Source organism: Chamaea fasciata, unplaced genomic scaffold (genome assembly GCF_029207755.1).
Source record: "Chamaea fasciata isolate MVZ Bird 193981 ecotype frontalis unplaced genomic scaffold, bChaFas1.0.hap1 SCAF_28, whole genome shotgun sequence".
Classification (NCBI taxonomy): domain Eukaryota; kingdom Metazoa; phylum Chordata; class Aves; order Passeriformes; family Sylviidae; genus Chamaea; species Chamaea fasciata.
The window spans coordinates 5563285-5701470 of NW_027094113.1; the positions used below are offsets into that span (position 1 = coordinate 5563285).

General features: G+C 49.4%; 4 protein-coding genes and 4 long non-coding RNA genes across 17 annotated transcripts; 5 read left to right on the forward strand and 3 right to left on the reverse strand.

Moving 5' to 3' along the window:
• The first annotated feature begins 8948 nt into the window (after positions 1–8948).
• KLF2 (KLF transcription factor 2) lies at positions 8949–11346 on the forward strand. Its single transcript, XM_066205600.1, has 3 exons — positions 8949–9048; positions 9184–10075; positions 10450–11346. Exons 1-3 carry the CDS (start codon positions 8974–8976, stop codon positions 10623–10625), a joined length of 1143 nt encoding a protein of 380 aa, XP_066061697.1. The 5' UTR covers positions 8949–8973; the 3' UTR covers positions 10626–11346.
• Positions 11347–18137: 6791 nt separating this feature from the next.
• Positions 18138–63275, reverse strand: EPS15L1 (epidermal growth factor receptor pathway substrate 15 like 1). Of its 5 annotated transcripts, none has more exons than XM_066205478.1 (25): positions 63225–63275; positions 58675–58716; positions 58371–58460; positions 58083–58130; positions 57325–57420; positions 56666–56728; positions 55718–55843; positions 54166–54225; positions 53591–53827; positions 52879–53036; positions 52243–52399; positions 51440–51502; positions 49823–49908; positions 49383–49455; positions 48697–48858; positions 47637–47834; positions 47214–47357; positions 45197–45323; positions 45025–45075; positions 44508–44644; positions 43424–43484; positions 42980–43062; positions 41354–41486; positions 28087–28292; positions 18138–23431 (listed from the first exon to the last, which is right to left on the reverse strand). In XM_066205478.1, the coding sequence occupies exons 1-25, from the start codon at positions 63252–63254 to the stop codon at positions 23285–23287; spliced, it is 2778 nt and encodes a 925-aa protein (XP_066061575.1). In that variant the 5' UTR covers positions 63255–63275; the 3' UTR covers positions 18138–23284. The 5 variants fall into 5 exon arrangements, with proteins under 5 accessions (XP_066061575.1, XP_066061574.1, XP_066061576.1 ...); XM_066205477.1 differs by having other exon boundaries at positions 47214–47378; XM_066205479.1 differs by lacking the exon at positions 51440–51502 and having other exon boundaries at positions 47214–47378.
• Positions 63276–66833: 3558 nt separating this feature from the next.
• CUNH19orf44 (chromosome unknown C19orf44 homolog) lies at positions 66834–72033 on the forward strand. Its single transcript, XM_066205512.1, has 8 exons — positions 66834–67049; positions 67467–68042; positions 68333–68687; positions 69246–69322; positions 69409–69871; positions 70663–70758; positions 70881–71047; positions 71407–72033. Exons 1-8 carry the CDS (start codon positions 66834–66836, stop codon positions 71482–71484), a joined length of 2028 nt encoding a protein of 675 aa, XP_066061609.1. The 3' UTR covers positions 71485–72033.
• An 84-nt stretch (positions 72034–72117) lies between these two features.
• On the reverse strand, positions 72118–84985 carry CHERP (calcium homeostasis endoplasmic reticulum protein). Of its 5 annotated transcripts, none has more exons than XM_066205509.1 (18): positions 84913–84985; positions 84467–84802; positions 83836–84017; positions 82940–83077; positions 82562–82713; positions 82086–82197; positions 81655–81744; positions 80826–81066; positions 80315–80493; positions 79526–79922; positions 77416–77654; positions 76485–76618; positions 76140–76226; positions 75551–75700; positions 75325–75441; positions 74745–74839; positions 74026–74211; positions 72118–72838 (listed from the first exon to the last, which is right to left on the reverse strand). In XM_066205509.1, exons 1-18 carry the CDS (start codon positions 84935–84937, stop codon positions 72834–72836), a joined length of 2865 nt encoding a protein of 954 aa, XP_066061606.1. In that variant the 5' UTR covers positions 84938–84985; the 3' UTR covers positions 72118–72833. The 5 variants fall into 5 exon arrangements, with proteins under 5 accessions (XP_066061606.1, XP_066061607.1, XP_066061605.1 ...); XM_066205510.1 differs by lacking the exon at positions 72118–72838 and adding an exon at positions 72846–73252 and having other exon boundaries at positions 84629–84802; XM_066205508.1 differs by lacking the exon at positions 72118–72838 and adding an exon at positions 72846–73252 and having other exon boundaries at positions 75325–75438.
• A 144-nt stretch (positions 84986–85129) lies between these two features.
• On the reverse strand, positions 85130–91584 carry LOC136302190 (uncharacterized). The gene is made up of 3 exons (XR_010724013.1): positions 91359–91584; positions 89451–89579; positions 85130–86571 (listed from the first exon to the last, which is right to left on the reverse strand). It is a non-coding gene; the product is annotated as an uncharacterized lncRNA (long non-coding RNA).
• A 1473-nt stretch (positions 91585–93057) lies between these two features.
• Positions 93058–97595, forward strand: LOC136302227 (uncharacterized). Its single transcript, XR_010724021.1, has 7 exons — positions 93058–93213; positions 94413–94500; positions 95489–95552; positions 95631–95672; positions 95770–95831; positions 95923–95999; positions 96160–97595. It is a non-coding gene; the product is annotated as an uncharacterized lncRNA (long non-coding RNA).
• A 1228-nt stretch (positions 97596–98823) lies between these two features.
• On the forward strand, positions 98824–99326 carry LOC136302422 (uncharacterized). Of its 2 annotated transcripts, none has more exons than XR_010724059.1 (3): positions 98824–98897; positions 98988–99157; positions 99242–99326. It is a non-coding gene; the product is annotated as an uncharacterized lncRNA (long non-coding RNA). The 2 variants fall into 2 exon arrangements; XR_010724060.1 differs by having other exon boundaries at positions 98988–99127.
• Positions 99327–103395: 4069 nt separating this feature from the next.
• Positions 103396–104796, forward strand: LOC136302241 (uncharacterized). Its single transcript, XR_010724024.1, has 3 exons — positions 103396–103552; positions 104169–104391; positions 104553–104796. It is a non-coding gene; the product is annotated as an uncharacterized lncRNA (long non-coding RNA).
• Positions 104797–138186: the final 33390 nt, after the last annotated feature.

A 138186-nucleotide genomic window follows, 5' to 3' on the forward strand; every position in this document is an offset into this window, starting at 1 on the left:
CTGATGGTTCCTGTTCATTCCCAGGGCAATAAATAACCTTTAAGGTGATGCTGATGCAGAAAAGAATGTGAAATACTAGAAATACTCCTAGAAAATCAGTTAATCCCACCAGTCTAATAATCTGGATTTATCATCTATGATTCCAGGTCATTTCTACTCACAGATATAGGAAGTGACTGAACATGAAGATTTCTTAGTATGCTATACAGTGGCAACGCAGGAATAAGGTAGCATTCTCAGCCACGAAGATCACATCTATTTTGATACTTGAAAGCAATTTTGGAAGCAGTAGTCCCTTTGGAATTGAAGTGAAAACCCAGCAAGAAAAAATTCAATACAATTTACGTTACATGTAAAACGCATGTGTAAAGTAAGCGATAAAGTGCAGCTGAACCTCTCCTGTTGTCTCTCAGGAAATCAGAACTCAGTCGTGCCTGTTATTACCATTATTTAATAGCTGGGGGAATGGCAGCATTTAAAGACTTGTGCTCAGTGTTGGACAGAGGTCTTTCAGTGAAGAACTCACAACAGCCATTTTGTCCTGGTTTCCAGGAAGAAAAGATTGCTCCTGGAGCCCAAGAAAACTGTCACAAAATTCTCGAAGGAAAAAAAAAAAACATAAAAATCCAAACAAACAAAGAAAACATTTCACTAGAACCCATCTTTGGAAAAATATAAAAATATTTTTCCACCCAGAGAAATAACTATAAATAATGTTTGAACTATTAAAAGAGTGAACGCAGAAAAAGGCTATTTACATAGGAGTGTTTTGTGCTGTTTCAGTCTAATTTGTCACTGGTGTAGGAGCCTCATACGTTAGCTGGAGGAAATCCAGAGTTTTCAAAGGTTTTCTGTCAGGGCTTGAAAAGTTGCCAGTTTTTTTAATGGAGCCGAGCAGTCTCAGGCCTGTTGTTCTCAAAGATTTTGTGAGCCAGGGCTGAATGTTAGCAGGAAACAGAGCCAAGTGGGCTTCCTGAGCGTCTGAGAGAGGAAACACTGTAATAAGCATGGAGGCTGTGGTTAAAAATAACTCTGGTATATAAAGGCTGCACAGGATCCCCTCTCGCTCACACTCGCCGCTGCCTCTTGGCTGCTGCTTCCCGCTGACTCCATGTGAATGAGATGCTTTGCCATCCCCTCGGAGCAGGTGGTTTTTAAGCAGAAGAAGACAGAAAACAGCCCGCAGAGAAGCTGAGCACAAGGCAGCTCTTATTGGGTTTCCAGCAAGCAGGATCCAGGCTTTATTTCAAGAGCGTTGTCGGGCTGAGTTGAGCCACAGCCACTGACACAGAGCATTTCAGTGTCTAACTTTAGGCCGAAGTAAAAGTTATGTTGAAAAAAATAACTCGGTTTTCTGTGATATGAAACCTGAAAAGGGGAACAAGGCGAATCATGCAAGGTCTTGAGCAATAGGTGAAAGGGCCCCCTAAATTGTTACTATCAGGCCCAGTGTGGCTTGTACCACTTCTGCTACAGAAGGTTTAGTCCCACCCTGCGCCCCCCTCACCCAGCTGGAGGACAGGCATGTGGCAACCACAGGCTGGAGGACTGGCCACCCACCATCAATCAGAGCTCTGCAGTCCCCCTGCCTTGGTTTCTCGCCCTGCTTCTCCTCACCGAATTCATTTTGCACGGGATTAGGCCCATCTCTTTTCTCTCAAAGCAGCGATTTTCCTTGCAAATGTGGGATAAAACCCACGCTGGTTATCTGGTAAATTAAGGCACCTTTTTCTCTGCTGTAACCTGACACTAACAGCCCCATGCAGTCCATGCTGAACACTTCTTTGTAGCTCACATTATGCTGTAATTGGCAAAACACATTCTTCCCAGGCTAGTGTTTTTATTACAAACATTTATTTGGCGCTTTATGTGGCAAATGAAAAGAGAATTTCACAACTCATTCTACAAAGTTGCATTGTATCAGGCTGTCCCTTGAAAAAGCATTTTATTGCACAAGAATAGCTGTAACCGTTCAAGGGATTTCAACAGTGTTGTTCTCTTCAGCTACAATTGCTATATATACTACAGCACCAAATATTAATAATTTTGATCAGTATTAACCCTGACAACTGACACTTGATTCCACCCTCAGCAGTAAGTGTGACATTCCTCACAGGCATCAGCTGAACAACTTGGAGTAAAAGCTCAGGTGTGTGGAACAAAATAAGGTAAAGTTTTGCTTCTGAATAGAAAGCATTTTCTATGAAACTCAAAGCACTGTTCCTAAACTCAGACATAGCCAGGAATGTAAGTATATAAATATCCTAAAATGTAGGCATTAATAGCTCAAGAAAAAAAAAAAAAACACCACAACAATGGACACAAGCGTCTGGAAAAAAGTCTATCCCAAAATATGCCACTGAAGTTTCAAAGTTTAATCATAATTACATAACTAATTGTGATCATGGAAAACAATTATATACCATATTGAATATTTTAGTGATCTAAGTCTGCAAGGACTTGAGAGGCAAGGAAGACGAATTCAGCTGCTCTATACATGCAGCCTGTCCTGCAGAGGTGCCTGTCTTCCTCTTACTGCCAACTCCTACCTCTGATTCACACTTCCATGTATTCAAACAGGGAAAGTAATTCCAGGCAGCCAGCAATACCAATTAACAGCGTCACGGTTAATGAAATGCTTGCTCTAATATTTCCCATTACTTTACTGCAGGACATATGACTAATAAATCATACAGGTGCAGTACAAAGAAGGTATTTTATAAAGGAGAACTAAACCCCATATTTTCATCACGTTAAACAAGGCTTTGCAACTTATACCCTACATGAACTCTTTGTATATTTGGTGAATAAAGCTCCGCTTATCAGATCCAACCATAACCTATAACCATGTTTCACATGCCAACAAGGGAAACAACCCCAAAGCCCTCCTCACTCCTAAGTAATTCTCTTCTTGTGGCTGGTTTTAAGCTTTGTCCAGACTTCTCTCCCTCTGCCCCCCCTCCCCAGTTAAAACATGTGAACTTCAAAGTGGCAAAAAACTCTTCTAAGAAGGGCACCTGCATCTGTGCTGACTCAGACTGCAACAGATCTCACAAATTAAAAAGAGAAAAAAAGCAGCTGATTAGAGCTTTGAAGTTCCCTCAAACGGATTTTTCCCCCTGCATTTATTAAACCCCAAACACAGTTCTTACTTCTAAACCCAGTTAACTTGGCACATCTGACAACACTTACTGTCCTAAGTGGACATGACAGATAAGACATCATTTCCCTTTTCCTCCTGTCATCTCCAACCAGTTATACAAATTGTCTATTAAAAATGCAGGCCAGGAATGACATGACTAGTATGAGCACTCAAAGTGTAACACTCCCGTATTCCAGAATTAAAGGAGTTTCATCTTTTTGGGTTACTGATGTTGTAGAGCCCATTAAATATTTATTAACCATAAGAGTGATTCTTCTGAATGAAATCACATAGGTGCTTCTGCCCTTTGCTCCTGTTATTCCATGCCCTAATTGCCCATTTCTTCATTAAATATTTGGTTCTGTAGTCTAAACTACTTGGCAGCAACTGAAAATTACTTGTCATGATCAGTGACTGACATTTCAAGCAGTTTTGCTAATATGATTCAACACACTTGCCAAGTTTTGGAAACTGTGGTATCATTTCACAGTTCTGTAAAAAAAATAAAATTCAAACATGCTTTTTATTCGACAGCTGAAAGGGACATCTGCAGTACAACATATGGGCATTCAGCACACACGTCAGTAAAAGCTGGCAGAAACACAGCTACATATCTAATCAGAACTGATCATTAAAAAAGTGTCATACATTATTCAGGTTTGAAGAGTCCCCAGATCAAAAATTACAAAAAATCATTTACAGCTGAACAGTACCATTCTTCACACAGCAAATTCAAGTAGCTATACATAATTATCTCAATTATATTCACTAAATAGCTGGATTTTTGCATGATTTATTCAACCATGAACATATCTTCTTGCATATTTCTGAGGAAAGTTTTATTTATATCGTTTGATTTACTTATTTAAGTGGATTTTAAGCTGGTTTCCCTCTGCACTGATGGGAGTCTGCCTTGCTAAAGCAGGTTGGAAGCATCAGAGCTTGACTTTTGCTAATCTTTGGGAGCTAAGTTAATAAGGCTTCCACTAAAACCAGTTAAGATTGCCATCACAAGGAATGGAAGGGATAGAACTGCCAATAATCACATTGAAAAAGCAGAAGTGCTAAAAAAATATTTCTGTTCTCTCTTTGGGAAAAGGCCAGATGCTGTATTGAGATCAGACAATAATGATGTTGAAATACTTTCCATTACAGTAACTAAGGAGGATGTTAAAACAACTGCTACTCATCTCAAATAGTACTAAGTTGCCAGGTCTGGGTAATTTAGAAGTGAGTGTTTCAAAAGAACCAACTAAGGACATATCCAGATGGTTAATGTTTATTATCAATTCATTTCAGAGCAGTGGGGAAGCCCCAGGTGACTTAGAGAATGTTAATATTATGTCAATATTGCAACAGGGTAAACAGAATGACCCAGATATGCCTGTCAGTGTTACATAAACCTGGGCAGAGACAGGGAAGGCTTGAGACATAAAAAGAATTCTAAATAAAGATGGTTTGCTAATGCTGTTTGTGATGGTGTTTTAAAGAAGTACGTGCCTCGGTGCAGTGTGATTTTCACGGTAAGAAATAAGCACATGACAAATTACCACGGTGTGCTCATGCAAATTGGTCCAAGCACAGGCCGATACATCTGGAAATGGAATTTAGATATTAATCAAGGAGGTTTATTGGTTCTTGATCTTTTTTATCATTGCTTACCATTCAGTTTCATTAACAATAACCTGGAAGAAAACGGAAATTGTTTCTGATGAAATCCTAGATGACAAGGATCACAGAAGTGCAACATAATTTGAAGAACATGTCATTGTTAAAGGATTATTTCAACTATCCAGGCAGACACAAACCCCACTCATGGCAACACAGAGAAGCTGAAGGCCACAGTTCTAGGAATGGAACATGCAAGCAGCCCTGCTTTTTGGCACGGACAAAACTAAGTTCCTACGTAGGCCAACAGGGAATTATTCAGAAAAACTGGGACACAAAATTGCTCTGCTCTCAGACATCTTGTTTCCTGGTATCTTTTTGCAGCCTCTACCTTCCATCTGTGCAACCCTAAACAAGACAAATTTCTCCCAGTGCCTCCAATTCTCTCTTGATGCTTCCTAGCCCTGCCACCAGCACTTCCACCAGGTCTCCCAGGGCCCTGTTCCACCTTCCAGTCTTCCCCTACCTCCCATGTGCTCTGCTTGCAACATCGTCATAAATTCAACCTTCCCCAAAAGCCTAGGAGCCAACACTGAGTGCAGAGGGTGTCCGTGGTGGCCTGGACTGAGGAGCTGAGATAGCATCATGGAATCACAGGATGGTCTGGATTTGAAGGGACCTTAAAGATCACCCAGTCACAGCCCCTGCCTTAGGCAGGGACACCTTCCTCTAGACCAGGTTGATCCTAGCCCAGTCCAGCCTGGCCTCGGACACTTTCAGGGATCCAGGGGCAGCCACAGGTGCTTTGGGCACCCTGTGCCAGGGCCTCACCACCTCACAGGGAAAAGTCTCTTCTCAATATCCCATCTAGCCCTGCCTTGTCCTGGCACTCCACGACACAGAGCTGGTGGAGAGGAGGCCTTTGCCAAGCAGCTACTCAGCAGAAAACCATGACAAATGGCACAAGTCAAATCCTTAAAGAGAAGTGACTCATATTTGTCTGCTACTCCACTTTTTCAGTGCTCAGACCTCAAGAGAGACTTTGAAAATATGCAGATAGGTCAGAGGAGAATCACTAAGAAAAAAGGTGTTAAAGAAAAATGTATTTTCCAAAAAATTAATGAGCCCCTTCAGCTTATCGAAGGGATGGCTCACCTTCATTTGTCAGTACCTGCATGGGAATCAGCTCCAGTCATGAAAGGTCTGGCCAAAAAGGCTCCTTTCTCCAATTAATTAACGATGCTACTTTATTCAGACAAAAGATCCACAGGATTACATCACTCTCCACAAATTGAGATGTGTGTCTCTGACATATACCTGTATATTTCATTTTATGTGGTTGTTTACATCATTTTATCAACTTCCTTGACAGCAGATTCTAAAATGTGCTAACTCAGAACCTGCAGTGTAAATTAGAAAAAAAAACTGTACAGTCAACAGAACGGTGTCAACTTGAGACACAAGCAAGGAAATCCTCTGTCTCATTTCAATATGAAGGGGTTGGTCACGGTGTCACCTGCTCTGTGTACTCTAGGAGCTAAGAGGTGTCATTTTCGGGTCGTTTACCCTGCTATTACTATTATTAATAGTTTGCTCTAGGTGCAGTCAGGACTTTCTGAGAACAATCCATGAAAAAGGAGGTTTTTGTTTGTTTGAGTTCTGTAATGACTCAGAGCTGGGGCAGACAGGTGACGTGGGCATTTCAACGACCCATCCAGCTGCGAGCTTCAGTGGGCTCAGCCCAGCACAGCCCTAGCTTGGATTCTTCTACTAGCATGCAAAATCTTGATTGCAATCCCTTTAAAAGTTTCCCCTTGATTTAAAAGCAACAAGAGACAGCAGCAGCAACACCTAGAAAAATGAACTTTGCCATATAAAAATGGCTGAGTCCGTGTTTACTTTGGCTGGAAGACAAATCACACATCATTTAGTTCTCCTCTATCCACAGATGATTAACAAATACCTTCTAATCTCACATTCTTCACATTTATACACCAGTGGCATCACTCCTGATCTATGCTAAATGAGATCATTGCCAGGATCTTGCATTTAGGTATTCAAAATAAGCGTTGTGAGCAGCAAAAAGCCAGAAAATGTCAGCACAACTGTCACAAACCGAGTGGAAGGTCACGGCAAAGTTGTTCTCAATTTGTGCAGAACCAGTGACTCACAAGGTAAATAAATTCTCGCATTTGTCTCCCCAGGTTTAGTGCAGCTCTCAAATTTTAGCCTGCTTTTCTTAAAAATAAAAAGAAACTACAGGCAGTGAATTTATTACTTTTTGTGCTTGGCTTTCATTCTCTCTGCCCACTAAACATTTCCTTTACACAAAGAAAATGCAGAGTTTGGTGACGGAGCCATTGCAGAGCTATAAACAAAGTCCTTCCAGTGTCTACTGGAAGGCAGCATCCAATTGGAGCTTGTCAGTGAAACCTACAGGTCGAGTTGTATATCCTAGAAACAAAATATTTTGTTATAGCTGTTGCTGAAATCACAAGCACATAAACTGACACAGACATTCAGGGTGTGTTATCAAGGGAGCATTCACATTCATTCTGAATTCATCAGAGTATATTTTCTTGGCTGACTCACAGCCCCATATATACGTATCGTTCACTTACGGACATTTTATTAGAGGAAAAGAGTTTACATTGAAAGATTACACAAGTGTGACATTACAAAGCCATGAGTCACACATCTTTGTGTACAGCGTTACCATGCATTCAGTGTATTGATTCTGCTCCAGTCACAGAAGTTTGGCTGCTCCTTCTGGCCAACCTGTGAACTTTTAGAATGAAAACTATAGAAAGTTAAACAAGAGATATTCCTGATTTTAAAACACGTGTAGCTATTGAAACGGACATTTACTCACCCTAGCAACTGAATTTTCCCGAGGTGGCTAAACACAGCCACAAGCCTGGGATGGGCTCTGGCGAACAGGCTCAAAGTGCTTCAGAGAAGCAGAGCCCATCAAGGGCATTGCTCATTCCCCTCCTGGGACACACCATGCATAAAAGTGAGAGCTGTTCTCCTGCACTCTCCTGATTTCCAGCTCACCTAAAAACCCCACTTTAAAAGAGATTGCAGAGGAAATATGGAGGAGGAGAGGAGACATCATAGCTCTTTCTTTGAACAGGCTCTCAAAGAATCAGTCTGCCCCTTGACAGATCATAGTTTTTCCCCCTTTTCAGATCTGCCACTTTTGCTCCTGGATGATAACCAAGCAGCCATGATCCTCAGAAACAGGAGTCTGGAGCATGTTATCAGAAGTTGTAGGAGAATTGCTCCTTCAGACTCAGCATCTGAGCTACAGGCCAAGGTAGGGGAGAAGAACAATCTTCCCTTCTGAAAAATCAAGCCCAAGACCGTAAACTGCCCCCATGGTGGGGGACAAGAGGCCCCCATCATCAGCTCAGCACTTTACCCATGGGAGCAGGGCATGTCTCTCTCCCCCACTGTGCTCCTGACCCCTTCCACTCCCATCTACTTTTTTTGAGTCTGATTTCACCACATGCCCCAGGGATGAGGCTGGGTTGTGGGGCAGCTGCTCTGAGGTTGGGGGATCAAACCTCTAATTCATTGTGCCATAGTGTCCCCAGGGCAAGGACCCCTCGGTGCTCCCCATCTCACAGCAAGTCCCTCATGGTCTCTGCTGAAGCTTGCAGCCATCAGTGTCCCCTCTTGTCACAGGTGGCCCCTTGGTGTTTCCAGCCAGGTCAAGGAGCCCTTGATGGCCTCCACTCCCACACCAGGTCCCTCACAGTGTATGTCAGCACAGCGTCCCCTCATGTCAGGGAGGGTCCTGTAGGTGCTCCCAGGGCAGGTCCCTCGGAGCCTCTCTCAGCACACTGAGGGTCCCGCAGTGCTCCTGGAGCAGGGGCGCAGCCTCGGCGTCCCCCGGCTCACCTGGGGCACAGGCCCCTCGGTGTCCCGGCACCGGCCGCCGGTCGGAGCGGGGGCCGCGGGCCGCCGGCGGGCCCCGGGCGGAGGGAGGGCGGCGAGGGCGGCGAGGGGGCCCGTCCCCGCTCCGCTCCGCCCCGCTCGGGCTGGGGCCGCCGCCGCCGCGTCCTTTTATACCGGGGCTAAATTTAGGCTGCGCCCGAGCCGCTGCCTCCCGCCCGCCCCGTCCGGGACGCGTTTCCTCCGCTCCTGCAATTGGCCTGAGGCCGTCCGCGCCCGCGTTATAAGGTGCGGAGGGCGGCCGGCCGCGCTCGTCCCGCACCATGGCGCTGAGCGACACCGCCCTGCCCTCCTTCGCCACCTTCGCCAGCCCCTGCCGCGAGAAAGCCCTGCACGAAGTGAGTGTCCCCCCGCTCAGCACCGACGGCTCGTCGCACCGGCGGACCCGCCGCCCCGCTGCGCCCCGAGTCCGTCCCCCGCCGTCCCCCGAGGCGAACGGCGCCTCTAACCCTCTCTCTTTTCTCTCTCCCCAGAGGTGGAAGTGTGAGCAGGAGGCCAAGACCCCCGCCGGCACCTGGGGCGGCCTCTCCCCACGCAAAGAGGATGAGGATCTCAACAACGTGCTGGATTTTATCCTTTCTATGGGCAGCGATGGCTACGGCCAGGGCGCTGGCGGCGGGGACTATCCCCCTGCCCAAGGCGAAGGCGGTGGCTTTTACCAGACAAACCCGTCCCCGGGATGCTACAATGCCCTGGAGCAGGGCAGCCCCCCGCCCTACAACGCCGGCATCGTGCCGGAGATGATGCGTTCCGAGATGGACTCCAACTACTGCCCTTCTGGCAGCGTCCACGGGCGGTTCTTTGTGACACCCACCTTCGGGGGCCCGCAGTTCGTTGAAAACATTAAGCCCGAGCCCGACGTGGACAATTATGGACCGGTCCTGGGTCTGGTGCCCCAGGCTTGCCCAAAGATCAAGCAGGAGGGGAACGCGACCTGCATGATGGCCTACGAGCAGCCCCGGGTGGCCAGTTCCCCCCAGATCCCTGGGGCAGAGACGCCCCCGCTGAGCCCGGACGATCTCATGGTGAATGACTGCCACACACAGATGATGTGCCCCTCGTCCGTGTCCTACCAGCAAAGTTACCACCCGGCCTCCGGCTTCCACCACCCACAGACCCACCTCCAGTACCAGAACACCTCCCAGTTTGGCCTTTTCGAGGACAGCCTGCCCTTACAGCCCTCAGCTCCCAGGGGCATGCTCACCCCTCCTTCCTCCCCTCTGGAGCTGCTGGACTCCAAACCAAAGCGAGGACGCCGGTCCTGGCCAAGGAAGAGGACGGCCACTCACACGTGCAGCTATGCCGGTTGTGGGAAGACCTACACCAAGAGCTCACACCTGAAGGCCCACCTCAGGACGCACACAGGTAAATATTGCTGATGGCCTTCATGCAGAGATGTGCTGTGTGCCGGCTGGGCTGTGTAAAACAGTTTGCAGCCTGTTGCCCTGTAGTGTGTAAAATTCACAGCTGAGCTATATGGCTGATGATCAGGTCTGTAATATCTAGGTGTTTACCTATGTAGTCAAAGCTTTTCTAAGGACTTCTAAAGCCCTTTCTCCAAAGATTTTCACTGCAGGTATGGGTGGGTAAAGGAATTTCTAGTAGTTTAGCTTAAAAGCACTTTGATCTTGCTGTGGAAGGGCTTGGTAGCAAATAAAGGGATATGCTACAATAAAACTCGGCAGGTTGCCTGGTATATGATGCCATGCTGAGTCACGCTTTCTGATTTCCCCAAACAGGTGAAAAGCCCTACCACTGCAACTGGGAAGGCTGCGGTTGGAAGTTTGCGCGCTCTGATGAGCTCACCCGTCACTATCGCAAGCACACAGGCCACCGGCCCTTCCAGTGCCACCTCTGCGACAGGGCCTTCTCCAGGTCAGACCACCTGGCTTTGCACATGAAGCGGCACATGTAGCCCCAGGGACTCTGCCCTGCCAACAGTGGACCTTATTTAACTGCTCAGGTGCAGAAGCGTTAAAAATCTGTAGCTGGTACTACACAGGGAGGCACCGACCGACGCTCCAGGACGGACACTGAGGATCTGACACAAGGGGGCTTAGCCAGGCCTCTCCTGCAGAGAATCTGCCGTGACTGAATCAGTGACCTGCCCGTCCTGGTCAGGAGAACAGGGGTTATTTATGCAGCTTCTGTGAAGGGTAAACTCCGTAGGACTCCATACAGACTGTATAGAAGAAGTTGTAAATACATTTTTTGTCCCCAATTCTTACTGCCCATTCCTAAGCTTTACAAGACAATGTTTGTATGGAAACTGCCTGAAGTTGACCCTAGAAGAGATAAAATGAATGTTACTGTAGCTAACAATGTTAGTTTAGATCTCAGTTGAAGGCATGGCTAAGGGAACACTCCTCTTGTTAGACTGTTTGGTTCACAGGTGCAATAGTATTCTTGTTTGCCATGATCTACACTAGAAGTACAGGGCTTGATGTCTTGTAAGAAATAACCTATTTACTGTAATTTTTTAAATATTGTAAATAATTTTATACAATGAGAAATATTGTATATGTAAATAGAAGACAAATGGGTATTTTGCCTATTTCTGTTTTTATAAAAACATAATTTTTCAATGTTTGAAAACATTTCATCTTTTTAATAAAATAAGTTTTTAATTGCTGTGATTTTTATTCTCCTTTGAGATATCCCTGTTACTTTTTCCCTGATGGCTGGACCAGCAACCACCTGGTTGTGTTTTAAATTATCGACAACTGTAACAAGACACTTAAAAAAATCTGGGCCATGAATTTTTCTGAAATAGATAACAGGGTAAGTAAGGTATTCTCAGTGGTAAATAAGACATAGTACAGTGCTTTATCAAAAAATCAAGTAGGAAAGTAGATCATATTAAAAGTATACTTCCTAAAAATGGTTAAGTAAGCAACACTGTAATTTCAGTCTCATTTCTAGTTTATGCTAGACTATTTTAATAGCATTCTTAATGTTTTCCAGATGCAGTTACAGTTTTGCCAACAATGTGTGGGTTTTTACTATAAATTTAAACACTGCATTTTTGTAATTATGGAGGCTTATTTTAAGGCATTCTTGTTATTCAAATTATCCTTGTTCTCAGGAGCTCAATGCGGAATTCCAATAGAACAGTAGTGGAATTCAAGCATGAATTCACAACACAGGTTAAAATACCTTCATAACTCATTCCCCAAAACTTAAATTTGCTTAGCAATTTGTAATGCCTCCTAGATTTCAGGAGTTAAGAAAGTTAGTAACTATTTGGGGGAAAAATCAGCCAGGAATTGAGAGTCCAAAAACAAATTGCAAGTAAACTGGATCCTGCAACAGCTATAGTGGTAAAGACAGCTACAAAAGTCAAATTGAGCCCCCCAAAAGTTCTTCACAGCTGTAACTGATCTCAGAAGGCCAGGCAGTAGATTGAAGCAGTTGTTCTGACAGTCTGATGGGTATCCTCTCTCTTTACAGCTCTGGGTGTTGTGATGCGTCTTGATACTTGTACATCACTGCTAATCAAATATGCAGATTCAGCCTAATGTTGAAGCATTTTTTCCTTAACATCTGGATACTTGTAACTTGGTTTTAACCAAGATTGTGACCCTTTTTCTGACTTTACGTGTTAGAATACACAAGAATGAAATCAACAGGAATGCATTTAAAGTAACTACAAATATAGCTGTTCTTCTGTGAAAGCAAAGGCTGAAACTGTTCATGTGGAACAGATGTATTTTGGGCTTCTAATCATTGGCATGGAAGAATGAGTTCCACATTTCACTTTTGTAGTTCTTTCAAAGTGAAATATAAGGGAGCTTTAACGTTTCTTCATCGCAAACAAAACTCATTTATTTGGTAGAAAAAAAAAATTGCACAATCTAATTCCAGAAAGTGAGGATGACTTAAAGATGTTCTAAACTTGGCACATGCATCGTTGCAACAGTTCTAGGTATTTCCTTCTCTTTCCCCATAGCTGAATATTTTCATATTTCAGCATGTCCTTTGGTGTTTATAACTTTAAGAAAACAACTTTTAAAATCCTTACCTCACCTCTTCATACTCACCTGGCTTTCCCTTGCTCTTTCTGAAGAACTTGGAAGTGGTTATAGTCATTCCCAGTTTTCAGCATTCCTGGTTTTTGTTATAACCCAGGTTTCAGCAATACAGTGCAAGCTTAAATGATTCCCTTTTTTGTGATGCAATTTAAAAGACAAAGAGGTGTGACAGCCTCAGTGCCCAGCCCCGTATCTGCCCTGGAAAGGACCCAGCCAGAGCTTTCCAGTGATGGAGGAGATCTTGGAAGCATCACAACATACTTACCTGGCTCTCCTTGCCCCCAATCCTCTCCTAACCTCTGGCTAGTCTGGCCAGTTTTCTTCCCTTCCAAATCCTCAGCCTGGAAAAGGGGGCTCCAATGAGACCTCAGAGTCCCTTCCAGTGCCTCAAGGGGTTCCAAGAGAGCTGGAGAGGGACTTAGGACAAGGACTGAAGTGACAGGACAAGAGGGAATACCCTCACACTGCCGGAGGGCAGGGTTAGATGGGACATTGAGAAGAAATTCTTTCCTGTAAGGGTGGTGAAGGACTGGAGTAGGATTCCCAGAGAAATTGTGACTGCTTCATCCCTGGAAATGTTCAAGGCCAGTTTGTACAGGGCTTGGAGCAACCTGATCATGTGGAAGGTGTTGGTGCCCATGGCAGGGGGTGGAGCTCCCTTCCAACCCAGTCCATTCTGGGATTCTGTGATTCCAAGTCAGCTGCAGCCAGTGAATGGCACGAAGGCACTGTGTGCTTCTCGGAGCCTTCGTGCAGAAATAAATGTTACCACAGTCACCAACCCTTAAAAAACCCGCATGGCTCTTCTGCAGCACCCACAACATTGGGTCTTTCTCCTCCTCCTTCTCCTCCAGTGCCTCAGCAAGGGAGCATCCAAATCTGGCTTTGCTCCAGGGAAGAGTCTGACTTGTGAGGGTTATCACCTCTGCTGCCTCTGCTCCTGCTCACTAGAAAGTCTTCAGATAAGACAGTTGATATCTGCCTGATAGTGTGTTACCAAATAGCGCTCAGACCCTGATGAGCAGTGGAGCTGTGGAAAGAGGAGCAGATAGTGTTCTCTGAGGTTTTAGATGTGTGACTCAACTGAAAATAGAGCAGAGGAATCCTCATACGTAAATATAAAAAATCTCGTGTAAAAATCTATAAAGTCAGTCCTCTGAAAGTGGGAAGGGATGGGGGGACAAAGCACTAATAAAAGTTCACAAGAAACTCTTGTCCTTGTTTAAGAGAGGGCATCTGTGATAACTGCTGTGTGGTCTTTACAGGAAACTGCACGTTCTTGCATCTTGAGATCATCTTGTAGCAGAAAAAAAGAGATGCTGACCTCATTCTTCTGACATTCCATTATGAGTAATTGTCAACTCTCTTTTCCCCCCCCCTTTCTTTAATTGTTTTGAATGAGTACATCCAAAGATATGTCACTATAATTCCAGTAATCTACCAAGCCTCCCCTAGTCAGCAGGAAACCACTAATGTTCCACATCATCTAGTAACTGACCATCAGGTTGTCATCTCTTAAGTAATTTTTCTCCAATTAACCATCTGCCTCCCAGGGAGCATCTAGAGACCACAACCTGCAGCTATCCTGGATTTGACTTTGACATACCAGGGAAAGAAAAGAACTACAGAAGTTGTAGTTAAACCTGATGGGAGGAAATGTAGAGTCCATTGAAAACAAGATTTTCACACATATTAATGTAAGATACCACAGCCATGGGCTTCCTATTGTTGTAAGATAGATTGTGAGATAATTTGGAGAGGTTAAGTGCAGAAACAAGCAAATCTTGTGCAATGATCCTAGTGAAAACTGTAGTAAATATTGCCAAACTCAGGTCCCATCCAGGGCAGTCACTGCTTAAAGTTGGATCAGTCCATGTGGAGTTTCAGAGCACGGTGTTTCAGCACTCTGCTGAAAATGTTTTTTCCTCACCCACTGACTTGAGAAGAGTCAGTTAAACTCCTCTGAGATGGGATCTCACTGTCAGAACACACTGTAATTCTGAAACAGCCCAGAGCAGGACCAGGTCCAGCCGCTGCAGGGCCGTTTGGCTCGGTCACCTTTTGGCTCTCAAAGGTGACACAGCACCCTGCGCTCGCCCAGCACCATCCCAGCACTGCTCCAGCATCACAGCAGCACCTGTGAAACAGCCCAGCACCACCCCAGCACCACCCCAGCACCACACAAGCACACCGGGCATACCCAGCACCACACTAGCACCCTGTGAAACAGTCCAGCACCACTACCCCACCACGCTGTGCACAACCAACATCACCCTGCAGACAACCAGCACCATCAAAGCGCTGCAGCAGTGCTCTATGAAACAGTCCAGGACCACATCAGCACCCTGTACACAACCAGCACTGCACCAGCACCCTGTGCTCAACCACCACCCAGCAGGCAGGGCACTTTCAAATCTCTTTTTTTCAACCCTAAAGTGGAAGGCTGGACTAGAAACCCCCTGGCTTTTCTGGACGTTTATTTTAGATTCAGTTTTGTAGCTAATCACATCTGGGAGAGCTGAAGCTTTAGTGCTGGACATGACTCACCTCATGCAGGATGGGGCATTTCAACCTGTGCGAGCCCTTGGTTACTCACAGCCATTTACAAACTGCCTGAAAACATTGACTGGCTCTAAACTTTGGTCTTTCATCCACAAGAATGCCAAAATAAGTTTGTCCACTCTTCAAATTATAGGATTGTGTGGTTCTGTGGTTTTCTGTGGTAGCAGCTCTGTGGCTTCTTAAGCTATTTTTTGCACCTCTAACACAGAGTAGCTGTTAGGCTTTGCTTAAATTGAATTTTTGAAGCCAGAACCCCAAGCTCTAGCAATTTATTTTGCTATATTTAGATAAAACAACTACAACAAAGTCATGTAGCCATCACTATGGTAACTAGCAAAAATTCAACCCAAACCCCATGTAATTTAACAGGGAGGAAGCCATCCCCATCCAAAACCTACTTGGTGGCATCTACAAACCTTAAAATTCCTCCGTGTCCTCGAAGTAGCTGCCCTCAGCTGGGTCTGTCCCAGTTCCTGCCTGCCCAAGACAAGTCCTATGTGCTGTGAGCGAAGCAGTCAGAGCTTTGAACTTTGGTACTGCAGCAGCTCCTCTGCCATGGCCCAGGCTCCGGCTTCCCACTTGATTTGGAGAAGTAATTGGTTTACAAGCCAAGCACTAGTAACCTAAAGCACACAGCCATGCTCAATTCACAGGCCCTGGAGGTAACTAGTTCAACGTATTGATTCTCCAACAACCCGTTCCCTATCACCGCAGCTTAGATTGGGAGCAGCCCCTGCCACAAACCAACTCCTTTCACTTGCAGCGCACAAAGGACACACAGATTTATCCTAAACTTGTTAGGTAGAAAATATCTTTGATTTATTCTTTTGAGGTCTGATTTTTCAGCCACAATTATTTGATCTGGTAATATTTAGTGCAGACACTACAGAGGAGCTATTAGGACTGCTTAATAGAATGAAGAAGGGATTAACTTTACCAAAAGCTCCTTTCTAAGCACAAGGAGAGCAGAAGCAACCAAGTTTTTTTTACTCTGCAACCACTGTTAGCATCAGTTACCTGCTTATTTACCTGCTCCCATTGTAAGTACTTTTAGCAAATCAGAAGTTTTCTGCCTGTTGTCATGAGCATAAATTCAGCAACACAGAAACTGCAGGTGAACTTACCTAGTAAAGGTTTATAACTAAACAGAGTATTGCTTCAAAACACTTTTACTTTGGTTTCCTGCACTTCTTACAGCTAAGAGTATACCTGGAGTTCTGACTCATTATGTCACCAAGAAGCATCTGGAATATCATTTGGGATATGATCTCCTGTGACATTTAATATATTAGGTGAATAGCTACTGAGCCTGAGGCTTAAACACAAAACAAAACACACACAAAAATATCCTCAGCTCCCAACAAATCCTTTTTTACAGTCTGTGTGCTATGACAGCATAAGTGGGTTTTGTTATCCTAATGATTTTATATTATATTGCAAAATAAGGGATAAAGAATTGCCTGGATGTCCTTTCTGTGGATGCCAGGGATAGGAAAAGAGCACAGGGCTTTTTCATTCTGAAAATTGTGGTCAAGGACCTTTATGGGAAGTTAAACAGCAGAAATATGTTTGTTGCTGGCAGTGTCTTGTGAGATTTCATCAGTTAGGAAGGCTACAGCAATTTTTAGAGATGCTGCATCAGCACCAATTAATAATTTTAATTATGGTCATTACTTAAAAAAAAAAAAAAGTCAACCAGACAGGAGGGAGAAGGTACTCAGAGTGACTACACTGAGAGTCACGTACAGCAGATGGGAGATTCAGCAATTCCAGAGATGAACCTGACGGCACTTTCAGAGTAGGGGCGGCACCGATGGCTCCAGGAGCTCAGAATTCTAAGAGAAGAACTGGGCTTGGGATATATTTAGGTTCGGTCAGTAAGTGCTGCAGTTGTGTTTGAGGTTTAACAGTTGGGCTCAGACCATGGACAGCCTTTAGGGACAAATTTTCACATCCTGAACAGAATGGTGATGCTTCTCTTCCCTTCCCGGTGAAGGGGCTCTCAGGCCATGCTGGGTACAGGGGGGTCCTTTCAGATTAAGCCCAGACAATGTAGATTAGAAAAGCATTTGGGAAAGCATAGGGATGAGAACGCTGTGTATATCAGACCCCAGAAACTTGAGTGGTAGCAATGTATGGTGCACTGGGCCATGGTTTTATAAGAGATGAGAAGCATGACACAATGAGAAGAATTGGGCAGGGAGTTGTACCCATCTGTGACACACTGCAGTCAATCCTCCAAAACGTCAACATACCAAAAATATTGGAGAGCAGCCTGCCTTGGCAACCTGCTGCTCACTTTACCGAGGTGAGCGGGAGGAGCCAGTGAATAGCTGGGAGAATGAGTCAAAGTGAGTAAATGGACCAGCCCAATAGTGAGGTGTGTTTTTCCAGCCAGCCAAAGGTTGTCTCTAGTGATCTCCCGCTCCTGGTGTAAATTGCCAGGACATCCAGCATTGCTGCACACAGTTTGCATGGAAAGGGTGTGGCGTTGGATTTGGGACTGGTCTGCTCAGCCCAAATCTGGCTGGGACAAGGAAGAAAGGAAGGAAAGGAGGGAAAACAGTGCAGAGAGCAGCAGCCAACAGGAAAAAGATTTCAGTGCAGAGAACAGAGTTGTTGTTCAAAGCAAGATTCACACATTTAACATAAAAACTTGTGAAATTGTGGACAAAAACAAAAAACCAAAAAAAAAAAAAAAAAAAAAAAAAAAAAAAAAAAAAAAGAAAGGCAGCTGAAATCTCAGGCTCCAAAAAGTAACTTTCATTTATTATATTAAACAATAACATTTCTCTTATTATATTAAACAATAAACAATAAACACATGAGATGGGTTAAAATTAAAATACCTTACAATTTATTATAACATTTGAAAGATAAATATAACCACAATAATGTACATATTTGGAGATATTAGTCAGATTTAGGTCAACATTGCAGTTTCCGCTTTGTGTTTCCACCTTTTTCAGGTCAGACTGAAGAATGATATATTAAAAGGGACACCAGAAGAGCACTCTGTACTTGCAACAGCAGAAGAAACCACAGTCACTAGGAGTTTTCCTTTGAAACTTAAAGGGAAAGGCAGAAATTGGAAAAATGAAAATCCCATTTTATAACAAATTAGCCTTTATTTATAAAACTTTCAAGTAAAAAGAGCAGTATATCAACTGATCAGACGTGTGTCAATGAATTACAGTTAACGTATTTACTCTAAAAATAAATCTATGATTCCATCATACTTCAAGCGAAATTCCTTTCTAAGAAAAGATGGTTGTGAAGTTTACATAGATGCAATATATAACCAAATATATAAGCAAGGACTTGGCTGTTCCACTAGTATAAGAAGATAATTGAATTAGATCACTTACACCAGAGATCAATTCACTTCAACTGAGTACCAGCTCTAAATGAGGATTAAGCAGAAATGAAATTCCTGAGAGGGAGGAATAAAATGCAGAAGAAAGGAGAAATCAAACTCTTACACAAGGGAAAGCAATAATTCTACTTGGACCAAAACTCCTTGGGCCACGGTTCTACAGAACAAATATTCTTCTCAATGGAGAAACACTAAAGAAGAAATAGTAACCCCAAAAGGATTATAAGAAGAATTCAAGAAAAGTGCATTATCTTTGAGCATAAGTTGACAAAATAATTTCTACAATAGTGCCAACAGATTTCACAGAAGGGAATTAAAAATAAAAAGACTAACACAGACACAGCTTGGAACCTCCTGCACTTTGAGAGCACAGTACATGGGACAAGATACAGGAAGGACTGATGACCCTCACAGGGCAGAGGTTCCATGAAGAAAAAGTTGCCTATATAAAAATATTTCACACAGCATTATTGTGGAAGTATGACTTTTATGAGCATCTGTTTTTATTGCAGGGTGACTTGGAGGTTTTACAGCAAGACAATATGAAGGTAACTGAGGGAAACCACTCAAGGCAAATGTGAACACACAGTTCTGTGAAGGGTAACGTGGTAATTCAGTATCTGCATCCTATGTGCACTGTCTGCACGTGCAGGTTCGATGTGAATAATTGTCTATCTGTCCTGTTTAACTGTTGTGCCTCAATGCTCTGTGCAATCCAGGGCTTTCCACGAGTCATTCCAGTAGTATATATTCTGTATAAAATGTGTGCCACCATAAAACCCTGCTAAAACTCTTAATGATTGCTCAAGGTACCACAGAGTCTAATAATTTAAGTAGAAAGAAGAATCATCCCCACTCTTTCCTCTAAGCCAAATATGCAATGGATATTCATTCCTCCTAAAGTAAAAGCTTATTAGGTGGAAATGGAGGGAAAACAGAACTGGAATCCAGAGGACAATTACATGCAATCAATTTAACTGCAATGAAGCAAGAAAAACATCTTTTCCACCTTTGCCTGTGATTGTTTGGAGTGTGTGTATGGGAACAGCTCCTTAAAAATAATTTTTTAAAAAGGAAAAACAAAAAAGGAAAGAGGGAAGTGAAACTATGAGCAAGTATAGGAAAAAAATCATTGCCTCAGCCCAGAGAAGAAGGATGACATGCAAGATCGGCAGCTGAGCCTACATTCCAAACAGATACTTTAAAAGCTACAAAGAATGTGAAATTACATCCAGTGCAGATGATTACTACTTTCTTCCAGGGTTCTCTTACACCTAATGGCACACCTAATGAACACAGCTTTTTGTATCAATGAAAGAAATTTTGATACAAATTGATTAGAAATCATTTCTCCTCTTATCTTTAACCAGGACTTTAAAATTCTCAGAGCCATGAGCTAATCTGAATTTCTGTAAAGATTCCAATTCTGTATCCATCCGTGGTGACAGAATTCATACGTACACACAAGCTTTAATATACAGAATATATATGCATATTCTACATATTCACTGTATATACACATTTTATGTACAGCACAAGGAACTATATACTGGACATAGCATGTGGACATGTGGAGTATATACACACACTATAATTACATTAAAACAATACTATATATATATATACATATATATATATATATGTATATAGACATAGACACAAATAATATGGATCTCACTGTACATTGTATATGCACTGGGGGTATTCACATTTTCCTTATCTTACATTATACATATTTTCTTTGCCCAAATAGCAACAGGTCTGTTTGTGCTTTAAATTTCATTGGTCTGGAGGAAGAAGATCAATGTCTTGCAAAAAAGTTTTGCCTGAACGAGCAAGTGCAGGTGTTGTACAAACACTGAGTTACAGCATAGGGAAAGAATGTGGGGCATCTTCCTTTTATATGGAAAATTATATTCAATACAAAGTGAGAAATCACAGCTAGGTCTTCTTCTACTGCAGTGACAACATTTTGAATCAAGAGCGTTTCAGTAAATTTAAGGTTTCTAAATCTAATACTGTGCATAGACAATATGTTGTGTTCTGTCCTTGTTCATCTGTTGATAAGCAGTTACTTTCCAAGCAAATATGAAGAAGAGTTAATAAGGAAGTACAAAAAGGAGCCCTAATACTATACAGAATGCTGGATTAATTAACATTTCTGCCTCCCTGCTGGACATCTTGAAAACATCATTTCACTGGCCTAGAACCATTACAAATTCAGTATTTTAGGGCCCTGACAAAGCAGCAGAAGGTCTTGTTATGGTAGAGAACTTCAAAAATGCATCAAGTTATTTAGTCATCCCCTTGTCCCACTGGAGTGACATCATACAGTCCAGAACTGGTATTACTTTCTAAATTTTATTGTAGCAGAAGAGACACCACAGGGACTCAGGTCCAAGTGAACAAGAGGATCTTACACATGGACAGTTTGTGTAACTTCACTGAGAATGCTGCAGCCACTTGCTTTTGAAAATTGCTCTTTCACAGCAAAAGCTTTATGTTACCTAAAGACAGACACAAATTAGCTCTCAGAGACTTTAAGTTCTATAAACCAACAGAAGAGAGAATGTTTTGATGTTTTAATATGTTTGATCATGTAATCAAACATACATTAGAGAAAAATTATCCCAGTGGGAAGGGATGTCAAATCAAGTTCTGCAAAATTAGACATAGCTTCTGTTGCATCCCAAAGGACTCATTAAAAGACAGTATTAAAGATCATTACACGGTTGGTTTTGTTATTAGAAATACATCTTCTCTCCTCCTGAGGAGAACAAAAGGTTCACATTATTTGTAGTACCATTAGCATAGGAGACACACAGCAAAAAGGGAGTTGTGACTCCTAAAAACAAGACCCTAAACACGGATAGATGTGTGTGTCTGCACACCCACCCACCCACCTACCTCCCCAGAAAAGCCTGAGACTATAAAGGACACATCTTGGCTTCATTTCGGAGCTGAAAACTACCAAGATGCTCAAAATGATCCAATCTGACTCTGTGTAAGGAAAGCATCCAGGATAAGGCAATCCCAACAGAACAGGGAAAGACTGTTTTCATTCACTTGAGCAGGCACTATCATTGTAGTATGAAAATAAAAGCAAGGAAGCAAGGACATAAAAAACAGAAATGCATTAAAGATGATGAAGGAATATCACATTTTTAAAAAAAGAGAAAATGTAGTAAGACAAGGGCCACATCAGTAAGAATACTGAATGTAAAGCTTTTGTATTCCCAGAGAACAAAGGGCAGAAAAGAAGACTGAGGACATTTAAAAATGCTTGCTAGATCCCTACTATATGAGACAGAAAATTCCAAGGCAAACACAACTGAAGTTTTAGAATTCCTGTAATCAGAAAAGGCATTTATAGTAAGCAAATTAAATTCACAGACTTATTTTTTCTATGACATATCAAACACATTCTGTGTTCTCTTTTCCAGGTGGAAGCATTCCATGCACATAAAACCTGTTCCTATCTGGTCTGAGTACTGCAAATTGTATTTTAGAGCCAACCAAGACAGTGCTGCCAGAACTGATGTGTGAATGTGTATTTGGCAACTAAAATCAGACTCAACTTGGCTTCATTTCAGCTAAATCTGCTTGATCTGTAACCCCAAAGAGGTGGAATTGAAGAAGCAGAGGTAGAGACTGTCCCAGAGAGTCACTTGGGTAACACAACCTAGTCTGCGTGCTGGGAGTTGGAGTAAACGAGGGTACAATGAGTTGTAGGGGTGAGCACTCCTCAAACACGGCAAATTTTCCACTCCTTGATTTCTTGATGTCACATTAAAGCAGTACCCAATTGTGTTTCACCATCTTGCAATCCTGTTTGCTTACAATAAAGCAAGTTTTTACTTCATAATTTAACTGCTAAATTATTTATCCCATTTACTACAACTGAATTAACTCCCTCTTTTAGTCACATACAATTATTACAACTCAATGCAAACAAATGTTTAAATTACTAAAGAAGAACTATTAATTTCTAGAGTCTTCAAATTTGTACTGTTTTTATAGAGTTCACTGTATCCATCATATATAAATTGTCGGATTCTTTTGTAAAAGCCACAACTTCTGGATAAAAAGGGACCATCTAATAATGAATTTATGCTTTCACATAGATAATGTAAAAGAAATACTAATTAGCCTACCATGAATTATTAAATAAATGTAAAAAGTGAAAGCTAATTCTATAAATACTCTCTTTTTATGACATTTTCTTTGAAATCTATACTGCAGCCTCAAAGACCCAGTGGAATTCAGGTAAAAAAAAAAAAAAACCAAACCAGATTCACAAGCTGCAGCTTACTCTATGCAACAGTTGTGTTTCAGATAAAGAAACTTTCAGTATCTTAGGATTATATGTTAAATTTCTTACAAGCAATAAATTTTATCTAGAACATATAATACAACTTATACAGTGTTTCCTGCAGATTATGCACTTGATAAGCCACACAGAGCCTGGTCAGATACAACCAGCCAGTCCTGTCTAGATCTGAAGGTGACTAAAATTATTTTCACAATATAAACTGAGTATTTAGTATTTTTATAAAAGCCTTGTTCCAAGGTTTCTCTTAAACAGGGTGAAGCCCAAGACCCTCTTTAAGAGTTTGGCATGTCAGCCTTACTGAGTGCAATGGCCAACTCAAGGTCTTCTTGTTCTTGTCTCCGCAACCGAGCCAGTCTTTCCTGCTCTGCTTTTTCACTCTCTCGCTTCGCCCAGGCCAGCTGCTGTTCCTCATTTCCAAACTAAAAAAGGAAAATGGAAAATGAATTATTAAAATTACCAACCAGCTCAAAGAAATAACGCAAAAATTACAAAGAATCAGACTTATTAAATATACAGCTCAAGAACATCAGGCTGTCTTAGGGCAGGTCTAGATTGACATAGAAATTCACTCACTGGTTTTCTCCAGTGAGGAATTTTACTTCATCCTTTATTTCCTTAATTTCTTCCTCCTTCACTTCCTCCCTTGATTTATTTCCTTAATTCCTCCTTCCTTTACTTCCTTACTTAGTTTATTTCCTTAGTTTCTTCCTCCTCCCACCTGAAAATTAACCCACACAGGATGCAAGTCCCCGGATCTGTGGCTCAGTTGGGTATGAAAATGGCCCAAAAAAACCCTACACAAACACACAAAAGAAGGAAATTAATGGTTTGGAAGCACAACAACTACAACCGCTTTTAGGAATAAACAGCTGGTAAAAGCTGGTAAATAGCTGGTAAAGCTAATAGTTTACTCTTGTGCAACTGCACAACAGAGAGTTTTATTGTGGTAGCTCCTGCTAAGGGTGAGGGGTTTGGTAAGTGATTTTGGACACTGCTGACATGTGGGAAGCTTCATCACCAAATCAGAAGTTATCGAAAGTGCTTCTGTTGCTGTTCATAAAATACAGAGTTTCACCAGTAAGAAATAATGTGAGAGAATCCAATTCACTTCAGCAGAGAACACTAAGAAAATAGCACACTTTAAAACACTCCGGTCCTAAACCTGTTTGGGCTGCGCAAAACACAAGTACAGTGCAGCAAAATTTGTCCAAAATTATATTCTAGTATTTACCAGTGAAGGATGCAAAAGTTTGCTTGTCTGAACTTACTGAACAAAATCTGAAACTATTTCATTAAAATCATAGCAATTTCAAACTCAAATATAATCTGTTCCCAGTTAATTTCAGCATTTGCTGAGGAGGAGGATGGGAACAGCTGCAAGCAAATGTTTGCATTAAAGCCCACTTCTAAAATCTGCTTTGTGCTGTTATGGTTTTGGTTTGGTTTTTTGGGTGTTTTTTAGGATTTTTGTGTGTGTGTGTGCAGGAAAACATTATTTAAGGGTTTTTTTGAGGAGAAAAATTTCAGCTGGATGCATACTGCAAAAATTGTTTCTGGCCCGGGACACAGTGACTCTGAGCTCAGCCTGCTGTGCCATGGCAAAAACTGACACAGCTACACCTGCTCAGACCAACCTGAAATATTGAACTGAGTGTTAAAATGCAAGCTTCAGTGCGAAACCCTGCCTAGCTGCATAAACACTATGTGATGGCCCCACCCCAGCCTCCTACTCCACTCTTCAGTGGATCGGTAATTTTTATTTATTATATACTTTGAAATAAATCTATCTATGTGGATGTCTTTCAACCCAGGCCCAATTCTCATTTACTCGTAATTTAATCATGCCTCTGGATGCCCATCATTCCTCATTTTATTTTTCCCACTATAACTTTTGAGATGATTTGAGAAAATCACCATTTAATTGAGATTAAAAAAACCCCAACTTCTCTTCATGCAATATCTCTGCTTTCGTTGCTATAAAAATTTAGATGAAAATCTTTGCATTTGATGTTACTGGAATACAAGAGAAGTGTCACACCTCTTGATATTTTACTTTTAAAATGGAGAGACCCTACTATAATTCCTCATTTAAATAATGTCAGCTGACAGGTAAGATTGAAAAGCTCACTAAGATTTTAAATAGATTTTTTTTTCAAAGTAAAGACAGATACAAATGGAAGCAGGAATTCTCTGCTTAGTCCAGGAATTTAGGTAGATCCAACAGCTGGGATGGAGAATGAACCATTACTATTTTCAGAAATACAAGATGCTTTGGTCAAACTATCTGAGATATTTTTTTAATGTTGAGAAACCAGTTTTACTTCTATAACTTCCATTCTAGGACAAGGCTTCCAAAGTTTATGAGAGTCCCAATCATAACTTGTTTATGGGAAACAAGTTATATTTTTGTGGTTAAAAGTGCTGAGTGGAAAAAAAAGAGGAAAAATAGGGAAGTGATTCATTGGAAACAAATCTGGATGTGCCTTATTACAAGTGGCTGGCACAAAGTACAATTTGCAGGAGATAACTCTCACCATTGAGTAGTGAAATAAATACAGAACAGTTCATTAATGCCACAGATTCTCGCACAGATTGTCTATAAAAAGATAATTTGTAGGTAATTTAACACAGTAACAATTTTTTGCATATGTCCAGGTTTCAACAAGCCTATAAATGTCACATGTGTAATTGCATTAAACCCCTCCTTTTCTTTTCTTTTTTTCTTTTTCAGAAGTACAGTCAGACCCAAGGCATAGATGAGGAAATCAGCAGACTGCAGCAAGACTAATCAAATCACAAAAAGTTTCACTAATTTGTGTGTACTGAATTACCAGCTTGTACTGAGACAAAAAGCTTAGTCCTAAGTGTTCTCTTTCTTGGAAATTTAAACACTTTCTGTTGGCAAAAAAGTGGCTTTTCTTGTTGTTCTGTAAACTACAGCTGGAACCCAGAAACACTTGAAATCTGAACTACCAAAAGACTGTTTTCTTTCCCAATGAATCATATATAACGACAGCAACAAAGTTAAGAATGCAATGAAAATATACAGGAACTCTGGGTGCATGAATGTGCCAGTGTGTCAAAAAAGCACCAGATTTTCCTACTAAAATAAAATGAAAGTTCTCATGTTCTTTCTTGCAACAGTCAAGGATTTCAATTAAAATTCAGGTTGTTTGATTACTCAGTTCTACATGATTCTGTTCTCAGATTCCATGGCTTCAAAGTAGATGTCAAAAACCTTCTGTAGGCGAAACTGGTTTTCATTCCCTTATAAAAAAAGTTTCCCAACCATGAGGCAAAGAGAAGCACAATATTCTCAATGATTTCAAGGTAACTAGTACATTTAAAACATCGTGCAGAAGGATTAGGAATTGTCAAGTGTAGCAGCATAATTATTTTATAGAAAAGTTAAAAACCCCATGAACTGAGGAGAAAAGGGATCAAATCTGTCTTTTCAGCCAAATTCAGTCAATACTTCTTTTTTTTTCCTACAGGAGGAGAAATTAATTCAGAAAACTTTAAAGGTTAAATTTTAAAAATTTATTTCATTTGATGAAATGTCATTTAACAGCAATTATTTAGTGGCTACTGCTTATTATCTCATCTTTCCTACTTGTTCCTTATCTTCTAAAGTTAATCTAGACTGAGAACCTGATGGCACAGCAAATTTGACCCTGGAGTACCCACTAGGATTGGGATCAGAGATTTTGGTTAATCATTTGATACAATCACTCAGAGTAAACCACGTTTTAACTTAAGAAATACAGTCTGGAAAGTAAGATGACAATAACTGGGTAACAGTCATTCCATTCCGTCATTTGTCTTTCACTGCAGGAACAAATTAGATGTTGTTGAAGAAACTTCAGATAAAGCAGGTTTTGTGTCTTATTTTTATTAAGAATGTCACCAGTTTGTACACAATCAGAATTTAACTGTGCAAATCCAACTAGCTGTAGTCAAACACACAACAAATCTTGAACTTGGAAAGTGATAAATTAAAGCCCTGAGGCCAACTAAAGTCTGCACAGATGTCCTCAACTAACAATATCAGATAGGAAAGTGATACACATTTAATATTAAATAATAACTAGAAAAAAACCGCCTGAAACATTAAAAAGAAACAACCTGAAAGATTCAGTTTAAATATCTCCCTTTGTTGAACACTGACTTGTGTCCAGCAGAGTTAAGGAACAGAGTAAGCTTGCAATTTTACTGCGTGGCAACGTGAGGAAACAAAATTGTGAAAGGAGGAAGAAGCCTCAGGCTCTGGATGGAATAGATTCTATCCACTTATGGAAGCAACAAGAACCACACAACCATTGCATTTACAACGGTTCCCAATTTCAGCACTAAGACCAAAGCCAGGCTTTGGAAACCCCAATATTTTTAATTGAATGGGGACCTGGCTTTGTTTTCAGACCTTCTGGGACTGTCTTTTGGAGTGCAGTGTGGACCTTTCTATCTTGTTTCTACCATACCATTTCATTTTCTCCTTTGTCTTTTCTACAACATCAGTAACAGGAACAAAATTCAACAGCTAAATTTTCAATCTCTGTCTCATCTATGTATCTCTCTATGACCACATTCCATCATATACAGTAAATGTTTCAACAGATTGTCAGAACTTTCTCCACAAACAGTTACAAATACTTATTAGAAACTTTCCCTTTAAGGATTTGATTCTCAGGATATGGTGAAATTGCTATAGAAATGTTTTCATCAAGTGTTTTTGAGTCTTTACATCATTGGCTCCCAAAAATCTGTTTACAAAATAGCCTCCATGCAACAAAAACAATACACATTCTGCTACAAAGAATTTGAGAATAAAGGCACACTGTACTAAAATAATTTAAATGCACATAAACCCTTGAAAATTTAGTATGAAACTTCTTTTTTATTGAAATAACGCCTTTTTATTACAGAAATATTAATACAAAAACAATGAGGACAGCATGAAGGTACTGAGAGACAGAAGCCAGGGAACAGTAGGTTTGCAGGTAAGACAAAAACCCAACAGAGATTGCTGCAAGCAGAGCAGAAAGTGGTTTGCTCAGAGACAAGGAACTTAACTTACAGAGCTGAAGTCTGCAAACCCCAAGGAAGAGTCTTTAGAAGTTTTACTTGAAGAGGAGGGAGCAAATGGATCTTTTCCACTAAATGGGTCCCCAAACCCCTTTTTACTTTGAAACAGGTCACTGCTGTCAGCCCCAAATGGCTGGAATGGATCATGGGGCTTAGGAAAATCTGCAGACCCAAGCTGGCTTACAGGAGTACTTTTACCTGGAAAGTTTAGGAGAAAAAAAAAAAAGGAGAAAAAGAGAAGTTACTTACCATGGACAGTGCAAAGCCCCAAAATAGGAAACTGTGCTATGCATTTTAGCATCATCCATCCTTCCTGGGGTGGGTGAAAATTTAACCAAATATAATGGTCTTCATTTCTCAAAGCAAATAATCTAAAACAGTTGTTTTATTTAAATGGATTTATTAGCTTATACATACCAAAATATTAATACCATCAAGATTTTAAATGATGAAACCCATTATAAAGTTCAGAAAAAATTGGTCAGAAAAAATTGACAAGTATGACTTTGCTTTTCCAGGATTAAAGATATTTCAAATTTAAGTTTGGTATTATAAAGAAGACAAAATAAAACCCCATGTATCAGTAAAGGCAAGCCATGTTAAATAGGATAAAAGAGTAACTTAGCTGTCACTTTACAGAATGCCTGCATTCTTTTTTTCCCCTGAAACTGGTTTATCCTTCTACCACCACATACTCAAAGAAAAGGAGGCTGATTAAGAAAGCACCTCTCTCTGGGGTGTTTGCTCCACAACCCACCTTTTGTAGGTAACTGGGTGTTCTTATATTCTACCCCAACAACAAATGAAATCACAGGGATTATTGTGCATGCTCATAAATAATATGTGTATATTTCATTTGTTGCAATCAAAGCCGCAATGGTTGATTTTTAATTCCCCTTGCCAAAAGACTATTTTGTGGGGTCAAATAACTAAACAGATAAATATATTTCTCCCCCTCCCGCCCCATCTTAAAAAAAAAAAAAGATCGCTCCTGACAAGTATTCGTCCAGCTTCCAGGGAAAATATTCCTTGGGTGAACATTCTTGATTGCAATGTGTACTTGATAAAGGAAAATCTAAAAACATTCTTAAACAAATATTTACAACTTCCTGCATAACAACCTGAATTCCATACATTATTTGTAGTAATAAAGCCGTTTTTAAATGTCCAATTCTTTGAACTGTAATTTAATAGGAATCATCATTTATTCCCATTATGATATAAATACTAGGAAAGCACAGAGAAACGGAATCAATCCCCAAATTTCAGAGTGTACTTGGCACATCTAAGTCATAGCTTGGGAACTTTTCAGAAAGTACTCTGGTACATGCTCATGAACTTCCTAAGATACGCTCAGATCTGTGGAAATACTTTTATCAAAGGGAAATAAAGATCAGAAAACTTGCACTAAATAAATGACCTATCCAGCAACTTCCAGTAAATCCCAGCTCAGCCTCTCCTACCACAGGGCTAGCCAAAAGGCCATCCTCTCTTGTACTCAACTGGCCTCTATTCCCCAAAGTCAGAGGCACACGTGGACAGTGAGCTGAAGGAATTGGGTGTACAGGGAACAGAAGGAATCAGGTTTGCATGGAGCTGAGGAAATCATGCAGACTCTCATTAGTGCAGTGTCAACATCAGACTTGGATGCAATATAGGCACCACTGGCAAGCATCGAGCTGCATAGAAAGTGGGAAGCAAGGAAGTCCCCAGCTGAACAAGCATACAGAGAGACATGGAAAACAAGGCATGTCCAGTAGGAGATAGAACTGGATTTGTTTAGTCCTGAGAGTGTTCAAGGGGAACTTGATTGTAGTCCTGCAAGTCTTCCATCAGGAAAAAGGTGAACGGATTTAGACCGGACCAGAAGAGATCCACATCAGACAACCCACAACATTTTTAAAACTTAAGGATACTCCAGACTGCCCAAGGAACATATCACATTCATAGTACCAGAGAACATTCTGAGTTGGAAGGGACCCACAGGTCCCTTAACCCTAACCCCTGGCCCTGCACAGCCACCACAACAATCCCACTCTGTGCCTGAGAGCATTGTCCAAATGCTCCTTGATCTCTGGCAGCCTTTGGGCCATGACCATTGCTCTGGGGAGCCATTCTATCAACACATCCACGAGATTTGAGAAAGTTTGCAGAAATAACACCTGTTCAGCTGTCTTGAAGCTGGAAAATAAAGGAGATCTATTAAAGCTCACCCCAGCACTATTTTCCATAGTTCAGTACATGCTCCATCCTAGATAACATATGTCACAGATCCCCATGGCAGCAACCACTTGTGTGACTCCTAAAGAGAGGCAGATCAGGCCAGTGCTTTGTCCTTCATGGAAGGAAGTGACACAATATACAGGAAATTGCTCTCCTCACAAGCACAGACCCTCCCTCACTCCAACGTGCCTTTCCACAGGCCACATTTTGCACTTCCATCCTGCTCATCCCCGTGGCCTACAGATCTCACCACTGCCACAGCCATCCCATGCCAGGGGACATACAAACCTGGCAAGAGATGAGCAACCCAGTGTTTCATATGTAATGCTCCACATAAAAGAGTAACTTATTTTAACTTGTTTTAAATTAGAGTCATAGATTTCCAGAATGGTTTGGGTTGGAAGGTACCTTACAGCTCATCCAATTCTAACCCCCTGCCATAGACAGGGACACCTTCCACTAGATTGGGCTGCTCCAAGCTCAATCCAAACTGGCCTTGGAGAATTACAAAGAGAATTAAAGTATCTGCATTTTCAACTTCCGGTCAAGGCAAAAGAAGAGCCCTCTACGCTATTTCTCCTTCCTCTGTTGCCAGTTACCAGCAAGGAAATTCCCCCTCCTACTTCACCCCGTATTGCCCAAAATCAATTTGGACTGATGAAGGCAAAACTGACCCATTTAAAGTTGCCCTTTTCTTAGGTTAAATCTTCTGCTAGAGAAACCACTTTGTGGAACTGGTGACTGTTAACACAAATGTCGGGTTTGCAATGCATTTGTTCAGCAAGCCTGATTTTTCTGGGTGGACTGTTTAAGGTTTTTGCACAAAGCCCCAGGTGCTTTTGAACCTGCACAGAGCATTAGGGTTTCTTGTGCTTCATCTTCACAAAAGATCACAAAGAATCACTTTGTTGTAGAGGAAATGCCACCATGTAGTGAGAGCTACTGCTAATGATATTGAAAGCTTTAATTTGACACACTGAGTGCCACTTTCTTCAGATTTTTAGACGTTAAAGAATTGAATAGGGTGGTAATTTTTCTATTTTGAAAAAGAAAAAAGTGAGAGGGAAACCCTTATGCAATCAGGTTTATCTTTTGCAGAGCAATTTTAAGGGCAGCACCTACTCTGAACACATCAACCCCAGCATGCACAAGAATCCTCAATGAGCCCTACAATCAAAAAACCTCCCAAGCTGGAAGAGATCCATGACGACCATCACGTCCAACTCCAAGTCCAAATCTCTCCTCTAGTGCCCTTTGTATGTTGCTTACAGTTTGCTTTATCCTGCCACACTCTGCAAATGTGGTTTTGAGGCCTGGCAGAAGTTTGTTTGGTTCAGTTAGATGTTCAAATTTACTCATATATTAGACACAGATTAGTAATAACAACACCAGCATTATCTTTCTGATGTTTTTGCTGACTCACGGCAAGTGTAGTCTCCCATCATAGTGAGCGTACACTTAACTACACGAAGATTTTTGTAGTCCCGTGTTTAGTGTGTCAAACGGGATTTCTACAACATAAAGCAAATGTACCCAAGCCACAGTAAAAGGTTACCAGCTGTTCTGACAGACATCGGCAAAACTGCAACACTGCAAAATACAGTTGTAACTGAGATTGCATTAATCTTCCATTTGCTGGAAAATGTTGTATTTCTACATGACTCTGCTCATCATTCTGAGGTATGGCAGGCAAACAGTTGTAACCCTGATTCGATTTTCCTGCTAATAGTTTCAGGGGAAAAAAAGTTCAGAAAAAAGCAAAACAGGTCCTATTCTGAAACCACAGCAGTTTCAGCAGTTACCCAAGTGGTGCACCCAAACCACACAGAGGACTCACTTCAGCAAAAAGAGATGATGAACAAAATGGTTTACCACAGCAAGTGCTGTTACTTAGAGTGAACTCCACCCATACAAAATTTTATCTCATCTCATACTCCACAGCCAACTTGAGTTTGGAGGGGTGAGATCTGTATTTCAAAGCAAATATAACCTCACTGGTAGGATGCAAACACAAAATTTGTCTTACTGAATTACAAGATATGGACCACGAAGTGAAATATTTAGAGCAGTCTCAATATTCTATGTTTCAATGCTGGGCCTGACTTTCTGCTCAGAAGAGGATCTTGCTGAATGATGAGAAGCAGCATTTTTCCTGCCTTTGAAGCCTGGATGGATCATGCTCATGGGCAAATGGGACAGAGTGGAAATGACACAACTTTAAACTTTCACTAAACAAGGCCTCCTTTCCAGGAAATTTTCTAAACTGAAAAATACCCTGTAAGAAGTCAGAGTTATGCTGCAGAGGATAAGGAGTGATAGGGTGAGTTAAGGCCATGCCTGTGATTATACCTGACCATATAATCCCAGGATTTCCACCTCTCCCGTTTTTCAAATGGCAGAAGAAGCCTCAGGAGCTTCCCAGCACATCTTTCTCTTGGCAATTTGCCAAATGTACATCTCATTCCCAACTTCCTCAGTATGTTTTCCACCATCCTGTTAAGATTATCCTCCAGTGATGCAGAGTAAAACCTTCATAAACTGAACTTTACAAAATCACAGAAAAATGATTACTAATTTCAAACTTTGCCTGAAGGTTAGTTACATGAAACTAAATTTTCTGCAGAATACTTGGAGGCCTTTGTCTTCAACGGAGGCTATTTCTGCACTGTATTGCAAACTCAACTATTTGATGATAATGTTCTTTGCAAAAAATCACAACATGTTTTTTATAAGAGAAGGGAAAAGTATTCCCTTGCAAAACTCCCTCAGAACTGTTTTTGCTTAATATTTGCAAAGTTTGCACCTGGAGTTCACTGAAAACTTTTGCTTAAGAGAAATATTCTGACAATCTACAAACCTCTTGAAAGGTGAGAAATCGTTACACGTTCAGCCCAACAATCTGCTCTGAAACAGCTTTTGGACAACCTCTTTCACCATCAGTACTGAAATATCTTTGAGAGGCCAGCATAAACAAGAGAATCAAAGCGTGAATGGAATTTTTAGCTTGTGGCCAGGCAGGTGCTCCACCCATGAGTCATTTATCCTACACAACAAGGGATGCCTGTGCTCTAATGCAACTGTCAAGTCTTCTAGAAGACATGAAAAATAAAAAAACTTTTCCTGTCAGTCACAACTTTGAGGCTGATTTTCTCACTCTCGGCTGCAGATGAGGGGAAAAAATAAAGGTAAACAGGCACCATGGTTCTTGTGAATAAACTCTTGGTGCTGGAAAAGTTCTAAGGAAACAGGTGTGTGGTATCATGCAGAAATAAACATCCCAACACTCCTGTGATCTCACAATGAGTAAAGAACAGAACTTCATATATTCTGCTCTAGACCAAATGATTGATCCCCACAACTTCAATAAATCTACATAATTTAGAGTCAAATCTAAATTAAATTAAGGGAATTATATGACATTATTTTTTCTGATTAACACAATCCTTTATTTTGTTCCTAACTCCTGATTACATCCATTATGCCTAACATGGCTTCTTTCTTTTAAAATTTATCTGACTAAATACATAGAGAAATTTTCTACATGGGGACACTGCACATGGTGCAAGTAAAAAAAAAAGTCCACAAAAATGTGATGTGTTTAAACACTAAGTATTCACAAGACATCATTTTCTTTCAAGAACTGAACTCAGTAAATATACAAGACAAAGCATTCAGACTTTGGCCTGCATTTAGAAGGAAGATACTGAACAAATTGTGAAGTCTTAATTTTGATCTAGTTGAGACACTGAAGACACATCTTAGGCAAACAAACTACTAAAATCCACTTATATGAACAACTCAAAAAGCAGCGAAGATCTAAGCTTTACCTCACTGGAAAGTGTCAACATGAGGTCAATGTGCACTGTCAGTGCTCTTGGGCTGCCTAAAGATGAAAAATAAGTGCAAAATGGCAAAAACAGTCAAACCATAAAATGCCTTAAATTAGAGAAGTGACACATACAAAAAAGAACTATATTTATCGTTAACATGAAGGAGGAGGAAGCACCAAACACAAAGGAAGGGAGCAGCAGAAGCTGCACAAACATCGCCTGCACTGCCCTGAGCTGGGCCAGCTGCTGGTTACACACAGAAGGAACAAGAGGCTTCTGAAATGGTCCCAGGGGTACAAAAGACACCCCAAAAGAGTGAACCTAAAACTTACAGTTGGACAATCCTGGTCCAGGGAAACCTGGAATGTGTCTGCATACACATAATTATCTGGGTATCTATTCACTTCACCTTTCAGGTCAAAGTGCCATCAGAACACTCTCTTTCAGGATCCCTCCATAATTGTGAGCACTTGGTGGACAAACCTACCTGTGATTTCCCTCACAAGCTCCCTGCACCACAGGAACTGAACAAAAAGATGCTCTGCTGGTAATTGTTCTTGCACTTCTAGCTTCTCCGGGGCTGACAACAACCTTCTGCAACCACACTTCTAAGAAAAGGCAAAGGATGGCCACCCCAAATTAGGGAATTAAGTGTTTCTGTAGATGATGGATTACAACATTCAGCGCAGCTGAAAGTTTTCAGATTGGCTCAATAAACACAGTATTAAGATCCTGAAGACCTGTAAAGATCTTAAACCCTGACCCTTTTTCATTTTTTTAAGCTACTAACAGCTTCAGATATGGTTTATCAGCCAACGGGCAAGATGAAAAAACAGGAGTTGATCAGTCAGATTTTGCTTGAATCAATCCTCATCACTCCTGAAATCAGGATTAAGGCAGAATCACATTCATCCAAGAATTTGCTGATGGCAAAAAATGTTGTCTCTGAGGTTCTCTGGCAACCACGTGTACCTGGACCATCATTAGTTGAGCACGACCAGTAACATTTGTTTGGATGATGCCAACTAGTACCTGGTGGCAGCGACTATTATCTTGTCATTTTAGTACCCTGCAGGAATTCACTGAGTGGTGAATATGGAGCATGGGTCACTGAATGCACCAGCAGCCTTAAAGGCACTCAACTGTCTCTCTGGCGCTTGGATGCATGAGTTTCCTCTCCCATCCCTAAGGAGGTCTACAGGAATACTCAGTGGTAAAACGCAAGACAGTGCAAGGCATCATTGGGAACTGACTGTCTCCTACAACTTGGCGTGCCTTGTGCCCTTGGAAGCCAGGTCACACACTCCTGTTGTGGTGCTAACTTGATCGGGAAGGAACTCTCATGTCTGAAGGGGCACACAAAAGGCAGATACAGCACCACACAGTTCAATGCCTTTGTCTTCTTCTCCACATCCTTAATTTACAGCATCAGTAAGGCAGGGCACGACCTGCTGTAATAGGACGGGTTAAGTGTTGCTTGTCCTCCCTGGATATAGAGTGGCTTCCCTCAGGAACTTGAGGGCCTGACAAGGAGTCCAGAGCATAGAGAGTAATGTGTCAGATGCTTGTCAGTAGTGGTTAATCTCACTGGTTAACAGCGCTGCTATAACCACAATGTGGAATACATGGGGCTGCATTGAAAGGAAGTGGTAAGGGTGGGGCATAAGCACTAGGTCCCACGATCAAAGCACTAAAGCATTTTACTTATAACCCAATCACTGACACCCACACAGCAACTTCCTGTACTTTAAAAAAAAAAAAAAAAAGAAAAAGAAAAAAAAAATCTGTTTCTCTCGTTCTGTAATCAACAACTTTTACCTAGAAACTAGTTAGCGGCAAACTCTGACTGATTTCAATCTGCAGCTCACAGCAGAAAACATAATTTTTAATCTGTGAGAACCTACAAAAGCCATTTTAACTGACAGGTTTCAGTCTACCAGTTCTTTCAGATTTATCCCTAATTACACAGAAGTCCCATAAATCCTGAGAACGTGCACAAGAAATATAAAGCAACCGTAAGTTTGGTAGTGCTGAACACCACAGGCAGTCCTCTGCCAGAAAATAAAATGTAGTTATAAATCTACAAAACTCAGCAATGTTTTAGGGGAGCTTGAGAAAATAGTGTGCAGTGGAATGTGGATCTTTGTCACAGGGCATCTTTGTTTTAAGAACGTTGAGATACTTTACTATTATTTGCTTTCTGTTTATCACAGCTCGTTACACAAAGCACTGGCATTTCTTCAGTGCTTTTTCAGCATTATTCAAGATACAACATCAATAACATTCCACTCCTCTCCAAAGAATCCTGCAAGTTCTCCAGTAGCACCTGGTGAACATCAACTTACTCCAGCCAAGTCCTAGGTGAGCCCTATAAAACCTAATGTCCATTAGGAACTTCACAGAGATAAATACCTTCCTGAAGAAAAAGAACATGGACACACTTTTCATGGGGATTTTCATTAGAACAGTCTTGTCAGAAGAGCTAAAGAACTTTTTGTTGGCAGATCCTGCTCAGCCTAAAGAGAATCTTAATCCATGTATCGGACAGAGATAGTGACTTTCCAAATCTTTTCGTGAAACAGTAAGTTGGAGCTTTGAGGTACACTGGTATCTAGGTTTGCTGCTTCTGGAACACCTTCTCCTTGCTATTCTCTACTGGCATTCACTGAGTTACTAACCCTCCTCCAATCCTCTTCTAAGATTCTGCACTTAACCTCTAAACAGTTATACTGAAAAAAATACTATGTTTCAGTTTTAAAGTTATTACACTTGCTACTTTCTTGCTAATTCAAGGCAATGTAAGAACAGCACAGCACACAGCAGGCACAGTACAAAACCTAAACACTAAAAAAAATATGTTTTTACCATAAAAACAAACACGAGATTTCTCTTGGACCAAGCAAAGATCAGGACTTTGAAACATCTAAAAGATCTTGACAGACTGGTGAACAACAGAGTAAGAAAGAAGGAAAATTATTTATAATGAACAAAACAAGCATAAGGCTGAGATTCTACCCAAGATACAACTCTAATTAAATAAGCTCATGATTATCGTACCCTCTCTTAATCTTAGTATTCAAGAAGGGACAGATATGGATCTCAAGGGTGCCTAATCCATGCAACACAATAAGGGTTTGCCTAACCCTGATAGTACCAACCAGAGAGAGCTGTGAACTGAACTACCTGCTAATACACTCATTTCACAGCTGCTCCTTGATGTTCCAGCTGTGAAAAAACCCAAACATCAACTAAAAACAAACCAACCAAAACAGCCAACCCATTTTCACTTTACAAGCAGCTAGCAAACTGGTCAGGATGTGTAGGACCAGACCTGATGACCCACTGCAATCCTGCAGCTGACAACCCTGGCAGCAGCAGAGAAGTTTCTCTATACACTGTGCGAAGACTGTGTCGAGAGCCTGGACATGAGAGCAGCTCCCGTGAACCACAAACTTCTTTTAGAGGTCTTTCCAGGTATATCTGAAGGCCTTTTGCTCTGACCATCACTATATGGTAAACAGAGGTCATGTCCAAAAGGCTCCGTTTCAGGACCAGTGCTGTACAACTTCCACGTGAAGGACTTGGATGTGGGACTGGAAGGCAGACTAAGTAAATTTGGTGATGACGCGCAGTTGGGAGGAGCTGTTGAATCCCTTGAAGGCAGAGTGCTGCAGAGAGAGCTCGACAAAGGAGAGGGCCGGGCAATCCCCAACTTAACATGACAAATTCCAGATCCTACCCCTGTGCCAGGGCAGCCCTGGATGCATGGACAGACTGGGGAATGAGAGGCTACGGACCAGTCATGTGGAAAGAGTTGTGGGGGTCCTTGGTCGGTGCTAAGCTGGATTTGAGTCACCAGTGTGCCTTGGCAGCCCAAAGTGTCACCATGCCCTGGAGGGCACCAGGCCCAGCATCACCAGCCGGGCAAGGGAGGGGATCCCCCTGCTCTGCTCTGCACTGTGGTGGCCACACCTTGAATGCTGGGGGTACTTTGGGCATCGCAAGATCTAAAGGATCTAAAGCTGTTGGAGAGCGTCCAAAGGACAGACACAGCGATGGGGAAGGGTCTTGAGGAGAAGGGTTTGAGGAGCAGCTGAGGGCACCTGGCTCATTCAGCTGGAGCAGAGAGACCACGGGGAGGCTCCTCGTGGGCTGCAGCTCCTCCCGAGGGGAGGCGGAGGGGCAGGGGCTGAGCTCTGCTCTGGGACAGGGACAGGAGCCCAGGAGCGGCTGGAGCTGTGCCAGGGGTTGGGATGGAGCTCAGGAAAAGGTTCTTCCCCCAGCGAGCGGTGGGGCACTGACCAGGCTCCCCAAGGCAGAGGTCGCAGCCTAAAGGCTGTCACAGCTCAAGGAGTGTCTGGACAATGCTTTCAGCCAGAGGGTGACATTGTTGGGGTGTCCCATGCAGGGCCAGCAGTTTGACTCCATGACCCTTATGGGTCCCTTCCAACTCAGGGCATGCCGTGATTTTAAGTGTTTCCCTGATCCTGTGCTCAGCTCCAAGGGTTTGTGCTGCGCCTTTGTTTTCATGAAGGAACGAGACTTGATGCTGAACTCCTCATTCATCCGGACAAAACAGAGACCCACGGGCAAGGTGAGAACTGTGGCACGCTTTGGTCCAGGATATTGTGCAATCCCTCAATGGATTATCCGACAATGTTTGCATGTCACATGCAAAAGCTTTGCATACAGAAAAGCATCAAATCAGGAATAATCAGGAACAATCCCTGGTGGATCCTGTTTAGTTTCCACTACCAACTGCCTGGGAAATCAGACAGTTTCCAATGCTCTGCAAAAGTATTTCTATTTTCTACTTGACTGCAGAGGTTTGAGGACAAGTAAAGTTTTCTTTTAGAGCTTTTTGCACCTGCCTACCCAAATGCAACCAAACCACAAAAGTGTTTTTCAATATTAAACCCTCCCCCGACCCCAACTGAAAGTACAGTTTTACTAAAAAGAGTATGGAGCAGAAAGGCAAATTACAGGTTTCTCTGGTAATAACTAGCATTTATTCATCCTTCAGCAAGATCTTTATCACTTACTTGTTTTTTAATTAAACAGACCAATAAGAAAGGTAAGAAACAACGGAAGTTTCTTGTCTGTTGTTTGTTTGCTGAGCCCATTCTAACACACATTTTATGCCTTTATCTCTTGCTACAATCGCACTATATTACTATATAATTTCTCATGCTTTAAGTAACCACTGAAGATTGCCTTAGCTGTGGAAGGAAGGGAGGAGTAGAACTGCATAAGCACACGAGGTTCATTTGTTTTAAAAAAACCCTGTTGTTTCCTCCTTAGTCTATTTTATCATAACAACATTTGCTTTTGGTACAGCAGCAGAACTTCACAAATATTGTATCTCCCTAAAAGGGGGGAAGAGACACACTTAAACCATTTTAAACCAACTGATTAAAGGGTGAGTGCACATGTCTAAATTAAAAACATATTAATAAAGCTGAATATTCACCAAATTCCTCAATATGTACTGAGAGAGAATGAGGGCACAGAAATCCAAAATCCCTCATATAGATGAGTCAGTACTCACCTTTGCTGCTACTATTACACTGCATTTGCTAAGAGTAATCATGTTTCTAACAAGGAAGAGAAATAAACCACATGTAAGAGAATACATGGGTGTATTTAGCACTTATTTGAATCATCCAAGTTTATATAGGCCCTGTTATCACTAAAATATTGTACGTAGACATTTTTTCAAAGATGGCCACTTGCATTCTTTCCTTGAAAACCAAATAAAGAAAAATAACTGTGTCAAATAAGATTCGCCTCAGCTTTTCTATTTCTCCTTTTACTCATGTCTGTACTAGTGATTGATATTTGTCAACATGACATACTATGGGGGAGGGTTAATTACTGAAAGCTCTTTAGTACCTCAGTAGTAGAAAGTACATAAAGTAAACTTGGAACAAACTGCTTCAGGGGCTTTTTCACAATCCTAGAGCATTTCCTGACAAGTTTGCATCAATACTCACCTACAAAAACCCTCTAATTTGTTGCTTTCAAGGTTTTAGGGTACACCATCATCTCTTAAGCAATAAAATCACAGCAACAGGAACAAACTAATGCTGCTGCAATGGTCCCCTTGTAAGTCTACTGTGTGAAACGGTATCTTTCCTATCTTGGATCAATTTAGGGGATAGGTAATGACTTTAAGGATACCTTGGTAATAAGTAAGCACTTGCCACATTATCCAAGGAGTTTGATGTGTTTAGTGCAAATTTCTGCGCCTATTCATAAGCAGAATCCAGCTTTTGTTGGTTTTTTGAGCCAACTGAAAGTTCCCTCTTAATATCAACTGAACTCTACCACTGTTGTTAAAAGAAGACTTGAAACTACATGGCTTCGGTTCTTTAAACAGCTTCACTGGTAGCTGAATATCTTGAAAACAACTCCAGGGGGAACAGAAATTAAAGCTCCACTAAGAGAGATCTTATTTTCAATTCACGAGATTTATATACCTCCCAGATTTTCAGAAATAATGGACTTGAAGCAGGAACAAAGCGATATATATTCAGAAAGTGTTTTCTGTTTACTTCATACAGTAATGCACAAATGCAAGAATGATCCTACCAGGAACAGACAGACCAGGACAGGTCTGTCTAACCATGTAGCCTGTCCTTGTTAGTATCTAGTGGCAGACGCCTCAGGAAGAACATCAAAACAAGACAAAGATGCAGCCATAGTCAGACTGCCTTGCCACTCAGCTACAAAGGAGCTAGAGCCATTATTTTGGCTTTTGGGACACCCCATTGCCTCTGTTTCTTCTGAGAATTATCTAGATGTTTTTTAAGACAATTTAAACTTTTTTTGCATTCACCACGTTGTCTGTCAAATATAGAAATAAATCCTAAATTTAGATCACCATGTAATAACAAACTTCTTTATTTTAAAGATGCCACCAATGTAATCTTATGTATTGCCTACTTAGAAAACACAGGGGTTTTCCCCCTGTTTTTTCCTGCCATATGTGGTTTTACAGATCTGTCATAGCACTCTCTCATCATGTTTTGCAGTTTGAAGAGTTTCAGTCTGGTTTACTGATAATTTTGCCAATTCACTGATAACTTTGTATCTTCCTCCACGGTTGAAATAAAAGATAGATAGTAGACTGTCAACTTGTTCTTATATCCAGCAATACACTGTAAATTGAAAGAAGGAGCTTTTAAAAGAAGAAAACCCCCTTACCACTGGGTGGCTTGGGTCGTGGAGGGACATTTTTCTTCGGTGGTAACGCTGGTGTGTCTGATTTGCTTTTGAAAGGGTCATCTGCAAATCCTGCCCCTCCAAAAGAGGAGGCAAAGGGGTCTGAAGCTACTGACTACACGAGGAAAAAGAAAAGAAAAGGGATGTAAGCACACTGTAGAATACCTGTGTTTTCATGAAGCTAGAGGTTAAGTCAAGTAAAAGCATTAAATTCAAAACCTGAGGGCAGATGTGCAGAATTGTCAGTGGTGTAGGAGGCTAATGCCCAGTGACAGAGGTGCTAAGATTCCATTAACATTCAGAACACGTTACGCTCTTAATCACTTAAGTACTTCTAGAACTTTTAGTCCTAGCAAAAAAGCTGATGAGAAAATAAAAGGAAGTAAAACTCTACTTTTTACTATTTGGCAATGAAGTCATACCACAGCCTGACCTTCACTCAGATAAACAGAACCTGGAAAAACACGGCACACTGCAGAAGGTATAACCTTATTGCAAGCTTTTCTGAAGTTACACACAGGTATTTGACTTTTTAGCAAAACCTTAGGGAATAGCCAAAACCGTATGTTTAAATATTCCTATAATCAGACGGCTTTTCTAAAGGACTGATTAAGGTTTTCTAAAGGATTGATTTAGAAGCGCACAAGTATTATGCCACGCAGGGAAATTTATCATTGTGAAATGAAGAAAGAGGAATTTTGTAAGCAAAGGTGAAAATTGCAGTCAAGCCTTGGCTAAAATTTCTACCTCAAGCCAGCCATGTCTATCGGTAAAGCCTGTTGCCATCTAGCGGAGAGCTAAAACCCTCCCCAGAATAGTCAAAGTTAGGGAAGAAAAAAAAAAAACACCACCAAGAAATGTAAGTAGTGAAAGTAAAACGATAATGTATTTTCTTTTTAACATTTATTCTACTGTGTTCAAGCGTTACTGTAGAACTAATATAAGGAGTTGGGCACTGATATTAACTGTAATTCCGAACTCCACCTCAGGAAAGTAACAGCAGACCATGATTAATTTTTTTCATGTGTGTCCTGAACCTTTTTCTTCATCTTCCACTTAAAATGAACAGAAATTGCACATTTAAAACATGGGAGAGTCTGAATGACTGTTAAGAGTGGAGTAAGGTTAGTTTATATACATTTAGTAGTGTAGTGTTTCATGAATAGTTGGACTCAATCTTAGAGGCCTTATCCAACCTTAATGATTTTATGGTAAGTTTAGAAACCAGTCGGGATACTTACTACAAAGTAACCAAGACACAAATTCCAGGACTTAGACAAAGGCTGGACACTGAAATACATTAATATCCACAACAACTAACTCTTCTTACAAGTTAGAACTACGAGTTAATTTCTTTCCCTGATCTGGTATTTGAAAATATTTGTGAGAATTTTATTTATCCCTACTGAATCTACCAGTCTTAGTAAGGCTTTGCCGTATCTGGCATGATTGGAAAATTCTTTGCTATGTTACTGGTGAGGCTGATTGAGAAAAAAAAATTAACAAAACCAGATTGTTAGCTGAAAAGTTACAATCATATCATACTCTTTAAAAAAGTGTCTGTACATACATTTTTTAAAGGACAGTTGCTTTCCTTTTAACCTTTACCTTTGACATCTGACTGAAGTCTGCAAATCCTTCTCCACCACTGAAAGCACCACTTCCAAATGGATCCAGTGTTCCAAATGGATCTGGAACAGATATGCAGGAAAAAAACGTTATTTTTGAATAATACTTATGAATTACAAGGAATGCTTGATGGTGCCAGTGAAACACAAAACATTAAAACACACCTGCATTTTGACCTGCCATGAGATGCTAAAAGAGAATTCCACAAAACAATAGTTTTTCTACCAGTTGTTTCGAGGGAAAATGCAAGAAAAAAGTGACATATATAGTGCCACAAAGACAGTCTTCATGAACTGTAACAAGACCATGATGCTTTTTGCCAACGGCTCACAAGACTCTTTATTCTCAACTCCAATATTTGATTCTCCTTTCACAAAAAGATACCACCTAAGACACCTTCACATGAAAATGTCTACTTCTTACCTGGACCTTTTGAAGACATATTGGAAGACGTAAAAGGATCAGTGCTTTCAAAAGGGTCAGACTAAAGAAGAACAGATACACATAATTATTTTTCTGCTGGACTGTGCACATACCTCTTTGTGCCTATCAAAATCTCTTGCTTTAAGACAAAGAGTTTCCAATTTCAGAACCCTCTATTCAGCAGAGAGAGGAGGATAAAATCAACTGATCGTATGAAATGTACATTTAGTGCATTTGGTTAGAGACAGCCATGAACATAACACCAGGTACCTACAAGTGAGAAGAGCATCCCACTAAAATATATGCAACATTAGTTACCAGGGCAAAATACAAAAATACACCAATAAGTGTTCAGTCAGAGACAGAATATTCAGGTCATGCATTTATATTATTATTAATTCAGAGAGCCTGTATACTGCTTCTTTTTAAACTAATGGTTTTTACAGTTGCTCTTCAGTCTGACAAGTTGGCTTTTATTTAAGTACAATCCTATACTGCAAGATGAACTAACTTCCCACTGACTGAAACTGGTCTTGGGTAGTAACACTCAATGAATTGCGTAGGAGTGAGGAAAATACTAATAAAAACAAACCCCAAAAAATTCATACTCCCACTAAGCAAGCACACACGTGTACATCAGGACAGCTTAGAACTGCGGCTATGGCTCTAACAAGCGTGTCCTGTGTAGTCCCTCCGCTGTGCTGGATCCAGCATCTGCTGAGGGCTCAGGAATCCTTTAGCCAGAGCAGTTCCTCCATCCCATTCACTAGGTGACTGCACAAATCTATGGGATGGAGGGAATGGTGGGAATGAGTGGGTGCTGCTGGTTTGAAACTCCCAACAGAGAGAAAAAATATCCACCTAACAGTACCTTCACGGTGAATGTGTACCTCATTATCATGGAACCAGAGAGAACACTGCTGATTGCCTTAACAATCCATACTTGCATTTTAAGAATATAATCAAAAATATTTCATCAGTTAGGAAAAAAATGTTTTGTATTATTTCACTCCTTTTAGCTTTCACACAATAAGCCTGACAATAGTAAAGAAATCTAGTAAGTGTAGATTAAAAAATTACTGACCTTTGAGGGTAAAGTGGGGGTTTTTGTGAATGGATCTGAGGTAAATGGGTCACTCTTCACCTGTTTCTTGAAGAAATCCTCAGGGGCAGAACTACGAAATGGGTCACTTTCCTTAAACGGATCTCCTCCAAAGGGATCTAGAAGGAGCATGAAAAGGTAAACAGAATGTAGCACTAGTGCATCTATAAAGAACATTCTCTATTTGACCTCACACTCACTGATATAATTTTTCTTACACAAACACAAAGTGTTTCGGTAAATCTGATATACTTCCAGAGACCCTTCTACAGAGGGTATTTACTAAGTTTGAACAAGTACATGTTTATTTGAAGCTTTCAGATTTATTAAAGAGTTACACATTTCTCATTCACCGTATTGATTCTGAATGCACACCCTGTCGGGTTTTTATGTTCCCAGATGCAAGCCAAAAATCCGAAGCCAGGAAAATCTTAATGCTTCCTTCGCGTTTGGCTACAAATTGTTTATACCACACCTGTCATTAAAAAAGGGCTATTACCTGCTGGAGCAGGTGGTTGTTCTGCAAAAGGATCATGCTGGAATGGGTCACCTATGCAGAAGAGAAAAACAATTTGTTTTATCTACTGTTTAACAAGATGATAAAAGTTAGTTAAAATATAATTTACTCGACAATTGGTCTTCAAAGTCTTAGATAAGCACTTGTCACTTACTGCCTTTGAAGGGGTCTGCTCCCTTAAATGGATCAGATTTGAAAGGATCTTCTGACTGGAATGGGTCTGCATGCAATTCTTGGGTATTATTGGTAAACATCAAGGCTTTATTCTTAAATGGATCATCCTAAAAATTAAGATGAAAAACATCACAGCAGCTTGTCATGATAAAAATGCCCAGTTACCCATTTAGCAGAAATTGTATGTTGTCTTGGTTCCTGTTTAACAGTCTTTAAAATAACTTCCTAAAGAACTTTCTGAATATGTGACTTCTAAGCAGAAGTAATTACACAGCAGAAGGAAATGTGTACCCCAAGGCTACACAGAGCGCCAAAAGATAACAGTACATACAGCAATTAAATGTTAAAGTGTTGCCCATATTAATATATTCAACTCTCAAATACTTAAATAACAAAAGCAAACCAACCCCAAACATCACATTATCAAAAAATTCTTCCCCCTATTACAGCTCAGCTTCAGGTAAGACACTTATTTAAAAGGAAAGGATACATAAATAATCTGTGAACTACAAATACAACAAATTACTACTGAGAAGTCAGGTACTAGATTGCTTCTTGTTAACTCATCTTTGGGCTTAAAGCTCCAAATACTGATTTCCCATGATAAGGCACTTCATGCTTGAAGAGTCACCCCAACATTTTCATGACAAGAGGTTCTCAGCAGAGGCCAAATCTATGTTTGTCAAGTTGCAGAAAACACCCTGCATGAACAAGCAGCAAACTGAAGTTATTAAACCTCTTCGTAACATTCATCTGCACGATATCCCTGGCTCGGGTCTGGTTTGGAGGTCTCTGATGACGCCGCAAGGGCAGACAGCACCTGAACGGCAGAATTCCAGGGACAATGAGAGCCATTCCATCCCAACATAAGGAATATCCAGAAGCAACTACCCACTGACACTGTCCCCAACACCAGAAAGAGACTGGATTTCTTTCCTCCCTTTATAAGACGCAAATGAAAACATCCGAATTAATACTTCTCAGAACGGGGGGAGGGAGGCGGGGAGAGAAGGAAGAGGAAAGAAGAATTGAGAAACAGGAAAGTGGCACAATGGTTTAAAAAAAGTGCTATGAACAGACTGCTGTTTTCTGCCAGTAAGTGGTTCCTAGGTTTTGCAAGTAAGTGAAACATCTGAAAGTTTTCACTGGAAATGAAATATATTTATGCAAGTCATGCAAGCACAGAAACTAAGCAGTAAAGTGTTTTAAGACCTTTAAGTACCTGTTTCTCAATGTACTGCTCTTTTTTATCTACACTGTTCTTCTTTTGAGAAGTTTGTTTTTACAGAGCAAGTGTAAAGTAATGCATAAAGGCAGCAATGCCTGGTAAATATTTACTAACACACATTTAACGTCATACTAAACCCATAGCAAATACGGTGCTTACAAGGGTAAACATGTTTCCATAATGAGGAAGGGCCACGTAGATGTGCAAGCAGAATCAAGCAAGTATGCAACTTTTATCTTGTCTTATTTAAGACAATAGGCTTAAAAAACAAAAGAAAGTTCTTGTGATTTAGAGGATTATTTAATACCCAAATAAACATTAACAAAAATGTTTAAGAACTTGAAAGATTTTATAATTTGGGAAAAAATGCTGATTAAATAAGAATATAATAAATGAAAAAGATGATGCAGGAATTATTTAAGCAAAAGAGAACAATCCTTTTGGAAAGGGAACGTGAGATATGTAATAAATATAGCTCACTGTAAAGCAGAAATTTGTAGAGCTTCTTTTGGAAGTAAGAAGGAAATACATGACAAAGGGAAATTTACAGCAAGAGAAGATTTCACCTTGGTAAACTGGACAACATGCAAGAAGAAACAAAACACCTGAGCCAGAAATAAAGCCCCACCTCTGTCCTGAGACTGAACATGTGACAGGTTACAAATCCACAAGACCATGTGCCAAATACCAACTAAACAATACTTCAGATTAGGTGCAAGTCAGAAGCTTAGTTACTGTAAAATATACGGAACAACAGTGTCTTTTTTACCATAGCTCCATAATTGCTTCTTTCTGTCGGCCCAAGGCCTTCACTCATGTCTGCTAAATTTGTCAGACTCCCACCATGAATCCCATTGAGAGCTTCATTGTATTCTTCAATGCTCTTATTCACTTCCTGATGGCTCTCCTGCAGCTGAGAGAGTTTATTTCTCGCCTGAGAAGGAAAAATGCTTTAGCATGTTACACATTCAACAACACTGTCATTCTTATAGTCTCCTTAAACACTGGAGCCTGACAGTTGCATTTTATCCCCACCAGAATTGAATGCTTCCTGACTCAAACCAGGAATTAACTGACTAAACACCAGTCAAAAAGGCTTATTTCATGAACCAGGACTTTTTCCTCCTTTGAAAAAGAATTTTTCAACTCAGCATTTCAAGAAGCAAAAAATCGTATAAAGTACAGTGAATACCTGGTTTATTTCTTCCTGGGTTGATTTTAAAGATTTGATTATTGTTTCAAGCTGCACTTTTCCAGCCTGGATACTCTGCTCTAGCTGAGTCTCTTCTTGCTGGAGGCGATTCAGCTCTGCTTTTGCTCTATTAAGGTCATCTTCCTGTAACTTTAAATCTGATTCCTGAGACTGAATCTGCATTTTCAGTGACGAAATCTGAAACAACACAGCAGAAAAATCAGAGTGAAATTTGGAATAAATGAGACTTATTAAATTGTGAATATACAATAATTAATAGAAAGCAGTAAAGCAACCTATCAACTACTAAGGAAAATATTTATAACTTATTATGAAGAAATGCCGGCTGCTTCTGCTGTTACACAAAATCATTGATAAAAGCACATTCAATAAAACCAAGAAATACTATTTTAAATCAGAGAAATACCCCACTACTTATAAAGGTAATCAAAAGCTGTTTCCTAGATGTTCACCTTCAGAACTTGGTTGCATTCAAACATTTATCAAGTAGTTTAAGGTTGATTTTTAACTCTGTTAAGAGTTAAAATTACAGAGTTGCTTATAAACTTCCTTATACACTTTCTTATGTGACTTCCTTACACAGTAAGTTTCCACCTTAAGGTAACATCCTACTTGCACTAGCAATTGCATCCACCTGAAAACTCAACCCTGATGATATTCAGAGTGATCAAAACCAGCACCACTGCCATGGACTGTCTCATGGGTTAGGACTACTGATTTTCAACTACCTTACTAGGATGAATAAACGTTTCAACAAATGAACAAATTAAATGTTGTTGTTCAATAAATGAACAACAATTCCTGGAGAAAGGAACCCCTGGAGATCATCAGGTTCAACCTTTCATTTATGACCATTATGAAAGGTATTAACGAGAGCAAAATCCTTTCTAGGACCTCTGTACTTGTGTGGAAATTGCTGTTTATAGAGGGAAAGGGAGGGAAAGGGAAGGGAAAGGGAAAGTTTATTCATTAAATACATAGAATCTCCCTCAACAGAAGACTTACTCCTCTTGAGCAGGTCCAGAATTAACATACTTACCACCTGTGTTTCTTCCTGGCATTTCTGCCTTACATCATTCAGCATATCTTTCAGTTTGGCTTTCTGCTGGTCCATCTCATCCAGGCGGTCTTGTGCATCTTGTTTTTGAGCCTCCAGCTCTTGCAAGTTACTTGTTTCCCTATCTAAATCATTTTGCAGTTCCTGAAGAAAATTCAACAACTTAAAACTCATATTTAGTTGCTGTCTTAAGGAAAGATCAGCCACAGACAAAGAATTTAACAAAATTCTGAGTATTTTCTACATTATACAGGCTGCACTCTGCATTGGCCTGTTTCGTTTCTGCAGGAACTTGTGTAAGACATCAGGAAATAAATCACTGCTCACAAGAAGGAAAAGGGACTGTGACACAGAGCACATGGTATTGAGTTATCCTAATTATCAAAACCAATATTCTCCAAACAATGATTTCCTAAATTACAGTGTTAGTTAAACACTAACAAAAAAGACATTTCAAACTGTTCACATATACTATGCTTACATTAGCCAGCACCAGATGAAAATATTTCTGATGGAGAACAGTAAAATAATTTTTTTCTGCCAGTTAGAGGAAAATCCCAAAAAAGAAAGAATGATAAAAATAATGATAGAACGACAGAAAAAATGCTAAATTGCCATATATTACTTAGATTAACATGAAAACTACTGATGATAAACAGAGTTTTTACCTGAACTTCATTGGTTTTCTGTCTGATTGATTCTTCTTTTTCCCTAATGTCCTGCTCCAGAGAATATTTTTCTCTGTCAGATAAACAAGAACATGTATTTGTGATTAGTTAAATAATACAACACACATGCAAAAATAAACTAAATATTATTCTGAAAACACCACACAGACAAAAATGCCAGCCTGTATTGTCATGTATACTTTAAAGGAGAAAAGGTGCATATGTATCAATTTTTCTTTGAAAAATACCATCTGTGCCCATTATCAAGCATCTGAAGACACTGACAGACCTGTAGGGTATCACTAGGAAATTCATCACCAATTACAGCAACAAATAACGACAAAATGACGAAAAGAAAATAAAAGTAACTGACACATCAATACCATAGACTTCTTTTGCTATTCTACACCAAGATTTTGTTAACAGTCCACAACTATTACCTCTGCAGCTGTGCAATTTCTTGACTAATATCATCCAGTTCCTTTACCCCTGTAAATTCTCCTGATCCAACAGAACTTGCACTGTCCTGTAAAGAATGAAACAATTTATTAAAATGTCAAGTTGTAACAGAAGCTCTTCCTTTAACAAAAGCTGAGGACAGAGGCGGGATACAAAATCCTCATTATTTGCATTTGCAAAATTCTATGAGAGACATTGAATTATCCTGTAACAAGCAAGGAACATGCCACACAATTCTACTCCTGAGACAGGAGAATTTTTAATGTGCCTGTTTAACAGATAGGACAGTTGAACACACAACAATGAAAGGATAGGCATGATGCCAACAAGAAAATTGCAGACTATGGTAGAATTAAAATTCAAAACCTAAAACTCAGTTCTGCTATAGTCAATAGTAAAGTTTACAGGGGACTAAATGAAATCAAATTGTAATTCCAGTCTTCTAGAGCCCTGCCACAAATTAATGGCAATTTCTGCAATTATATCCCATTTACAGTAGGTTGTTCCTACATTCATTCAAGTGTAGATCAGGGAAGATACAGAGGGCATCCCCTGCCTTCCAGGTTAGAAAATCACTATCAGAAGTTAAGGAAGGATGTCAGCATTAGGTACAAAACTGGCTATTATGATAAAAAGGATAACTCTTTGAAAAAAATCAACCCACTGCAACTGAGCAAAACCTGCATCACTGAACTCACTTGCTAGTATGACAAAACAGGAGACCAACAATTTTTATATAAAATTTTAAAAAGAAGAATGCAGATTTTGCTTGCTTCACTCAATTTGAGACTGCTGTGATAACCATAGAAAGCTTGGCTTTATTAAATATCAAAAAACAAACAAGAACCCAACCAACAAGCCAAGACCAGCAGAGGAAGATGTGACATTTTTGTAGAAACAACAGTGAATATACAGTTTAAATAATTTAATTAAGTCCTCACTTTTGGGGGATCATTTTTTTGGTAATATGCCATTAAGTAATCACAAATAACAACAACAATACAGACTAAATCTTCAACGTAGCAAATCAAAAATCGCTTTTGTACAGGCCAGATACAGATTTGCTGGGAGAACTCTACTGAATGTTGGACAGGATCACAGCCAGGTGTCACCCAACATGACTATGAAATAAGTTAAAATGAGCTGCTTGCACTGGTTAGGATAAGAGTTGCTTAACTAAGTTCACAGTAGCATACAGTTTGTTTTATCTTATGCTCAGCTAAACACATACTACATGGAAAAAAAAAAAGCTATTAACTGAAAATAGCAGGAAACTTAAAGCTCTCACACCAAGATGTATTTACTGCTCACAGCTGCAGAGAACTAGTCCAGGAATAATTTCAACAGCACTGAACTGCCTGTCCCAAGAACTTCCTGCCAGATCAATACATGTCCAGTTGTTGAAGGGAAGGAACATCACCAGGCTGGCAGCCAGTGCTGGGCACTTCAAACTGCTGTGACATTACCACCATGCCAAGAGCAAGTGGCGCAGAACTCAAGAGCAGAGACAGGCAAAGGTGTAGAAATAATAACTTTTTGGAAGCTACAAAAAGCATGCATTAGATATGTGCATTCCTTTGGACAGTGCAATTACTCACACGCCGCATTTCTGTTAGTGCCGAGATCTCAGTTCCTACAGGGGTCAAGTAACCTGATAGAGTCTACAGGAAAAGGATATAGGAAAAACCTTAGGAGGATCATAGCAACAGCAATAATGAAAATATATTTAGAGTTCCAAAGCTTTTGGTTGGAGAAAGCAAACAAAAGTAAAGAAAAACACAACACAATTTATATAAAAGGTGAATGTAGTGACATGACAGGAGTATTTCTTCAATTGAGTTTCAGAAATGCACTGATATGCTGCGGAGGAAAGGAACAAAGCAGGGTCAGCAAAGGATCAGATGCTCCAGTAAAGTGGTATTCGCAGTGATGGACACAGGGCTGTGGCCTGCCATGCTACAAAGGATGAATCCCAGAAACTAGGAAGTCATCATTCCTCATTTAGCCATTTAAAAATTTTATGTTTCCACAGGAGGATTTTGGTGCTGATCACAGTCAGGGACAGGTTGCTCAACCAGCTTTTAATATTTGCTGTCACGAGTTCCCTGACTCAACCTTCTGTATGACAAAGGATTATTTTTTATGCTAGATTTTTTTTCCAGCATTATTACTCCTTGGTTTATAGAATATTTTACTCCATTTTTCTTTACTTACTGTCTTGGTTGTTAAAAAATTAGTAATATTTTCAAATGTTAAAAGAATTTTGTAAGAGGAGATAAGAAAAAACATTGGCGATTCTTTATCATAATATTAAAAAAACCCCATACAGAATTCACACTCAAAGCCCATTACTTTTAAAGCATCTAAGTTCAGTGTTATCTACAACAAATCGCTGACTTACTTGGATGGGTGTGTTCCTCTCTGTGGGAGGGATCATATCTGGAGGTAACACTTGAGGAGGATCAATCCCTTTGCTGACCTTCTGCTGAATGAGATACATGGCGAGTGCAAACTGGTCTTTGCTGAGCTTTCCCATCTGTCTCGTGTCTGCCAAAGCCCTAGTAAGAAATAGCACATACTAACAAACAAGAAAATCTTATTTCTGCTTTACCAAAAAATCTTATTTCTCCTTTAGTGAGATATATATATATAGATATATATATATGTAATTTCCTTTTGGTTCATCCTCATCAGACCTTATTTATTCGAGTTAGATTTCCATAAACAGAGCAGTATTTTATTACACACGTTTAACTGAATCCAGTAGTGTTAATCTGAGAAAATATTTAGAGCACTAGAACTTCAAAAGACAGTCACAATTCACAGACTGACCTATGGCCCCTACTCCCAGAAAAGCAAAGGAAGTATTTATTTCTCCCTTAATTTTCCATATAGCCCACATATTGCAGTACATGGACAAGTAAAAGAAGTTGGGTTTTTTGTTTGTTTCTGGCATTTTTTAATGTTAGGATCACACTCTGAATCTGAGTTCCCGGATCAGCAAGTTACAAAAACCCAGCTAGTATGGAATTCTTACCATATATGTGCTAGGAGATTCTGAGACAGACCTGAATGCATAAAAATGTCCTTTACTTCTTGGCCACTCACAAACCCATCCATGTCTGTGTCTGTTTTTAAGAAAATTTCATCGTATCGCACTTTTTCAGACATTGGTACCACCCAATTCACAGCTGGCTGCAAAACAAAATTTGGCATTTCAAAAGAACAGAAACAGCCTTTATGAGCACACTGAGTATATATAACATTATCCAGAGTTGGATGTGCTGAACATCTTGCACACTCCAGTCTGCCTGGTAAGTAAGTACTTTCACTGCATGTTTTAACTTCATACTTTTTATCTGAATAAGAACACTGACAAACACCTATTCATCAGCTGAAAAGCATTAATTCTTTGGCAATACAGACCAACTAGGCATAAAAAGTCCTCATGCTAATAGCAGGAGATTTAGAAGTAGATTAATGATTTCTTTGGTATTAAAGCAGATACACAAAACCTTACTATGGTTTCACTTCCTACATAAAGTGAAAATTCCCCCTAAGATTCCCTACCTCGTGGGCACTGATTAAAATTCACCTGATGTTCTTCCAAGTCTTGCCATTCTCATCTCACCCTCTCCACCCAAATCACCCGAACACAAGTGCTCACATGAGACAGAAATCAAAAAGTAGATTTATTTTTCCTACAGCTTACAAATATACAAAACTACAAAAATAAGAAAGACGTGTACCTGTGCTTGTTTGATGCTGTGCTTGGGAGACAAGCTCCCTGTGCTGTTCAGACTGTTGACACTGCCATGGGATGGTGTAGAACGGAGGCTGTCTTTTGGTGGAGGACTTGCAGGGAGAACAGGAACTGCACCAGGAAAGACCGATGTCTTCTTTCTTTTAGAAGGTGGTATGAGAGAAGGGGGCAATTGTGAAGGAACTGACTCTTTTTCAAGAGCTCTATAAACCAAATGCATTGCCTGCAAAGGCAAAAAAGTCAGATAACATTCATAATTATTAGAAAAAGCAACAAGATCTTCCTGTGTCAGTCATTTACATGTTAGTAAAACAAAGACAGTAAGACTAGAGATGTAAACCAGGGCAATTAGTTTTGAATGTAATTCCAACAAGTTTAATCTTGACACAGGTAAGAGTCAGTAGACGGATTTGAGGAAGGTCATTTAATAGCTCCATATGAACAATTTAGATTAGCATAGCCGACTGTAGCACAGAAAGCTGCAAAGCTCTTGAGAAAGAAATGAGCTATTTGCTTTGACAGACTGACTAGGCAGTGAATTGAGAATTTAAAGCAACCTACCACAGCAAATTCATCCTTGTCCAGGTGACCATCTTTATCAATATCACTGAGATCCCAGACCTACAGCAATTAAGATTAAAGAATCATTTGCAGACCAAGTTACATTTTATGCATTCATCGTATTAACATGCCCTCTAAAGACTCCTCACAGATTTTGGTGAAGACCATATTAGTTATATTACCTATCTAAACATTCTCTGATGAAACAGACTGGATTAGAGTTTTCTGGCCACATGAATCAACACTGGCTCTAACAAATTCTGGCTGCAACACAGGCAGGTTTTTCATCTTTCTATGATGCAATTAGAATCAACAAACTAAGTAAGAGCATTCAGAGGTGGCTTTCCGAACTGCCCAGAGGGCATGGGCTAGCAGACCATTCAAACTCCTCACATGGAAGTTCAGTAAAAAGGTCAATCCATCTCTAATTCCTATTCCATTCCTAGATGATCAGGGCTTTCTACTACAAACTATGTGCAGCTCCCTCTGGTCCCACTGAATTTCCTGTTGGAGAGAATTTAAGCATTTATCAGCTTTAGTTCATTATTACATCAGGCACAGTCAATGAAACTTGCAGAAGATTTAGAGAGATATAAAACTTTGTGAACTCCAACATAGCCCTGTTTAATCATCAGTATGACCTTGAGACACTAAAGTGCACAAAAAGTCAAGACTTGAGACTCAGTTGTGAGAACTCTGCTTAACCACTGGACCCTTGACAAACTTAAGCCCCTTGATTAGTCTTTCGTCTATTTCATCAGTGCCTTATCTTGTCCACAAACTTTTCTGGAAGAGGCAAAAGCTTCCTGAATTTCTATGGTGACAATAACAAGATAAAACCCAAAGCCTTTCAAGACTTCACAATACTCAACTACAGAAATAAAACAAATCATACTTAGATTTTGTAGATAATACAGAGCAAGAGGCACTTTTTCCTGAAAAGTATGTAACACAGATAGAGCTCTTACACAGAATGTACTCAATCTCAGAAATATCAATATGCAAAGCATTGAAGCACGTGTTTTTAATGAAGGCAGAAAAATACTTTAAGGTCTGTTTCCCTTGTAAATATACAATGGATGCACTAAACTCAGAACTGGGAAGTATTTATAAATACACATGAAAGAAAAAACAACTTGACAATTTGTACTACAAATAAAGGAGGATGTTTTAAGATATTCTCCTGTACAAACAGGGGATGGATTTAATGGTACGTCTAATAACTCCTATTTGTAAAAATGACAAAACAGCAGAATCTAATGTTGCAACAGCTATTAAGCTTCAGGAAAGTTTTTTCTTTTTTCAAACAACCAAAATCAAATTTCCAGCTCTTAAATGAACAGAAAGATAATGAAGTCAATCTACTCTAGGGCTGAAATTACTATTCTTATTTCTGAGTGGAAGACTTCAGAGTCTTAATCTTCCCGCTTTATAGCATGCACATGATGCAAAATCTCAGCCAAAACCTGATCTCTGTTAATAAATTAGATTTTTAACATTGCAACTACAAGAAGCTAAGTAGAGACAAGCTAAATCTAAACAACTTACTTACCCTTCCGAGGATATCAAGAGGTAGCTTTGAATTCATCAGTACTGGTTTTACTTTGTCTCCTGAAAGTAAACCATTTACTGGCAAAAGGCTTTCAAAAATACCATCAAACTTTGCTTTTTCTTCCACCTAGTTGGTAAGAAATAGTCTGAATAAGTAAAAAAGTGTGTTGGTGTGAGTAATGAAAATGAGATCTTGCAAGAAATGAAGACTGGTCAGTAATGTATTCATCCTAAATTTCAAAGCTTTCTTGCAAGTGCCACTGTACCGTATTTAAATGTAAACCCACAGAGAAAGCTTTGAAATTGAGCTCCTAAATCTAAGGCTATGATAGCGGAGAGATTTTACCATGCAGCAGACAAGGTGTGCTTCTGTCTTAAAGTAACTTCGATAAACTCTATAGAACTAAAACTTACTCTTCCCACTTTAAAGTACATGTAACTACAAGTCTTTTTTATTAAATTTCTACCTTTTGGAAATGTTTGCAGTTGAAAATTGCCTAAGCATAAATATCCCCACATATGCATTAAAAGTTATTTTTTCCAAATTATATATATAGCTTGTATCATTGAATACTAATTAAAACATAGGAACTCAAGCTTTAAATTAATAGTTCAGGCTGGATGTGGTGAAATAATTTGCTGTTCCCAGTGGGGTTCCTTTATACAAACAAAGTGCCTAATAGTAGAATTCTGGAAGAAATCCAAGCAGAAGATTTAAATTCATTGTTTTAAAAAATCACACAAGTGGTTGTCAAAGGGTTGTTTAACCCTTACTGCCTATCTAAAACTACACCTTGGTGTTCTCTATTGTGCACAGGTTTGCACAGAAAGAGAGGACTTCTGAAATGGGAAATTCATTTGATACAAAATTCTCTCACTGGGAAACTTAGACACAAGAAAAATATTTACTTCTAAAAAATGGATGGAATGTACTCTCTTTTACACTTACCCTAACAGCCCAGTGAGGCTCTGTCGAGGGCGGTGTGATCAGCAAAGGACTGCTAGTGTCACGCTAAAAATTAGAAAATTTTTTATTTTAATATAAATAGATACAATACACACACTTCTGGCTCTAATACTTACTAATTGCATTAAGTTCGAGATAGTCATAGACATCAAGCTTAACTACATCGAGGAAAATAGACTGCACACATACCTAAGTAAAAGTCACACTCATTTTATAGCACTACAGTACTTGGGTGAGGACATTCGGTAGATGCATTCAGTGTCCAAACACAGAACCAGCACAAGCCAAAGAGGTGCTGCAGTAGCTACTGCAGGGCAAAGCTGCAGTAGCTCCTTTTACCACTCATTCCTGTTGACCCAGCCCCAAAATAATTATTTTTCTATCCTTGTTTTTCATGAATTCAGAGTTTAGCCACATCAGCTTCCTGACCAAGCTGACCAGACTTACACACACATTGGTTTCTTGTCACTCAGCCTGACAAGACCGTGGCAGCCTTGGCTGGCGTGTCCTAAGGAACTGTTTGACAGCAGCCTGAAGCCCCAGAACCATGACATTTATGAAACAGAAGACTACTCCAATGTTCCAGCTGAAGCCTTAGTTCTCACATAACACATACCTGCATTTAAGTGGTTATTACTTACAAATTTAGGAGGTGGCACAGTCAAATTCAGACTGCTCAGGTTTACATCGTGGCCATTCTGTGCACACGCTACAAGGCGCAACGCAACATAGAAACCCTACAAACAATTGTGTTGTCTATTAAAAACCAGTTTAAATCACAAAAAATAACCCGCTTACAATTTTTACTAACACTGTACATGTGCAACTCAGTAAAAAGAAACCCCAGATGTACAGCCCCATAATGCCAAGTACCCCTTTGCTTTTAAGGATGAGTCAGGGAAAAATTTTACAGTAACAGGAAACAAAGAGGAGAAAACTGGAAGTCAGTTTTTATGAAGAACTTTCTCCTAATTAAAATTCAACAATTTCTCTTAAAAATTAGTAATGTTTTGAAAAAGTTTACCTGTATCTACAAGGAACTTGGTATTTGATATTCCAAGCCACTTTTCGTAAAAATGCTAGATTTTTTCATGCATGAAAGTCTTCAAAAATCAAATCATACTTTTCATTTGTCACTTAATGACTGTGTATCTACACAGTACACACCTCGATTATTTACAAAACAAAAGAGATACAGAAAATTAGAACCAAACTTCTCCTGCAGCCCCACTGAGTAATACACTTGGATATGAGCAGTGCTGGGGAAAAAAATCATCTTGTAAACAAAAACTCAACCATGAAAAAGATAAAGATAACTACTAGTGGTACCAGGGCTTGATTGAAACAAGGCTAACCTGGGAAAGGTAATATAGGAAGTCTACATGAACATCTAATTTACCTGTTTATCTAAGTATCCTTTACCCTCTGGGTCAGCCAAATCCCATATCTGTGGAGATACAAAAAAAAAAGTCGCTGTGAATTTCAAAGAAAACTTAGCTCAACAGTTCCTACTGTACGTCTTCTTAAAGTGTTCATTCAGCTTTCAAGTAATGACATACAATGTTACTGAATTGTCGCGTTAACGACAAAAATCTTACACAAAAGACAAATTTTCTTTTTAAATTTTTCCTTTCACTTAAAAGAAGTATTGAGACAATTACTGCGTTATCCAATTCCTTCAACTTACTTTTCCAAGGATGATATCAGAGAGACCAGATTTTTTAAGAAACAGAGCGGCTTCACTTGCCCCAACTCTCCCTGTGTATGTTGGATCTACCTGAAGGAGAAAAATTAACATTTAATTGAAACATGATGTTGTGAAAGCAGATTTAAGAAATGGTCTCTCGCCTCTAGGTCAAAGGGAGTTACACAAACTGCATGATCACTCAGAATTCACACAGTTTTAGCACTGCAATGGGGAAAACAAAGAGAAGGAAATCTTGGGAAATAAGAAAATGCACTTTATTTTAACTTTTTTTTTAAGAACATACCTGCTTATAATATGTTTCATATATTGGATTCCCAGTAGAAAACTGGAACACAAGTAAGAAAACAGAATAAACAATTATCAGAATTGACAGGAAAAGAAACCTTTAGCACGTCGTGTATCACTTCTATCAAAAACCTAAAATAGTGTGTTAATTTCATGTGTTACAAACTGGACACTTGAAATTTAAGTGTGGATAACAAGATCCACCAAGACCACAGGCTACTGTCATCTCTTAAAACTTCTCACTAATCAGGATTCCTACCTCTCCTCACATTTCACTTAATGACACTACATAGGGATAAGGTTTTCAAGAACAGATCTGAATTAATTGCTGAAGTATTTCAGATCTCAGGATGAGAAGTAACAATAACAAAGGCCCGGCTTTCAACATAATGCTGACCTGACTACCTCCTGCACCGTATACATCCTTACGGAATATTTTCAGCAGACTATTATGCACACACAGAGCCCTGTGCTTGTGTTAACACATTTTCAGCACTAGGATCTTAAACTGAAACAGAGTAAAGAAAATAAAATTTAAAATAACCAAACCAAACCAAAAAAACCACACCACAACCCAACCCAACCCAAACCAACAAAATACAGAAGGAATGGCAAATTAACACCACTCACAACCCCCTGACAATGTTTTTGGAGGATTTCACCTTGGTGTAATCACTGCATTACACTAAAGCCGCATACCCAAGGGAAGCCCTGCCTTTTCACTGTACTAAACAAGCAGATCCCGGTCCCTCTTCCTGACATTCCGAGCAGATGGGAACTGGAATGCCAAAAGACGCAGAAGCCCCAAAACCTATCCTCTCACTCGCCTCCTACAGTTGCCACATGAGCTCTAGCCCTGTGCAGGTTATCCCTCCACACTGCTGTCCTCAGCCTCAACGCCAACAGCAAAACCAATCCAGTCAAAAACGGGTCAGTCCTTAGAGCATTCAGAGGCCTTAAAAAGAAAGCAACAAAACAACCCAATGGAGACTTTAACAAGTGAGACGCAGAGATGTCGCAACACCTGCTTGGGACAATCATTCTCTACCTCCGGGACAGCAGCCAGACACCTGAAAAGGAGTATTTCACACTAAGTCCCACCACTACTATGTCCCCTCCCAAATGTCACCTTCTTCCTTGTCATCCTCATGGATTTCCAGATGTTTTGCCTACTCTGAGAGGACAGAAGGCAGGAACACGATGAAAGAAAAAAACAAGCAAGAACACGAAAATTTTATTTCACATCAAGAGAACCTTCTTGTGAGTTTACAATAAACATGCTAAATTTTCATTTAAGGAGCTATCCATAACAACTAAGTTTTCTGAATTGAGCACAAGCAAACGCTGACTCTCTGATGATTACAGTTCTATTTGAATAGAAAAATCGTGATTTTCAGAACAGTTTCCTAAGCATCTCAAATGTACTTCCCTTATATCCATCAACAAAATAAGCTGCTGCATTTGCCAACATCAGTACCCTCCGGAAGCTCTTGCTCTTCCTGATGGCGGACAGGATATCAGAAGGATGCTGCAAACATAACTCATAAATCTGACTATTCTTTGTGCTGGCATGTAAACGATAGGCACATACAAGCATTGCGTTCCTGTCCAAGCAGGAAACACATCATTCAGAGAAAAGGTGGAAGTAGGAAATAGCCTGTTCCACTTTGAATAAAACCCAGCATGTTTCCAGCCAACTATCACCAAACTATGAACCTCTTGTTTATCAGAAAGCTCAGACAAGAGAGTCAACCACCAACTACAAGCTCCTGTGACTGATACGGTGAGTGACCTAGAGCATGCAGAGACTGGACTCGTACCAAGATACAGAGCAAATTGCTCTAACAGCAGGACTGAATGATCTCATCCCATCACCAGACATTCCTGTCACCCTCATTTGATATTGTCAGCCATGACGTGGAGCTGACTTACCTGGCAGAGGCAGCAGGAACCAGGGTGATGTGCCTCAATGCTGTGAAATTCCTTCTACAGCAAATTACTCACCCAAATGCTGCTGGAAAGCACTTCAGCATCAATTCTCTACTTGCAGAATTTTACAAAGATTCTCTGACCGATTTACCTAAATGACTGCACCTCTGTGATGAAGAAGACCAGACAAAATGGGTTCAAGTGATAAAAATAGCACAGCTCTCTATCTACCCATCACCACATGTGATGACATCACCATCATTCAAGAAGATTCTGTAATTTGGTGACATCTGCTGATGAAAGACCAATCCAAGACTGTCAATGCCAGCAGAGAAAAATTTGAAGAGCGCACAGTTGACGATGTCAAAGCACAACCTGTTAGAAAGGTTCAGTCTGACTAACAGTTTATCCACCTCGTGGCTCCTACGCCTGTTCTGTATTCCCCAAAACATCACCTTTGACCAGCGCTTTAGACCATCTCTCAAACAGACCCTTCGGAGCCCTAGTGCCTTGCTGTTTTATCACCAAGTTGATTTCCTGTTCAGAAATTCAAATCTTGAGCCTGCACACTCACAGCAGATCTGTACGCTGTGTTTGTGGTGCGCAGTGCACACACATGGATACTGCTCCAAGTCCCTTAGTGCAGGTCTGGGAAAAAGGCAGAAGTAAGCGCCTGGCACCAGAACAATTGATACAGCCAGTTCTCTTTCCTGAGGTCATCGTGGGGTTACAAAGAGCTCTGGATCACATTAATTATTTTAAATAAAATTATTATTATTATTATTATTATTATTATTATTATTATTATTATTATTATTATTGTTGTTGTTGTTGTTGTTGTTGACGATAATATATGATCAAATATTTTAGGCCACTTGAATTACTCATGCTGTTTGCAGCTCTTAATATGTTGGTATCAACAGTCTTATTTTATATCTTTCTGAGTGGACAAGCCTCAACATAATAGCACACGTACCCTCTCATGTTTCGTCTAATTCCATTTCTGGCGTTTACTCTTATTAACATCCATCTCCTTAGTAATCACAAAACTGAGGCTATTAAAGGAGAAAGTTTATTACTTTAAAGGAAATTCTGTTCACTGCCCTGATTACAGCTAGATTACCCTTGACAGTTCAATATAGGAAAACAAGTTTTAGAACTTCAATGCTTCCACTGAATTAGTTGGAAAATACCACAAAAATAACTGATAAGTCTACTGAATGTGGTAGACTACTGAATTTATCCCCCTAAACATAACGTTTTCTATCAAAAAGAATACCACTGATACCACTGTCTCAAAGATCAACAAGAATTTAAACAGAGAAAGTAGATTTCTAGAGTAAATACTTGATAGTTATTTGATTTTTACCAACGTACTACAGAAGTTTCACAACTACAAACTCTTTAACATCCAGAGTTTGACTTACATATTTTGCACCACATTAATCAATTGAAAATTTTTGGTAACAGTTTTTGTGCACACGGATGTTTTCAGAGGTTTCTGATTATGTTCACTTACTTACACCGATGTTAATCAGGACTCCTGCTAAACAGAAGCTAAACAGCAGTACATGTTCTTAGTAAGACACATAGCAAGTTATGTTATCCAAGCACCCCGTAACTCCATTGAGAGATAAATTTTTAGAGTACTGCAACTCAAAGATCATTATTAAAAGAAAATCGATATATTTAAATAATCTGAACTACTAATCGTAGTCATTCTGAATGCCTGACTGGCCTCGGCACAGTGTAGAAATTAGTTTTAATTTCGAGACATTGAAGGGAGTTGGGGTGATGTTGCTTTTCTTCTGCTTTAAAGCAAATAAGTAAACTGACTCCCTTCACAGGGCTATGGAAAATAATTAACAGAGATCATCACATTGCTTAGGCTTGAATTATTTGGGTGAGAAATCAATCAAAAAACTTCTAACAACAGAAATCAACCCAGGGACCCCTAGCACTCAACCAGAGCTGGAAACAGCCTCTCCCAAGGGTCAGGGATACGTGCCCTGTCCCCCGCCCTGCAGAAGCTCATCCTCCTCCTGACAGGGGAACACCTCCCGCTCATCCCTCAGCCCCTTCCCGGAGTCCCCGCGCTGCGGCCGCGCTCTTCACGCGCCTCCTGAACACCCCACGCAGTCACGACATCCTCTCACAACAGCTCGGCAGCTCCAGGCGGCACCAAGCCCCCGGTACGAACAGGAAAACCAGGCGACGTGCGGAGCACCAGCCCTTTGCCTTCAAACCCCTGGCCCCCGCTAATCCAGACGGCTCGGGGTGGAGAAGCGGCAGGAGACCCCCCAGCCCCACCCCAGGGACGCAGGTCCAGGGCCTCCATGACAGGAGGGCGCCGGCGCAGCTTGTGGCCCTCCAGCAGCGCCCGCCCCGGCCCCGGGGCGCACAACGGGCGCCTCTCGCCGCCCTTGCCCTGTCCCTGTCCCGCTCCCCGCCGCACCCCGACCCTCATTCCCCGCGGGCCGAGCCCCTCCCGGCACAGGGCCTGTACTCAGCGTCAGCCCCGGTCCGGCTGCAGCCGCCTACGGTGCAGCCCCGCTGCCGCTGCCCGCGCCCGCCCGGCCGCCGGGGCGGAGGGCCGCGCGTCCCCGCGCAGCCCGGTACCTGCTGGCTGAGGGGGATGAGCGCCGCCATCTTCCACCCGCTGGGTCGGGCCGCGGCCGGGGCGGAGCGAGGGGCGGGAGGCGGTGGCGCGGCCGGGCCGGGCGGGCCGAGGAGACGGTGGCGGCGGCTGAGGAGGCGCCGGGAGCCGCCGGCGGGTGACTGCGGCTTTATCGGGGTCCGGCAGGCGCCCCTCCACTGCAGTTCCCGCTGCCCGCTGCGCTCTACAGAGTCACTGAATCATTTAGAACGGAAGAGACCTTTTAGGTCATTGAGTCCAACCTTTGACCGATCACCACCTTGCCAACCAGATCAGAGCACTGAGTGCCATGTCCCGCCGCTCCCTAAACACCTCCAGGGATGGGGACGTCACCACCATCTCCGTGGGCAGTCATGTAATCCCAAAACGAGTGAGGTTTGAATGGACTGCGGTGGGCCACCAGGTCCCACGCCCCTGCTCCAGCAGGGCCATCCCAGAGCACATGGCACAGGATTGTGTTCACACAGTTGTATAGTATCTCCAGTGAGGGATTGCAATCTGTTCCAGTCCTCAGTCACTGCACAGTAAAGAAGTTCTTCCTCATACTCAGGCGGAACTTCTTGGGCATCAGTTTCTGCCTGCTGCCTCTTGTCCCGTTGCTGGGCCCCACGGAGCACGGCCCGGCCCGTGCTCTGACCCCTCCCTGCAGACGCTGACAGACAGGGGTGAGGTCCTCTCTCAGCGTCTTCTCTCCAGGTTGAACAGACCCAACTCCCTCAACCTTTCCTCGGCAGAGAGATGCTCCCGTCCTCGATCAACTTTGCAGCTCCAAACCCTGTCAAAGCATCCTTATCCCCAGTGAAGCTTCTGGTCTAGGATCAAAGTTTCAGCATCAAATACACCAAAGTCAGTAAGCCCCTGACTGCAGAGTATAAATCCTGAGCAGCAGCGTGACTGAGGCTGGATCACCGTGATCACATAAAAGTTAAATCAACAGGAATCCGTTTAGGAAAAAAAGGTGCAGGGCAACTGCCGTATTTCAGAGCTTTAAAAGTTCTGCACTCCAGACTGTCACTGGAATTGTTTTACAGCTCTTGGACAAGCAGAAGCAGAAAAATTTGATCTCAGTCAGTCACCAGACTACAAAGTGGCACAGCTGACATCGGGGCTGCCAGGGATCCCCCCACTTCCTTTCTCCTCACCACACAAAATCCTCTCAGCCAGTGTCCAGAGGTAAGTGCAGAGCCCTGGGCTCTGAAGTTTGCCTTCATTTTTTTCTAAATTTGTAGCATTAGTTCTTGGGGGAGGAAGGAAGTGCAGAAAAGCAGAAAGACTTGAGAAAGGATTGAAGGAAATGACTGAAAAAGTTACAAGATTGAGCTACAACACAGGTCAAACAAAAAATCAGGTGCATCATTCATTGTTTGTAATTCATTTCCCTCATTGCATTAGGAAAAAAAAAAAAAAGACAGCATCCAGGCACTTTGTATGCCTATTTCAGAACTGTGAAAGGGAAAAAATCTGTCCAAATTAAAAATTTTAAACTTATACGATCAGATTTGGGGACGGACAGACTGCTGTCACTCTCACACCACGATGGAGCTGGAATGTTCCAACAGGAGATAAGGTTGCATTGACTCAGTAAGCTCTGAAACTCTGACAGATGCACAATGGCTACAGGAGTTAAGCAAAGCTTGTCTCCTCCTTGTTTCTAAGTATGTTGTGAAGCATTCTTTGCCCATTTGACATGCTGAATTCTTTATTGGAACATAAAAGTGCAATATTTCCTCAACAAAAATGAGTATTCATTTTGCATTTAATATTAAAGCATTAAAGTGTAGAACAGTTACAAACCTCATGCTTTATTACAGGTGGTTTCAATACATTATAGCAGTGTTAAGATACAGTTAATAAATAATCTCCAACTTTTTCTATAGACAATTTAACTGTGACAGTATTTTCAATAAAAACAACAGCAACTAGTCACAAAATCTAATGTTGCATCAAAAAAGTCTGTATTAAAACAACTCCATCGGAGCAGATTTCCACAAGCTATTAACAAAATCCCATAATGCTTACATGATGTAAGCAGAAAAAAAGTGAACTTCTTTCAAATGAATATTAAAGCTCTTCCATCTCAATATCATTCCCCACTGCTCTGTCCCTTCCAGAGCCTTCTTTGTTCTCTGATTTTTTTCTTCAACTATTGCTCAAAGTATTTTTCCTTCATAGTCCTTTCTCTCTCCTGGTATTCCTCAGCTTGCTTTACATTCATTTCCTTTTCAGGACCATGGGATTCCAATTTCCTTTTTATGCACCCATAGTTTCTCAATCAGATTAGACAAGCCGTTTTTAAAATGTGGAAATAAAGAAGGAAAACACCAATGGGAATTTCACATTCACTTCATTTCTCCCCATGTTCCATCTCCAAAGGCTTTTGCATAAACCTCAGCATCCGTTATCAAGAAATTGTAAAAAATGGTGCCAGCTTTCACTTTGGAAGGAAAACAGCAAAAAACCCCAGGAAGTCTGTTTCCTTAAGAGTCCACAGATTACCCATCTGATTCGGTTTCCGTTCCCCCTAGGACGAACTACGTGTTCAGAATAGAGTCAGGCAAAGAAAGTGGCTCAAGGTGTTTCCCTAGCTAGGAGTAGGAAATTATTTATAAACTGTATAAAGGAGTCTTCGCCACAGTAGAATACCATTTTGTAGTATTATTATTATTATTATTATTATTATTATTATTCATTCCAAAATTCAGGTCCTCAGCACTAGTTCCACCATTGGTTCAGGTTCATCCCAATCCTTTAACAGACACAGGAAAATAAGAAAGCAAAACCAGTGTACAATTCAACTATATTAAAAAGAAATTTGATAATCTACTAACACAGAATAAAGAGAGCAAATTACCTCAGGTTTGATGCCATTTAGATCATAAATTCAGATTCAATCATCCCAGTCGGTGGGTTTCTTTGATCATTAATTTTCCCCAGTGGTAAACAACCTGAATCATCTTGTGGGTTGCCAGATGCATTTTGTTATCAATTTTTATTTCATAAGTCTGATCTGGCATTATAATCAAAATATATTATCGGTGTATATAGCTGTGTACGTCTGTCAGCCAGAGTTTTAGAGATAGCAAGGGAAAATTTTTAGGAACCTTAAACTCAAGTCTTAGGAACTGCCTTGCAGCGAAATAACCCTGGAACATACTAGAAAACTAACCCAGAAAAATAACAAACTAGGCAAAATAGAAATTATCCATGGCATAAACTCAATAGCCATGTAACTGTATTACAAGTATATAATGATGTTAGATGCCTAATGCCAAATTTCAATGTGACACACGAAGTACCAGTTTCACCAAGCCCCTGGAAATGACACACAAGTACAAAGGGCAGGTAATAGCCTACAGTATGTTGTTTCAGTGAGGGGTCTTAAAGCAAATCCTGCTGAACAACTGGATTAATTCCCAACTCGCTCCAATAATTAGCAAATCGCGGCTTTGTAAAAACCCTCATTCATTGACCCCGCTGCCTGCTGGGGTTTGCAGTCGGGGCCCCCGGTGCCGACGGCCGTAAACCCGCTTGTGATTGGCTGGCGGTGCCGAAGCGCTCGCGCCTACCAATGAATGGGCGGGGTATTGGGGAGTCGCGGACTCCAGTCGTCCAGGGCTACAAGGCCGCGCACCAGAGAAGCCCTCGCCGCCTCGGGCCGGGCGGAGCTGGCAGCGTGTTCTCTGACCCTGTCCCGCCCCATCCCGTCCGTCCTGCCCCTTTCGTCTCTGTCTCATCTCGTCCCGTCCCGGATGGCCGCGATGTCTCGGGCACCCGCGGGCCGAGGGCAGGTGAGGCACCGGCGCCCTGTCTCAGCCTGTAGCCGGGCGGCCTCGGCCGGGGCCGGTGTTTGCGTCCTGTGTGGGGAGGGATCTGTACAACCCCCTTCCTTACAGCTCCGTGACAGAGGTGTGCAGTCAGGTGGTGACCAGCTCTGCTACCTGGGAACCAGGGACAGGACGAGAGGACAGTCTTAAACTGTGGCAGGGGAAGTTTAGGTTGGGCATCAGAAAGAATTTCTTCACAGAAAGGGTGGTCAGACATTGGAAGGGGCTGCCCGTGGAGTCACCATCCCCGAAGATGTTTAAGGAAAGACTGGCCGTAGCAGTCAGTGCTTTGGTCTGGTTAACAACGTAGGAATCAGTCACAGGTTGGACTCGATGATGTCAGGTCTTTCCTAAGGTCAGTGACTCTCTGATTCTTGGCAGGGCCACAGCCACGTACCCCGCAGGACCAGCACCCGTGGTGACCTCGCGGTGGTGGGCACAGAGCCGGAGAACGCTGGAAGAGCTCCGTCCCACCACGGCAGGTTCCTGAAAGTGTGCGATGGAAACTCTCGTGGGATCCAGCGATGCCAGATGCCGGGAAGCACCGTGTGGGCAGCGAGCAGCCGTGCGGCCCAGAGCACTCTGGGCAGCGCCTCCCACAGGCGGTTAAGCTCAGTCCTAGATAAAGTGGCACAACTAGAAAGCAAAATTATGGGTCAAAAAAAGCACCTGGAATTGCAAAACACTGACTCGGGCCTCAAGCCTTTGGCTGAGGAGTGCACTCCATCTGCCTCTAGGCATGAAGGTGGTGCCAGGGGCAAGGAGTACTGGAAGAATTACGGTACCACCAGTGGGAATGGGACCCTCAGGGATGCCTGTTCTCATGAAAACATCCAAAGCCCTAGAAGGAATGTTACGGTTAAACGGCTTGATCTGGATAGTGATGAAGAGGAAATGAGAGAATTGATGGAGAGCTCTTTGGGGTTTTCCAGTGTAAATGGGAATCAGAAGGTTCTGGTAAGTGATGCTCAGTGGGGTAGAAAGGTAATTGCAAATTTTTGCTGGATTATGTCTTTTTATTAATGCTTCTGTATAATTGTTTTAATCGGTTGATCACTTTTTGTTTAGATAACACCAGCAAATAAATTTTAAATTTACATTTGTGTCTTGCTCATGATCGGATTCAGGTTCACATCTTGACATGTTAAAATTACTCTCTTTTACCCACAATGATTTGTTCTCCCTTCAGCAATCTACACGTAACAATGAAGTAACACACAAATCTCTTTTTCATATTCTTCAAAAAGAGCAAGACTCCAGTTCCATCAGGAAGTGCACCTCTGTTTCGTAAGGAAGTTTCACCAGCAGAGTTATCTAAAGCATCTTCTTTTCACGACAAAGACTCAGAGGAAAGCGTGTTCGGTAAAGTTAATTCACCAGCACCTTCACTCACCAGCAGAAACCTGTCAGGACATACCACGAGGTCTCAATTGCTGTCGTCTTCCATGAAAGACAACACTGTAAAGATTGCTCTGCCTAAAGCAGGCTACACCAAGCAAAGGCAAGAATCCATTGAAAGTGAAAGAAGTGAAATAAAGTCATTAGATGAATTATTTTCTAAAGGAGCTGATGCAGAAGATCCAACCAGCAGCAGTTTGAAGTGTAAGATTTCTAAAATACTGTCTCAGTAGACTCAGTATGAATTGCATTGATAATCTCCTCATAAATTCTCTTAATAAACATGGGGAAAATAGTCACTTCAAAAGGATTCACTGGTGAAATTTTACATTAACTAAGGCCCGATCAAAGTAATCTCTTTCTTTTTTCTAGTGTAATAGGTTTGTATTTTTCTTGGCTTTTGACTTAATGGGTTCAGATTTATGATGCTGCCCTGAGTGACATTACGATGTCAAAACAATTAGAACATTTAGAGTAGTTTTCATGTATCAGTGGCACAATGTACCAATGGGTCAGAGTGAGAACAGCTGGAAATGAGAGGCAGCAAAAATCTCTTGAACTTCAGGAATGTCAGCAGATCGAAGGAGGAAATTTTAGGAGTTTCTACGAAGTTAAAGAATCAATGACTGATTGCTATTACTTTTCAATACTAAACTGGGAAGGTAGTACTGATTTTTTTGTTTTTTCCACTTTCTTCACTTACGGGAAAGCGTACTGTAATTTTCATGCAAATTCTCACGCGTAGGTGTCATTTGTTTGCAGACTTCAGACCGAATATCCTGAGCCTTGATGATCTGGCACCAGGTACTACCAGTAAGGCAGCAGAATTAAAGCAGAAAGTAAGTAGAAATTTCCCACTAGCACATATTCCTAGTCTGCCTTCGTTTGGTGGAGTGTGGAAGTTCTAAAATAAATACTTTTACAGGGAAAAGACATTCAGTTTGCTCAAGAATCAAACAAATATGTGAAAAAAGATACACTGCTAGCGGAAGAGGACCAAGCTGCTCTTAAAATGACCAGTGCGGTAACTGGCGTGAGGGATTCTTCCAAAGAAGACCTTGAAAGATGTGTCTCTGAAGCTGAAATCTCTCAACATTTAAGTGGAGTGTCCTCAGATTTCCCTCCACACAAACAGGATTATCTTAATCAGAACGAGAGAACTCTTAATTCAGAATATTCTGAAGATTTTGAAAGGTCTCTGTCTACAACAGACAGGGAATCTGTAGAGGGACCTGCTGGGAGCTGCCTCTATTCTGGAGCACACCCGTCTCCAGCGTCATCCCCGTTGGTCACCCAAGAGCAGCCCAGCCAGGGGCACCAAGTGACGGTCACAGAAGCCGCAGTTCAGACAGGAGAGCCTCCTCCGTTCACCTACTGCTGGGCAAAGGGTGAGTTCAGCAATTACTGCCCTAGTCAGGCAAGTTTTACACTTTTATATATGCCAGCCCAGTCAGCCTTGATAGACCAGTGCCAGCTTCCCCTCACTGGTGCTAAATACAAAATTTTATGAAGCCCAACACTTTAATCTGCTGTCCACAGAAAAGACTGGGATTCAATATCATAGTAAGACATGTTTTTTGCTTAAAAATACTTCCCAGCAACAGAGCTCACAACAGCACGAGTACTCTCACGAGTACTCTCAAATGAAATTCAATATTCTGGTCTCTTTTCTATCGTAAATAATAGCATTGTAGTGTTACTAAAGTGATTACTCATTCATTGAGTTCTTTTGCATTGTACTCCTCTCTTGGGAAAACGTTATGGCCCCATGACAGGATCAGATACGAGCTTTCGCATCCTGAGGGGTAGCTACCTGCCTAAATCTCTTTATTTAAAGGAGAAAGTAGTAAGAGCCACCATTCCTTGCCACACTCGAGGAGAAAGTAGAAACTTGAGTGTGCTTGAAAGCAGAAGCATTGAGTACAAAAGTCTTTATTTTTACTCTGCCTAGGGTTAGAAAAGGTGCTTTCTGCAATGGTGTTGTGAGCCTAAGATTAAAAAAAATTGTGGAAGTTGTATAACTATGTCAACATATTTTTGGCTTACAGAATTCTCCTGTTAGGCTGTACAGTGGTTTTAGGACAGCTGCTTCACCAAAACAACTGGTGAAGAACCAAGCAGTAGCACTAAACCTTTCCACTCTCCCCACCCGGTAATTCTGATGCTATCCTATGTACAGCAAACCCCTCTGCAGTGCTTGCCCCAGCTGTTGGAACCAGCTACATCGATCCAGTGCCAATTTCCAGTCACGTGATCAGCATGGATGCAGTAGAAGGTACCAAAACCAGGTTTATTCTTCTTTCTCGCTCTATTTTCTGCACCTAAGCCCAGGTTGGTTTGTTCAGCCCTTGCTGCCAGCTATGCCTCACCGCAGTACATCCTGTCCCTTTCTCACAGCCCTGACCGCCTACAGCCCCTCAATTCTCGTTTTACACACCATGTGCAAGCAGCACGTGATGCTGACCCAGCAATTTGTCGAGAACGTTCACCACCTTCACACATCCCTCGTGGAGTCATTAGAGCGTGAGAAGTTCCACTACCATACCCTGGAAGAGGCTAAAGAGGTATTTATGACGAACCAGAGACTGAGCGCATGTATATTCCTTTCCAAACGCCTGTGGTATTTGCGGCAAACCCAATTTCTTTGCATATGATTAATTAGTAAGTCTAAAAGAAAAAAAAGACTGAAGTCCTGCTGGAGGCCATAGTTTTTAAAGATTATGATTTCTGCTATAGCATTTAGCTGGCCTCAAATGAGCAGAGATCATTCAATTCAGATGCTGCAACAGAAGGGTCACTTTCTGTTGCTAGTACAGAAACGTGCAGGTATCTTGACATGAAGATTAGTTGCTTTCTACTATTTAATAAATAATAATCTACATAATAAAGACATTAATTTATTAACTTTTTTTTTTTTTTTCAGTACATCAAGAACCACAAATCCCCACCTCTAACAATTGAGCAGGCGCTTGAAGAAATTCAGAGAGCCCAAGAGAAATAACTGCTTGGACAGTTACTGAACTTTAAGTGACATTTGTATTTACAGCTCTATGGCTGAAACAAGAAACCTTTCCAAGTCGCACAGATAAATGGTTAGAAACTGTACTGGAAGGATTTGTACAAACTGCTATATTAGTATAAATTAGTTAGTACAAGTTGCTAATTATTATACATAACTTACTTATCTCTACCTGAATGTTTTACTCATGTACACAATACAGGCATACACATGAACCTTCAGCCAGACTGTGTCAGCAAAAGAGACATCAAGGTAACACTTCGGTCTAACGGGACTGTGATAAGTCATCACAGTGCACACTTTTATCCAGTGAATTGTGAGATCTGTGATCGCATCTACAATCGTGGAAGAAGTGAAAGTCTGTACTACAGCCCCTGAGAAACATGACCACAGCAGAAAATTACCATATCCTGACTTTAGTGCCATTATCCCAACAGCATTTCTATATAATGCTTCCGTGGGTGGCTTCTCCCCTCACTAAATGTCAATCAACGCAAAACCAGCACATCATCCTTGTCTGATTACAACAAACCCATGCACACACTTAGCTGTGTTTATTAAGATAAATTCAAAGCAAGGAAGGCTTATAGTCAAGGTGCAGGAATCTGCTTACTCTGGAGTCTCAGCTGCCTTTTTATTTAAAAAAAAATTGTTTATTGGAAGGCAAAACAACAACATTCACAACTTGGTAACATACAGGTGTTGTGTGCTGATTCACAGACAGGTACAGTTCCACAACTACAGTAGATCTAGAACAAACTGATATTCCACCATATTAACTGAATGGCCTTAAGAGGGTTTTTGCTCTACAAACAAACGACTGGAAAAGGGAACTGCCAGGCAGACCTGGGGAGTGGAAGTGCAGTGTTAGGGCCTAGCAGCTCTAGCTGGTGGTCTCTGGAAACAGTTACAAAAGGTGTGTTTGTTTTTTCATTTAGATGACAGCAAGCTTTCAAGAACATCTCGTTGATAGAAATGTGTAGAGCAGAGAAAATGGATTCTCTTCTATTGAACTAATTAGCTTTTATTAAAGGGTATATACAAAAATATAAAAAGCTCAAAGACTGTGTTCCATTACAAAGTATCGCCCATCCCTCAGAGTGCTGGGAAAGCTACCAGAGAACTGACCCTTGTGTCTTGCCCCGAGTGGTGGCTGCAGCAGCTGCTGGGCGGGGCCTGGAGGTGGGTGGAAGGTTCTAAAAGCTCGCACAGTGCTCAGAGGTCACCTGCACTGGAACTAGATGCTTCATTCCCCATTTAGACATTAGGATACACTGCTCAGCATCAGTCTGACTTGATCCCAAGGCAGCACCCCTCCACTTCAAATAGAATTAACCTTTTGAGAGAAATAAACATACATTATGGAACTAGAGAACATACAACCACATCAGATAATGTCTGTATTCCACAGGAATGAAGGAGGCACAGTCCTGCACCAGGAACTGAATGGGGTTTAATTCTACTATAAAATGGGGAACTAATTAGAAAGTTGTGCAAGATAAATGGAAATTTTTAAACTTGCTAGACATGTCATAGTAACAACTGGCCTTTTTTAAGCACTAATTGACAAGTGTTGAAGTATATGTCATAGCTTTCCTTTTTTCACCCTAGTTTTAAAAGTAATTCATTTGTCACTTCCTCCAGACTTTAATCCGGATTTCTACAAGTTTAATGTTTTGTAGAAGATGAAAGACATCTTTCTTCAGAGAGTCTTATTCGGGTGGTGGAGGGTCTTGTGTTTCACGCTTCACTGAAACAATAGGGAAAAGAGCTCTTACGCATTCCGCAGTTACCTAAGCTGTCTGAAATGTTTCGTGCAATGAGGGTTCTGTTAATAAGGAATTTTTCCTTATGGGCTTTATTTGAAGCCATTTGATTGCACAGATCTAGAGGCAGAAGTGACATTTCATTGAGCATGCCAGCTTTTTCCTTTTCGCTGTTGCAAGTGCCTATGCTCAATATATCACAGACTCTGCAAAAATCCATCATGGGGGTATTGGGGTAATTGTCTTCAACTCTTATAAACTTTTTCTGAGCCCTTCCAGTGCTACAGAGAATTTATTACCAGTTCTGGCTTTGGCAGCACATGGTACTAATAGCAGGAAACTCTGAATAGGGCAGGGGTAAACAGAAAGTGTGGTCTAACTTGATTCCGATGACAAGGACCTCCCTGCTGCGGCAGCCGTCCCTTGTGCGGCACAGCTCCCCCTGCACTAACTTTGTGACTGCTCCAAGTTTTCGTGGGGCAACATTCAAAGATGCAGGTGCTCAGGATGGCAGCCAAGAAGTGGCTTACACAGAAACACGCTCATTAATTAGCATTTCAGAGATTAGAACACAACACAATGTCTAAAAAGGAAAACCTGCCAAGTTAATCAGAGTACACATCCACTTACCTGTTGTTTTACTCTATCAGTTACATTAGAAAAAATATTAAGAGTCAACGATATTTTGATTTGGGTTTACAAAAAATAACTTTCAAGTCCATTGAGGTTTCTAAATTGCTGAGAAACATTCACTTACATTCATCCCTGGCTTTCATGCGTGCGATAAATGAGTAACTTTTATTTCTTCGGTAGTTTTCGTAAGGGTCATCCAATGCAACTCCCACTCCTTTGTACTGATCCCATTTGTCTCGGATATCCCCTCCTTTAATTGGATCCTGAATTCCTTGTTCCTTGGCTCCCAATCCACCCGATCCACTCCATCCTGCAGCAAGGACACGACATTGCAATCCTTTCACTGTTTTTTATTACTAGAATTGTGAAGACAAACATGGGCATTTTGGAAAAAAGTAAAGACAGCATAGTTTGATAAAGCAGGATGAAAACAAACAACCTGAAACAACACATGAGCTGTCCCATTCATTTCACAAGCATTAATGTGCAGACATTGTAGAAGCTGACAGCAGCACTATCCCTAAAAACTCTTAGGAGGATAAGAAGAAAGGCAGCGCAAGCCCAATCGGTCTGGTCAACCCTGCTGACCTGCATTGCAGGGACATGAAATATCTTGGGTAGGGTCAGTTCAATCTGATGCCAAACTCACATCCCTGTCTTCTGTATCTTTCCCAGAAAGGCAACCATCACTGCTCCATATACTTACATCTCTGAATTTTCTTATGCTGACCTTGGAATGCCAAGGAATAATTCCTTAGGAAAATGCATTAATTAATTATATCTAAGACTTCGGCATCTAATCTTGTTTCCTGGCTCGTGTAAGATTCTAGAACAGCATCTTACCCATTTTCACTAGCATTTGATGGCCTTTATTTTCCTCTCCAAGTCTCGATTCTGGTACAGGAGGCCCAGAACTGGAGCCCAAACCAGCAGAAGAACTAAGAAGAAGAACAAATTAGGAACCAGTGATCCTATTCTCACACAAAGCGCAGTCAGTTCTATTCTGTTAGGCATTAACATCCAACACAATTCCATCCACTCTACTGAGCTATTCTTTATTAAAGCGATTAGATTATCATGCAGTTTTTGAGGTGCCAGAAACATATCACCTTCTTCTCAGCACAAGGGAAATCAAACACTGTGCTCTTCCCAATGGAGCACTCACAGAATTACTCCTGCTCCCAAGGAAGGCGTATGCAGACTTTACAGTTGCACGCAGTTTTGTTAAAATAAAAAGCCACAATACAGTAATAGTCTCTCTATGAGCACATATAGCAGATAAATTGTTTCTAAATCTGCTCTCCATCATCTTTGCTGATCTTTGCTGAAATGCTTATTATCCCCTGGTAACGAGGCAGTGCCCATGCAGGCGCTCTGTTCAAACAGCCCAGGTAAAAGGAGACAGAACCAAATCAAAGCTTACGGAGGAGTGGGACTGCGAGAGCGGGAACGGCGCCGCCTTCCTGGAGAGTACGATTTGGACCGAGACCGTGACCGAGACCTTGATCGGCTGTGAGAGGAGCGGGACCTGCTCCGGCTTCTGAAAGGTAGAGCACACGAGTTACCAGAGCAACCCCGGCGGTTCCTTGCATCAGCCTTGGGTTCTTCCCACTCCCCAGTTCCCACGGTTCAGGTGCCCCGAGCCCTACCTGGACTGTGAGCGAGAATAGGATCGCGATCGAGAGCAAGAGCGAGAGCGTGACCTCGAGTAGGAGCCAGATGATTTTGAAGATCGCGAATTGGACCGGGAAGACGAACGACCTCGGCTTTTAGACCGACTGCGAGACCGAGAAGGCCCACTGCACAGATGAGCAGAGAAAACTCCAGTGAGATTCCATGAAGGAGCACCAGAAACAGGAATCTACTCCTGATTACATTCAAATTACACACAAGCACTACTTCTGCAGTGAAAGTGAAAGCTTGAATGTGAAAAACTGTTTCACAGAATCACAATGCGGTCTGGGTTGGAAGGGACCTTCAAGCTCATCCAGTTCCAACCCCTGCCATGGGGCAGGGACACCTTCCTCAAGACCAGGTTGCTCCAAGCCCTGTCCAACCTGGCCTTGGGAACTTCCAGGGATGGGGCAGCCATGGTTTCTCTGGGCAACTTCTGCTGGTTCCATTTTCTGCGGATTAGGCAGATCAGCATGTTGCTGAACAGACTTTCCCTCTGCATTTAGCCCGAGCACCTTACAGATGAACAGCACACAGCAGAAGGTGGCACACAGGAGTTCTTACCTATTTCTCTTCTCTTGACCTTTCCTCCGCCTTGCTCTCATTTTAGCTCTGAAGAATTCGTACAGTCCATTCTGCTCCCATCCTTCACTGCAACAAATCAACCACACGGAACCCACACACGTAAATTCCACTTCAGTGGCAACCTTAAGGATTTTCACCAGATTTTGCACGGAACAAAGGGTCTGGGCAAATCTCAGTATAAGATCAAACGACAAGTGCAGTTGCAATACAACAAGAGCATTAGGAGAACCAAGACACGGGCGAAAGACAGGGAGGCACTTTGTGGTTTGAGACACTTTCTTAGGGCATTTGCCTTACCATTTCATTGGCTACACTTACTCTTACCTGTTTCTAGGCCTGTCATGAGATGGTGGACTATAAAATGCCTCAACCGCAGCCAGGAGTCTCTCACTGGGGGGCATTGGAGGTGGAAGACGTATATCTTTAGGATCTAAAGGTTTATACTCGTGGTCTTCAAGCTGCCGAGAACAAAACAAATTACATTCGTATCAAGTGTCATGGGGTGGCTACCTGAAGAGTTAAATACAGATTTAGCTGTGTAAAGACCTCAAGTTTCAATATTGGATGAAAAAATGATCTGGAAATAAGGATTCTTCAGATGACCTGATGCTTCCTCGTGCTATCACTATTTTGAGTTCTCTGAGAAAAGCCTGCACTGCACAGATTGCAGTATCAAGTGGGTCACCAAGTAGATAAAATGCAGATCTCATCCACCTTTGTGCTAATGTGTCTGGATGGAAGCCTGGCACAAACTGGAGTATGAGAGCAACACAAAGAGATGGAAGAGGCTTATTTGTTCTTCTCAAAAACAGAATATATAAATGTAAGTATCCCTGAAGATGCTGATACAGGTATGTTTCCTGTTCTCTATCTTTCTTTCGACTTATAACATTGATATTGTAAAACGTCTTCATGAGAATTCTGATTACGAAGAACTAGTCCAGTGTCCCCATCAGATCTGTGAGGTCTCTCTGACCATCTGGAAATCACTGGGGATTTCCATTTCCTACCAATAGGGGGTCAGACTTTCAAGTATAAATGAGTCTTTCACACTGTGAGTTCAACCGGCTTCCTCTGGCTCATCACCATTTTCACTACCTAGTCCCCCCAACTACTCCTGCTCTCATACGCTACACAACCGGTTGTGGGACGGAAGGATTTGAAATTATACACATCCATGTTGAACTGTCCCTAATAACAACAACAGGGTTCGGATCTTTTAATCCCACCAGTCAGTCTCATAGCAAGCACTTACTTTGACAAGTGGAGCCATCAGTCCGGCAGGAAGATCAAAGTAGGGAACATTCGGCACCAGACTGGGATCATCGTGGTTCATGTGAGGGGGCCCTTGGCGGCGCATGTGAGGGGGCTGCCCGTTAAATCCATGCGGGGGAGGCCCAAAATCAGGGTGCTGTGGCCCTCCCCAGGGAGGATGCTCGCTGATTCCAGGATGAGGCAATCTGTGACCAGGATGATGATGAGGCGGTCCAATTTCTGCAGAGCGGGAGAGTTAAAACATCTTATTTAGCTATCAAGAAAGGAAGGCAATCAGAGATGTACTTCAATAACTGCATTTATCCTAAAACCCAATCTCAGCAGATCCAGCAAAGCACCAGAACCGAAGGACCAGAGGCTGGCTATAGGTCCACATTAACGAATACCCTGCAGTGCGTATGCGCCCCTGGCCACAGCAACCGCTCTCTAGACAATAGGATAGCTCAGCCCCAAGCCATTGCTTCCTTTGGGATGTACTGTGGTCAAAAGGACCACAAGGAAGACACACTCAAGAACAAAATGTTTCAGATGCAGCAGGGCAGCTACTGGCGCAATTTATTTCTGAAGCTAAGTACACAATCGTGGCTCAGCTTGGACCTCTAATTAGTTCTGTCTCTCGATCAAATACGTACGTCAAATTTCTTTACATATGTAAAGAAATATATACAGCAGCAATTAACTCGCATCAGTGGGTGACAAGAAAGTACTTCTGGAGAAAAAAAAAATTTGGAGAAGATGTAGAGATAATAATTCTGTTAAAATAGGGAACTCATTTTGACCATCCACTGATGGACAAACGCCATGAATGCCAGGAGACCCTGCTGAACTCACTGCACTCTACTAAGAAAAATGCAAGACTGAAAATCAACATCATTTGCAGTAAGAATAACAGTTTTTCCAGGAAAAGCCGTTACAGCTGCTTCCCAATCTCGAGCTAGTACTATCTGACTCATTGTCATCAGAATCCGAGCAGAGTCTGTACTGTCATTGCTTCACTGTTTTCCTAATGTTAACCAACTGGTTTAGTAGATCTCTTCCTCCAACAACTTTGCACGAAACAACAGATATTTTAAATCACCACTAGAATCCAAAACCGAGCATCTCATTCTGAGCTTAAACCTAAACTCCCTCAGACGAGAGGGAGTTCTCCTTTTCTCCCTACTCACTACCACAATTCCTAAAAAACCCCATCCAAACAATAAAACCCAAGGGGAAAGAAAAAGAACGATCTCTACTACAGAAGTTAAACTCAATCCTAAATACATAAACTCAAGTCCATTGGTTTTCAACCATTTTTGAACTTGAAAAATTGAGAAACTTTTAGGATTAACATAGCAACTCCTACACAGAAACATAATGTATCTTCTACGTGACCTGTCACGCAGAACCAGGGTGATCTTTGGTCTTTACGCTGATAAGGATCGTTCCTGCAGGCGAAATGGAAACTACCTCTGGGCAGAACTATAGCAGACTTCCGGACAGCCGCAGGCCAGGCAAGCGGCACCTGCTTACACTCCCATACATTCCCATGTTCCAATGAGAGAACAGACCCAATGAGGAGGAAGAACTGGAGGTAGGGATCATTTCACCACACACTACCAAGCCACGCAACATTAAAGGCAGAAAACTAGAGAGCTTGGCAGTCAAAATAAAAAGAAAGATTGAATGAGTGCATGCACAGGAACAAATCCTTTTAGCGCCTTCCTCTTAACTTCCTCCATATACACAGCTCTCATCAGCCCTCACCTATGGGCTGATGTGCAGGTGGTAAAATTTACAGGAAAATGCTGCTTCTCACCTTTGAACTTACTACTTTTAAAGCGAAAGAGGTGCCTGTAGAGATGCTGACTTGAATTTGGACTACAATTTCTTATCCATTAGAGAAGACTCAAAAAGCAAGGAAGCATCCAACTCTGCATGTGTTTCCTAATGAGTTCTTAGCAGAAGCTTCCCAAACTCCCAAACTAAACATTTCTTAGTATAATCACAACAATCCACCAAGGATAAACTGTCATCCCAAATCATCAAATAATTTTGTAATGGCAATCAGCATTACAGCATAAGAAAACCTGGCCTGGTACACACTTTACCTTGAGGAAAATCCCCCTGGGGGTAATCAAAACGATGAGGATAAGGAGGTCTTTCAAAGGGATGGCGAGGTGGAAAATCATCCTGCATGAAGCGAGGTGGAAAGCGGTTGAAATTATGCGGATGCGGGGGCTGGTTGAATTGGGGATGTTGCTGATGTGGAGGAAATGGGCCTCTGAAGTGAGGTGGCCGCTGCATTCGAAATGGAGGTTCCCTCTGACCCCCACCCCATGGAGGCTGTTCATGCTGATTGTTCCACGGTGCTTCAAACTGGTTGTTCCAAGAAGGATCAGGCTGGTTGTTCCAAGGCGTCTCTCGCTGATTGTTCCAGCCTTGATCTCTCTGTTCGTTCCACATTCCTTCATGGTTGTTATTCCAGGGAGGACAATGAGGTGGTCCCTGGAGGTGAAGTACAGAAGCCTGGTCATTAGGTTACAAGAATAAAGAACACAGTAACATACCTTCTTATGGAAATACAGCCCATAGGCAACATGCACAAGCGAAAGAACATTTCAAATGCAGAGTCTGAATGACTGCAACTTCAGAAAGATGGGAAAAGACCAAACTGTTACTGAACCAACAGTTCTTGTTCATCGTAATGGTTAACAAACTGAAATACGATTAAGATTTTGCCTTTAACTGCGCTCATAACGACAAAGCTCGGCACTGAAATCTGGATTTCTAACTTTCACAGCTTTTCACTGCACTTCCACAACCAAGATGGTCATTTCCCAACCTCCACAACCAAGACAGTCTGAACCTCCACATCCTTTTTCAGAACTGTTTCTTACCTGTTGTTGACCCCATGGTGCAACCGGGTGAGGTTGGTCAAACCAGGGTGGTTTATTTGGGGGAATCTGATCATGAGATCCAGGGCCACGTGGTCCACCTGAGGCAGGATCCTGCACTCCAGACCCAGTTGTGTCATACTCTGTAGAACCAGCCAGAGGCAGCTGAGATTTACCATCATCTGGAACAATTTAGAGACTATTGTCAGCATCAAAGTCACGTGCAGTTAATAAAATATCAGCACTTCAGGCTCCAGATGAATTTCTTCTGCAGATATCTAATTACTGGGAGACTGGATTTCTGATCCATTTAACATTCATCTCTCTGGTTCTTTTTACACTCGAGCATCAGCCTCCACCTGCTGCAAGGCTCTGAACAGATTCAAGCTTTCGCCTGAAACAAACCAGCAGTGCATTGTGCCTCGTTGTTAAAAAAGAAGGGGGGAAAAAAAAAAAAGAAGTCATAACATTGTTGCCCACTGATTTTTGCACAAGTCCCAGGTCAGCTCAGTACCTGCTTGTGTGACCGGAGCAGACGGTGGAGCTGAGGCTGGGGCTGCTGTGGGGGCTTGAGGCGGGGGTGTCGATTTCACCTCGTTCTCCAGTGGGGGTATTTGGATCTGTTGTTGCTGCTGCTGCTGCTGCGTTAAACTGTTCACAAACTCCTCGTGTTGAGTTTTCAGGTTCTGGATCTGCTGTTGGAAAGCCACTTGCACAGGCTGTACAACCGTTGCATATTCAGTGATCAAATTCGCCTGATAAAAGAAATGACCGCACCTATAATACCCAGTCTATCCGCTTGTTCAGAATTCCCTGCATTGCCCTTCACTCTCTCTCTCAAAAAGCGCACAAGGATGCAAGATAATGCTGGCAGAACCGCCCAGTCTTACTATGAACCTTTGTGGAGATTTCCAAAATATTCTCTGCAGCCCGGAACCCACCATCTTTAGAACTGTCTTTCCAACACAGCTCAAATCAACAGCATTCATTGTTATTAATAAAAAGGAAAAGTTCCTGCTGCCACAACAATTTTTATATTTGATGCATCCAATTTAAAGCCACGTTTGCTTGTTTCCTTTTGACCAAACACTTCCTCCTATACAAGATACCGTTGAATATGTGCAGCGCTGTATCAGTCTGTATCCTATATCCAGGACCATATCAGCAGCAGGATTATTGAATGTGTGAAACAACAAGGTTATATTTTACATTATTTTTTGTAATCCTTTGTAAGCAACTTCAGGGGAGGGGAGGGAGAACAGAAATTAACATTATCCTTTGAAAAGGAAAATAATTTTTAAAATATTTGCATAAATAAGAAAATTGATATTTTTGTGGCTAACCTGGTACTGGCCAAGTCCAAGAGCTGGGCTTTGTAACTGCTGAATAATGGACTCATCGAAGTACCCATTTTTCTCCCACAGCTGAAGAAGCTGCATGAATAAGAGTGAAAGGATTTTAGAAATTATGAACATTCAAAGAAAAACTGAGGCACAGCATTTTTGTGTCTTCAGCTTTTCATAAGACCTAGGATTTCGGTATTTGTTGTTGAACCAGTAAATGTTCAAGTGCATTAATCATTATGATAACTCTTAAATAAGGCCTAGGTACTTTCAAGTTCTATTTTAAATGTGAACTAGAGCACCTCCTCTAATAGGCTTTATGAAGACAATCACACCAGAAGAATCTCTTCTTGCACCTGCCTATTTATGGATTTCTACAGCATCAACCTAACAAAGCAAAACTGTCAGTTAAAACAAAACCAGATACTCACTCTGGCAATTTTCTGTTGCTTATCCTCCTCCACTGCTAGAAAACTGGTACAATAAATAGGCACAACCACCTTCTGTAAAGCAGCCAGAAGATCTCGTGCTTGCTTCCGCTGGCTTCAAGAAAAGAATGAGAAGAATTATGTCTTTCACTATAACACTAAGTGCACTGGAATATTCAATTCATCTCAACTTCCGCTATACTACAAGTAGTGGAATCAAAAAATAGAGAGTTCTCTCCCTAACGACTTTATCACAAAATCCTGTCTGGAGGAAAAATACACAAAGTAGGTAAAATGGTTATACCTAAACTTGATTACTAAAAGACTAGATCAAAGTTGTGGACACCTGAGGACAGCTGCTAAAACTAACTAATATGTTAAAAATACAAAGTGACTAGTCAAAACAACGCTGTATCTAGGAGAGAAACTTTGTCAAATTAATCAAAACAGCAAACTGAAACCCATAACTGAATTCTTACCAGTGATGCAAAACATCATTGATTAAGTAGATGAGGTGCAGCCGTAGCTCAAAGTGAGCTCCTTCCGCTGTGATCCGGTTCCGCAGGTGCCCGGCCATCAACTCGCAGTGTGCAGGAGACTTGGCATTACTAAACATCCAGTTCTTGCCAGCCTTAGAAAAGCAAATTTAAAATATTTCAAGTCAGTCTAATGGGTTCCTACAATACGGGCTTCCTATAGCTCTGAAGTAACTGGCGGAAGGGGAGTTTTCAGGTAACAGCTTTCATCTTACCTGCCACACAACACAGATATAAAGCTGTTGTTAACACAGAGAGAATCTCAAAATCCAAACGAACCCACGGCACCACCAAATCCCCGTGCAGATTTAGATCACTTACTGAGATTGCATCTTTCGTGCAAGTGTCAATTATTGGCTGCAACAAGTTGTCAAATTCATTCATATCTAACTGGGTTTCCTCCAAAACCTTTTGCATTTGTTGCTCGATCGCAAGGGATACTGCTGATGTGACTTGTTCCTGACAAAAAAAAAACAACAAAACCAGAAGCAAAAAAAAAAGGAGAAAGAATTACACTATAGCCAACACTCTTTTAAAGAATGAAGCTGCTGCATCCTTATCCTCTTGGACGTAAGTAGCTATCTCAAGGACCAAAATCTTTTACAAGCACTGTGACCTCATGAAAATGTTTCAATTCTTTGGTTCTGAAAAGAAAAGACTCTCCACATTTTTCAGAAGTCCAGTTTACCTCTACTTCTAAAATCCATCACGTAATAATAAATAATTGCAAGAAGCTCTTAAATGTAAGGAACATAACCAAGGCACAAGGAAATCTTTGGTTTGGCTTTCCTCAGCTTTAACAGCTAAAAGTCTCCTGCAAAAATCAGCTAGTTGATAGCACACAGTTCCTGTCCACCCCTAATCACATCTAAGTCAGAATACTACAGACTGAAACATCTTGCAGGTCCCAGCAATCTGCAGCATTAAATCACGGTTAACGCAGACACAGTTTATTCCACTCTAAAACTTACAATGTTTTTCAAAGAGTAAATAAAAGGTTTTAATCATAGATCAATCATACCAACACAACCTAGACATCAGACACATCCATTCCAGGGGAACGATGGCATTTGCCACAGAACAAAAATAAGGAAAGCAACATCCCTTCTCACCTTCATCACCGCTCAGAAGCAAACCGTCCTCTCCCCCTTCACTCCTAATTCCTACAGCCACTGACAGGCCAGGATACACCAGGCGAGCGTTCATCTTAAACCAACCTGTCTCATAGCGAGGAGATGCTGCTCCTGCTGCTGCAGGTTCCACTGACTCTGCTGGATGAGTTCCTCCACAGACGGGGTGCCCTGAGGGGCTGGCATGGGCGCAGCCGGTGGGAGCGATGGCTGTGGCAGGGGCTGGATCTGTGCGGAAGCCTCGATATCTTGGCTTTGCTTGCACAACACTGTTAGACAGAGTAAACTTGGAAAGTAAACCTCCCAGAGAAACCCTCTACCACCAGCCCACGGGAAAGTGGCATTGGTTCCAAATAGACCCTCACTCTGAGGGGGTCAGAGGGTCTCCCGAGCTGCCTGGACAACGCTCTCAGACACTTGGTAGGATTCTTGGGGTGTCCCGCACAGAGCCAGAAGCTGGACTCGATGATCCTGATGGGTCCCTTCCAACTCAGCATATTCTACGACTCTACGGTTAACGCAAAATCACGGGTGGATGGTGCCAACGAGGGGAGTCAGCAACTCCCCGTACAATTCCAGAGCGACAACCCCAGGACGAGCCGAGTTCCGGCTCTCCAGGTGCTGAGCTCCGTCTCACCACGCTACCCGTCCCTACGGCTCCGCCTGCCCGCCTCCAAACCCACAACGCGGGGGCCGTGAGCAGCGCTGAGCCAACTACCTGGAACCCAGAGCGAAGGAAGAGGCTGCAAACCGGTCCCGGCGGAGCAGGGCGAGAGCAGGAGAGACAAAAGTGTCTCCGCCGGCCGACCCCGAGACCCCGCGGCCGGGTGAGGGAGGGAGCCCCGAGCCGGCCCTGCCCGAGCCGCAGGTCCCAACTCACGCTGCTGCTGCTCCAGGGCCAGCTTGTACTTGTAGTAACCGTAGAAGTCGCCCCCGAAGAGAAAGGAGAATTTGGGGTTCTCCTTCTGCTTCTCCATCGTCATCTTCTCGAACTCGGGCCCGTTCCGCGCCACAAACTGCGCCAGCTTGTCGATGACATTTCGCAGCTCCTGGTCTGTGGGGAGGCAGGGCCGTCAACCCCCGCTGTCCCCGCTCCCCCCCCCCCGTTCCCGCGGCTGCCCCCCTTCTCGCGGCCGCCCCCCGTTCCCCCCGATCGCCCCTCACCCTCGGGCGGCAGAGGCATCTCCATGGCCGCGAGCCCCCGGGCCGCGCCGCACGGACGGGAAGGCTGCGACACCCGCGCGGCCGCGCTTTACGGCCCCGTCGCCAAGGAGACGGCGCACGGCGCCGGTCACGCGGGGCCGCATCTCCCGCCCTCCCGCCGTGGCTGGCCCGGCGTTATCGGAGGGAATGACAATGATAACGACTCCGGAAACAAGCGGGAACGAATGGTTCCTCTACTTAAGTTCGAGTGACAGGCACAGGCAGAATGCTACTGTTAAAGCAACTGACCTGCCTCAGGTCCAATGCTTGCTCGCATTATTAATTTTTTTTAAATTAGTTTTAAAATTTAAAAGTTAACAGAACCTGGGTTGAACAACACCTTGACGTTTAGTACAGCGGTTGGCAGGGGTGTGTGTGTGTGTGTGTGTGTGTGTGTGTCTTTGTTTGGGGGGGGGGATGTTCTTTTTTGTGTTTCCTTGTTGTTGTTTGGGTCTTTTTGTCTGTTTCGTTTTGTTTCTCTGTGTTCCATCTGAACATTAAGTTTTGACTTACAAAAGGGTTCCGGTGCAATTTAAGTCCGTGAAATAAACCTGGGGCGTTATATACAGAATATAGTCTCAGGGTTCTCAGGTGAGCACCTAAAACTGATGGGGGACTGTCCTGCATTACTCACTCTGAAATGAGAGATTCCATTTCACAAGTGAGAGGTGAAGAGATTCCTTGGTGCCTGAACAGCATGCTTGAGCTATACCACAGGCCAACAGATTAAACCAGCAGAAAACAACACAGTATTACAGATTTTTTTCAGAGACTGATGAAGGATAAAGAACACTCCAGTAGGACCTTTTAGTTTGACTGTATGTACTTGATAACCTGTTCCCTTTGTGCTCAGTGCTGAGAGCTACCTATGGGGTGGTCAGGGATTTTTGTAAGTACTGCTGTCAGATACACAGATAAAGACATCTTGTATGCTTTTCATTCATAGATATATTATAGCTGAGTTCTTGGTCTTAAAAGCCTGAGACAAAACTAACAGTGAATCTCATTTGGCATTGGTTCACCATGGAGGACAATTTCTCTTCATTCCTTTAATCTCTTTCAATTATTTCTTAAGCAATTACTGCAATTAGGATATACAATAAGGATAACAGCATTTCTGCCTTGTTGGATTGGGAAATCCAAGCCCAGTTCCTTAGAGAGATTGAGGGGATAGGGAGCTGAGCCTCAGGCTGGGGTTCGGCAGTGCGGATTTGGTGAGGAAGAAAAGAGAGATTCCCCCAAAAAGTGATTAAGGCCAGTTCTGCTGGCTTTGAGTGCTCCTACCCCAAAAGAATGATCCTGGTTAAACGGGACTTGAAGAAGCAGGGGGATGTGCTAGGGGCCCTGCGCTGGGACCCCCAAACCCTGGTCACGGGTGCTGGGAAGTGTCAGCTCCAGAGGAAGACTACAGAGGGGCCGTGCTGGGTCCCCTCAAATTCCACTCAGAGATGCTGCACACTGCTGGACCTTTGGGACACTTCTGAGAGGCTCCACTGCCTGATCCAGAGAGCTCTCCCATTATTTTCTGTTGCGCTTAGAATCTGGCAGGTCATTGTAGCACCACAGGTTGAAAAGTCCATCGGAGCAGTTGGAGTCACAGACGATCACACAGAAGCCAATCTGGGAGAGGAAATGAGCTGTTACATAGATTTATTTTTCCCAACGCGTTTTAAATTTATACGAGAATCTCTCCTCTCCCCTCAGCCCCCGTGTCCTTGAGTTTTGAGCTTTCGCATAAAGAATTTTCTGCCTACGCTGGAAAACAATTCCCCGGCACCGCGGGGAGCGGCGGGGTTTGGGGCTCCCCGCGCCCCGGCCGGTCCCGCTCAGCACGAGGAAATCGCCGCCGCCGTCCTCCCGTGCCCAGAGCCCCGCCAGGACCCCAGCGCAGCTCCGGCTGCAGGCGGAGCAGGAGCGGCTCCTGCCGCCCGCAGCGATCCCGGTCCCGATCCCGACCGCAATGCCGGCCCGGTCCTCCGGCCGAGGAGAGGCGGCAACGCTCGGGACCCCCAGCCGACACCGACAGGACCCGAACCAGAACGTCCGGTCCCATTCCCGGCCCCGCCTCAGCGCTCGGGCTCCGCGCAGGGCCGGGAGCGACCTGGGCTCGGCTGTGAGGGGAGGGGCGGGGCGGGGCGGGGCGGGGCCGGCCCGGGGGGAGGGCGGGGCAGAGAGGACAGTAGGAGCTGGGGCGGGGTCAGTGGGGCCTGGGCACGGGAGGGGGAGGTGGCATGGCCCCTTGACAGATGGGCAACGCCTGACAAATTTTGAAGAATTTTAGGTGTTGCTGAGCATGTTCTGCCCCTGTAATGAGGTCTAAGAAAACCAGGAGGGGCTCTTTTACCACAGGAAGGAGAGCCTTCCACTTCAGTGTCTCGGGACTACTTTAGAGGTTGGATCTGGCTATGCCAGGCCAGTGAGAGCTCTAGTGCCTGGAAGCTTTTGTCTGGGAGGCATCCTCCAATATTTGAAATTTTAGGAGGCAGAATCCCATTTTCAGCCTGAAGTGCAAACCCATTTTTTGCTGGAGGTGCCTGGATGTGAATGATGGCCCCCTTCCACTGAAAGGAAAGATTTTCACCCTAACGTCCCAGCAGAAGTGGAGAGAACAGCAGGACACGGCCTCTGAGCTGACATCAGGACACTGGGGGACTGAGTTTTGTTTCCAATAGAAACTCCCAGCACCTGTGGGAGGGGGCCATCACCTCCTAAAATCGGGAACAAAGCAGGCTTTCTCCCAGACCAAAGCTGCCAGCAACTAGGGTCTGACTGCTCTTGGAGTACCAGATACAGAGTCTGTGCCTGTTGTAATCTTAGGAGGCTAAAGCCCACTCCTAGCCACAGGCTGCTGGACACAAACGGTGGCCCTGTTCCTGGGGAAACAAAACTCACCGCCCCAGGTTTCTGATGGCAGTTTGGGGAAGGAACAAAACCCCCACACATTCAAAGACTGTCCAGAGCTTTATTCATTTACCCTAGCAAGCCTGAGCTAGATGGAAACGTGCATCTCCCTACTGCCATGTTATCAAGGGTCAGCAAGGAAGAAGATTCCAGTTCAGGTTTCTCTCTAAGCCCTCCCAGGGGCTACCAGTTCCCACTGCAGAACAGAACCAGCACCCAGCCAGCAGCTCCTCAGTCCTGGCAGGTCAGCGGCACTTCCAGGAGCACACCAGGCTGGCAGCAAACTGCCCAAAGGGCACTCAGCCCTAGACCCTTCAAACCCTCCAAAGTAGCTTGGCCAGGGGGCAGGGTCAGCACCAAAGACACAGACACCAACCTCAGGAGCTCAGGGTCTTTGGCGACAGCTCAGAGCAGCCAAGAACCTCCCAAGGAGAAGCTCAGCAATGCTCCCCAGCACTGCTACCCAAGGTGACCTACAGGGACTGAGATCCAGCACCAGGGACCCTGAGCCTTACTCCCAGCAGCTGGGAATCCCCTGTCACAACCCAGCCCTGGAGAGCCCCCCCAGAACTGGCAATTCCCGCGGGTGCGTCCGCCCGCAGGCCAAGAGGCTCCGGCTGTGTCGGGACAGGGCCCAGGTCGGGCAAATGCTGCAATAAACAGGCGCACACAACTCCCACGGCGGGAACAGCTGGGCTCAGCCTCCTCCTGCATCGCCCCAAAGCCTGGCCAGGGCTTCAGGAGCAATGCAGGAGCTGCCTTTGGCCCCGCTCCTCCCAACAAGGCCACAGGACTCATCTCAGGGCCCTGTCCGGCCTCTGAACACAGAAAGGCCAAGCCATATTTCACTGATGAGCACTGACCCAGCCCAGAACACTAATGATCCCGGCTACCGCACTGCCGACAGGATACAAACACAACATCTGGGTTGAAGGCTCACCCAGAGGTCAGCTTTGGCTCAAGACTCTGCTTCAGGCCTCAGGCCTTCAGTAAGTCCCAAGCCGTATGAACCTCCGCAGAAAGCCTGTTGCCATCTCCTGTGGAACCACGCTTCAGGCAGCACCTCCTCTGCCCACTCCTGAAGCTATTTAGCCTGCCAGAAAAGAATAGTGGCTGATCTGGGAATGACAGAAGGCAGGGAGGGGAAAGGACCCTTTTTCTTCCATCCAGAAAGCCAAAGGCTGTCAAAAAACCCTCTGGTGAACACCTGAGCAATTACCTGAGCAGCACCAGATGAGAGGCCTGGCACTCCTGACTCCCAGAGCTCCCAGGCCTGCCTTGCCACTCACCTTTGGCCCTCGTCTTGGACAGCAAGGCAATCCCAGGGACAGAAATCCAGGCTCCTGCTGCTCCTGGAAGGAGGCACCCAACAGCTCCATGCTGGCTGAACACGGCAGCAAAACCAGGATGCTGCTCTTCCTTGGGCAAAACTCCAGCCACTAAATAGCTGGAACACAGGACAACCCTGCCTCTCCACCGGGGCACTCGGATCCAGCCCTACTGACACATGGACATTTGAGACAGGAATCCATAACCCTCTGTACTATCACATCACAGCCCCACATGTTTTCCTGCTTGTGTCCTCAGCCCCTCCTCACCTTTCATAGGCTTCTTCCAATGGTGTGCAGACACTTTGCCTCTACCCAAAAAGATTAACATCACCTTATTTTGAGGTTTCAAAAAGTCACATCAAGTCATCCTGGTCACATGTTCCACATCAGATTCTCCTGTAAAAAGAAAGATATTTTTCTCTTCAGATCATTTCTTAAGCTGTCAGGAACACCAGGATCTCACATAAGCTCACAGAAATTCTCTCAATGCCATTTGCTGCTTCTCTCTCTGCCAGGGCACCGAGTTCTAGGTCAGTTCTTGTTCCACGCTGGCCAGTGACCTTGAAGGATAAACTAAGGCACCATTATTACTGCTAATTACAGCCACAAGCTTTGAAACTTCCCACAAGGTAGAGGCTTTTTCTCATCAGGCAACCAGACCAGTTTATCCACAGGGACTCCACCAAACAGACATTTCCCATCAGGTAACCAGACCAGTTTATCCATGGGAGGCTTCCCCAAACACCCATTCCCATCAGGTAACAAGAGTAACTCAAGTGCTGATTTTACATCCTCATAAGCATGCCTAATACCCCATGTACACAAAAATACCACGTTCCCACAGGGAGGTAAGAGAAACTAGAACAGACTTCATCCTTTATTCCACAGACAACGATTAATCCAATTAACCACGGTGCACTTGCACTGCTTGGCTTGGGGGGGGGGGGTGTCAATCCACCTCCTATATGTACTGAGCTACAGAGCATAAACATAAAAACCAATCTTTCTCCATAAATAAAACCAAACACAAAGAAAAGCCAAAAGAAAATTCCATAGACTAGGAAATTCTTGAATGCCTTTGAACATATCTCCTGAGAACTCAAAAAACCATTTACAATAGGAAATATTCCCAAGCCAAAAAAAAGCACCAAATGCTGGACCCAGTACAAAACCTTCACAGTTCATGACAAAGCTGAGACAAGGTAAAAAGCTCCTCCAGACAAAACAAGTTAAACACACTTTACCCCCATGAGAAAAGCCCCCAAAACATACCACCAACCCAAAAGCAAACAAACCAACCCAAACAAACCCCAGCTGTCCTGAGTTCCATTTAACGTTCAGCCCCTTCCCAGACTGGGGACACCTAAGGGAGGTCTCACACTCTTTTCCCAACCCTTCTGCTACTGCTTCCCTCCCCCTCAGGCACCATTGCCCTACCCAGGGCTGAGGCAACTTAAATATCATGAAACAAAAAACATAAGCTAGCAGAAATAACTTACACTACTCAAAAGCTGTCTCTGCTTCCAATAAGTAGCCCTTAGAAACATGATGGTACCTTCTACAGACATTCTATTATTAAAGTCACTTCAAAAAACAGCCAAGAAGCCAAACCTCATAAGGTCATTTCTTCCTGCCATGTTCTTTCAAGTGAAAGGCTAATTAAAACCTTCATTACCAGACACCAGTCAGGCCCACACATCACGAGAGATTAAAGGGGGAAAAACAAAGACAGGAAAACTTCTGTACCTTCCCCAAACAACACACCCCAAGAGTATGTATCCCCCCCTCACCTGCAAACACACCAAGGCTTCGCAAGGCTTTGCTTTATAGAAGAACTCACCAAGAAAATTCTCCAGCACAGCACGAAACTCCCCACATTCCCTCTACCTGAACCATAGGAAACCTCAAGCAAGAGAAAACACTAATACAGAACACGCACAAAAAAAAAAAAATCCCTAATCCAGCACCAAAAAAGGCCCAAAACAAGCTAAATTAAAAGAATGTTTGCCTGCCAACCCCACACAAGAAGATGTCTTGGAATTCTGAGGGAAACTCCGACAAACTCACAGAACAACAGCCCCTCAGCCCTACCTGCCACCACCCACCACATAATAAACACCTAAACGCAGTCCCACACACCACATCTTATAGAAAAATAAATGAACAAATTCTCACCGCACTAAAACAGCCTGGAGAAGCTCTGTACCCACGCAGACCAACAGCAGCATTCCACACCGAGCCACAGACTCCACAGCGCCTTCCGGGGCGTTTCGAATCCCCGCCCGGCTCGCGATTGGCGGGTTCGCTGAGGCATCGGAAGCGCTGATTGGACAGCGGGCCCCGGGAACCGCCCTGGTCCCGGCCCCGCCCAGCCCACGCTGAAGGTCGGGGGGCTCGGCTTGCTTCCGTCGGTCCTCCCCGGCCCCAGCCCCGACCCCGGCCCCGGCCCCGGCCCCGGCCCCGCTCTGAGAGCCCGGGGCTCCGCCGGATCTCTCGGCCCCGGCCCGGCCCCAGCCCCGGTCCCTCCCGGTCCGATCACCCCGGCCCCCGCCCCGCTCCCCCGGCCCCGCCCCGGCCCCGCCCCGGACTCCGCCTGGCCCCGCCCCAGCCCCGCTCTGAGGGACCGGGGTTCCGCCCGCTCCCTCGGTTTCCCCCGGCCCCGGCCCCGGCCCCGCTCTGAGGGCCCGGGGCTCTGCCCGAGCCCCCGGCCCTGGCCCGGCCCCGCGCAGGTCCCCCCCGGCCCCGATCACCCCCGCCCCGGCCCCGTTCCACCGGCCCCGCCCCGGTCTCCGCCCCGGCCCCGCCCCGGTCTCCGCCCCGGCCTCGCTCCAGCCCCGCTCTGAGGGCCCGGGGCTCCGCCCCCTCCCTCAGTCCTCCTCGGCCCCGATCATGCGGCCCCGCTCCCCCGATCCTCCCCGGCCCCGGCCCCGGCCCCGGCCCCGGCCCCGGCCCCGGCCCCGGCCCCGGCCCCGGCCCCGGCCCCGCTCTGAGGGCCCGGGGCTCCGCCCGATCCCCCTGCCCCGGTCCCCCCTGGCCCCGGCCTCGGCCGCGCTCCCTCGGCGCCGGTCCGGGCTCCGCCCCGGCACTGAGACCGGCCCAGCCCCGGCCCGCCCCGTCGCCCCCGTGGCGGGTTTGTGTTCGATTTGGGTCTGAGTAGTGGGATCTCTGCCGGAGCGGTGCTGTTGGGAAGAAAGTAAATGTATTCGGGGGATCTCTGATAAAAGACTAAGTTTCCAGGAAGGGGAGTATTTATAAACGGTCTCCCTCCCTCTCCGTAATTCTGGGTGTTGGATTTAGCCTGAGATTGTCAGCTAAGTCACAAACAAGCCAACCAGTCTCTTGATCCCTCAATGAATGTTTGAAACACTTCCACAGGAAGACAAGGTAGTAATGATTCCAAAGAAAAAATTGTAAATGAAGAGTAACGATTGCTGGGGAATTTCCTTAGGAATTATGGATCTCAGGCATATGGACTTTTGGAGGTGGAATCCCAGTTTCAGCCTTGGGCACCTGCAGGAGAAGAGGGATCCTTATCCATAGCAAGGAAAGCCCGGTGCCCCAGCGTGTCAGGTGCAGACAAAGTGTCTGGGGGGTGAGCAGCAACTCCGCTCTGCCCCTGCCCTCACTCGGAGTGGCAGCAGCTGCAAGGTGAGAGCTGTCACAGGATGGTGAGGGGACAGAGCATCCCCAGGTGTGAGATGAAAACGATGAGAGGAGAACAGAGCAGGCAAAGGTGTGAGCTGTCAGGATAACGAGGGAGCAGACCCAGCTGCAGGTGTGAGTTTTCAGGGTGATGAGGGGGCGGTTCCTGCCGGGAACGGTTTAACAGAGGAGCCTCAGTTCAGTTTTCCATCAAGCTGCGGAGGGTGAGGAATTCATGTTGGGTTTCTAAGTGTGGTTTTTTTTTGGTTTTTTTTTTTTGGTTGGTTGGTTGGTTGGTTTTTTTTTGCAGCAGCAGCGAAAGCCTCTTACAACGCCTGCAGGAGCACGGGGATGTTGAGTGTTTCTTTGTGCCAGACAGCAGCAGTAGGTAAGCCACTGTGGAGTAGTAGGGGGGATTTTTCTCCTTTTCAGCTTTGCTTTGCTTGTCTTTTTCTGGTGCTCCCACGAGAAAAAGGGGTTATGAAAGCAAAAGGAGTTTAAATTGAGTGGCGAAACTCCTTCTCCGTTGCTGTCTGTGTTTAAACTGAGAGGGATTTCTTTTCACCTCGATTTTTAATAAGTACGGGTACTTATATGTGGTTTTTATTCACTGTTACTTTCTTTCATAATATGTGGTCTTTTAATAGTTTTTTTTTGGCATTATTTATTACAAGTAATTTGGTTTCTGGGTGAGGATAACTTTATGAGTGGGTTTGTACTTGAGGCAGAATTAAATAGCTTTCTTTGATAGGTTTCTGCTGTGCGTTATTGGGGTTTTGTTCATTGGGTATAGGGATTCAGATTAGGTAGGGCTACCTTGGCTGGTTGAACTTTGGGTGTTTTGTTAGATGCAGCTTTTAATTTTTTTTTTTTTTTTTTTTAGTTTTTTTCCGTATAATGGTTTTAAAGTGGCTATTAATAACTTTTTGTGTAGCTTTATTTTACTTGGAGATGGTACATGATGAAGGATATGGTCTATTTATTTCATGTTAGGTATATTAGTTTATATGTGGATTAGGTTGCTTTTAAACTGAGTTTTGTTGTTGAATTTTTTTTTTTTGTGGGGTGTTATGTTTTCCAAGGATCTGTTTCCTGAGGTTTATGGTGATGTAATTGGTTGTAGTGTGAGATATAGGGGAGGGTTTTATTTATTTGGTGGTGGCTTTTATCATGGTGAGTAGTGATTTTTTGGTGGGTTTGAGGTAATGTGCAGTACTTAGTTTTTTAAGGTTTCCTAATAATTACAATCAGATCATTGTTTATTGTGTGGGAGGGGTTTATTTATTTAGCTTGTTTGGCTATAGTGTGTGTTCTATAGTTATGGATAATTTGGGAGTCATTGTTTATAGTTGAATGGATCTTTTAGTTTTAGGATGGGGGGTTCTGGGTATATATTTTGGAGGTTTTTTGAAGGGATTAGACATAAGAGTTATTTTGATTGTAATTGGACTGAGAGAAATAATAGTTGGCTTTTTTTTGGTGGACTATTTTTTGTGTTTTCTTTTCTAGAATTCATATATTTGTGTGGTCAGGGCAGTGGCATTTCTGGGACATCTCTAAGCATCCGTTATTGTTTGTGTGTTTTAGGTGGTCCACTGGTATTATGCTGAGACCCCATCACTGACCAGCCAACAGATCTACTGAGATCATGCATTGATGTTTGGTTTTCTTTATGGTACCTGACTAAAACACAGCAGGGAATTCTGAGAGGCAGATGCGACCTTCTTTGGCACATGATGTGGATTTATCTCATCCCTAAACATCCCAAAGATAAGCGAAGGGCTCGGGGCCACAGAGGAGATGAAAGGGGAGTGCTAGGGCAGGGGTCACTGGGAGGGATTTTTCAGTCAGATTTGCAGATGGGGATGTCCAAGATGTGACCCCTTAGGCTGCATAAAGGGAAGATCTCACAGTGCTGTGGTGCACAGGGCAGAGCAGTCCCAGGGTATGTTGTGTCACTTGTCTGTTGTGCACTCTGTGTCTTCTGAGCATCTCGTGGGGTGTGTGCTTTGCCTTTGCCCTTTAAGGGGCCCATTGGAAATGCCAGACATTGTTCTTAACATCTCCTTGTTCTTTGGCCAGGTGCTGATGCTGTTGTACCTTGTGCTTGGACACTCATCAGAATCCATCTCTCTTCAGAATCATCCAGTCCGATGCCTTTTCAGGTCTTGTTCTGAGCTGTACTGACAGCCGTGCACCGCCCTGATCCATTCCGGCGGGTTAGGTCTTGTGAGAATGCAAAGACAGGTCGAGGATTCTGACCGTAGGATTCTCGGGCATCCATCTCTGCGTCTCTTGGGATAAGTCATCCCGATGGCATCTTGTTCCTGCAGGGTTCTCTGAGCCTGGCCAGCTCACCTTCAGTCTCACCTCGGTCATCTTGTCCCAAGTTCTCTGGACGCTCAGGGTCATTTTTCTTGCCAGAGTTTTGCGTCCCCTCGTTTGTCCTGTGCTGTGTCACGGGTGTTGGTGTGTGTTTGGCCTGGAGCTGCTCTGCCTTGCTGCTTAGTCTGGGTGTAGGGGTAGTAGGGTAACAGCCCTAGGGACTTGAAATTTGTGATGTGGGGTGTAGTAGGCCTATAGAGGATATCTCTAAATTGCCACAAAATGTCTGGAGCTGTCAAGGTATTTTGCAGCCCTTTGACATTTGTCCTCTGTTTCAGATGCAGATGGATTAAACTCATAGCAGAGCGCCTCATCCCTGGTGAGGTGGGCTCCCCTGATAAGGTCAGTCACTGTTTGTGTTTGCAGGGGAGGGGTAAATGGTGGCCGTGTTACAGCTCTGTTCTTTGTCTTTATCTTTAGGAGGCGGAGCTGGATCTCACCAGTCGAGGCGATGTGGGCAAGGTGAGCGGCGACTGGTGGACAGAAGCAGTTACTATTGCTCAGGTCTTACTTGTGCAACTCTAAGCATTCACTGTCTGTTTGTTTGTTTTAATTTTAGGTGGTCCCCTTGCCAGATGTGCTGGCCCCGGATGCCAGAGGCCAGATGGGTGCAGCATTAAGGTATACTTGTGGCGTGCTTCAATCCGACTGGAGAGGTTGCTGTTTCACAGTAACTCAGCATACATTTTTTGCTTTTTTTGTTTCTTTGTAGGTGCTGCTGCTGTCCTAGGCACGTGCTAAGGAAAAGAGGGAGCCGGGGAGTTGGCCTTTAGGCAGGGTGACCCATAGGTGAGTGATGTGCTAAGTGTTTTCCTTTTGCTGGGTACACTCTGGGCGGCCTCTGGAGTGGAGTGAAGATCTGAGGGGGAACTGGGACAGTGGTGCAGAGGAGCCCTGGGGATTACTCTTCTGGAGGGGGATAGTCACATTTTCTGGTTTGTGATCCTAGGAAGCGTGAGGGGATGCGGAGGCAAAGTCTGGATACGGCAGCCCTGAAGTGGACGTAGAGAACGTCTCGACATCCATGGTGCTGACGCATTCATTTCTGTCAAGGATGGATTTTCAGCTCGTGTTCCAAAAGCTAAGTGTTAGGGCCAGCGGTTCGGAAAAGGGGAAAAACCTTTTCATTCCCGGGAGGTGATTTAAAGTTAGCTTAGAGGAGAGGGCCCTAGTGGGGTGGTCCCCTCAGGAGTAAAGGGTGAGGATTTCTCCTCAGCATCACCAGAGCCTTCGCTGGGCAGGGCAGTTCTGACCCATCTCTACGTTCTAGGGAGCTTCACATTGTTGGCCTTCTTTTAGAGTCCACAGGGTTGGGCTGCAGCAGGGGATTCCTGGCCCAGGAGTGTCCTGATTAGGAGCAATGCCAGTTGCAAGGTGTAGGGTTAGTAGGGTTCAGCAGGGGGAGTTTACAGTGGCACACAGAGGCTGAAGGAGGGCTTGAGAGGTAAAGGACACAGTGAAAATCAGGGGTACAGGCTAGGATACAAGTCAGAGTACAGGTGTAGCGGCCCTCACAGCACTGCTACCAGCACACTTCCCCTGAGAGCAGGTGCAGGCAGCAGCCCTAGTGCACGAACACACCAGAAGCTCTGACATGTGCAGACACTGTCAGGCTAGGGCCAGGCAGGAAGCGATAGTGGGGAGCAGGATCCAACAGGGCTGGGGATAACGGGGGTTTCCCGCCCCACCCACCCTGGGATTCCCTGTCTCTCTGCAGCCGGTGGAAGTGCTCCTGATTTCCCTCTCGAGGCGGCGGTTGGTAAGGCTTCGTGCCTTTTGCCACCGCAAAGAGTTCGGCTCTGTCAGCCTCTGCCCTGTCTCAGGGCCACGTTTAGGGTAGGCAGGGAACAACTGTGGATGTACCTGTCCTGCGTGCGGGACAGCTCTTTGGACCCTAACGGTGCAGAGCGTCCCCGGCTGCAAGGTCTAGGGCTCTGAAGAAGCAGGGTTCAGAAGGGGGGAGGTTACAGTGATGCACACAGAGGCTGAGGTAAAGGACTCAAGGACTAGAGAACACACAGTGAAAATCAGGGGTACAGCCTAGGATACAAGTCAGAGTACAGGTATCCCGGTCCTCACAGCGCTGCTGCCAACACTGTTTCCCTGAGAGCAGGTGCAGGCAGCAATCCTAATGGCAAGGCAATGCTAGAAGTCCTGAGAGGTGCAGGCAGTAACCCTAAGCTAGGGCCAGGCAGGAAGTGACAGTGGTGGGGCCGAGTCCACAGGGTTGAGGTTCACCGGGGATGTCCACCCTGCGTTCCTGTCCTGCTCTAACCGGGGATGCTCACAGCCCTAATGGAGGCCACGGTGGGTGGGCTCGGTGCCAGTAATGCCTCTAAGGCTTTGGCGCTGCGAGCGTCGGCCTCCGAGCTCAGCTGAAGCACACACGGGGCCCGAGGACCCAGGCCTGCTGAAGAGATGGTGAGTAGCAGAGCTGCTGGTTTTTGGCTGATGTGCAGCTAAGATTATGCTTTGATATTTGGTTTTCTTTATTGTAGCTGACTAGGAGACAGCAGCCCCGTTACAGCAGGATTTTCACTGAGGGAGAGGCGGCCTTCTTTGGGACCCGACGTGGCTTCACCTCCCCAGACATCTGAGAGATAAGCGGAGGGCTCGGAGTCATAGAGGGGATGAAAGCGGGGTGCTGGGGTGGGGATCACTGGGAGGGATTTTTTGAGTCAGGTTTGGAGATGGAGGGGTGCAAGATGTGACCCCTTAGACTAGAAAAAGGGAAAGTCTCATTTTGGACCACAGTGCTGAGGTATGCAGGGCAGAGCAGTCCCAGGGTGGGTTGTGTGTGTTGTGCACTCTGTGTCTTTTGGGTGTCTTGTCTTTTCCTTTAGTCTTTTCAGGCGCCTGTCAAAACCTCTGGCATCAGTCTTAGCATTTCTGATCTCTGTGCTCCTCAGCCAGGTGCCTTTGTCTCAGCTGCTCGGACACTCATCAGAATCCATCTCTCTTCACAAGCATCCAGTCCGATGCCTTTTCAGGTCTTGTTCTGAGCTGTATTGACAGCCGTGCACCGCCCTGATCCATTCCGGCGGGTTAGGTCTTGTGAGAATGCAAAGACAGGTGGAGGATTCTGACCGTAGGATTCTCGGGCATCCATCTCTGCGTCTCTTGGGATAAGTCATCCCGATGGCATCTTGTTCCTGCAGGGTTCTCTGAGCCTGGCCAGCTCACCTTCCATCTTACCTAGGTCATCTCATTCCGAGTTCTCTGGACCCTCAGGGTCATTCTTCTTGCCCAGAGTTTTCTGTCCCTGTTGTGTCCCCTCGTTTGTCCTGTGCTGTGTCACGGGTGTTGGTGTGTGTTTGGCCTGGAGCTGCTCTGCCTTGCTGCTCAGTCTGGGTGTAGGGGTACGAGGGTAATAGTGCCGGGGGCTTGAAATTTGTGATGTGGGGTGTAGTAGGGCTGTAGAGGGTATTCCTAGGTTGCCACAAGATATGTGGAGCTGTCAAGGTATCCTGCAGCACTCTGACTTTTGTCCTAACTTTCTTTCAGATGCAGAGGGATGAAATCTGTGGCAGAGCCCCCCATCCTGGGTGAGGGGGCTCCCCTGAGAAGGTCAGTCCCTGTTTCTGTTTGCAGGGGAGGTGTAAATGGTGGCCGTGTTACATCTCTGTTCTTTGTCTTTATTTTTAGGTGGTGAAGCCGGATCTCAGCAGTCAAGCTGACGTGGGCGAGGTGAGCAGCGATGGGTGGACAGAAGCAGTTGCTATTGTTCAAGCCTCACTCGCTGGTGCAACTCTAAGCCTCCGTTATTGTGTGTTTTAGGGAGTCCACTCGCAGGAGGCCGAGCTCCCCTCTCACCAACGGGACGACAGACCCGCGTCACCTCACCCGTGAGCCCTCCGGGAGCATTCCAGGAGTCTGTGATGGAGCCTTGATCTTCTCCTTGTGAAGGCCCCATCCAGGTAGGCTTGGATAACGGGCGAGGAGTTGAGGTGAGTCAGGGAGGAGAAGGAGGAGGAGGGAGGGTCCCCTCAAGTTCCAGCGCTGCCACGTCACCTTGTCTGCTCTTTACCCAGGCAGACCCTGCGACGCCGGCGTTGGCCTCTGAGCGCAGCTGAAGCACGGGGCCGAGGACACGGGCAAGCTTAGGAGACAGTGAGTAGCAGAATTGTCGGGTTTTGGGTGATGGGCTGCTAAGATCACGCATTCGTGTTTGGTTTTCTTTGTTGCAGCTGACTAAGAGACAACAGCCCGGCGACAGCAGTTTCCCTGAGGGAGAGGCCTTCTTTGGACCTGGCAGGGATTTGCCTCCCTGGATGCCTGAGAGATAAGTGGAGGGTGATGGCTCACAGAGGGGATGAAAGCAGGATGCCAGGGCAGGGATCACCGGGAGGGGTTTTTTAAGTCAGATTTGGAGTTGGGGGCACCAAGATGTGACCCCTTAGGCTACATTAAGGGAAAGTCTCATTTTTCATCTCAGTGCTGAGGTGTGCAGGGCAGAGCAGTCCTGGTGTGTGTTGTGTCGCTTGTCTGTTGTGCACTCTGTGTCTGTTTGGTGTCTTGTCTTTTCCTTTAGTCCTTTGAGGAGCCTATCAAAACCCCTGGCATCAGTCTTAGCATTTCTGATCTCTGTGCTCCTCAGCCAGGTGCCTTTGTCTCAGCTGCTCGGACACTCATCAGAATCCATCTCTCTTCACAAGCATCCAGTCCGATGCCTTTTCAGGTCTTGTTCTGAGCTGTACTGACAGCCGTGCACCGCCCTGATCCATTCCGGCGGGTTAGGTCTTGTGAGAATGCAAAGACAGGTGGAGGATTCTGACCGTAGGATTCTCGGGCATCCATCTCTGCATTTCTTGGGATAAGTCATCCCGATGGCATCTTGTTCCTGCAGGGTTCTCTGAGCCTGGCCAGCTCACCTTCCGTCTCGCCTCGGTCATCTCATTCCGAGTTCTCTGGACCCTCAGGGTCATTCTTCTTGCCCAGAGTTTTCTGTCCCTGTTGTGTCCCCTCGTTTGTCCTGTGCTGTGTCACGGGTGTTGGTGTGTGTTTGGCCGGGAGCTGCTCTGCCTTGCTGCTCAGTCTGGGTGTGGGGGTAATAGGATAATAGTGCTGGATTTGTAAATAAAATTCCTGACTTTTGCCAAGTCAAATTTTGTTACTGCAGGAAGTGTGGTGCTTTTGTTCCACTGAAACTTCCCAACTCTGCTGAGAGTTTCCGATGTCAAATCCAAGTAAGATTCGAGTTTCTTTGCATTGTTACTCCCACAAAACACGGATCATTCTTGGATAGGAGTAGCTGGACCTGTTGAATTTCCACTTCCCTTTAAAATTAGAGCAGAGGAAGCAGATTTTAAATCATCATTCCATGAACTTTCACCAACTTGATGACTGTTCCAAAAGTTTGCAGTGTTAGAAATTCCTGAGCTTGTTTTCCAGGCAAGCTGGGATTTAGATGTTATTCCTTCCTTTTATTTAATGTTTTTTCTCTCTCTGCTTCTAGTAAGGGAATGTTTATTTTTTTCCAATTTTCCATCCTAATTGGAATTTTTGTACCTTGTAGAGCACATTTCCAAGGAAATTTACCCAAATAATGTTGGTAAATCAGGAATTGTCCAGCACCATCTCCACAAAATTCTGTGCATTCCCAAAAAAACTTTGAAGTATTTGCCATGATTCATATCTTTGTAAGGTTCAATTTACTGCATTTTTAATTACATAAATGCCATTAAAACCTGAATCCAGGCCTAGCTGCTGTTCCTTGGACACAGGGGGCTGGTTCTTTCCTACCTTGGCACATTTGGGTGTTTGTCCAAAATGAGCTTCCCACTAAAATAGAATTTGTTTCCAAGCAAAAGTGGGAATTGTCTAGAAAACCTTCTGTTCTGGGGGGCACTGGGTTTGTTTCCCTTATTGCTGCATAATTGAGGAAAGCCATGGTGCTTTTTTAGGCAGTGGCAGGAGGTGAAAGCTGCATTTATTTAATTTTGTATTTTATTTCTTGTTATTTTTGTATTTTTATGCTCTTTTGTTGTGGTTTCTCATGTTGCGTTTTGTGGTTTTTCAAAGACTTTTTCTTCCATTTTTTAATTTTTATATTTTTTTCTTTAGCTATTTATTTACTTGTTAAAACTACTTTTAGTTTTTTATTTTAATTTTTTGTTTAAATTTTTTTTCCACTTTTTTGTTACTTTGAAATTTTTTTCTTTTGGTATTTTAATTTTATTTATTATTTTCTATAGTTTTGGTTTATTTTTTCATGTTTTCTTTGTTCCTTTTTTTTTTCCCCATACTCTTTCTTCCCCCGGGCGCCTGGGGGTTTGGCTGTTGGCAAGAAAGATGAGAAATGACCTCCGTGCCCGCTGGACGTCGGGATGTCATAGAGAGCGCAGTTGGCAAAAGCTCTGTATTTTCTGCTCCATAAAACTCCTGAAGGGAGAAAGCTGTGACCACCGTGGTGCCGTTTTTTCCTTCCCAGCCCCGACCAGGTCTCCTCCTACCCGTGCACAGTGTTACCAGCAGCAGCCTGCTGTCCAGGCTGTCGAGGCGTATTTCAGAGGGGGCAATAAAAACAAAGTAGACGTTTTATTTTGAACTCTCCGACCCTGCTTGTTTATTAGCAAAGAACTCCAAAACAAAGCGAACAAAAAAAGAAAACCCACAAAATAAACTCCCCCGCAACCCACCAAAAGAAAACCATAGAGAAAGAGAAAACATGCCCATATTATTTGAATAAAGATTAAAACTTTACCCCTTAGAAAACCAGGCTCATTTAATTCAAATTAATTGTGTTTCTGATGTGTTAGGTTAATGAATTCATCTAGTGTAAAATATCGTTTAAAATATAAACAAACGAATTAAAAAATAATGAAAAAGAAAAATAACAAAAAGTATAGGATATGAAAAATAATATAAATAATAAATACACAATATATTATTACATACTACACGTTTTATAAATATATATAATATACATAATATAAACATCTATAATGTACATAATCATGATATTTCAATGAAATGTATTATTATTTATAACATTACATAATAAATAATAAATTATTTTATATATCACTTTCTATACTTAATATATATAATAAATATAATAGTATAATAAACATAATACATGATGTATAATGTACATAATATAAAAGCTGAATTGTAATGATTAATGTAAATATCAGAATCACAAAGATAAAAAATATTGAAATAGAGCATGAACGAAAGGCTTTTTTGTTTCGGTCTGGTTGCTGGCAGGGTTCTCGCAGGTGTGCTCGGGGGTCTTTTGGGCCATTTATTCCGGAGGCTGTTCGCCAGGGCATTTCTGGGCACGTTCGTTTATGGCTCCGCTCCGCGCCGCCGCGCGGCAGTGCTGCCACCCTGTGGGCAGAGAGCGGTAGTGCAGCTTCCCCCCCGCCCGGCCCGCCCGATCTGTGCGGCAATGCTGCCACCGTGTGGGCAAACAGCGGTAGTGCAGCTGTCCCTCCCGCCCGGCCCGCCTGATCTGTGCGGCAATGCTGCCATCGTGTGGGCAAAGAGCGGTAGTGCAGCTGTCCCTCCCGCCCGTCCCGCCTGATCTGTGCGGCAATGCTGCCACCCTGTGGGCAAAGAGCGGTAGTGCAGCTGTCCCCCATGACCGTCCCGCCGGAGCCGTGCGGCAGTGCTGCCACCCTGTGGGCAAAGAGCGGTAGTGCAGCTGTCCCCCCCCGCCCGTCCCCGACGCGCGTGGCAGCCCCGCATTGTGAGCTCGGGGGCGGCGCTGCCGCCCGCCCGCCCGCAGCTCGGGGCCGAAAGGGAGGGAAAAAGGCAAGGAGCCCGGGCGCGTGGCAGCCGGCTGCCTGCGCGCGCCACCCGGACCCCGGAGCCGTCCGGGCGCGCTTTTCCGCGGCGTCTGCGGGTGTGCGGACACGGGATGGGGGCGCAGCGGCGCCGCGGGCGGCAGTCCATTGAGTCAGGCGCTTGTGTGAGCGGCCGAGGGGGCATTTTAGTGGGTTCCACTACCAAGATGGCGGCGAGATCCCAAGTTCTCTGGACCCTCAGGGTCATTCTTCTTGCCCAGAGTTTTCTGTCCCTGTTGTGTCCCCTCGTTTGTCCTGTGCTGTGTCACGGGTGTTGGTGTGTGTTTGGCCCGGAGCTGCTCTGCCTTGCTGCTCAGTCTGGGTGTAGGGGTAATAGGACGAGTCCCGGGGATGTGAACTTTGTGATGTGGGGTGTAGTAGGGCTGTCGAGGGTATTCCTAGATTGCCACAAGATGTCTGGGGCTGTCAAGGTGTCCTGCAGCACTCTGACTTTTGTCCCAACTTTCTTTCAGATGCAGAGGGATGAAATCCGTGGCAGAGCCCCCCATCCTGGGTGAGGGGCTCCCCTGAGAAGATCGATCGCTATTCAAGGTGAGAGTCACATATTTCACATTTTTTGGCACTCCAGTGCAGGCCACCTGCGTTTACAGCTTGAAACAGGTGAGTCCCTTGGTAACCCCTGGGCAGCAGCTGGAGCCTGCTCCGGGCTGGGCTGAGGGAGCAAACACTTGTGGCTGACACAGCTCCACACTGGGGGTACTTGGGAAAACACCTGCCTTGTCCTGGGTTGTTTTTTTTTTTTTTTGAGCTTTTGACAAGGTTTTAATCATCACCTTGGTAAAAATAAATGGTAAGGACTGAAAACATGAGAGGCTGGCAGGTTATGCTCATGAATGAGAACTTTTTTTTTAAAATAACTGTACGGCCTGTATCTTAATTTTGAGACTCTCTTTTTTGGCCAACTTTACTGTAAAAACTCTAATTTCAATTTAGCTGCCTCAATAATGAATTTATTGTACAAATATGTTCTAGCGGCAGGAGCTTAAAGTAGTAACACCAACATGCCACCTCTGGAATGAATTCCTGCGTCTCCTCAGACCTACTGGTTTGCGGTAGAGTTTGTACACCTTTCGCTGCAGCTGTGGTTCTTAATAACTGGAAGTCCATGGATTGCTGGGCGATTCCCATAAGTTCTCCTATTTTGTAGGAGCTGCACGGTGAGGTCAGCATTCTGATGGAGGCCCTGGCACAGCTGCCAAGGGCAAGGAACGTGGAGCATCCCGGGGCTTCTCCCACCCGAGTTTCTCCCGGAGCGTGCTGCGTGTCGTGCCGGATGTTTAACCCGGGTTTGGGGTGTTCTCCTGCAGTCCCAGCTCTGACTGCTGCCCCCGAGCCCCGGCCTTGCTCGGTCCCAGCACTGAACCTGGCAGGTGGGTGTGCTTTTCCAGCCCTTTAATCCCACGGGCAATCCCAGATTCCCGGAGCTCCCCGAGGCACAACCTGGCCTCCCTCCCTGGGAGCTGCATTTCAGTCTGCCTGGACCAAGGCCATCCTGTTTGAGACTTTATTCCTGTTGCTTTTCCTCTTGCAGGTAGTTGGCGAAAAGGAGAGAGCCAGTAGGAAGTGAAGCCACTGGAAGGCCTTATCCCAGTCCAAGGTTCCCACTTTTCTTTCTGACTCCTGGATAATTGCCTGGCCATAACTGGACAGAGACTGTCAGTTTGATTTCCTGCCTTTTCCAATAAATCCTTGCTTTCAGCTGGAGTGTATTCCTGGTGTCATCCCCCTCCTCGTCCGTGGATGTGTAAATAAAATTCCTGACTTGCCGAGTCCAATTTTGTTATTGCAGGAAGTGTGGTGCTTTTGTTCCACTGAAACTTCCCAACTCTGCTGAGAGTTTCCGATGTCAAATCCAAGTAAGATTCGAGTTTCTTTGCATTGTTACTCCCACAAAACACAGATCATTCTTGGATAGGAGTAGCTGGACCTGTTGAATTTCCACTTCCCTTTAAACTTAGAGCAGAGGAAGCAGATTTAAATTTGTTGTTCCATGAACTTCCACCAACTTGATGACTGTTCCAAAAGTTTGCAGTGTTAGAAATGCCTAAGCTTGTTTTCCAGGCAAGCTGGGATTTAGATGTTATTTCTTCCTTTTATTTGATGTTTTTTCTCTCTCTGATTCTAGTAAGAGAATATATTTTTTTTTTCCAGTTTTCCATCCTAATTGGAGTTTTTGTACATTGTAGGGCACATTTCCAAGGAAATTTACCAAATTCATGTTGGTAAAGCAGGAGCTATTCAGCACCATGCTGCCACTTTTTTCCTTTCAACCCCCTAACAGGTCTCATTCTACCCATGCACAGTATTACCAGCAATAACTTGGTGTCGAGTTGTATTTCAGAGGTAGCAATAAAACAAAGTTGACATTTTATTTTGTGCCTCTCTGAACCTCTTTGTTTATTAACAAAGAAATCCCAAACAAAGCAAACAGAAAAACAAAAACCAAAACAAAAGCCCCTACAAACACTGCCCCCCAAGAAAAAACAATGACAGAGAAAACATGCCAACATTATTAAATAAAAATTAAATCTTTACCCCTTAGAAAACGAGGCTAATTTAATTTTAATTCATTGTGGTTCTGATGTGTTAGGTAAATGAATTCATATAGTTTAAAAAATAAACAAATCAACACAAATTAAATACAAAAATAGAAAAATATAAGTAACAAAAATAGAAATATAAAATACAGTTTTAAGGGGTGAGAAAATCTCTAGAAAAGCTAAAGCTTTTACAGTATCCCCTAAATAGGTGGTACTCTCTTAACTGCTGCAGAGCGTTGAAACAAGCCTAGAGAAGCTTCAGTGTGCACCAAAAGCAGCTGCTGCTATAGGAAACCGGTGTTGTTTTAAGACCTCCCCCTCCCAAGTTCCTTGCACTTTGTGTTCACAGAGAAGTCACACGAGTCCTGATATATTTTTCCTTTCTTCAAGGACGATGACAACAAGAAAAGTCAACTCTTTAATTTTTGCTTATCCCTAGCAAGCAAAGCCCGGTGCCCCAGTGTGTCGGTGCAAACAGTGAAATGTCTGCAGCAAGTTCCCTCTGCCCCGCCCTCACCCTCGGGCTGGCAGCAGCTGCAGGCGTGAGCTGTTAGGATAACGAGGGGACAGAGCAGCCGCAGGCGTGAGCTGTAAAGGATAATGAGGGGCAGGTGGCTCCTGCCCGAGCTGCTTACGCGGGGAGCCTCAGCTCAGTCTAGCGTGGAGCTGCCGGAGGGAGCAGCTTCTGCGAGGCTCTCTGGAGTGTCTTACGGGATGATGGCGAGCTCGTCTTACAGAGTTTGGGGGAACCCTCGGAAAAGGAGTATTGCTTCAGGAGATGCCGAGGGACAAACCTTTGTGCCGGGCAGCAGGAGCAGGTGAGCTGGTGTGGATTTGTAGGGGGGACTTTTCTCCTTTTCCCTTTCAATTTTGTCTTCCCAATCCTTCCCTGCGTCCTTACAAAAAAAAAAAAAAAAAAAAAAAAAAAAGGGGGAGTTCTGAGGACAAAAGAGTTAAAATTGAGGAAAGAACCTCCTCTTCTTTTATTGTCTGTGTTTAAACTGGTGGAATCCCCATTGGCCGGGGATTTTGATAAATAATGATACTTATGTGCAATGCTTTAATTACTTTATTACTTACACGGTACTTTTAGTCAATATTGCATTCTTTGGTGGTACATAGGATTTTATTTTTTCGTATTATTTATTGCCTGTAATTAGGCTTTTGAGCGAAGGTAAATGGATAGACGAGTTTGTTTGTATTTGAGTGTCAAATTTGTATTTGTCCCTGGGGTTCCCTGGCTGTCCCCTATGTGTCCCTGGGGTTGCCCTGGCTGTCCCCTAGGTGTCCTTGGGAGTGCCCTTGCTGTCCCCTCGGTGTCCCTGGGAGTGCCCTGGCTGTCCCTGGGGTTGCCCTGGCTGTCCCCTACGTGTCCCTGGGGGTGCCCTGGCTGTCCCCTTGGTGTCCCTGGAGATGCCCTGGCTGTCCCTGGGGTGCCCTCGCTGTCTCCTAGGTGTCCCTGGGGGTGCCCTGCCTGTCCCCTAGGTGTCCCTGGGGGTCCCTGGATGTCCCCTACGTGTCCCTGGGGGTGCCCTGGGTGTCCCTGGGGGTGCCCTGGCTGTCCCTGGAGTGCCCTGGCTGTCCCCTAGGTCTCCCTGGGGGTGCCCCGGCTGTCCCTGGGGTACCCTGGGGGTGCCCTGGCTGTCCCCAAGATGTCCCTGTGGGTGCCCAGAGTGTCCCTGTGAGTGCCCTGGCTGTCCCCTAGGTGTCCCTGGGGGTGCCCTGGCTGTCCCTAGGGTGCCCTGGCTGTCCCCTAGGTTTCCCTGGGGGGGCCCTGGTGTCCCTGGGGGTGCCCTGGCTGTCCCCTAGGTGTCCCTGCCTCGCTCGTATCCTCGACTCCGCCTCCGGCGCCATGGTGACTCCCCTCCCAGTCTGGACCAGTGTGGCCTCACCCCCTCCCCTGGGGCCATCCGACCCATCCCAGTATAGACCAGTAAGGCACCGAGTGGCCACCATGGACCCCCACACGCCTGCCAGTTCATCCCAGTTCATCCCAGTCCACTCTTCGTCCATCCCAGGTTTCTCTGGTCACCCTCCCAGTGCTCTCAGTCCATCCCAGTCCCGCAGGTGTTGGTGCTTGGGGCTTGATGAGCTGGTGCCTGTCCGCAACGTGGAGCGGCTCAAACGGGACCTCAGGGTGAGGGGGGCGCGGATTTGGGGGGATCCTGGGGGTCCTGAGTTGTCGTGGAGGGGGTTTTTGGGTTGTGGGGGGTCTGAAGGGAGTCCTGGGGGCTGCTTTGGGTGCTTTGGGGGGTATTCGGGAGGTTTGGGCGGCCCATTTGAGGCATCAAAGAACCTGAGGAGGGTTTTGATAGCTCCTGGAGGTGGAGGCGGCCGTGGGGGTGAGCTGGCTGTCCCAGGGGGTTCCTGGCTGTCCCTCGATGTCCCTGGGGTGCCATGGCTGTCACTTAGCTGTCCCTCGGGGTGCCCTGGGTGTCCCTGGGGTGCCCTGGCTGTCCTCTAGATGTCCCTGGGGGTGCCCTGGCTGTCCCCTCGGTGTCCCTGGGGGTGCCCTGCCTGTCCCCTAGGTGTCCCTGGGGGTGCCCTGCCTGTCCCCTAGGTGTCCCTGGGGGTGCCCTCACTGTCCCTGGGGTGCCCTGGCTGTCCCCTAGGTGTCCCTGGGGGTGCCCTGGGTGTGCCTGGGGTGCCCTGGCTGTCCTCAAGGTGTCCCTGGGGGTGCCCTGGCTGTCCCTCGGGGTGCCCTGGGTGTCCCCTAGGTGTCCTTGGGGGTGCCCTGGCTGTCCCTCGGGGTGCCCTGGCTGTCCCCTAGGTGTCCTTGGGGGTGCCCTGGGTGTCCCTGGGGGTGCCCTGGCTGTCCCCTAGGTGTCCCTGGGAGTGCCCTAGGTGTCCCTGGGGGTGCCCTGGCTGTCCCTCGGGGTGCCCTGGCTGTCCCCTAGGTGTCCCTGGGGGTGCCCTGGCTGTCCCTGGAGTGCCCTGGCTGTCCCCTAAATGTCCCTGGGGGTGCCCTGGCTGTCCTCTAGGTGTCCCTGGGGGTGCCCTGGGTGTCCCTGGGGGGGCCCTGGCTGTCCCCTAGCTGTCCCTGGAGTGCCCTAGGTGTCCCTGGGGGTGCCCTGGGTGTCCCTAGGGTGCCCTGGCTGTGCCCTCACTGTCCCTGGAGTGCCCTAGGTGTCCCTGGGGGTGCCCTGGCTGTCCCCTAGGTGTCCCTGGGGGTGCCCTGGCTTTCCCCTCGGTGTCCCTGGGGGTGCCCTGCCTGTCCCCTAGGTGTCCCTGGGGGTGCCCTGGCTGTCCCTGGGGTGCCCTGGCTGTCCCCAAGGTGTCTCTGGGGGTGCCCTGCCTGTCCCCTAGGTGTCCCTGGGGGTGCCCTAGGTGTCCCTGGGGTTGCCCTGGGTGTCCCTCGGGTGTCCTGGCTGTCCCCAAGGTGTCCCTGTGGGTGCCCAGAGTGTCCCTGCGAGTGCCCTGGCTGTCCCCTAGGTGTCGTTCGGGGTGCCCTGGGTGTCCCTGGGGGGGCCCTGGCTGTCCCCTAGGTGTCCCTGGGGGTGCCCTGGCTTTCCCCTCGGTGTCCCTGGGGGTGCCCTGCCTGTCCCCTAGGTGTCCCTGGAGTGCCCTGGCTGTCCCTGGGGTGCCCTGGCTGTCCCCTTGGTGGCCCTGGGGGTGCCCTGGCTGTCCCTGGGGTGCCCTGGCTGTCCCCAAGGTGTCTCTGGGGGTGCCCTGCCTGTCCCCTAGGTGTCCCTGGGGGTGCCCTAGGTGTCCCTGGGGTTGCCCTGGGTGTCCCTCGGGTGTCCTGGCTGTCCCCAAGGTGTCCCTGTGGGTGCCCAGAGTGTCCCTGCGAGTGCCCTGGCTGTCCCCTAGGTGTCGTTCGGGGTGCCCTGGGTGTCCCTGGGGGTGCCCTGCCTGTCCCCTAGGTGTCCCTGGGGGTGCCCTGGGTGTCCCTGGGGGTGCCCTGCCTCTCCCCTCGGTGTCCCTGGGGGTACCCTGGCTGTCCCCTCGGTGTCACTGGGAGTGCCCTGGCTGTCCCCTCGGTGTCCCTGGGAGTGCCCTGACTGTCCCTAGGGTGCCTTGGCTGTCCCCTTGGTGTCCCTGGGGGGGCCCTGGCTGTCCCCTAGGTGTCCCTGGGGGGGCCCTGGCTGTCCCATAGGTGTCCCTGGGGGTGCCCTGGCTGTCCCCTATGTGTCCCTGGGGGTGCCCTGGGTGTCCCTCGGGTGCCCTGGGGGTACCCTGGCTGTCCCTCGGGGTGCCCTGGAGGTCCCCTAGGTGTCCCTGGAGATGCCCTGGCTGTCCCTGGGGGTGCCCTGGCTGTCCCCTAGGTGTCCCTGGGGGTGCCCTGGCTTTCCCCTCGGTGTCCCTGGGGGTGCCCTGCCTGTCCCCTAGGTGTCCCTGGGGGTGCCCTGGCTGTCTTTAGGGTCCCCCGGCTGTCCCCTAGGTGTCCCTGGGGGTGCCCTGGCTGTCCCCTAGGTGTCCCTGGGGGGGCCCTGGTGTCCCTGGGTTGCCCTGGCTGTCCCCTAGGTGTCCCTGCCTCGCTCGTATCCTCGACTCCGCCTCCGGCGCCATGGTTACTCCCCTCCCAGTCTGGACCAGTGTGGCCTCACCCCCTCCCCTGGGGCCATCCGACCCATCCCCGTATAGACCAGTAAGGCACCGAGTGGCCACCATGGACCCCCACACGCCTGCCAGTTCATCCCAGTTCATCCCAGTCCACTCTTCGTCCATCCCAGGTTTCTCTGGTCACCCTCCCAGTGCTCTCAGTCCATCCCAGTCCCGCAGGTGTTGGTGCTTGGGGCTTGATGAGCTGGTGCCTGTCCGCAACGTGGAGCGGCTCAAACGGGACCTCAGGGTGAGGGGGGCGCGGATTTGGGGGGATCCTGGGGGTCCTGAGTTGTCGTGGAGGGGGTTTTTGGGTTGTGGGGGGTCTGGGGGGAGTCCTGGGGGCTGCTTTGGGTGCTTTGGGGGGTATTCGGGAGGTTTGGGCGGCCCATTTGAGGCATCAAAGAACCTGAGGAGGGTTTTGATAGCTCCTGGAGGTGGAGGGGGCCGTGGGGGTGAGCTGGCTGTCCCAGGGGGTTCCTGGCTGTCCCTCGATGTCCCTGGGGTGCCCTGGCTGTCACTTAGGTGTCCCTCGGGGTGCCCTGGGTGTCCCTGGGGTGCCCTGGCTGTCCTCTAGATGTCCCTGGGGGTGCCCTGGCTGTCCCCTCGGTGTCCCTGGGGGTGCCCTGCCTGTCCCCTAGGTGTCCCTGGGGGTGCCCTGCCTGTCCCCTAGGTGTCCCTTGGGGTGCCCTCGCTGTCCCTGGGGTGCCCTGGCTGTCCCCTAGGTGTCCCTGGGGGTCCCCTTGGTGTCCCTGGGGGTGCCCTGGCTGTCCCTGGGGTGCTCTGGATGTCCCCTAGGTGTCCCTGGGGGTGCCCTGGGTGTGCCTGGGGTGCCCTGGCTGTCCTCAAGGTGTCCCTGGGGGTGCCCTGGGTGTCCCTGGGGTGCCCTGGCTGTCCCCTCGGTGTCCTTGGGGGTGCCCTGGCTGTCCCTCGGGGTGCCCTGGGTGTCCCCTAGGTGTCCTTGGGGGTGCCCTGGCTGTCCCTCGGGGTGCCCTGGGTGTCCCCTAGGTGTCCTTGGGGTGCCCTGGCCGTCCCTGGAGTGCCCTGGCTGTCCCCTAGGTGTCCCTGGGGGTGCCCTAGCTGTCCCTGGAGTGCCCTGGCTGTCCCCTAGGTGTCCCTGGGGGTGCCCTGGCTGTCCCCTAGGTGTCCCTGGGAGTGCCCTAGGTGTCCCTGGGGGTGCCCTGGCTGTCCCTCGGGGTGCCCTGGCTGTCCCCTAGGTGTCCCTGGGGGTGCCCTGGCTGTCCCTGGAGTGCCCTGGCTGTCCCCTAAATGTCCCTGGGGGTGCCCTGGCTGTCCTCTAGGTGTCCCTGGGGGTGCCCTGGCTTTCCCCTCGGTGTCCCTGGGGGTGCCCTGCCTGTCCCCTAGGTGTCCCTGGGGGGGCCCTGGCTGTCCCCTAGGTGTCCCTGGGGGTGCCCTCGCTGTCCCTGGGGTGCCCTGGCTGTCCCCTTGGTGGCCCTGGGGGTGCCCTGGCTGTCCCTGGGGTGCCCTGGCTGTCCATGGGGGTGCCATGGCTGTCCCCTCGTTGTCCCTGGGGGTACCCTGCGTGTCCCCTAGGTGTCCTTGGGGGTGCCCTGGCTGTGCCCTCGGTGTCCCTGGAGGTGCCCTGGCTGTCCCGTTAGTGTCCCTGGGGGTGCCCTGGCTGTCCCTAGGGTGCCCTGGCTGTCCCCTAGGTGTCCCTGGAGGTGCCCTGGGTGTCCCTGGGGTGTCCTGGCTGTCCCCTAGGTGTCCCTGGGGGTGCCCTGGGTGTGCCTGGGGTGCCCTGGCTGTCCCCTAGGTGTCCCTGGGGGTGCCCTGGGTGTCCCTGGGGATGCCCTGGCTGTCCCCTAGGTGTCCCTGGGTGTGCCCTCGGTGTCCCTGAGGGTGCCCTGGATGTCCCTAGGATGCCCTGGCTGTCCCCTAGGTGTCCCTGGGGGTGCCCTGGCTGTGCCCTCGGTGTCCGTGAGGGTGCCCTGGCTGTCCCTAGGGTGCCCTGGCTGTCCCCTAGGTGTCCCTGGGGTGCCCTGGGTGTCCCTAGGGGTGCCCTGGCTGTCCCCTAGGTGTCCCTGGGGGTGCCCTGGGTGTCCCTGGGGATGCCCTGGCTGTCCCCTAGGTGTCCCTGGGTGTGCCCTCGGTGTCCCTGAGGGTGCCCTGGATGTCCCTAGGGTGCCCTGGCTGTCCCCTAGGTGTCCCTGGGGGTGCCCTGGCTGTGCCCTCGGTGTCCGTGAGGGTGCCCTGGCTGTCCCCTAGGTGTCCCTAGGGTGCCCTGGCTGTCCCCTAGGTGTCCCTGGGGTGCCCTGGCTGTCCCTAGGGTGCCCTGGCTGTCCCCTAGGTGTCCCTGGGGGGGCCCTGGCTGTCCCCTAGGTGTCCCTGGAGTGCCCTGCCTGTCCCCTAGGTGTCCCTGGGGGTGCCCTGCCTGTCCCCTAGGTGTCCCTGGGAGTGCCCTGGGTTTCCCTGGGGATGCCCTGGCTGTCCCCTTGGTGTCCCTGGGGGTGCCCTGGGTGTCCCTGGGGTGCCCTGGCTGTCCCCAAGGTGTCCCTGTGGGTGCCCAGAGTGTCCCTGGAGTGCCCTGGCTGTCCCCTAAATGTCCCTGGGGGTGCCCTGGCTGTCCCCTAGGTGTCCCTGGGGGTGCCCTGGCTTTCCCCTCGGTGTCCCTGGGGGTGCCCTGCCTGTCCCCTAGGTGTCCCTGGGGGTGCCCTGGCTGTCTTTAGGGTCCCCCGGCTGTCCCCTAGGTGTCCCTGGGGGTGCCCTGGCTGTCCCCTAGGTGTCCCTGGGGGTGCATTAGGTGTCCCTGGGGGTGCCCAGGGTGTCCCTGGGGTTCCCTGGCTGTCCCCTAGGTGTCCCTGGGGGGGCCCTGGTGTCCCTGGGGTTTCCTGGCTGTCCCCTAGGTTTCCCTGGGGGGGCCCTGGTGTCCCTGGGTTGCCCTGGCTGTCCCCTAGGTGTCCCTGCCTCGCTCGTATCCTCGACTCCGCCTCCGGCGCCATGGTGACTCCCCTCCCAGTCTGGACCAGTGTGGCCTCACCCCCTCCCCTGGGGCCATCCGACCCATCCCCGTATAGACCAGTAAGGCACCGAGTGGCCACCATGGACCCCCACACGCCTGCCAGTTCATCCCAGTTCATCCCAGTCCACTCTTCGTCCATCCCAGGTTTCTCTGGTCACCCTCCCAGTGCTCTCAGTCCATCCCAGTCCCGCAGGTGTTGGTGCTTGGGGCTTGATGAGCTGGTGCCTGTCCGCAACGTGGAGCGGCTCAAACGGGACCTCAGGGTGAGGGGGGCGCGGATTTGGGGGGATCCTGGGGGTCCTGAGTTGTCGTGGAGGGGGTTTTTGGGTTGTGGGGGGTCTGGGGGGAGTCCTGGGGGCTGCTTTGGGTGCTTTGGGGGGTATTCGGGAGGTTTGGGCGGCCCATTTGAGGCATCAAAGAACCTGAGGAGGGTTTTGATAGCTCCTGGAGGTGGAGGGGGCCGTGGGGGTGAGCTGGCTGTCCCAGGGGGTTCCTGGCTGTCCCTCGATGTCCCTGGGGTGCCCTGGCTGTCACTTAGGTGTCCCTCGGGGTGCCCTGGGTGTCCCTGGGGTGCCCTGGCTGTCCTCTAGATGTCCCTGGGGGTGCCCTGGCTGTCCCCTCGGTGTCCCTGGGGGTGCCCTGCCTGTCCCCTAGGTGTCCCTGGGGGTGCCCTGCCTGTCCCCTAGGTGTCCCTTGGGGTGCCCTCGCTGTCCCTGGGGTGCCCTGGCTGTCCCCTAGGTGTCCCTGCGGGTCCCCTTGGTGTCCCTGGGGGTGCCCTGGCTGTCCCTGGGGTGCTCTGGATGTCCCCTAGGTGTCCCTGGGGGTGCCCTGGCTGTCCTCAAGGTGTCCCTGTGGGTGCCCTGGCTGTCCCCTCGGTGTCCTTGGGGGTGCCCTGGCTGTCCCTCGGGGTGCCCTGGGTGTCCCCTAGGTGTCCTTGGGGGTGCCCTGGCCGTCCCTGGAGTGCCCTGGCTGTCCCCTAGGTGTCCCTGGGGGTGCCTTAGCTGTCCCTGGAGTGCCGTGACTGTCCCCTAGGTGTCCCTGGGGGTGCCCTAGGTGTCCCTGGGGGTGCCCTGGCTGTCCCTCGGGGTGCCCTGGCTGTCCCCTAGGTGTCCCTGGGGGTGCCCTGGCTGTCCCTGGGGTGCCCTGGCTGTCCCCTTGGTGGCCCTGGGGGTGCCCTCGCTGTCCCTGGGGTGCCCTGGCTGTCCCCTTGGTGGCCCTGGGGGTGCCCTGGCTGTCCCTGGGGTGCCCTGGCTGTCCCCAAGGTGTCTCTGGGGGTGCCCTGCCTGTCCCCTAGGTGTCCCTGGGGGTGCCCTAGGTGTCCCTGGGGTTGCCCTGGGTGTCCCTCGGGTGTCCTGGCTGTCCCCTAGGTGTCCCTGGGGGTGCCCTGGGTGTCCCTGGGGGTGCCCTGACTGTCCCCTCGGTGTCCCTGGGGGTACCCTGGCTATCCTTGGGGTGCCCTGGCTGTCCCCTACGTTTCCCTGGGGGTGTCCTGGCTGTCCCCTCGGTGTCACTGGGAGTGCCCTGGCTGTCCCCTCGGTGTCCCTGGGGGAGCCCTGCCTGTCCCAAGGGTGCCCTGGCTGTCCCCTTGGTGTCCCTGTGGGTGCCCTGGGTATCCCTGGGGCGCCCTGGGAGTGCCCTGACTGTCCCTAGGGTGCCTTGGCTGTCCCCTTGGTGTCCCTGGGGGGGCCCTGGCTGTCCCCTAGGTGTCCCTGGGGGGGCCCTGGCTGTCCCATAGGTGTCCCTGGGGGTGCCCTGGCTGTCCCCTATGTGTCCCTGGGGGTGCCCTGGGTGTCCCTCGGGTGCCCTGGGGGTACCCTGGCTGTCCCTCGGGGTGCCCTGGAGGTCCCCTAGGTGTCCCTGGAGATGCCCTGGCTGTCCCTGGGGGTGCCCTGGCTGTCCCCTATGTGTCCCTGGGGGTGCCCTGGGTGTCCCTCGGGTGCCCTGGGGGTACCCTGGCTGTCCCTCGGGGTGCCCTGGAGGTCCCCTAGGTGTCCCTGGAGATGCCCTGGCTGTCCCTGGGGGTGCCCTGCCTGTCCCCTAGGTGTCCCTGGGGGTCCCTGGATGTCCCCTACGTGTCCCTGGGGGTGCCCTGGCTGTCCCTGGAGTGCCCTGGCTGTCCCCTAGGTCTCCCTGGGGGTGCCCTGGGTGTCCCTGGGGGTGCCCTGGCTGTCCCTGGAGTGCCCTGGCTGTCCCCTATGTGTCCCTGTGGGTGCCCTTGGTGTCCCTGGGGGTGCCCGGCCTGTCCCCTAGGTGTCCCTGGGGGTGCCCCGGCTGTCCCTGGGTGTGCCCTGGCTGTCCCCTAGGTGTCCCTGGGGTGCCCTGGGTGTCCCTGGGGTGCCCTGGCTGTCCCCTAGGTGTCCCTGGGGGTGTCCTGCCTGTCCCCTAGGTGTCCCTGGGGGTGCCCTGGAGGTCCCCTAGGTGTCCCTGGGGGTGCCCTGGCTGTCCCTAGGGTGCCCTGGCTGTGCCCTCAGTGTCTCTGGGGGTGCCCTGCCTGTCCCCTCGGTGTCCCTGGGGGTGCCCTGGCTGTCCCTAGGGTGCCCTGGCTGTCCCCTAGGTGTCCCTGGGGATGCCCTGGCAGTCCCCTTGGTGTCCCTGGGGGTGCCCTAAGTGTCCCTGGGGTGCCCTGGGGGTGCCCTGCCTGTCCCCTAGGTGTCCGTGGGGTGCCCTGCGTGTCCCCTAGGTGACCCTGGGGGTGCCCTGCCTGTCCCCTAGGTGTCGTTGGGGGCGCCCTGGGTGTCCCTGGGGGGGCCCTGGCTGTCCCTGGGGTGCCCTGGCTTTCCCCTAGGTGTCCCTGGAGGGGTGCCCTGGCTGTCCCATTGGTGTCCCTGGGGATGCCCAGGGTGTCCCTGGGAGTGCCCTGGCTGTCCCGTAGGTGTCCCTGGGGGTGCCCTGGCTGTCCCCTAGGTGTCCCTAGGGGTGCCCTGGATGTCCCTGGGGTGCCCTGGCTGTCCCGTAGGTGTCCCTGGGGGTGCCCTGGGTGTCCCCTTGGTGTCCCTGGGGTGCCCTGGCTGTCCCCTAGGTGTCCCTGGGGGTGCCCTGGCTGTCCTTGGGGTGCTCTGGCTGTCCTCTAGGTGTCCCTGGGGGTGCCCTGGCTGTCCCCTAGGTGTCCCTAGGGGTGCCCTGGGTGTCCCTGGGGTGCCCTGGCTGTCCCGTACCTGTCCCTGGTGTTCCCTGGAGGTCCCCTAGGTGTCCCTGGGGGTGCCCTGGCTGTCCCCTAGGTGTCCCTGGGGGTGCCCTGGGTGTCCCTGGGGGTGCCCTGGCTGTCCCCTAGGTGTTCCTGTGGGTGACCTGCCTGTCCCCTAGGTGTCGTTGGGGGTGCCCTTGGTGTCCTTGGGGTTCCCTGGCTGTCCCCTAGGTGTCCCTGGGGGTGCCCAGGGTGTCCCTGGGGTTCCCTGGCTGTCCCGTACGTGTCCCTGGGATTCCCTGGAGGTCCCCTAGGTGTCCCTTGGGGGGCCCTGGCAGTCCCCTCGGTGTCCCTGGGGGTGCCCTGTCTGTCCCTGGGGCGCCCAGGGGGTGCCCTGGCTGTCCCCAAGGTGTCCCTGGGGTTGCCTTCCCTGTCCCCTAGGTATCCCTGGGGTGCCCTGGCTGTCCCCTCGGTGTCCCTGGGGGTGCCCTGGCTGTCCCTAGGGTGCCCTGGCTGTCCCCTAGGTGTCCCTGGGGGTGCCCTGGGTGTCCCTGGGGGTGCCCTGGCTGTCCCCTAGGTGTCCCTGGGGGTGCCCAGACTGTCCCTGGGAGTGCCCTGGCTGTCCCCTAGGGGTCTCTGGGGGTGCCCTGACTGTCCCGTCAGTGTCCCTGGGGGTGCCCTGCCTGTCCCCTAGGTGTCCCTGGGGGTGCCCTGGATGTCCCTAGGGTGCCCTGGCTGTCCCCTTGGTGTCCCTGGGGGTCCCCTTGGCGTCCCTGGGGGTGCCCTGGGTGTCCCTGTGGTGCCCTGGGGGTGCCCTGCCTGTCTTCTAGGTGTCCCTGGGGCTGCCCCCTCGGTGTCCCTGGGGGTGCCCTGCCTGTCCCCTCGGTGTCCCTGGGGGTGCCCAGGGTGTCCCTGGGAGTGCCCTGGCTGTCCCGTAGGTGTCCCTGGGGGTGCCCTGGCTGTCCCCTAGGTGTCCCTGGGGGTGCCCTGGGTGTCCCTGGGGTGCCCTGGCTGTCCCGTAGGTGTCCCTGGGGGTGCCCTGGGTGTACCCTTGGTGTCCCTGGGGTGCCCTGGCTGTCCCCTAGGTGTCCCTGGGGGTGCCCTGGCTGTCCTTGGGGTGCTCTGGCTGTCCCCTAGGTGTCCCTGGGGGTGCCCTGGCTGTCCCCTAGGTGTCCCTGGGGGGGCCCTGGGTGTCTCTGGGGGTGCAGAGGGTGTCACTGGGGTTCCCTGGCTGTCCCGTACCTGTCCCTGGTGTTCCCTGGAGGTCCCCTAGGTTTCCCTGGGGGTGCCCTGGCTGTCCCCTAGGTGTCCCTGGGAGTGCCCTGGGTGTCCCTGGGGGTGCCCTGGCTGTCCCCTAGGTGTCCCTGTGGGTGCCCAGAGTGTCCCTGGTAGTGCCCTGGCTGTCCCCTAGGTGTCCCTGAGGGTGACCTGCCTGTCCCCTAGGTGTCGTTGGGGGTGCCCTTGGTGTCCCTGGGGTTCCCTGGCTGTCCCCTAGGTGTCCCTGGGGGTGCCCAGGGTGTCCCTGGGGTTCCCTGGCTGTCCCGTACGTGTCCCTGGGATTCCCTGGAGGTCCCCTAGGTGTCCCTGGGGGTGCCCTGAGTGTCCCTGGGCTGCCCTGGCTGTCCCCTAGGTGTCCCTTGGGGGGCCCTGGCAGTCCCCTAGGTGTCCCTGGGGGTGCCCTGGCTGTCCCTGGAGTGCCCTGGCCGTCCCCTCGGTGTCCCTGGGGGTGCCCTGTCTGTCCCTGGGGCGCCCAGGGGGTGCCCTGGCTGTCCCCAAGGTGTCCCTGGGGTTGCCTTCCCTGTCCCCTAGGTATCCCTGGGGTGCCCTGGCTGTCCCCTCGGTGTCCCTGGGGGTGCCCTGGCTGTCCCTAGGGTGCCCTGGCTGTCCCCTAGGTGTCCCTGGGGGTGCCCTGGGTGTCCCTGGGGGTGCCCTGGCTGTCCCCTTGGTGTCCCTGGGGGTTCCCAGGGTGTCCCTGGGGTGCCCTGGCTGTCCCCTACGTGTCCCTGGGGGTGCCCAGGGTGTCCCTGGGGGTGCCCTGAGCGTCCCTGGGGTGCCCTGGCTGTCCCCTCGGTGTCCCTGGGGGTGCCTTGGCTGTCCCCTTGGTGTCCCTGGGGGTGCCCTGGCTGTCTACTAGGTGTCCCTGGGGGTGCGCTGGGTGTCCCTGGGGTGCCCTGGGGGTGCCCTGCCTGTCTTCTAGGTGTCCCTGGGGCTGCCCTGGCTGTCCTTGGGGTGCTCTAGCTGTCCCCTAGGTGTCCCTGGGGGTGCCCTGGGTGTCCCTGGAGTGCCCTTGCTGTCCCCTAAATGTCCCTGGGGGTGCCCTGGCTTTCCCCTCGGTGTCCCTGGGGGTGCCCTGCCTGTCCCCTAGGTGTTCCTGGGGGTGCCCTGCCTGTCCCCTAGGTGTCCCTGGGGGTGCCCTGGCTGTCCCTGGAGTGCCCTGGCTGTCCCCTCGGTGTCCCTGTGGGTGCCCTTGGTGTCCCTGGGGGTGCCCGGCCTGTCCCCTAGGTGTCCCTGGGGGTGCCTCGGCTGTCCCGGGGTGTGCCCTGGCTGTCCCCTAGGTGTCCCTGGGGTGCCCTGGGTGTCCCTGGGGTGCCCTGGGTGTCCCCTAGGTGTCCCTGGGGGTGTCCTGCCTGTCCCCTAGGTGTCCCTGGGGGTGCCCTGGAGGTCCCCTAGGTGTCCCTGGGGGTGCACTGCCTGTCCCCTAGGTGTCCCTGGGGGTGCCCTGGCTGTCCCTAGGGTGCCCTGGCTGTGCCCTCAGTGTCTCTGGGGTTACCCTGCCTGTCCCCTCGGTGTCCCTGGGGGTGCCCTGGCTGTCCCTAGGGTGCCCTGGCTGTCCCCTAGGTGTCCCTGGGGATGCCCTGGCAGTCCCCTTGGTGTCCCTGGGGGTGCCCTAAGTGTCCCTGGGGTGCCCTGGGGGTGCCCTGCCTGTCCCCTAGGTGTCCCTGGGGGTACCCTGCGTGTCCCCTAGGTGTCCTTGGGGGTGCCCTGGCTGTCCCTAGGGTGCCCTTTCTTTGCCCTCGGTGTCCTTGGGGGTGCCCTGGTGTCCCTCGGGGTGCCCTGCCTGTCCCCTAGGTGTACCTGGGGGTGCCCTGGGTGTACCTGGGGGTGCCCTGGCTGTCCCCTAGAAGTCCCTGGGGGTGCCCTGGGTGTCCCTGGGGTGCCCTGGCTGTCTCCTTGGTGTCCCTGGGGTGCCCTGCCTGTCCCCTAGGTGTCCCTGGGGGTGCCCTGGCTGTCCCCTAGGTGTCCCTGGGGGTGCCCTGGGTGTCCCTGGGGGTGCCCTGGCTGTCCCCTAGGTGTTCCTGGGGGTTCCCAGGGTGTCCCTGGGGTGCCCTGGCTGTCCCCTACGTGTCCCTGGGGGTGCCCAGGGTGTCCCTGGGGGTGCCCTGAGTGTCCCTGAAGTGCCCTGGCTGTCCCCTCGGTGTCCCTGGGGGTGCCCTGCCTGTCCCCTAGGTGTCCCTGGGGGTGCCCTGGCTGTCCTTGGGGTGCTCTGGCTGTCCCCTAGGTGTCCCTGGGGGTGCCCTGGGTGTCCCTGGAGTGCCCTTGCTGTCCCCTAAATGTCCCTGGGGGTGCCCTGGCTTTCCCCTCGGTGTCCCTGGGGGGGCCCTGGCTGTCCCCTTCGTGTCTTGGGGGTGCCCTGGCTGTCCCTACGGTGCCCTGGCTGTCCCCTACGTGTCCCTTGGGGTGCCCAAGGTGTCCCCTAGGTGTCCCTGGGGGTGCCCTGGCTGTCCCTTCGGTGTCCCTGGGGGTGCCCTGCCTGTCCCCTAGGTGTCCCTGGGGGTGCCCTGCCTGTCCCCTAGGTGTCCCTGGGGGTGCCCTGCCTGTCTCCTAGGTGTCCCTGGGGGGGCCCTGGCTGTCCTTGGGGTGCTCTAGCTGTCCCCTAAATGTCCCTGGGGGTGCCCTGGCTGTCCCCTAGGTGTTCCTGGGGGTGCCCTGCCTGTCCCCTAGGTGTCGTTGGGGGTGCCCTGGGTGTCCCTGGGGGTGCCCTGCCTGTCCCCTAGGTGTCCCTGGGGGTGCCCTGGGTGTCCCTGGGGTGCCCTGGCTGTCCCCTTGGTGTCCCTGGGGGTGCCCTGGGTGTCCCTGGGGTGCCCTGGCTGTCCCCTAGGTGTCCCTGGGGGTGCCCTTCCTGTCCCCTAGGTGTCCCTGGGGGTGCCCTGGGTGTCCCTGGGGTGCCCTGGCTGTCCCCTCGGTGTCCCTGGGGGTGCCCTGGCTGTCTCCTCGGTGTCCCTGGGGTGCCCTGCCTGTCCCCTAGGTGTCCCTGGGGGTGCTCTGGCTGTCCCCTAGTTGTCCCTGGGGGTGCCCTGGGTGTCCCTGGGGTGCCCTGGCTGTCCCCTTGGTGTCCCTGGGGGTGCCCTGGGTGTCCCTGGGTGTGCCCTGCCTGTCCTCTAGGTGTCCCTGGGGCTGCCCTGGCTGTCCCCTCGGTGTCCCTGGGGGTGCCCTGGGTGTCCCTGGGGTGCCCTAGCTGTCCCCTTGGTGTCCCTGGGGTGCCCTGGGTGTCCCTGGAGTGCCTTGGCTGTCCCCTAAATGAACCTGGGGGTGCCCTGGCTGTCCCCTCGGTGTCCCTGGGAGTGCCCTGCCTGTTCCCTAGGTGTCCCTGGGAGTGCCCTGGCTGTCCCCTAGGTGTCCCTGGGGGGGCCCTGGCTGTCCCTGTGGTGCCCTGGCTGTCCCCTAGGTGTCCCTGGGGGTGCCCTGGCTGTCCCTAGGGTGCCCTGGCTGTCCCCTAGGTGTCCCTGGGGGTGCCCTGGGTGTCCCTGGGGATGCCCTGGCTGTCCCCTAGGTGTCCCTGGGGTGCCCTGCTGTCCCGTCAGTGTCCCTGGGGGTGCCCTGGCTGTTCCTAGGGTGCCCTGGCTGTCCCCTAGGTGTCCCTGGGGGTGCCCTGGGTGTCCCTGGGGGCGCCCTGGCTGTCCCCTCGGTGTCCCTGGGGGTGCCCTGGCTGTCCCCAACGTGTCCCTGGGGGTGCCCTGGGTGTCCCTGGGGTGCCCTGGCTGTCCCCTCGGTGTCCCTGGGGCTGCCCTGGCTGTCCCCTTGGTGTCCCTGGGGGTGCCCTGGGTGTCCCTGGGGTGCCCTGGGGGTGCCCTGCCTGTCTTCTAGGTGTCCCTGGGGCTGCCCTGCCTGTCCCCTAGGTGTCGTTGGGGGTGCCCTGGGTGTCCCTGGGGGTGCCCTGGCTGTCCCCTAGGTGTCCCTGGGGGTGCCCTGGGTGTCCCTGGGGTACCCTGGCTGTCCCCTTGGTGTCCCTGGGGGTGCCCTGGGTGTCCCTGGGGTTCCCTGGCTGTCCCGTACGTGTCCCTGGGATTCCCTGGAGGTCCCCTAGGTGTCCCTGGGGGTGCCCTGAGTGTCCCTGGGCTGCCCTGGCTGTCCCCTAGGTGTCCCTTGGGGGGCCCTGGCGGTCCCCTAGGTGTCCCTGGGGGTGCCCTGGCTGTCCCTGGAGTGCCCTGGCTGTCCCCTCGGTGTCCCTGGGGGTGCCCTGTCTGTCCCTGGGGCGCCCAGGGGGTGCCCTGGCTGTCCCCAAGGTGTCCCTGGGGTTGCCTTCCCTGTCCCCTAGGTATCCCTGGGGTGCCCTGGCTGTCCCCTCGGTGTCCCTGGGGGTGCCCTGGCTGTCCCTAGGGTGCCCTGGCTGTCCCCTAGGTGTCCCTGGGGGTGCCCTGGGTGTCCCTGGGGGTGCCCTGGCTGTCCCCTAGGTGTCCCTGGGGTGCCCTGGCTGTCCCCTAGGTGTCCCTGGGGGTGCCCTGGCTGTCCCCTAGGTGTCCCTGGGGGTGCCGTGGGTGTCCCTGGGGTGCCCTGGCTGTCCCCTTGGTGTCCCTGGGGGGGCCCTGGCTGTCCCTGGAGTGCCCTGCCTGTCCCCTAGGTGTCCCTGGGGGTGCCCCGGCTGTCCCTGGGTGTGCCCTGGCTGTCCCCTAGGTGTCCCTGGGGTGCCCTGGGTGTCCCTGGGGTGCCCTGGGTTTCCCCTAGGTGTCCCTGGGGGTGTCCTGCCTGTCCCCTAGGTGTCCCTAGGGGTGCCCTGGAGGTCCCCTAGGTGTCCCTGGGGGTGCACTGCCTGTCCCCTAGGTGTCCCTGGGGGTGCCCTGGCTGTCCCTAGGGTGCCCTGGCTGTGCCCTCAGTGTCTCTGGGGGTGCCCTACCTGTCCCCTCGGTGTCCCTGGGGGTGCCCTGGCTGTCCCTAGGGTGCCCTGGCTGTCCCCTAGGTGTCCCTGGGGATGCCCTGGCAGTCCCCTTGGTGTCCCTGGGGGTGCCCTAAGTGTCCCTGGGGTGCCCTGGGGGTGCCCTGCCTGTCCCCTAGGTGTCCCTGGGGTGCCCTGCGTGTCCCCTAGGTGACGCTGGGGGTGCCCTGCCTGTCCCCTAGGTGTCGTTGGGGGTGCCCTGGGTGTCCCTGGGGGGGCCCTGGCTGTCCCTGGGGTGCCCTGGCTTTCCCCTAGGTGTCCCTGGGGGTGCCCTGGGTGTCCCCTAGGTGTCCCTGGGGGTGCCCTGGGTGTCCCTGGGGTGCCCTGGCTGTCCCTGGGGGTGCCATGGCTGTCCCCTACGTGTCCCTGGGGGTACCCTGCGTGTCCCCTAGGTGTCCTTGGGGGTGCCCTGGCTGTCCCTAGGGTGCCCTTTCTTTGCCCTCGGTGTCCTTGGGGGTGCCCTGGCTCTCCCTAGGGTGCCCTGGCTTTGCCCTAGGTGTCCCTGGGGGTGCCCTGGGTGTACCTGGGGTGCCCTGGCTGTCCTCTACGTGTCCCTGAGGGTGCCCAGGGTGTCCCTGGGGGTGCGCTGGCTGTCCCCTAGGTGTCCCTGGGGGTGCTCTGGCTGTCCCCTTGGTGTCCCTGGGGGTGCCCTGGCTGTCCCCTAGCTGTCCCTGGGGGTGCCCTGGCTGTCCCTGGGGTGCCCTGGGGGTGCCCTGCCTGTCCGCTAGGTGTCCCTGGGGGTGCCCTGGCTGTCCCCTAGGCGGCCCTTGGGGTGCCCTGGGTGTCCCTGGGGAGCCCTGGCTGTCCCTAGGGTGGCCTGGCTGTCCCGTAGGTGTCCCTGCGGGTGCCCTGGGTGTCCCTGGGGTGCCCTGGCTATGCCCTAGGTGGCCCTGGGGGTGCCCTGGCTGTCCCTAGGGTGCCCTGGCTGTCCCCTAGGTGTCCCTGGGGGTGCCCTGGCTGTCTTTAGGGTGCCCTGGCTGTCCCCTAGTTGTCGCTGGGGGTGCCCTGGCTGTCTTTAGTGTGCCCGGGCTGTCCCCTAGGTGTCCCTGGGGGTGCCTAGGGTGTCCCTGGGGTTCCCTGGCTGTCCCTAGGGTGCCCTGGCTGTCCCCTAGGTGTCCCTGGAGGGGCCCTGGGTGTCCTTGGGGGTGCACAGGGTGTCAGTGGGGTTCCCTGGCTGTCCCGTACGTGTCCCTGGGGGTGCCCTGGAGGTCCCCTAGGTGTCCCTGGGGGTGCCCTCGCTGTCCCTGGGGTGCCCTGGCTGTCCCCTAGGTGTCCCTGGGGGTCCCCTTGGTGTCCCTGGGGGTGCCCAGGGTGTCCCTTAGGTGTCCCTGGGGGTGCCCTGGCTGTCCCCTTGGTGTCCCTAGGGTGCCCTGTCTGTGCCCTTGGTGTCCCTGGGGGTGCCCTGGCTGTCCCTAGGGTGCCCTGCCTGACCCCTAGGTGTCCCTGGGGGTGCCCTGGCTATCCCCAGGGTGCCCTTGCAGTCCCCTCGGTGTCCCTGGGAGTGCCCTGCGTGTCCCCTAGGTGTCTCTGGGCGTGCCCTGGCTGTCCCTAGGGTTCCCTGGCTGTGCCCTCAGTGTCTCTGGGGGTGCCCTGCCTGTCCCCTAGGTGTCCTTGGGGGTGCCCTGGCTGTCCCTAGGGTGCCCTGGCTGTCCCCTCGGTGTCCCTGGGGGTGGCCTGCCTGTCCCCTAGGTGTCCCTGGGGGTTCCGTGGTTTTCCCCTAGGTGTCCCTGGGGGGGCCCTGGGTGTCCCTGGAGGTGCACAGGGTGTCAGTGGGGTTCCCTGGCTGTCCCGTACGTGTCCCTGGGGGTGCCCTGGAGGTCCACTAGGTGTCCCTAGGGTGCCCTGCCTGTCCCCTAGGTGTCCCTGGGGGTGCCCTGACTGTCCCCAGGGTGCCCTGGCTGTGCCCTCGGTGTCTCTGGGGGTGCCCTGGCTGTCTCTAGGGTGCCCTGGCTGTCCCCTCGGTGTCCCTGGGGGTGGCCTGCCTGTCCCCTAGGTGTCCTTGGGGGTGCCCTGGCTGTTCCTAGGGTGCCCTGCTGTGCCCTCTCTGTCCCTGGGGTGCCCTAGCTGTCCCCTAGGCGGCCCAGGGGGTGCCCTGGCTGTCCCTAGGGTGCCCTGGCTGTCCCCTAGGTGTCCCTGGGGCGGCCCTGGCTGTCCCTAGGGTGGCCTGGCTGTGCCATCACTGTCCCTGGAGTGCCCTAGGTGTCCATGCGGGTGCCCTGGGTGTCCCTGGGGGTGCACAGGGTGTCCCTGGGGTTCCCTGGAGGTCCCCTAGGTGTCCATGGGGGTCCCCTTGCTGTCCCTGGGGTGCCATGGCTGTCCCCTTGGTGTCCCTGGGGGGGCTCTGTGGGTCCCTGGGGTGCCCTGGGGGTGCCCTGGTGTCCCTGGGTGGGCCCTGGCTGTCCCCTAGGTGTCCCTGGGGGTGCCCTTCCTGTCCCCTAGGTGTCCCTGGGGGTGCCCTGGCTGTCCTCTAGGTGTCCCTGGGGGTGCCCTGGCTGTCCCTCGGGTTCCCTGGCTGTCCCCTAGGTGTCCCTGGGGGGGCCCTGGGTGTCCCTGGGGGTGCCCTGGCTGTCCTCTAGGTGTCCCTGGGGGTGCCCTCGCTGTCCCTGGGGTGCCCTGGCTGTCCCCTAGGTGTCCCTGGGGGTCCCCTTGGTGTCCCTGGGGGTGCCCAGGGTGTCCCTTAGGTGTTCCTGGAGGTGCCCTTGCTGTCCCCTAGCTGTCCCTGGGGGTACCCTGGCTGTCCCTGGGGTGCTCTGGATGTCCCCTTGGTGTCCCTGGGGGGGCCCTGGCTGTCCCTAGGGTGCCCTGGCTGTGCCATCACTGTCCCTGGAGTGCCCTAGGTGTCCATGGGGGTGCCCTGGGTGTCCCTGGGGTGCCCTGGCTGTCCCCTAAATGTCCCTGGAGGTGCCCTGGCTGTCCCCTAGGTGTCCCTGGGGGTGCCCTGGCTGTCCCCTAGGTGTCCCTGGGGGTGCCCTGAGTGTGCCTGGGGGGGCCCTGGCTGTCCCCTAGCTGTCCCTGGAGTGCCCTAGGTGTCCATGGGGGTGCCCTCGCTGTCCCTGGGGTGCCCTGGCTGTCCCCTAGGCGACCCTGGGGGTGCCCGGGGTGTCCCTTAGGTGTCCCTGGGGGTGCCCTTGCTGTCCCCTAGCTGTCCCTGGGGGTACCCTGGCTGTCCCTGGGGTGCTCTGGATATCCCCTTGGTGTCCCTGGGGGTGCCCTGGCTGTCCCCTTGGTGTCCCTAGGGTGCCCTGTCTGTGCCCTTGGTGTCCCTGGGGGTGCCCCGGGTGTCCCTGGGGGGGCCCTGGCTGTCCCCTAGGTATCCCTGGGGGGGCCCTGGCTGTCCCCTAGGTGTCCCTGGGGGTGCCCCGGGTGTCCCTGGGGTGCCCTGGCTGTCCCCTAGCTGTCCCTGGGGGTACCCTGGCTGTCCCTGGGGTGCTCTGGATGTCCCCTTGGTGTCCCTGGGGGTGCCCTGGCTGGCCCCTTGGTGTCCCTAGGGTGCCCTGTCTGTGCCCTTGGTGTCCCTGGGGGTGCCCTGGCTGTCCCTAGGGTGCCCTGCCTGTCCCCTAGGTGTCCCTGGGGGTGCCGTGGCTGTCCCTTTGGTGCCCTGGCAGTCCCCTCGGTGTCCCTGGGGGTGCCCTGGCTGTCCTTAGGGTGCCCTGGCTGTCCCCTAGCTGTCCCTGGAGTGCCCTAGGTGTCCATGGGGGTGCCCTTGCTGTCCCTGGGGATTCCCTGGCTGTCCCCTAGGTGTCCCTGGGGGTGCCCTGGGTGTCCCTGGGGGGGCCCTGGCTGTCCCTAGGGTGCCCTGGCTGTGCCCTCACTGTCCCTGGAGTGCCCTAGGTGTCCCTGGTCGTGCCCTGGGTGTCCCTGGGGGTGCACAGGGTGTCCCTGGGGTTCCCTGGAGGTCCCCTAGGTGTCCATGGGGGTGCCCTCGCTGTCCCTGGGGTGCCCTGGCTGTCCCCTAGGCGGCCCTGGGGGTGCCGTGGGTGTCCCTGGGGTGCCCTGGCTGTCCCCTAGGTGTCCCTGGGGGTGCCCTGGGTGTCCCTGGAGTGCCCTGGCTGTCCCCTAAATGTCTCTGGGGGTGCCCTGGCTGTCCCCTAGGTGTCCCTGGGGGTGCCCTGCCTGTCCCCTAGGTGTCCCTGGGGGTGCCCTGCGTGTCCCTGGGGTGCCCTGGCTGTCCCCTAGGTGTTTCTGGGGGTGCCCTAGGTGTCCCTGGGGGTGCCCTGACTGTCCCCTTGGTGTCCCTGGGGGTGCCCTGCCTGTCCCCTAGTTGTCCCTGGGGGTGCCCTGGCTGTCCTCTCGGTTTCCCTGGGGGTGCCCTCGCTGTCCCTGGGGTGCCCTGGCTGTCCCCTAGGTGTCCCTGGGGGTCCCCTTGGTGTCGCTGGGGGTGCCCAGGGTGTCCCTTAGGTGTCCCTGGGGGTACCCTGGCTGTCCTTGGGGTGCTCTGGATGTCCTCTTGGTGTCCCTGGGGGTGCCCTGTCTGTGCCCTTGGTGTCCCTGGGGGTGCCCTGGGTGTCCCTGGGGGGGCCCCGGCTGTCCCGTAGGTGTCCCTGGGGGGGCCCTGGCTGTCCCCTAGGTGTCCCTGGGGGTGCCCTGGCTGTCCCTAGGGTGCCCTCCCTGTCCCCTAGGTGTCCCTGGGGGTGCCCTGGCTGTCCCTAGGGTGCCCTGGCTGTGCCCTCGGTGTCCCTGGGGGTGCCCGGGCTGTCCCTAGGGTGCCCTGTCTGTCCCCTAGGTGTCCCTGGGGGTGCCCTGGCTGTCCCTAGGGTGCCCTGGCTGTGCCTACGATGTATCTGGGGGTGCCCTGGCTGTCCATAGGGTGCCATTTCTGTGCCATCGGTGTCCCTGGGGGTGCCTTGACTGTCCCCTAGGTGTCCCTGGGTGTGCCCTAGGTGTCCCTGGGGGTGCCCTGGCTGTCCCTGGGGGTCCCTGGCTGTCCCATAGGTGTCCCTAGGGGTGCCTTGTCTGTCCCTGGGGGGGCCCTGGGTGTACCCTGGTGTCCCTGGGAGGGCCCTGGCTGTCCCCTAAGTGTCCCTGGCTGTGCCCTCACTGTCCCTGGAGTGCCCTAGGTGTCCTTGGGGGTGCCCTGGCTGTCCCTAGGGTGCCCTGGCTGTGCCCTGTGTCCCTGGGGGTGCCCTGGCTGTCCCTAGGGTGCCCTGTCTGTCCCCTAGGTGTCCCTGGGGGTGCCCTGGTGTCCCTCGGGGTGCCCTGGGTGTCCCCTAGGTGTCCCTGGGGGTGCTCTGGCTGTGCCCACGGTGTATCTGGGGGTGCCCTGGCTGTCCTCTAGGTGTCCCTGGGGGTGCCCTCCCTGTCCCTCTTGGTGCCCTGGCTGTCCCCTAGGTGTCCCTGGGGGTGCCCTGGCTGTCCCTAGGGTGCCCTGGCTGTGCCCTCACTGTCCCTGGAGTGCCCTAGGTGTCCATGGGGGTGCCCTGGGTGTCCCTGGGGGTGCACAGGGTGTCCCTGGGGTTCCCTGGATGTCCCCTAGGTGTCCATGGGGGTGCCCTCGCTGTCCCCTAGGCGGCCCTGGGGGTGCCCTGGGTGTCCCTGGGGTGCCCTGGCTGTCCCCTAGGTGTCCCTGGGGGTGCCCTGGGTGTCCCAGGAGTGCCCTGGCTGTCCCCTAAATGTCCCTGGGGGTGCCCTGTCTGTCCCCTTGGTGTTTCCTGGGGGTGCCCTGGGTGTCCCAGGAGTGCCCTGGCTGTCCCCTAAATGTCCCTGGGGTGCCCTGGCTGTCCCCTAGGTGTTTCTGGGGGTGCCCTGGCTGTCCTCTAGGTGTCCCTGGTGGTGCCCTGGCTGTCCCTCGGGTTCCCTGGCTGTCCCGTGCGTGTCCCTGGGGGTGCCCTGGAGGTCCACTAGGTGTCCCTGGGGGTCCCCTTGGTGTCCCTGGGGGTGCCCTGGCTGTCCCCTTGGTGTCCCTAGGGTGCCCTGTCTGTGCCCTTGGTGTCCCTGGGGGTGCCCTGGCTGTCCCTAGGGTGCCCTGCCTGTCCCCTAGGTGTCCCTGGGGGTGCCCTGGCTGTCCCCAGGGTGCCCTGGCTGTGCCCTCGGTGTCCCTGGGGGTGCCCTGGCTGTCCCTAGGGTGCCCTGGCAGTCCCCTAGGTGTCCCTGGGGGTGCCCTGGCTGTCCCTAGGGTGCCCTGCCTGTCCCCTAGGTGTCCCTGGGGGTGCCCTGGCTGTCCCCAGGGTGCCCTGGCTGTGCCCTCAGTGTCCCTGGGGGTGCCCTGCCTGTCCCCTAGGTGTCCCTGGGGGTGCCCTGCCTGTCCCCTAGGTGTCCCTGGGGGTGCCCTGGCTGTCCCTAGGGTGCCCAGGCTGTGCCCTCACTGTCCCTGGAGTGCCCTAGGTGTCCATGGGGGTGCCCTGGGTGTCCCTGGGGTTCCCTGGAGGTCCCCTAGGCGGCCCTGGAGGTGCCCTGCCTGTCCCCTAGGTGTCCCTGGGGGTGCCCTGGCTGTCCCCTAAATGTCCCTGGGGGTGCCCTGGCTGTCCCCTAGGTGTCCCTGGGGGTGCCCTGCCTGTCCCCTAGGTGTCCCTGGGGGTGCCCTGGCTGTCTTTAGGGTGCCCTGGCTGTCCCCTAAATGTCCCTGGGGGTGCCCTGGCTGTCCCCTAGGTGTCCCTGAGGGTGCCCTGGCTGTCCCCTAGGTGTCCCTGGGGGTGCCCTGCGTGTCCCTGGGGTGCCCTGGCTGTCCCCTAGGTGTCCCTGGGGGTGCCCAGGCTGTCCCTCGGGTTCCCTGGCTGTCCCCTAGGTGTCCCTGGGGGTGCCCAGGCTGTCCCTCGGGTTCCCTGGCTGTCCCCTATGTGTCCTTGGGGGTGCCCTGGCTGTCCCCTTGGTGTCCCTAGGTTGCCCTGTCTGTGCCCTTGGTGTCCCTGGGGGTGCCCTGGCTGTCCCTAGGGTGCCCTGCCTGTCCCCTAGGTGTCCTTGGGGGTGCCCTGGCTGTCCCTAGGGTGCCCTGGCTATCCCCTCGGTGTCCCTGGGGGTGGCCTGCCTGTCCCCTAGGTGTCCTTGGGGGTGCCCTGGCTGTCCCTAGGGTGCCCTGGCTGTGCCCTCTGTGTCCCTGGGGGTGCCCTGGCTGTCCTTAGGGTGCCCTGGCTGTCCCCTAGGTGTCCTTGGGGGTGCCCTGGGTGTCCCTGCGGATGCCCTGGCTGTCCCCTAGGTGTCACTGGGGGTGCCCTGGGTGTCCCTGGGGGGGCCCTGGCTGTCCCTAGGGTGCCCTGGCTGTGCCCTCACTGTCCCTGGAGTGCCCTATGTGTCCCTGGGGGTGCCCTGGGTGTCCTTAGGGTGCCCTGGCTGTCCCCTAAATGTCCCTGGGGGTGCCCTGGCTGTCCCCTAGGTGTCCCTGGGGGTGCCCTGCCTGTCCCCTAGGTGTCCCTGGGGGTGCCCTGGCTGTCTTTAGGGTGCCCTGGCTGTCCCCTAAATGTCCCTGGGGGTGCCCTGGCTGTCCCCTAGGTGTCCCTGGGCGTGCCCTGGGTGTCTCTGGGGTTCCCTGGAGGTCCCCTAGGTGTCCATGGGGGTGCCCTCGCTGTCCCTGGGGTGCCCTGGCTGTCCCCTAGGTGTCCCTGGGGTGCCCTGGCTGTCCCCTAGGCGGCCCTGGGGGTGCCCTGGGTGTCCCTGGGGTGCCCTGGCTGTCCCCTAGGTGTCCCTGGGGGTGCCCTGGGTGTCCTTGGAGTGCCCTGGCTGTCCCCTAAATGTCCCTGGGGGTGCCCTGCCTGTCCCCTAGGTGTCCCTGGGGGTGCCCTGGGTGTCCCTGGGGTGCCATGGCTGTCCCCTTGGTGTCCCTGGGGGGGCCCTGTGGGTCCGTGGGGTGCCCTGGGGGTGCCCTGGTGTCCCTGGGGGGGCCCTGGCTGTCCCCTAGGTGTCCATGGGGGTGCCCTGGCTGTCCCCTAGGTGTCCCTGGGGGTGCCCTGGCTGTCCTCTAGGTGTCCCTGGGGGTGCCCTGGCTGTCCCTCGGGTTCCCTGGCTGTCCCCTAGGTGTCCCTGGGGGTGCCCTGAGTGTCCCTGGGCTGCTCTGGCTGTCCCCTAGGTGTCCCTGGGGGGGCCCTGAGTGTCCCTGGGCTGCTCTGGCTGTCCCCTAGGTGTCCCTGGGGGGGCCCTGGCAGTCCCCTAGGTGTCCCTGGGGGTGCCCGGGGTGTCCCTGGGGTGCCCTGGCTGTCCCCTAGGTGTCCCTGGGGTGCCCTAGGTGTCCCTGGGGGTGCCCTGGCTGTCCCTAGGGTTCCCTGACTGTCCCCTAGGTGTCCCTGGGGGTGCCCTGGGTGTCCCTGGGGTGCCCTGGCTGTCCCCTAGGTGTTTCTGGGGGTGCCCTGGCTGTCCCTAGGATGCCCTGGCTGTCCCCTAGGTGTCCCTGGGGGTGCCCTGGGTGTCCCTGGGGTGCCATGGCTGTCCCCTTGGTGTCCCTGGGGGTGCCCTGTGGGTCCCTGGGGTGCCCTGGGGGCGCCCTGGTGTCCCTGGGGGGGCCCTGGCTGTCCCCTAGGTGTCCCGTGGGGGGCCCTGGGTGTCCCTGGGGGTGCACAGGGTGTCAGTGGGGTTCCCTGGCTGTCCCGTACGTGTCCCTGGGGTTCCCTGGCTGTCCCCTAGGTGTCCCTGGGAGTGCCCTGCGTGTCCCTGGAGTGCCCTGGCTGTCCCCTAGGTGTCCCTGGGGGAGCCCTGGGTGTCCTCTAGGTGTCCCTGGAGGTGCCCTGCCTGTCCCCTACGTGTCCCTGGGGGTGCCCTGGCTGTCCCCTAGGTGTCCCTGGGGGCGCCCTGGCTGTCCTCTAGGTGTCCCTTGGGGTGCCCTGCCTGTCCCTAGGGTGCCCTGGCTGTACCCGAGGTGTCCCTGAGGGTGCCCTGGCTGTCCCTGGGTTCCCTGGCTGTCCCCTAGGTGTCTCTGGGGGTGCCCAGGGTTTCCCTGGGGTTCCCTGGCTGTCCCCTAGGTGTCCCTGGGGGGGCCCTGGCAGTCCCCGAGGTGTCCCTGGGGGTGCCTTTGGTGTCCCTGGTGGTGCACAGGGTGTCACTGGGGTTCCCTGGCTGTCCCGTACGTGTCCCTGGGGGCGCCCTGGGTGTCCCTGGGGGGGCCCTGCCTGTCCCCTAGGTGTCCCTGGGGGTGCCCTGCCTGTCCTCTGGGTGTCCCTGGGGGTGCCCTGGCTGTCTCCTAGGTGTCCCTGGGGGTGCCCAGGGTGTCCCTGGGGGTGCCCTTGCTGTCCCGTAGGTGTCCCTGGGGTGCCCTGGCTGTCCCCTAGGTGTCCCTGGAGGTGCCCAGGCTGTCCTTGGGGTGCTGTGGCTGTCCCCTAGGTGTCCCTGGGGGTGCCCTGGCTGTCCCCTAGGTGTCCCTGGGGGGGCCCTGGCTGTGCCCTAGGTGTCCCTTGGGGTGCCCTGGGTGTCCCTGGGGGGGCCCTGGCTGTCCCCTAGGTGTCCCTTGGGGTGCATTAGGTGTCCCTGGGGGTGCCCAGGGCGTCCCTGGGGTTCCCTGGCTGTCCCCTAGGTGTCCCTGGGGGGGGCCCTGGTGTCCCTGGGTTGCCCTGGCTGTCCCCTAGGTGTCCCTGCCTCGCTCGTATCCTCGACTCCGCCTCCGGCGCCATGGTGACTCCCCTCCCAGTCTGGACCAGTGTGGCCTCACCCCCTCCCCTGGGGCCATCCGACCCATCCCAGTATTAACCAGTAAGGCACCGAGTGGCCACCATGGACCCCCACACGCCTGCCAGTTCATCCCAGTTCATCCCAGTCCACTCTTCGTCCATCCCAGGTTTCTTTGGTCACCCTCCCAGTGCTCTCAGTCCATCCCAGTCCCGCAGGTGTTGGTGCTTGGGGCTTGATGAGCTGGTGCCTGTCCGCAACGTGGAGCGGCTCAAACGGGACCTCAGGGTGAGGGGGGCGCGGATTTGGGGGGATCCTGGGGGTCCTGAGTTGTCGTGGAGGGGGTTTTTGGGTTGTGGGGGGTCTGGGGAGAGTCCTGGGGGCTGCTTTGGGTGCTTTGGGGGGTATTCGGGAGGTTTGGGCGGCCCATTTGAGGCATCAAAGAACCTGAGGAGGGTTTTGATAGCACCTGGAGGTGGAGGGGGCCGTGGGGGTGAGCTGGCTGTCCCAGGGGGTTCCTGGCTGTCCCTCGATGTCCCTGGGGTGCCCTGGCTGTCACTTAAGTATCCCTCGGGGTGCCCTGGCTGTCCCCTAGGTGTCTCTGGGGGTGCCCTGCCTGTCCCTTAGGTGTCCCTGGGGGTGCCCTGGCTGTCCCTAGGGTGCCCTGGCTGTGCCCTCGGTGTCTCTGGGGGTGCCCTGGGTGTCCCTGGGGTGCCCTGCCTGTCCCCTAGGTGTCCCTGGGGGGGCCCTGGCTGTCCCCTAGGTGTCCCTGGGGGTGCCCTACCTCTCCCTAGGGTGCCCTGGCTGTCCCCTAGGTGTCCCTGGGGGTGCCCTGGCTGTCCCCTAGGTGTCCCTGGGGGTGCCCTGGCTGTCCGCTAGGTGTCCCTCGGGGTGCCCTGGCTGTCCCGTAGGTGTCCCTGGGGGTGCCCTGGCTGTCCCCTAGGTGTCGCTGGGGGTGCCCTAGCTGTCCCCTAGGTGTCCCTCGGGGTGCCCTGGCTGTCCCCTAGGTGTCCCTGGGGGTGCCCTGGCTGTCCCCTAGGTGTCCCTGGGGGTGCCCTGGCTGTCCCCTAGGTGTCCCTGGGGGTGCCCTGGGTGTCCCTGGAAGTGCCCTGCCTGTCCCCTAGGTGTCCCTGGGGGTGCCCTGGCTGTCCCTGGGGTGCCCTGGCTGTCCCCAAGGTGTCCCTGGGGGTGCCCTGCCTGTCCTCTCGGTGTCCCTGGGGGTGCCCTGGCTGTGCCCTCGGTGTCCCTGGGGTTGCCCTGGCTGTCCCCTAGGTGTCCCTGGGTGTGCCCTGGGTGTCCCTGGGCGTGCACAGGGTGTCCCTGGGGTTCCCTGGCTTTCCCCTAGGTGTCCCGGGGGGGGGCCTGGCTGTCCCCTAGGTTTCCCTGGGGGTGCCCTGGGTGTCCCTGGGGGTGCCCTGCCTGTCCTCTCGGTGTCCCTAGGGGTGCCCTGGCTGTCCCCTAGGTGTCCCGGTGGGGGCCCTGGCTGTCCCCTAGGTTTCCCTGGGGGTGCCCTGGGTGTCCCTGGGGGGGCCCTGGCTGTCCCCTAGGTGTCCCTGGGATTGGATTAGGTGTCTCTGGGGGTGCCCAGGGTGTCCCTGGGGTTCCCTGGCTGTCCCCTAGGTGTCCCTGGGGGGGCCCTGGTGTCCCTGGGTTGCCCTGGCTGTCCCCTAGGTGTCCCTGGGGGTGCCCTGCGTGTCCCTGGGGTGCCCTGGCTGTCCCCTAGGTGTTTCTGGGGGTGCCCTGGTGTCCCTTGGGGGGCCCTGGCTGTCCCCTAGATGTCCCTGGGGGTGCCCTGCCTGTCCCCTAGGTGTCCCTGGGGGTGCCCTGGCTGTCCCTCGGGTTCCCTGGCTGTCCCCTAGGTGTCTCTGGGAGTGCCCTGGCTGTCCCTCGGGTTCCCTGGCTGTCCCCTAGGTGTCCCTGGGGGTGCCCTGGGTGTCCCTGGGGGTGCACAGGGTGTCACTGGGGTTCCCTGGCTGTCCCCTAGGTGTCCCTGGGTGTCCCCTTGGTGTCCCTGCGGGTGCCCAGGGTGTCCCTTAGGTGTCCCTGGGGGTGCCCTTGCTGTCCCCTAGCTGTCCCTGGGGGTACCCTGGCTGTCCCTGGGGTGCTCTGGATGTCCCCTTGGTGTCCCTGGGGGTGCCCTGGCTGTCCCCTTGGTGTCCCTAGGGTGCCCTGTCTGTGCCCTAGGTGTCCCTGGGGGTGCCCTGCCTGTCACCTAGGTGTCTCTGGGGGTGCCCTGGCTCTCCCTAGGGTGCCCTGGCTGTCCCCTCGGTTTCCCTGGGGGTGGCCTGCCTGTCCCCTAGGTGTCCTTGGGGGTGCCCTGGCTGTCCCTAGGGTGCCCTGGTAGTGCCCTCTGTGTCCCTGGGTGTGCCCTGGGTGTGCCTGGGGTGCCCTGGCTGTCCTGTAGGTGTCCCTGGGGGTGACCTGGGTGTCCCTGGGGTGCCATGGCTGTCCCCTTGGTGTCCCTGGGGGTGCCCTGCCTGTCCCCTAGTTGTCCCTGGGGGTGCCCTGGCTGTCCCTCGGGTTCCCTGGCTGTCCCCTAGGTGTCCCTGGGGGGGCCCTGGCTGTCCCCGAGGTGTCCCTGGGGGTGCCCTGGGTGTCCCTGGGGGTGCGCAGGGTGTCACTGGGGTTCCCTGGCTGTCCCGTACGTGTCCCTGGGGGGGCCCTGGCTGTCCCCTAGGTGTCCCTTGCGGTGCATTAGGTGTCCCTGGGGGTGCCCAGGGTGTCCCTGGGGTGCCCTGGCTGTCCCCTAGGTGTCCCTGTGGGTGCCCAGAGTGTCCCTGGTAGTGCCCTGGCTGTCCCCTAGGGGTCTCTGGGGGTGCCCTGGCTGTCCCCTAGGTGTCCCTGGGGGTCCCCTTGGTGTCCCTGGGGGTGCCCAGGGTCCCCCTTCGGTGTCCCTGGGGGTGCCCTTGCTGTCCCCTAGGTGTCCCTGGGGGTGCCCTGGCTGTCCCTAGGGTGCCCTGGCTGTCCTCTTGGTGTCCCTGGGGGTGCCCTGGCTGTCCCCTAGGTGTCCCTGGGGGTGCCCTGGCTGTCCCCTAGGTGTCCCTGGGGGTGCCCTGGGTGTCCCTGGGGATGCACTGGCTGTCCCCTAGGTGTCCCTGGGGGTGCCCTGGCTGTCCCCTAGGTGGCCTGGGGGTGCCCTGGGTGTCCCTGGGGGTGCCCTGCCTGTCCTCTCGGTGTCCCTAGGGGTGCCCTGGCTGTCCCCTAGGTGTCCCGGTGGGGGCCCTGGCTGTCCCTTAGGTTTCCCTGGGGGTGCCCTGGGTGTCCCTGGGGGGGCCCTGGCTGTCCCCTAGGTGTCTCTGGGGGTGCCCAGGGTGTCCCTGGGGTTCCCTGGCTGTCCCCTAGGTGTCCCTGGGGGTGCCCTGCGTGTCCCTGGGGTGCCCTGGCTGTCCCCTAGGTGTTTCTGGGGGTGCCCTGGTGTCCCTGGGGGGGCCCTGGCTGTCCCCTAGATGTCCCTGGGGGTGCCCTGCCTGTCCCCTAGGTGTCCCTGGGGGTGCCCTGGCTGTCCTCTAGGTGTCTCTGGGGGTGCCCTGGCTGTCCCTCGGGTTCCCTGGCTGTCCCCTAGGTGTCTCTGGGAGTGCCCTGGCTGTCCCTCGGGTTCCCTGGCTGTCCCCTAGGTGTCCCTGGGGGTGCCCTGGGTGTCCCTGGGGGTGCACAGGGTGTCACTGGGGTTCCCTGGCTGTCCCGTACGTGTCCCTGGGGGTGCCCTGGAGGTCCCCTAGGTGTCCCTGGGGGTACCCTGGCTGTCCCCTAGCTGTCCCTGGGGGTACCCTGGCTGTCCCTGGGGTGCTCTGTATGTCCCCTTGGTGTCCCTAGGGTGCCCTGTCTGTGCCCTTGGTGTCCCTGGGGGTGCCCTGGCTGTCCCCAGGGTGCCCTGCCTGTCCCCTAGGTGTCCCTGGGGGTGCCCTGGCTGTCCCCAGGGTGCCCTGGCTGTGCCCTCGGTGTCTCTGGGGCTGCCCTGGCTGTCCCCTAGGTGTCCTTGGGGGTGCCCTGGCTGTCCCTAGGGTGCCCTGGCTGTCCCCTCGGTGTCCCTTGGGGTGGCCTGCCTGTCCCCTAGGTGTTCTTGGGGATGCCCTGGCTGTCCCTAGGGTGCCCTGGCTGTGCCCTCTGTGTCCCTGGGGGTGCTCTGCCTGTCCTTAGGGTGCCCTGGCTGTCCCCTAGGTGTCCCTGGAGTGCCCTAGGTGTCCCTGGGGGTGCCCTCGCTGTCCCTGGGGTGCCCTGGCTGTCCCCTAGGCGGCCCTGGGGGTGCCCAGGGTGTCCCTTAGGTGTCCCTGGGGGTGCCCTTGCTGTCCCCTAGCTGTCCCTGGGGGTACCCTGGCTGTCCCTGGGGTGCTCTGGATGTCCTCTTGGTGTCTCTGGGGGTGGCCTGGGTGTCCCCTAGGTGTCCCTAGGGTGCCCTGTCTGTGCCCTTGGTGTCCCTGGGGGTGCCCTGGGTGTCCCTGGGGGGGCCCTGGCTGTCCCCTAGGTATCCCAGGGGGGGCCCTGGCTGTCCCCTAGGTGTCCCTGGGGGTGCCCCGGGTGTCCCTGGGGGGGCCCTGGCTGTCCCCTAGGTATCCCAGGGGGGGCCCTGGCTGTCCCCTAGGTGTCCCTGGGGGTGCCCTGGGTGTCCCTGGGGGGGCCCTGGCTGTCCCCTAGGTGTCCCTGGGGGTGCATTAGGTGTCCCTGGGGGTGCCCAGGGTGTCCCTGGGGTGCTCTGGATGTCCCCTTGGTGTCCCTGGGGGTGCCCTGGCTGTCCCCTTGGTGTCCGTAGGGTGCCCTGTCTGTGCCCTTGGTGTCCCTGGGGGTGCCCTGGCTGTCCCTAGGGTGCCCTGCCTGTCCCCTAGGTGTCTCTGGGGGTGCCCTGGCTGTCCCTAGGGTGCCCTGGCTGTGCCCTCAGTGTCTCTGGGGATGCCCTGGCTGTCCCCTAGGTGTCCCTGGGGGTGCCCTGGGTGTCCCTGCGGTTCCCTGGCTGTCCCGTAGGTGTCCCTGGGCGTGCCCTGGGTGTCCCTGGGGGTGCACAGGGTGTCCCTGGGGTTCCCTGGAGGTCCCCTAGGTGTCCATGGGGGTGCCCTCGCTGTCCCTGGGGTGCCCTGGCTGTCCCCTAGGCGGCCCTGGGGGTGCCCTGGGTGTCCCTGGGGTGCCATGGCTGTCCCCTAGGTGTCCCTGGGGGGGCGCTGGCTGTCCCCTAGGTGTCCCTGGTGGTGCCCCGGGTGTCCCTTGGGGGGGCCCTGGCTGTCCCCTAGGTGTCCCTGGGGTTCCCTGGCTGTCCCCTAGGTGTCCCTGGGGGTGCCCTGACTGTCCCTAGGGTGCCCTGCCTGTCCCCTAGGTGTCCCTGGGTGTCCCCTTGCTGTCCCTGGGGGTGCCCAGGGTGTCCCTTAGGTGTCCCTGGGGGTGCCCTTGCTGTCCCCTAGCTGTCCCTGGGGGTACTCTGGCTGTCCCTGGGGTGCTCTGGATGTCCCCTTGGTATCCCTGGGGGTGCCCTGGCTGTCCCCTTGGAGTCCCTAGGGTGCCCTGTCTGTGCCCTTGGTGTCCCTGGGGGTGCCCTGCGTGTCCCTGGGGTGCCCTGGCTGTCCCCTAGGTGTCTCTGGGGGTGCCCTGGTGTCCCTGGGGGGGCCCTGGCTGTCCCCTAGGTGTCCCTGGGGGTGCCCTGCCTGTCCCCTAGGTGTCCCTGGGGGTGCCCTGGAGGTCCACTAGGTGTCCCTGGGGGTGCCCTCGCTGTCCCTGGGGTGCCCTGGCTGTCCCCTAGGTGTCCCTGGGGGTCCCCTTGCTGTCCCTGGGGGTGCCCAGGGTGTCCCTTAGGTGTCCCTGGGGGTGCCCTTGCTGTCCCCTAGCTGTCCCTGGGGGTACCCTGGCTGTCCCTGGGGTGCTCTGTATGTCCCCTTGGTGTCCCTAGGGTGCCCTGTCTGTGCCCTTGGTGTCCCTGGGGGTGCCCTGGCTGTCCCCAGGGTGCCCTGCCTGTCCCCTCGGTGTCTCTGGGGCTGCCCTGGCTGTCCCCTAGGTGTCCTTGGGGGTGCCCTGGCTGTCCCTAGGGTGCCCTGGCTGTCCCCTCGGTGTCCCTTGGGGTGGCCTGCCTGTCCCCTAGGTGTCCTTGGGGGTGCCCTGGCTGTCCCCAGGGTGCCCTGGCTGTGCCCTCTGTGTCCCTGGGGGTGCTCTGCCTGTCCTTAGGGTGCCCTGGCTGTCCCCTAGGTGTCCCTGGAGTGCCCTAGGTGTCCCTGGGGGTGCCCTCGCTGTCCCTGGGGTGCCCTGGCTGTCCCCTAGGCGGCCCTGGGGGTGCCCAGGGTGTCCCTTAGGTGTCCCTGGGGGTGCCCTTGCTGTCCCCTAGCTGTCCCT

What these genes read in the sequence shown, in the direction of transcription:
- EPS15L1 (XM_066205477.1), bottom strand. Translation starts at nt 63,254, where the DNA reads ATGGCGGCGCTCATCCCCCTCAGCCAGCAG. An exon ending in CTCTTGATATCCTCGGAAGG is followed by an intron (nt 54,226 to 55,717) that starts GTAAGTAAGTTG and finishes TAATTGCTGTAG; the next exon opens with GTCTGGGATCTCAGTGATAT. An exon ending in AGCAGACCCCTTCAAAGGCA is followed by an intron (nt 45,076 to 45,196) that starts GTAAGTGACAAG and finishes TCTTCTGCATAG; the next exon opens with GTGACCCATTCCAGCATGAT.
- KLF2 (XM_066205600.1), top strand. Translation starts at nt 8,974, where the DNA reads ATGGCGCTGAGCGACACCGCCCTGCCCTCCTTCGCCACCTTCGCCAGC. An exon ending in GCGAGAAAGCCCTGCACGAA is followed by an intron (nt 9,049 to 9,183) that starts GTGAGTGTCCCC and finishes CTCTCTCCCCAG; the next exon opens with AGGTGGAAGTGTGAGCAGGA. An exon ending in CCACCTCAGGACGCACACAG is followed by an intron (nt 10,076 to 10,449) that starts GTAAATATTGCT and finishes TTCCCCAAACAG; the next exon opens with GTGAAAAGCCCTACCACTGC.
- CHERP (XM_066205507.1), bottom strand. Translation starts at nt 84,937, where the DNA reads ATGGAGATGCCTCTGCCGCCCGAGG. An exon ending in GCACGAAAGATGCAATCTCA is followed by an intron (nt 82,714 to 82,939) that starts GTAAGTGATCTA and finishes TGCTTTTCTAAG; the next exon opens with GCTGGCAAGAACTGGATGTT. An exon ending in CATGAAAGCCAGGGATGAAT is followed by an intron (nt 73,253 to 74,025) that starts GTAAGTGAATGT and finishes CTATTGTTTCAG; the next exon opens with TGAAGCGTGAAACACAAGAC.
- CUNH19orf44 (XM_066205512.1), top strand. Translation starts at nt 66,834, where the DNA reads ATGGGCGGGGTATTGGGGAGTCGCGGACTCCAGTCGTCCAGGGCTACA. An exon ending in ATGGGAATCAGAAGGTTCTG is followed by an intron (nt 68,043 to 68,332) that starts GTAAGTGATGCT and finishes TTCTTCAAAAAG; the next exon opens with AGCAAGACTCCAGTTCCATC. An exon ending in CCCTGGAAGAGGCTAAAGAG is followed by an intron (nt 71,048 to 71,406) that starts GTATTTATGACG and finishes TTTTTTTTTCAG; the next exon opens with TACATCAAGAACCACAAATC.